Source organism: Pleurodeles waltl, chromosome 7 (genome assembly GCF_031143425.1).
Source record: "Pleurodeles waltl isolate 20211129_DDA chromosome 7, aPleWal1.hap1.20221129, whole genome shotgun sequence".
Classification (NCBI taxonomy): domain Eukaryota; kingdom Metazoa; phylum Chordata; class Amphibia; order Caudata; family Salamandridae; genus Pleurodeles; species Pleurodeles waltl.
Window position 1 is genome coordinate 255,360,920 of NC_090446.1, and position 144,179 is coordinate 255,505,098.

Below are 144,179 nucleotides of genomic sequence, written 5' to 3' on the forward strand. Positions count from 1 at the left end.
CCCACCGCTTCATATTTGCTGTAAGCCCTGGGGAGGTGGAGGTCCCCAGGGCAAAGGGGAAAGTGCGGCCCTTGCATTACATTTTATTAAAGCCCTGAGGGGTGGAGGTCCTGTGGGAGGTGGGTGGGCCACACCACCCCCACTTCATCTTTGTTATAAGCCCTGGGGAGATGGCAGTCCCCGGCGCTGTGGCCCCCCCACATTGAATCAGTTTTTAGCCCCTGGGAGGTGGCGGTACCTTTGGCAGCGGAGGGCCAGGCAGCCCCCCAAACTAAAATAACAATGCCCTTGGGACCTGGCCCACCCAGGGGCTTATTAAAAAACAAGCACATATCATATGGATCCACCGCTGCTCCAGGCTGAAATATTTTTAAAAAATGCTTTTTAGATCTGGGGGTCCCTCTGGGACCCCAGCACCAGAGCTAAAGGGTCATGGTGACTCTGCCCTGGCCCCTTTTTCCTATTTTTTTACCTTTGTTCTGGGACTCAGCAGAAGCTGAGTCCCAACATGGCAGCCAACACTTCCTTGGAAGCCAATAAGATCTCAGCACAATATCGGGAGGGTTTGCAAGGCTTTTGTGTACCTATATATTCAAATTAGGATTTTCTTTAATTTCTTTAAAAATACTGAACAGATTTACATCAAATGACAGAAAGGTTGCTTTCTGGACTAAGTGAAACCTTTCTGCTAAATTTGGTGTAATTCCATCAAGTGGTTCAGGTGCTATCGCTGTTCAAAATCCCTATGGAAAAATGTATGGGGAAAAAGCATTTTGGGACCCTGCTTGATGGATCACCCTGAAACTTTCCAGACAGACGCTGAAGTGAGTGTCGTATTTTCTTGGCAGGCCCATCAAACAGCACCAAAGTTACTAGCAAAACAAAAAACGCTTTTCTATAGAAACTAGGCGCTAACTATATACACATCAGCCATTATGGTTAGGATCATGCTTCCATACAAAATGCATTTTTTTGTGTTACTAATAACTTTGGCTTTGTTTGACAAATCTCAACAGAACTTTCCAAAAAAGTCCAATTTGTTTGACTAGTTTGCGCATGGAAAGTTTCAGGGTGACCTATCAAGTTGGGGTAGAAAAAAACAAGGGTCCCTAAATGTGTTTTCTCCATTCATTTCACTTTAGACACAGCTACAGCCCAAACTGCTCAACAGAGTCACACCAAACTTGGCAGAAAGCTAGATCTTGGTTCAGAAAGTGTGCTTTTTTAAATTTGGTGTAAAGCCATTCAGTTTTTGAGCAATTAATATTTAAAATCTTTGTATATCTAGAGTTGCAGAGGAACAGCAGAGCCAACAGATCTCCTGCTTAGATCTGATTGGCTAGCACCACATCAACAAGGAAGTGGTGTAAGCCATCTTAGGACTCTGGACTTGATACAGAGTCCTAAAAAAATGAAAAGAAGACATAAGGGGACAGGGAAGCGATACCCTGACATCCTAGGCCTGATGGTGGGGTCCCAGAGGGACTCTGCTTAGAACCAAAAATGTTTTTTCTTTTACATTTTCCCCCATATTCATGGAGGATCCTCAAATCCGCAGTAACATTTAAATAAGAGCTTCTTTTTTCAAAACCTGATGGTGGTCCAGGGCCTGAGGGGACAACGTAATTTATGTTTATTTTGAGGAGGGATCATATAGCCCCGCTTCCCAGGCAATTTTCAGCCCTCGGGAACCCATCCCAAAGGACTCGAAGCATTTTATAAGGTGGGGTGCACAGCCCGCAGCCCCAGACTATTATCGCCCCTTTCAAGTAATTATAACTTGCACCTAAGGTAACTGTAACTTGAGCCCTGCTGTGCACAGTTTTTTCTTCAATATTTTTACTGTTAATGTTTCACTTATATTTTAAGGATGTTGCAGAAGTTGTCATGAGTGCTGTAATATCAGGGGTAATTAGCAGTGCATGGCGAGGGCGTGAGCTATAGTTACATTAAGGCATGAGTTATAGTTACTTGAAACAACTCTAACCATAACTGCTGAATTGCTATGGTTTTGTGCGAGTAAATTCAGAAGCTAACTATTTCGGCACTGTAACCTTTGGTTTTTTAAATGAATTTGTGTTTTTTTTAAACTGTTTCCAAACTATAACGTCCCTGTAAGCTTTGTTTTTTTCAGTGAATTTCGATGGTTTTTTAACGTAAAGTAATTTTAATTACTATACGTTAATCCAATGTCAGTCACGCAAGGCCTTCAGTCATGTGCGGCATTGGTTGGCTGCAGTCCCTGGCCTGTGGCCAACCCCCATAACCACCCAACCCCGTGCCGTGCACAGCTGGAGTTGGCTGCAGGGCCTGTCTCGCTGTTTGTGAGAAAAGGTGTGAGAGGGTGTCTTTGGGTGTGAGAGTGAGTGTGAGTGGTTGTAAGAGGTTCTATTTGGGTGTGAGAGTGTCTGTCTGGGTGTGAGATTAGATGTAAGAGGGTGTCTCTGGGTGTGAGTGTGGGGGTGAGATGTCTCTGTGAGTGAGTCTCTGTGAGTGGGTGTGTGAGTGTCTGTGAGTGGGTGGGAGAGAGTCTGAGCTGGACTTTGAGTGAGTACATGAGTCTCTGAGTGGGTCTGTGAATGGGTGCATGAGTGTCTGAGTGGTTCTGTGAGTGGGTGTGTGAGTAGCTGTGTGAGTGACTTAGCCACAAAGGAACCTTACCTGCCCTTTTATCCAACATGAGAACACAGTTTTGCACAAATATCTACCCAACTGGAGATTTTTCTGACTCCTTGGGTAAATGTCTACTGTGTGTTCTACAGTAGAGATGTGTAATGGACCATGGGGAAATGTCACCAGCGACCTTGTGTGTGTTTGGCAATGTGATTGTGACTCATGGGTCTTTCTCCAAAATTCTGTGATAACATGAATCCTCTCCTAGACAAGCCAACAAGACTACAAAGGCGTACATCTCCAACAAACCAGGGTCCTTCCTCTTTTCTATATGACGTAAGAGCTTCTTTGTTTGGTGAGGATGTCCTCATATTCCTCAGCATCAAGAACGCGCCACCAAATTCTGCGGCAAATGCAATGAGGGGCCCCCTTGGTAAGCTGTCCATTAACCTAATAAAGGAGGGAAGCCCTCTTATTATTTATAGAATTGGGGTAGGCCAACCTCCCCCGGCTGACTTCCACCTTGTGGGACCCCATTCCCTGGGGCCCAGCCTTAAAATATATTTTTGGGGAGAGGGGATGCACAGGCACCCTCCCCAGGCTATCCCCCGGGGTACAGCCATGTCACCTGGGTGCTTCCCAGGGTACCTGTTCAGCAGTGTTGGGGACCAAAGGGGGAGCCTGAATGCCCCAGTGGTCCCAGCCGGCTCCTTGTCTCCTGCAGGAGCCAGCATTGCTCTCACATACAAGGAGCTGCTAAACATGCACCTCCCTGCGTGTGAGAGCAATCCTTTCATCTGTTTCCCTGCTTGCATATCTGCTCAGCTCAGCTTCCAGCTGTTTGACAGCTCTCACTTCCTGGGAGCGGAGCTGTGTTTGCTCTAACTTGGCAGTAGCTAACAAAGCTCCTGCCATGTCAGAGCAAAAAGCTATGTCCCAGTGGTGGGTGCCCTGCGACATAACAGAAGCTGGCCCTGGCGGTCCCAAGTGCCATTTTTGGCTCCGGTGGGGGCCATGCCCCCCTCCTTTTGTTTTTTGTGGTTCAGCCCCAGGTAGGTGCTGGTTCCCTGCGCTGTATATGGCCCGTGATGGGGGCCGCACAGCCCCTCTCCCACTTTTAAAAATTATACTGGCCCCCGGGGATGTGGTGGTCCCTGGGATCCGGGGGGTCTACGAAGGCCCCCACTACTGTAATTTAGCCCCTGGGAGGTGATGGTCCCCAGGGTCCGGGGGTCCAGGTGGTTCCCCCATTAATGATAATTCACCCCGGGGAGGTGTGTGCCCCTCCTTTTTTTTAAATAATGTCTCCAGGGCCTGGTCCATCCGGGGTCTTTTTTCAAAAGAAATGCGGAAGTCCCGGAAGCTTTCTAGACAGCAGTTGAAGTGAGCTTCAAATTTTAGATAGTTAGAGTTACCTTAAGTAGCTATATTTCGTGCCCTAAAGTAACTAGAACTTACGCCCCAGCCATGCAGTTTCTTCATCAAAAATGTTACTGCAACTATTACATTGATATTATCAATTATGTTATCAAAGATATCATGAGTGCTGTAAATTGTGGGGTAATTAGCAGTGCATGGCTAGGGCACAAGTTATAGTTACCTTAGGGCACATGTAATAGCTACTAGAGGTAACTCTAACTAGAACTGGTGAATTTCTATGGTTTTGTACGTACGTTTAAAAGGTGAGCCTAACTATAACCTCCTTGTAACCTTTGTTTTTTAAAGTGAATTTCTATGCTTTTTTTTTATTGCATGTCCCTGTAACCTTTGGTTTTTCAGTGAATTTCAATGGTTTTGTTAACGTACTATACGTTAATCCAACCATCGCCATGCATGGCCTTTGGAGGTGTGCAGTGGTGGTTGACCACAGGGCCTGTGCTGCAGCCAGGCCCTGAGGCTAACCCCTATAAGCATCCAACCTTGCACCGTGCATGGTCTTCACCCCTGCACAGTGGAGGTTATCCTCAAGACCCGGCCTGCAGCCAGACCTTGGGCCAACCCCCCTAATTACCCATCCCCATGCTGTGCACAGCCCTTTGGCTTTACATAGCGGAAGTTGACCGCTGCCTCTCTGGGTGCCAGAACAGGTGTGAGAGGATGTATCTAGGGTGAGAGTGGCTGTGACAGTGTCTGTCTGGGTGTGACAGTGCATATATAAGTGTTTTAGTGGGTTTGTCAGTGTGTGTGTGGGTCTGTGAGTAAGTGCATGATGGTGTCAGTTGCTCTGTGAGTGGGTGTGTGAGAGTCTGAGCTGGTCTGTCAGTGGGTGCATGAGGATCTGACTGGGATTGTAACTGGGTGCACAAGGGTCTGAGAGTAGGTGTGTGAGTGTCTCATTGGGTCTGTGAGTGGATGAGTAAGTGTCTGAGTGGGCGTGTAAGTGGGAGAAAGAAATTGAAATAGAGAGAGAGAGAGAGGGAGAGAGAGAGAAAGAAAGAAAGAAAGAAAGAAAGAAAGAAAGAAAGAAAGAAAGAAAGAAAGAAAGAAAGAAAGAGAGTGACGGGAGAGAGATAGAGACTTGTTTAGGCTTTGATATATGATATACTTAGAATGAGATGTTTCTGCAGAATTTTAAAACAAAAATGTATTTCTCATTTTAAAAAAGTAAGATCACCTTTGATATGAGCCTTAAAATGTTTAACTTAAAGAAAAAAAGATAAAGGAGGGAAACAACGCTGGGTGGTCTTGAACCCTCATTGCTCAGTGTAAAAGGCATAGACTTTCACACTTGAGCTATTAACTTTTTTTACTCCATGTGTTTTTTTTTAGCCCTTTATGGGCTATCGGGGACCATGACAGAGCTCTCAAGGGCTCACCCGCTGTCCCTACATGTCTTTTTAATTTCATGATGTGCCCTTTATGGGCTATCTAGGACCACAGGGAAGCCTGAAGGCCTCCCCCGTAGCCCCATTGCTTCAGCAAGCAAGTAGGTGTCAAAGCAGCAGCTCTGTGGTGGTTTAAGCAAAACTTTCATCTCTGTTCCCTGCATGCATACCTGCGTGCAGGAAAAAGAGATGAAAACTCTGCTTTTTGACAACGGGACAGGTTTGGCAGGTCCTGCTGTCAAAAAGCAGAGTGAGTGCTGTGACTTGGCTGCAGCTGTCAAAGCTGCCGCCAAGCTACAGCAAACAGCTATGTCCCCGGGTGGGCACCCCAGGACATAGCACAAGCCGGGCCTGGGGGTGGTGGTCCCTAGGGCAATCAGTGGCTCCTCAAAGGGGGCCACGTGGCCCCCTCCAACAATTATAGCCCGGGGAGTTGGTCGTCTCTGGGGCCCCAAACGGACCCCTTTCACTTTTTTTCTCATCTTTGCCCCTTGTAGGTGGTGGTCCCCGGGGCAGCAGGGGGGCGGACACCCCCCCTGTTTATTTCATAAGGCCCCTGAGAGGTGGCAATCCCCCGGGCATCAGGGGGCTGAATGCTCCTGGGAAGGTCATGGTCCCAATGGTGGGCGGACTGTGTGGGCCCCCCACACATAATTTCTGCTTCACCATGGGGAGGTGGTGGTCCCCGGGGCTGCGAGGGGGGCCCCACACCCCAATTAAACAATGCCCCCGGTACTTGGCCCACCTAGAAGCTTTAAAAAATTGCTTTAGCAAAAAAAACTTTTTGCTGGATCCACCGGCCATCGCAGCCAAAATTAAAAAATAATGGGGAAGGGGAAGGGGTCGGGGTGTCCATACCCCAGCCCCTTTTCTTTTTTTCTACATTTGATTTTGGGACTTGGCTCCAGCCAAGTCCCAACATGGCTGCCAACACTTTCTTGTTGATGTGTTGACTGTTAATCAGATCACAACACGAGATCGGGAGGGGTCACAAACCCTTTGTGGTCCCTATATATGCAAATTTGGATTTACTTCAATTTCTCAGAAAGTACTGAATGGATTTACACCAAATAACAAACAGGGCTCTTTCTTGACAAAGAGCTGCCTTTCTGCCAAATTTGGTGTAAGTATCCAGTAGTTTTTGCGCTATTGATGTTCAATTTTTCCAAAGGGAATTAACACTGGATACACTCTAAATTTCACCCCCCCCCTTTATCTCAGCCCCTGCATGACAGATCATCCCTGACCTTTCCAGACCGCAGCTCACTTGACTGTCAAATGTTCTTGAAAATGTTCATGAAGATTCATCAAGCTATATCTACAATGGCAACTGCCACTAGGTAACATATATGTATATATGTTACCTAGTGGATTTTGCCAGTAGGTATAGTTAGGACCTAGTTTCCATAGATAAAGCGTTTTTTGACTTGCCTATATCTTTGGCACCGTTTGATAAATCTTTACAAAAGTTTCCCAAAAAAGTGTCAGGTTGGGTCTTTTTATGCATGGGAAATTTTGGAATGATCCATCAAGGGGGGCAGAGTAACAGGGGGAGGTCAAAAAAACAAGTTTCCCATGTTAATTTCCATAGACTCTTTAGACACATCTGTAGCCTGAACCACTGGACAGAATTACACCAACTTTGGCAAAAAGGGAGCTTGTGATTCACAGATCACCCTTTTTTGTTTGGTGTAAATTGGTTCAGTCATTTTTGAGACATTAAAAGGAACATAATTTGTATATCTAGGGCCCCTGATCCAGAGAGATCTCCTGCTGAGATTTGAGTGGCTGCCAACACTTCAAACAGAAAGTTAAAGCTGAGTGCCAAAAAGAAAAAAAGGGGCAGAGTATGTATACCCTGAGCCCTTAGCCTTTGTCACAGAGTGCCCCTGTAACGCTCTTCAAGGCTCAAAAGTATTTTTTTTAAAATCACAGTAAAATCCGTGTCTGGATCTGCAGATCTCACTGTGATTTAGGATAAAAAAACACAGCATCCACCATTTGTAACCGATATTGCCCCTGGGTGGGCAAGGTCCTGGGGGCATCAAGGGCCCGAATAGGAGGGAGATACACAGGGCCCCCTTCTAGGGCTTTCAGAAGCCCCAGGAATCACCACCTCCCTGGGGCTATGCTTATTAAGTATGGTGGGGCATGTGGCGCCCATGCCCTGGGGGCCACAGTCTCCCTGAGGCTTGATCTATACCAATTTAGTTCCCCCCGGGCCCCACCACCTCCCTGAAGCTATGTTTGTAAACTATGTGGGGGAGCCACGGCCACCCGCACCCTGGGGGCCATTATCTCCCCAAAGCAAAATATTATAAAAATAATAAGGGGTCCTGTGGACCCCTTCCCGGGCCCCGGGGACTGCCACCTCCGTGAGTCTATCTGTTAATGGTATGCATGGGGGAGGCTACATGGCCTGGACCACCCCCTACCCAAGGCTAGATATTATAAAAATAATTCAGGCCCTGGTGACAGCCACCTCCCTGGGGCTTTCTGTTAATGAAATGCAGGTGGGTCGCAGGCCCCCTGGGGATCACCAACTCCCTGGGGCAAAATATTATAAAAATAGTAGGGTGGTCCAGTGGACCTACCTACCCGGGGCTACAAAATGATTTGAAGAAGGGGTCAGCGCGGAACACCGGCCCCAGGGACCACCACCTTCCTGGAGAAAAATTACAAAAGATGGTTAGGGGCTGCGTGTCCCCCCTCGTGGAGCCATTCAGCGCCCTGGTGACCGCCCCACCCCCCAGGGCTGGCTCCGACTACCTTCTGAGGTGCCCACTCTTGGGAGGTCGCTGTCTGCTTTTGCTTGGTGGGAGCTTACAGCTCCCGCCAAGGAAAAGCAAACACTCTGTTTTCAGCAAACAGGAGCTTTAAAAATGCACCTGCTTGCTGAAAGCGGAATTTTCATCTCATTCCCTGCCTGCTAACAGGCGGGCATGGAAAGAGATGAAAACATTTCTCCTGCATTCAGGGGGATACTATTTAAAGCAGCTCCCTGTGTATGGGAGCAACGCTGGTTCCCACAGGAGAACAAAGCCGGTGGGACCACAGGGGCTTTGAGGCTCCCCCCGTGGTCCCCATAAATCTATACTGGGAGCCCTGAGCACCCAGGTACATATGGCTGGGCCCTGGGGGGCCTCTCCCTATTAAAATAAAAGTATTTGACCCCGGGGAGGTGGTGGTCTCCTGGGCCTGGGAGGAGGGGTTCTTGTCGCTTCCCCTATAAATTATTTAAAAATAGCCCCCGGGAGGTGGTGGTCCACGGGGCTTGGGGGCAGTCTGTGTGACCCCCCCATATCGTTTTAAAATGTGGCCCCAGGGAAGTGGTAGTCTGGGAAGGTCTGTACAGCCCCTCCATATATTTGTTTAATGTCATCCCAGGGAGGTGGTGGTCCCCAGGACCCAGGGGGTCGGTGCGGCCCCCCCTAATTTATTTTGTTATGTAGCCCTGGGGAGGTGGTGGTCCCTGTGGCCACAGGTGGTCCATATGGCCCCCCATATATTTTTTTTATTTTGTCCTGAGGAGGTGGTAGTCCCTGCAGCCCGCGGGTGTCCTTGCACCCCCACCATATATTTTTTAATATTGTTCCAGGGAGGGGGTTATCCCTGTGAATTGGGGGGTTTGTAAGGGTACCTATGTTTTTGTATTATGCAGTACCGTGGAGGTCCATGCTGCCCCCATATATTTATTTATTCTTGCCCTGGAAAGGTGGTGATTCCTGTGGCCCAAGGAGGGTCCACTTAGCTGCCCAACAATTTATATCATGTAGCCCCTTGGGAGGTGGTGGTCCCTAGGGTTCAGGGGCCCGTGCGGCCCCCCTAAATATATGCATTTGATGTTGCTCCCTTTAAGCTCCAAACCCCTTCAACCGTGAGTGGTTTGGGGTTTGGAGCTGAAAGTGGGTTGATGGCAGGGCCTGGCTATCCCCGGCTGCACATTGCCGAAGTCTGTGTGTGGATTGGGCTTGGTGTGGTTATAGGGGGTTGGCCACTGGCCGTGCAGTCAATCCCTGCCATGCACAGCTGGGGGGTTGTTGGGGGGCTGCAGGTCTGTCCCTGTGGCCATCCCCCACCACACACATCGAAAGACGCAGTGTTGGCTGGTTATAAGGGGGTTGACCGCAGGGTCAGGCCGCAGATATTACAGCACTCATGACATCTTTTATAACATCATTGATAATATCACTGTAACATTTGCTGTAAAATTATCCATTAAAGAAATGTCCATATGTATTTATATTTCTGACAGCAATAGCACCAGTGTGGTTATAGCTAAGTCAGAGCTTGCATGTAAAAGGCCTTTTTTAATTTCTGTACAACCTCAGCCCTGTTTCACAAATCTGCGCAAAACTTTCAAAAAAATATATTCATCCACCGTGGCTCCTTCTTGAAATGATTGTTGCTGGTCCGTCAAGAGGGGGCCGTGTAAAGGGGAGGACACAATCATCAATTCCTTAGGAAAGTGTGCTCCTGATACAGAAACAAACAGCTAAACAAATATTAACAAATTTGGCACAAAGTTAGAACTTATTCAGAAAGTATGCTTTTCTTTATTTGGTGAAAATCAGTTCAGTAGTTTCTCAATAAATATGCATTCAAATAAGTGCTTGGGGTGATCATGAAGGTGTTAACTTTCAGAAAATATTACTGATATCTGGACCATTGGTGTCCAGATATGCTCTATTTTGCCAGTTTAATGGGGATTGGATTGTGACAAAATCAACAATATGTTGTGGCAGTCGTTGCAGCACTCTGGCAGAGTGAGCCTTTTTTGAGTGTCACAATAAGGAACACATATAAAGGGTGCAAATTGATTTTAGTCACAATATAACTTGTTTGTTGTTGGTGCTCAGGGATTTCTCAGCAGATCCTTGCCTCTCACCAAGCTCAGCACCCACCATCCATGACCATCTAACACCCTTCAGTCTTTCTCAGCAATGGATGACCAAAGGGTCTATTGTTCATTGATGTTCAGCAGCCAGCTTCCTGCATGTGATCTACCACCCAATGCACAAATCATTTGGGTGAATTCCAGTAGAAAGACAATTATATTCATCAAAAGTGTTTCACTTCCAAAATATTCAATTTCATTTACTTTTTTGGAAACTTACAGACAGGCTTATAAGAGTCCCACCATCGATTTGGGTTGTTATTCCTCATTCATAAAGCCTAAAGCACACTGTTAAATTCAATGATTGATCATATTAGTAATTTAAAAAATACTTTATTAAAATATAATCATTGTCAATTATGTTATTTTTAGATGTCATGAGTGATGTAATGTGATGTCAAAAGCAGTGCATGTTGGGTGTGCAAATTATAGCTAGTACACTAAATTATAACTGCTGCATTTCAGTGTTAGGGTTTTATAATTTTAGTGCTTGCCTTATTCCAACACCAAACGGTGATGCCACTTTAAAAGTAGCTTTTTTTCAGTGGATATATATTTATATAATGTTGAACTAATTTAATTATTTTAACATTGCACTCGTCATGGTCAGAAGTAACCTCTATAGTCACAAATTCATCATGAATCTGTTCTGGCCTTTTTCTCCACCTAATCCTCATTCTCTGTCTGCCAATTTTTTATTAGGACATTGACTTTGGATGTAAGAATGTGAGTACAGATCAGGTAGGGATCCTGCTCAATGGAGCACCTTTTGCCAGTCTGTTTTTCCGGTCTATTTTTTCCTGTTTTGGGCACCTGTTAGACCTGGCCCTCTCTGCAGAGTAATCCCCAAACCTTTTGTCTTTATCCCTTCTATTTTCTGAAATTCATTTTTTGTTGGCCTTGGGACTCAGTGCACTTTACTACTGCTAACCAGTGCTAAACAGCGTGTGGTCTTTCCCTAAACCCTGGTAAATCTGGCTTACACCCAGCTGGCACATTTAGTTTACTAATACATCTCTAGTAAAATGGTACAATGTGTACCCAGGGCTTGTAAACTAAATGTTACAAGTGGGTCTGCAACATTTACTGTGCCACCCACTTGTGTAGCCCTTTAAAATATGTCTCTGACCTGCCATTGAAGCCTATGTTCTGTTTAAACCTGCTAAGATAAAACGTTTGCCAGACTTCTTTAATACATATTGACCACCCCTAAGGTAGATACTAAACAGCCTATAGGACAGGGTCAGTGCATTTTAAAAGTTGGACATGTACCTTTAAGTTTTAAATGTCCTGTCAGTAAAAAAATTGCATTGTTATTTTTAACTATGAGGCCTACTTCTCATTAGGATAACATTGGGCTAACTTATTACATTTATTAAATGCTAACTTTTTATTGGGAAGAGTTAGAAATACCATGTTTGGTCTCAAAACAATTGTCATTTAAAATCCTCTTTAGCTGCACAGTTGGATTTTAAGTCACAGTTCTGAAAAAGCCACATTTAGAAAGTTGGCATTTTCCAGTCCTAACCATTTGGTGCCTGTAGCCTATGTCCTCTTTCACATGAATGTGAACAGTTGGCATTTGGCCTATGTATATTCCTCCTCAATAATGGGATGAAGGGGACTAGGTGTCTCTTCATTTCACTCCTGGACCTGCAGAGACCTCCACCAGGACTACCTTGTACTTCAAATGACTGCCCTGCTGTGTGAGACCTGCTTTGTACCTCAGAGGACTACACTGTTGCTACCACAAGACTGTATTGCTGCTTGAAGCTTGCCTTGTACCATCAGAGAATTGCCCTGTTGCTTGAGGCCTGCCTTGCTGCTTGATCCAAGGACTACCAGAGTGACTCCAAGGGTCAGGTGACTGAACCCCTCTTCTGAACTATGGGAACACAACATGCTCCAGGGATCTCCATGCACTGCCCACCCGACCTTCAACCCTGGACCAGCATGGACCTGCATCTGGGACTGCCTGAGATCTGCTGGCCTCTGCTTGAGTAAAAAGTACCTCCCCAGGTTTAAAACCATTGGCTGGCACCAGCTTTGCTCCTCCTGTGAGGAAAGGGAGAAATCCTGAAGTTTTGGGCTCTTCACGAGTGTGAACAGGCCCTTTGGTGGTGAGATCTTGCTGCTCACGACGACCACCAATACGAAGCTCTGGTGAATTTGACTCTTCATGATACAGCGACTTCCAGTGATGATCAGCAATGAAAATCTGCATTTCCCACTATAACAACTACAGCCCACAGTAAACACCAATGCAAAGCTCCAGCAATGACCATCCATGATACCGGACAGGATTTTTGCACTACAGCCTGACCATCCATGACACCCAGTCTGATCTTCGAATTTCAGTATTGACCATCCGCAAAGCTCTCCTTGTGGCGTTCTCCATCGTAAACTGGACTCTTTGCGCTAGACTTTCAGAAGGTAACTTTTTCAGCAGGAATAACTTGTTCTCTGAATCTGGCACACACACCATTGTGGTCAGCCTAAACTTGTGATTTTCCCATGGTCTAGCACGACCACATGACAGCGAGTGGCACCCTCTGCTCTTAGGAGTTATATCTGCCTAAATCTCTTGTACTAATGATTAGATTTTTATCATTTTGGTCTCAAACTGTGTATTAACTTTTTCTCTCTTTTTCTAAATTGACGTGGGCTTTTTCTTGTTCCGTGTTCTCACTTTATTTCTGTTTGAGTTATGCATAAATAACTGGCACTTTGCCTCTAAGTTAAACTTTGTGCCAACCTTCTATCTAGATAAGCACAGGTTAATTTAGTGACTTCTGTGGTTCACTGAAAAGGGACTGTGGTGGTTGCTTAAAAAAGGTCTTCACCCCCTCAATCAAAAATCCAATTTCCTACAGCACCCATAATAAGCTTTTGAATAACGTTTTACAGTTGGCAGTTCACATTGCAGAGCCCTGCTTCTGGATTCCCAAATCACTCACCCCCATTTGGGACAGATATCAACTAGGAGTCTGCCTAAAATGGTAATTAGCACCTAGTGAGGCAAGGTAGTGATAGTGTCTACCAATGTCCACTGGTGGCCCCAAGCAGCACATATTGACAGTATTCCCAACGCCAAGCATCTACCACATTCCTCCTGTAATGTGTATTTTTTAAAGTGCCCATTTCACAGCCTCTGAGGCACATGCTCCCTCTGCAATACTTGAAAGACATTCACCAGGGTCTCTTCATCAATGAATAGTTGTCAGTGTCACCCGAGATGGGGCATGTTTCCTTTAATTTTACCCCGGCACAGTGGTGACCAGAAGAAGTTCCCAGGCACATCCTATGTAATGTCCAGTTCTTGGTCCAGTATTGTAGAGCACTGTTGCAAGCTGGAGCACACTGCTTGGTACAGTACCATCTCTACACCATCCCACTGTACCACTCCCAGGAGCCAACCTGACCATCAATGCCTGTCCTGGTATTTTAGTGGGAAAACATACTAAACACTTTTCCGGTAGGCAGAACCTGCCTTCAGAGACACAATGCATCTGAGCATTGCATGTTCTTCTGGTTCTTGTGCCTTCTATGTGTTCACACTAGCTGCACTGCCACCAAGATCTTGTCACTTCTCATCAGTGTCTTGACAGTAACCTCTGGTCACTGCCTGATGGAGGAGTGAGGTCCATTTCCAGAGATTATTTCATGCAATTTTTCCAGTGCAACAGTATTTTATGATGCTGCAAGAATGGTAGCAGCTTCAGCAGCTTTAAACTTTAGGGGTGCTAGCAATACATTACAAGATCATGTACTACATTCTTCATGTGCTTGTGGGAACCTCTGAAAAATCATATAATTCCTGCATGTTGAACCTGTTCCAGCCCTTAATATTAGTCTTATCACAAGAAAGCAAAAGTAGAATGTAGGCACTTTTTTTTAACAAGGTTGATTTATTCTGTCCCTCAAATACCCATTGTCAGAAACCGGATCTCTATTTGGCAGTGGTATGCACCCTGTCCAAGTTGGGACCACATTCCTAATCAGGGTATGTCAGTTAAACAACTTAATTTAACCTGTGCTCACCATCAGGAAGCTTGGCGCAGAGCAGGCAGGCTTAACTTAGGAGGCAATGCCTAAAGTATTTGTGGAACACGTAAAACACTAAGGGGGTCATTCTGACCCCAGCGGTCAGAGACCGCCGGGGCCAGGGTCGGCGGGAGCACCGCCGACAGGCCGGCGGTGCCCCGCAGGGCATTCTGACCGCAACGGTTCGGCCGTGGTCAGATGCGGAAAACCGGCGGTCTCCCGCCGGTTTTCCACTGCCCTTGTGAATCCCCCATGGCGGCGGAGCGTGCTCCGCCGCCATGGGGATTCTGACACCCCCTAACGCCATCCTATTCGGAACAGGATGGTGGTAGGGGGTGCCGCGGGGCCCCTGGGGGCCCCGGCAGTGCCCATGCCAATGGCATGGGCACTGCCGGGGCCCCCGTAAGAGGGCCCCACTTTGTATTTCAGTGTCTGCTTTGCAGACACTGAAATACGCGACGGGTGCCACTGCACCCGTCGCACCTTCCCACTCCGCCGGCTCAATTCTGAGCCGGCGTCCTCGTGGGAAGGTTGATTTGCCCTGGGCTGGCGGGCGGCCTTTTGGCGGTTGCCCGCCAGCCCAGGGCAAATCCCAAAATACCCTCAGCGGTCTTTCGACCGCAGAGCAGTATTTTGGTGGGGGAAGTCTGGCGGGCGGCCTCCGCCGCCCGCCAGACTCAGAATCACCCCCTAAAACTGTGAAAACACCACAAAAAGACTCCATACCAGTTTAGAAAAATAGACAATATTGTAAAATGAGCCAAACAACAAAAATCCAATAAATAGATGTAGAGATATGAATTTTTGAAGAATAAATTAGTTGTAGTGCTTAAACGCATAAAGTGCCAACCGGGGATATCTGGTCGTGCTAGACTGGATCAAATCTGAAAAGTCAGACCGACAGTGATGGAGTGCAGGTCGGATACAGTGACCAACTTTGTCCAGTTGAAAAAGGACCTTATTGTGCCATTGATGGGGCTTGATGTGTGGAGCAGAGGAGACTATGCAACAGGTTGATCCGGCTAGATGTAGGCGATGTGTCAGTACTGGGCCGCACAAATCTAGATGCTTCAGCAGTAGCTTCCTCTGATGTAGGTATGTGTAGTCGTCAAGCCGTGCAGCCATTGATGCCATGCCCTCGAAACAGGTGATGTGTCGGTGCCAAAGGAGATGCGTTGATCCCAAAAGATACAATGGCACTGATGTGCAGGTTCTGGCAGTTGCAACACTTCATATCCACTACCAAGGGGCCAGGACTAGGTTGACACCACTTGGCAGGGCATGACTTGCAGCAAGCAAAGTGCAGGTGCTGATGCGGGACAAAGTGAAGTCTTTGATGTCCCTGAGACTTCAGAACAGTAGGCAAGCCAGCTGGTCCTTGGAGTCACTTTGAATCTGGAGATTTTGAGATGCAGGTCCAGTCTTTATCACTCCCAGGCCAGGAGGGCAGCAGGCAGCAGAGCAGGCACAGCGTAGCAGGAGCCCAGCAAAGTCCAGCAAAGTCCAACAGAATAACAGTCCCTTCAGCGGCAAAGCAGGACTTCTTCCTGGCAGAATGTCCTTAGGCCCAGAAGTGTACTGAATTGGTGGTGTCTGAGGTACAGTTCCTATATCCTGTGGTGCCTTTGAAGGGGGGGAGACTTCAAAGTGAGGCCTTTAAAGTGCACAGAGTCCCTGCCCTTCCTGTCCTGGCTGCACACTCACTACGGGAGGGCACACATCCCTTTGTGTGAGATCAGGACACAGCCCATTCAGGTGTGAGTGTCAGCTTCTCCCTCCCATTCTGCCCAGGATGGCCATCGGGATGTTGATGGCATATCAGTCACACCTAAGCTCCCTCTGTGTGTGACTGTCTGGGAGGAATGCACAAAGCTCAGTTGTCACCCATCCCAGATGTGTCTTTAGAGACAGACAGAAGGCACAGAATGGTTAAAGTAAGAAAATGACCAATTTATGAAAGTGTTATTTTCAGAATTACAATTTAAAATCTGACTTCAAAATAAATTGGTATTTTAAATTGTGATTCCAGAGGCCCGAAAACTTGGAAGTGTCATCTCTTCCCAATTGGAAAGTACATGTATAAAATGTAATAAGGTAATCTCAATGTTAAACTATGAGAGAGATGTGCCTTGCCATAGTTAAAAACAAATGTAAGAGTTTTTCACTACCTGAACATGTAAAAACTAAAAAGTACATGTCCAACTTTTTAAATAAACTGCACCTTGCTCTTGGGGCTGTCCACGGCCGACCTTAGGGGTAACATAGTTCTTAAAAAGAAAGGTTTGAGCCTAGTAAGAGGGGTAACTTGCCAGGTAGACATTGCAAAGTAAAGCTACATACACACACACAGGTTATACGAGGGCCTGAGACATGTTTGAAGGGCTTGTTAGACTTGGCATCCTTGGCGTGGTCTCCCCTAACTTTTTGCCTCTGTTTCCCAGGTTGTTGATGTGTGCTGAACTCTGATTTTGCTGTTTTTGTTACTCTGGGCACTTTGCCACTGCTACCCAGTGCTAAAGTGCAAGTGCTCCTATGTAAAATGTATGTGTAATTGGATTTCCATGATTGGTATTTTGATTTACTGGTATGTCCCTAGTACAGTGCACTAGAGGTGCCCAGGTTCTGTAAATCAAATGCTATGAGTGGGCCTGCAGCCCTGGTTGTGCCACCCACATTAGTAGCCCTGTAAACATGGCTCGGACCTGCCACTGAAATGTGTCTGTGTGTGCAGTTTTAAACTGCCAATTCGACTTGTCAAGTGTACCCACTTGCCAGGCCTAAACCTCCCCTTTTCTTACATGTAGGACACCCCTAAGGTAGGCCCTAGGTAGCCCCATGGGCAGGGTGCAGTGTATCTTGAAGGTAGGGCATATACTAATGTGTTTTATATGTCCTGACAGTGAAATACTGCCAAATTTGGTTTTCACTGTGCAAGGCCTATCTCTTTCATAGGTTAACATGGGGGCTATCTTTAAGTGTGATTAACATGTAGGTTCCCTTAGGGAGCAGATGGACATGTGGAGTTTAGGGTCTCTTAGAAATACATCTTTTAGTAAAGTTGGTTTTGAGATTGTGTGTTTGAAAATGCCACTTTTAGAAAGTAGGCATTTTATTGCTTAAACCATTCTGTGACTCTGTCTGTTTGTGGATTCCCTGCCTGGGTTAGTTTGACAGTTGGGCTGGTTGCACCTCTCTCTAGAGAGTGACACAAAGGGAGCTGGGGTGTAGCCTGTATATCCTGATGAGCCATCTGTGCTAGAAGGGAGGGGAGGAGTGGTCTCTCACACCTGAAAGGGCTTTGCCTGCCCTCACACAATGCAGTTTCCAACCCCCTGGTGTGTCTGGGGGCTGGCCTGGGCAAGGCAGGATCTCACAAACAAGAGAGACTTTCCTTTGAAGTAGGCCTACTTCAGAGGCAGAATGGGGTATAAAAAGGGCACCCAAACCCCAGAAAAATTAGATCACATCTGGAAATCAAGAGGAACCTCTGCCAAGGAGAAAAGCTGAAGAGCTGAAGAGAAGTGCTGCCCTGCCTGTGACTGTGCTTTGTGGAGCTATCCTGCAGTTGCTGCTTCTGCCTGTGAAAGGGGCAAAGACTGGACTCTGTTGTGGATTCCTCCTTGTGAAAAAATCTCTAAGGGCTTGACCTGAGCTTGCCTCCTGTTGTTGATGTCTCAGAGCCATCAAAGACTTCCCCTGCCAGCACCTGGACTCTCTGCTGAGGCTCCTGCCCTGCCAAGTGGTGCCCTATCCAGTTCCTGGGCCCCTGAAAGGTGAAGCTGGCAGCCAAAGACTGAAAATCCCTGCACAGACTGCTATGCGGGGAAATTTCCAAGGCACTTTTCGAAATGCGGCTGAGAAACAATGCGCTGCCGACTTCGCGGCTGAAATCTACAGTCCACCTCCATCACAGCTGGAAGATCAACGCAACGCAGCTGGAGAAACGTCATGCAACACCCACTGATGGAGGCTGTTAATGTCGTAACCCCACATAGCGCAGTTTTCGGATCCTGTGCGACTGGATTTTCTCGCTGGGTGCAGAAAACCAACACACATCCTTCCCGGACCCAAGGTGCCTGTCCGGATTGACGCATCACTGTCCTGCAGAGAGGAAAAACGACGCACGCTGACCCGAACAAAGGAGGAACGATGCGCAGTCTCGTTTGTGAGTGACAAATCTACGCATTGCTGGCCTTATCCGATGCACACTCGCCCGTGCGGTGTTATTTTGACACACCCCAGGTACTTTTTCACGCTGACAGTGTTAGCACTGTTTTCTAAGGATTTAAGACTCTTTTTGCTTTTTAATTCATAATTGGACTTATGTATGGTGGATTTTTGTCGTTTTGGTCTTGTTCTGTTTAGATAAATATTACCTATTTTTCTAAACCTGTGTCATGTCATTTTGTAGTGTGTTCACTGAGTTATTGTGTGTGTTGGTACACATACTTCATACCTAGACTCTGAAGTTAAGCCTGCCTGCTTGTGCCAAGCTACCAAGGGGGTGAGCAGGGGTTAACTGAGGGTGATTCTCCCTTACCCTGACTAGAGTGAGGGTCCTTGCTTGGACACTGGTAACCTGACTGCCAACCAAAGACCCCATTCCTAACAGGGATACTGAAGTGGGTGGCACAATCAGTGCTGCAGGTCCACCAGTAAAATTCAAGTAAACAGGACCCAGCCACAGGTAGTGCCTTTTACAATGGACTTATAAGTAAATTAAATATGCCAATTTTGGATAAGCCAATGTTACCATTTTTTAAGCAGCGAGCACATGCACTTTAGCACTGGTTAGCAATGGTAAAGTGCCCAGAGTCCTAAAGCCAGCTACAATGAGGTCAGAAAAAAAGAGGAGGAGGAAGGCCTTGTTGCTTTTTTTTAAATGAATGAATAATGTAAGTTCACTCATATTTTGGCAGTACACAGTGTAAAAATATGTTTTTGTTCTGCTCATCTCTTGCATGAATAAACACTAAGTGCGACCCTTAAGTAGTAGGTAATCTATGTCTAACTTAGCAAGCTCTTCCTTCACATTTGTTGGCTGAGGTCCAGGAATATCTTATTAAAAGTTTACTTTTACTTTCACTTGAAGTGTCAGCTGACAACCTCATAAACCACAATTCTTTAAATTAATATTTGCAACTCATATGTTGAATCCCCAAATGTCTTTGCGGGTGATTTACACTTTGGATGGCAGGGTACTGCACTGAAAATGAGACAAGTACTCAGGCCCACAAAGTGATGTTTCATCTGCTCTATTTAGTCGACACGGCCATCATCTGTCAATCAACAGAGTCCTTGTTTGCCTTGTTTGCTCCATCATCAGACAGCTACTTCTGATAGCCTGATGACTAGGGGCCATTGGAGTAACACCATCTCAAGGCCCACTCTATTTAAAGTGAATGGTCTCATGTGCTTTTCCAGTCTATCACTGACGGGAAAAACCTGGTAGTGGGGGACTGAGAAAAAAATGAACCCCCAGGAAGCTCGCAGTGGGTGGAGGTCATTCACCTTTTGTTTTTCAATAGCAAACTCCCGGTTTGGAAATGTGTTTTATTTATTTTTTAAATGTTACAAGTTTTGTGGATGCCCATCAGACCGATGGAGGATGGCTACTAAACGTTTTGTACCTTGAAGGGAACTACTGTGATGGCAGTTCCTTTCATTTACAGACATGACCGCTGGACATCTTTAAAAAGGTTCAATCAATCAATCAATCAATCATTGAATTTGTAAAGCGCTCTACGTACCCGCGAGGGTTTCAAGGCACTGGGGGGGGAGCTGATGATACTGATCAAAGATCCATGTCTTGAGGAGTCTTCTGAAGGTGAGTAGGTCTTGGGTCTGTCGCAGGTTGATAGGGAGCGAGTTCCAGGTTTTGGCGGCGAGGTATGAGAAGGATCTGCCGCCGGAGGTTTTTCGTTGGATGAGGGGGACGACGGCGAGGGCGAGGTTTGCGGAGCAGAGCTGACGGGTGGGGGTGTAGAAGTTGAGTCTGTTGTTCAGGTAGGTTGGTCCGGTGTTGTGGAGTGCTTTGTGAGCGTGGGTGAGAAGCTTGAAAGTGATCCTCTTGTCCACGGGGAGCCAGTGAAGGTTTCTCAGGTGGTGAGGGATGTGGCTGTGGCGGGGTATGGCGAGGATCAGTAGGGCAGAGGCGTTTTGGATGCGTTGGAGGTGTAGTAGGTCTTTTGCTGGTATGCCTGTGTAGAGTGCGTTGCCGTAGTCTAGCCTGCTGCTGACGAGGGCTTGTGTCACCGTTCTTTTTTGTTTCTGTCGGGATCCACTTGAAGATCCTACGGAGCATGCGGAGTGTGTTGTAGCAGGAGGAGGAGACTGCGTTGATCTGTTTTGACATGGTGAGGGAGGAGTCGAGTACGAAGCCCAGGTTGCATGCGTGGTTGGTTGGTGTTGGTGGGGTTCCAAGTGTGGTGGGCCACCAGGTGTCGTCCCAGGCGGAGGGGGTGGGTCCTAGGATGAGGACCTCAGTGTTGTCCGAATTGAGTTTCAGACGGCTGCTTTTCATCCATTCAGCGATGGATTGCATTCCCTCATGGAGGTTGGTTTTGGCTGTGCGCGGGTGTTTGGTGAGCGAGAGGATGAGCTGGGTGTCATCGGCGTAGGTGAGAATGTTGAGGTTGTGTTGTTGGGCTACTTGTGCTAGGGGGGCCATGTAGATGTTGAACAGCGTCGGGCTGAGGGATGAGCCTTGGGGGACGCCGCAGATGATGTCGATGGCTTCGGAGCAGAAGGGGGGGAGGCGGACTATCTGGGTTCTGCCGGAGAGGAATGAAATGATCCAGTCGAGGGCTTTTCCTTGGATTCCGGTTTCGTGGAGGTGTGTTTTCAGGGTGCAGTGGCAAACTGTGTCGAACGCGGCAGATAGGTCCAGGAGGATGAGGGCTGATGTTTCGCCGTTGTCCATTTGACATCTGATGTCGTCTGTGGCGGCGAGAAGGGCGGTCTCAGTGCTGTGGTTTCGTCTGAAGCCGGATTGGGAGGGAGCCAGGATGTTGTTGTCTTCGAGGCGGCTGGTTAGTTGTGTGTTGACTATTTTTTCAATCACCTTCGCGGGGAAAGGGAGTAGGGAGATTGGTCGGAAGTTTTTGAGGTCGTTGGGGTCTGCTTTGAGCTTCTTGAGGAGGGCGCGGATTTCGGCGTGCTTCCAACTTTCCGGAAAGGTCGCTGTTTCAAAGGAGATGTTGATGGCCTTCCGTAGTTGGGGGGTGATGGTGGAGTCGGCCTTGTTATATACGTGGTGGGGGCAGGGGTCTGACGGAGATCCTGAGTGGATGGAGTTCATGATCTTTCGTGCCTCTGTATCATTGACGTTGGTCAAGGAGGTCAGGCGGTTTGCACAGGTGGAACTTTCGGGGGTGGGGTCTAGCGTGGGAGTGCCGTTGAAGCTGTCGTGGATGTCGGCGATCTTTCAGTGGAGGAAGGTGGACAGTGCGTTGCAGAGTTCTTGGGATGGAGGGATGTCATTGACGTTGGCGCTGGGGTTGGAGAGTTCTTTTTACGATGCTGAAGAGCTCTTTGCTGTCATGTGCGTTGTTGTCCAGGCGGTCTTTGAAGTGGGATCATTTGGGTTGTCTGATGAGTTGGTGGTGTCTGCGGGTGGCGTCCTTGTGGGCTGTGAGGCTGTCAGGTGTGCGTTTGAGGAGCCATTCCTTTTTTAGTTTTTGACAGTCGCGCTTGGAGTTTAGGAGCTCGTCGGTCAACCAGGTGGCTTTTCTTCTGGCTTGGTTGTTGGTGGGTTTCTTGAGTGGTGCGAGGATGTTGGCGCAATCGTTGATCCACCGAGTGAGGTTGTGGGCGGCGGTGTCTGGATCGGTGGGGTTGGAGGGTGGGTTCTGGGAGAGGGTGTTGGTAAGCTGGTCTTCCGTAACTTTGCTCCAGCATTCTGCGGGGTGGTTGTTGGGTGCGGTGGTGCTCGGTATGTTTCTTGTAGGTGAAGTGGATGCAGTGGTGGTCGGTCCAGTGGAGTACGGTGGTGTGGTTGAAGGTGACGTGGGCGCTTGAGAAGATGGGGTCAAGCGTGTGGCCGGCGATGTGGGTTGGTGTGTTTACGAGTTGTCTGAGGCCGTGGTTTGTGAGGTTGTCGATCAGAGTAGTGGAGTTGGTGTCATTGTTGTTCTCCAGCTGGAAATTTAGGTCCCCGAGGAGAATGTAATCCGTTGAAGCGAGTGCGTGGGTGCTGGTGAGGTCGGTGATGGATTCGCTGAAAGGTGCTCGCGGTCCGGGAGGTCTGTAGATGAGCGTTCCTCTGAGAGTGGTGTTGGGGTCGGTGTGGATGCGGAAGTGAAGGTGTTCGGCGGTCTTGAGGGTGTTGTCAGTGTGGGTGTAGACCTTGAGGGTGGATTTGTGGGTGATGGTTATTCCTCCTCCGATTCTGTTGGTGCGGTCCCTTCGGATGATCGTGTAGCCGTCCGGGATGGCTATTGCGATGTTGGGTGCCGAGGAGTCGTTCCACCAGGTTTCGGTCAGGAAGGCGACGTCGGGCGGTGGAGTCGAGAAGGTCCCAGAGCTCGATGGCATGCTTGCGTGTGGAGCGGGTGTTGAGGAGTATGCAGTGGAGGTGGTTTGTTCCGGTCTTTGTAGGTTTTGTTGTTCTGTTACAGGTGAATCTGCAGCTGCGGCATGAGAAGGGTCCGTGGGTGTTCCTTGGTGAGGAATGGAAGCATGCTGTGATGCGGCCGGGATTGAGGGCGTTGAGTTGGTCGGGCGTGTAGCGGCGTCTGGAGATGCAGTGGTCTCGTGGACCAGGGGGTGGCGCTGGGCGCAGTCCAGGCGCGGACGGGCGCAGACGGGCTTACCTCTGGTGCGCCTCCGGCGCTCCAGCGGCGCCGACGCACAGCGACCGCCATTAAGAAGAGAGGGGGAGGGAGGAGGAGCTGGGAGGCGGGAGGGAGCGGCGAATGGGGGCACGAGGGGGGCGGGGCCGCAGGGAGGCAGCGGTGGGGAAAGCGGCTCAGGGAGAGCCGACAAGGGGCCTGGGGGAGCGCACAAGGGGCAAAAAGCGGCAGAGATAACAGAAGGAAACTGAAAAAATGAGCGGCACAAAAATTCAAAGGCACATAAAACGATCCACAAGTAAACAAAAGGCACAATAATTCAAGGCACAGAACACGAGTCACAAATAAACGAAAGGCACAATAATTCAAGGCACAGAACACGAGTCACAAATTGACGAAAGGCACAATAATTCAAGGCACAGAACACGAGTCACAATCACTTAAAATGGCACAGAGCACAAGTCTACTGAAGCTTACCAGAGCCCACTAGACACCAAGGATGAGGCGCAGGTGGATGCCTGCGGGTGGAGGAGGGCCTCAAACGCGCGATTGGCAGCGCGTGCAGGGTCAAGGGCAGGGGGACAGCTTGGTCATGCTGTGGGTGTGGGGGAGCGGTCTCCTGACCAAAATAGGATGAACTACCATCCATCAGGGTGACGAACGTTAAGTCCCCTTCCACCTTGGTGGATAGTATTCTGCCCTCAAAAGGCTAAATCAGGCACTTTGTCAATGAGCTTACATATGTGATTATTCTTACACGCCTGGATATGCAATAATGTGGGTAATAAATAACAAAAACATCCATTGCAAATGAACTCTAAGGACAGGCAAGTACGACTGTATGTTAAAATGGTGAGGTGCAAACAGAGCTGCTAGTTTAGGTCGAAAATCTAAGAAAGAACAAAGAACTTTAAAAAGGCAAAAAAAGTTTTAAAAAAATATAATGCCAATCTAACTAGCTGGGAAACAGTGTTCTGTTCAGTCTAAGCGTTTATCGATGGCAATGCAAGGACCCTATGCTTTTCCACCTGATCCCTGTTCGTTTCCAGCTCGATAGTTCGAGCAAAGACAAGCAAGCTCATTGTTCTCAATTCACTTGGTGCTCCTCCCATCATAAAAAATAATATCCGCATCTCGCTTTTGATGTCAGGACTACATTCGCGCCGCGCTTCCCTGTGCCCATGAGTAAATCCCATAAAAGCCGCCCCGTTGAAGTGTGGCTATTCCACCTCGTGGGTGATTGATTGATCGATGAGTGCTGACACTTCAATGAAGCTATTTCCACTGCCATCTCAATCTGATGATGTGAGGGGTATATTTTCTGTCCACGCCTCATTACTTCAGAATGACATTCCAAGAACTTCATTTACTTTTTTCCTCCTTCCCTCAAGCGCCATATTTTTTCCCCAGCTAGGTTATGCATGCTATAAAAAAAGCTATTTGCTATTATATCCAGCAAAAGAAAAATACTTTCCCTTTAGAGGTAAGTGAGTAGATTTTGTTAAGGAGAAGAATTAGGCAGCTGTACACATTTTTGCTTAGTCGCGACATATCGTTGGTCCTACACTGCGTGTGTTTTTAGTTTATGATTGTTGCTCTTTACTGTACGTTTGTTAGAAAACAAATGTACTGCTTTGTGTTTTTGGAAAAAAGCAGAGCTACTCGATCTCAATGTTCTGTACTGCTCACGTTGAATATTGACATCTTTGAACTCTGCAGCTGTTCACAGCCCCATCCAGATTTATTTTGTCCTTTGAGACTATGGCTATGTTCTCTTTAAATGTAGTGGTTGGTCTGTCCATGATGAGTTCTTTCAACAGATGAAAATGTTCTGCTTGAGTAAACAGCAGGTCGCTTTCTTTCACAGGACGTCTAGGCAATACACATGCATGACTTTTCATTTTGTTTGCATCAGCTTGTGTGCAAAGTACCAATAGCAATGGCAATTTACCTGTATTATGTATTCACATGTTTGAAGTACATGCAAGTAAGGTTTTCATTGGATGGGATGTCATGTTTAAAGGAGCGCAGGTAAGTATCCCTTAGTCATGAACACCTCGTGTCAAATTTATCAATGGCTTGCTTTGCCCTTGCATCACATACATTGACGCATGGGCAACGCAAGCCTGTAAGTGAGGCTTACTATGCCACGTGTGGCATAGTAAACCTGGAGTAATGCAAGCTAGCACAAGTCGCTGCCTTGCATTACTCTACCCTTAGAAGGAGTTCCATGAATGGAGCTTGGGTGTTCCCATGCATATACCCATGGTTTTTGCATACTCTCAGATTTACTAACACTAGTAAACCTGGGAATATGTCAAAATGGTATGCCTTCCAAATGGAGGCGTAACAAGGATAAAACATGTTTATTTCTCCTCTTTTTTCCTCTTTCTATATGTGTTGTGCAGCACATGTATAAAGAGGAAAATGCCTCATAGGATTGTTGTTGTGCAAGAGTGAGTCGCTTCCTGCACACAAACAAGGTTGCCTGCATTAGTGCTTGGCAGCCACAAGTGGGCCAGCACAGAGGGAAAGCAGGAATAGCCATGTCTTAGTAGACAAGCACATTTCAGCCCTCTCCATTTGGTGCAGGGCAGCAAGTTGTCTTGCTGCATTGAGCCAAATACTAGTAAATCAGGTCTGGCACTTCCTTTTCCACATGTAGATGAATGGATGGCATTTTTAAATTTTTTCAACTGGCTCAAAATTAGTAAAATAACAGCAGCCATCGTATCCTCACTCATGTCATGTTACATAATTGGTGTTATGGTGTTTCAATGAATAAACCAACAAGTAAATGGAAAATAAAAAAATGGCAATCGCTAATCAATTAATTCACTTTTGAATTATTTCATTTTTGATTTAAGTTAATTAAAATAAAATCACAATAGGGTACACAATAACAATTTAAAATAGCTTCATAATTACTTCGACAAAGAAAAATTTTCTCCAAGTCATATAAACACTGTTTCTGTTAGAGCAGCTCTAAATGATCAACACTACAAATTAACACTTGCACAGCTGCTTTTATTGGAAAATCTCCCAGCATAATTATTTGTGATACTGCTATACATAAATTACTTGTTATCCAGATAAAAATCATAGCCATGTTTCCTCTGTCTCGAAAGATGTGACTCAGGATTTACTTAAAATTTTCGCTTATGCTTGTTCCAACACAGGACTCAATTCATATTGACCTCATATACGAACATAGGGCCAAATGTATTAAATGATAGATCGCTATACACAATCTCCTATTATCAGGAGGCTGCAGCATGACCATCCTAATAAATATTATTTAGGCAGATCGCTATTTGCAACCCATGGTAAATGCCTAAAAATGTAGGGATGATGGCCTGCTAGGAGCTGCAGACTGCTGCAGGGGTGCGCATGAAAGTGGTGGTCAGACTTGTTTTGGATTTTTTCAGAGTGCTGGGAGACAAAGGAGTTTGCATCAAATCCTCGATTACAATTCTGTGGAGCCTGTTCAGCTACATAAAGAGGACCAAGAACAATACTATTGAAGTTTAGTTTAAACTTGTAATCTCACCAATATTTGAGCATATCAAAATTAGGTTATAAAAGTATAAAATCAAAATAGGCAAGCTGAAACACCAAAACAAGTTCAAGCTCTTCAGTATAAGGCATATTAGGATTACAGTCACAGTAATGCAAAAACTAAGGAATAGGAATTGACATTCTATAAAAGAATGTAGATTCCTTCTATTCAACAAGAATAAAAATAGTTATACTTACCTATGTTCTAGGTTAGATTGGACTAGACTTTAAGGGTCTCAGGGCAGAGTAAGGTAGGTGTCAGCATTTTAAAGACGTCAGTAGAAGTCTTTAGAAAATAAAGAATCCAGTGTTAGCATGAAGCCATGCACTGTGAGGACAAGGAGTCTAAGAGGTCTGCACCTCTTGGAATCGAACATAATTCAGCTGTAATTCTAACAGTGTGAACACTAAATGAATGTGGAAGCTTCCAGTAGCATCGGTATCTTCTGAACACTTTGTCAGAAACCCAATTATTTCTCCTTGTCACGGAGCACACTTGCAACATGGGGTGATTCTCCCATCCCACAGAACATTAATGACCAAATCGACCTTTGAGTTCCTTCTTCCCAGATAGACAATGAATAGGAGGCACACCAAATCATCTGGTCCATGCCAAGGCCTTCCTGTACAGCCTTTATATCTCTAATACACAATACTCCTTTCATTAGCTAAGCAATCAGGAATATGCACCTGCAATGAAAATTCATGCAAAATAAAGAGAATACATTTCACACATTAAAATATAGGCATGCTAATGTTAACTTAACATGCCACAACTGATATACACTTTTAAACACTCTGTTATAATTGCAAGCTGAAAAATGAAGCACTTCAAAATACAAGTGTAAATATGAATAAGCACTACAATTTTCATGTTAAAGCTAAACATTGAAACTCACATTTAATTGAAACCAATAGTTTCTACAGAGAATGAACTTTCACTAATTTAGTTTGATGTTTCACTGTACATCAATGAGGTTAAGGCGCACAATGTATATCACATTAATTACATTGTTAAGTTACTTCTGAAATGTGTAGGGGTGCACCCAAAAAGTATGCCGCTCTAGCCCCCCTCTGTCAATTAATATAAGACTCTTATCACATGGACCAATCAAAACATCATTGGGTTAAAACATTCTCGTCTAGTCTCTACCAACTGTTTCATTTCATGATAATATCTACAGTGACTCTTCTCCAATTTAATTTCTTCTCTCTTCCTCTTCACTCCTTTTCTTGCCTTTACTATCATGTACACCTTAAATGTCACAACCAAAAATATCACAAACAAGGCAATCATCACAAGTGGTCAAAGACAGAGCCTACTATTCCACTTTCCAAACTTTCAACCCATTTGCTAACTTCAGCAAACCCATTTCCAATAGCTTCCCAAGCACTAGTTGCTTCCAACTTCTTCAAATCTTTCCTCAACCCATAAATGTTCTTAATATAAGCGTTCAAATCCTTACTTTTATCAGCAATGTAGATACAACACTGTTAAACCTTGATCATCCTTTCTGACTCTGCCCTCGTTGGTGAGCAGAATGTCTAATGCAAGATGATTCTGCAAAACCATAGATCTTATAGCAACCATTTCAGTCTACACAACCAACAAGGCTCCTGTTATACTGGTGGACAGTGTATCAACTATAGTAGACAGTATTCTGATCTTCAAATTGTTCAAAATCACACCTACAGATGAAATCATTGCACCAAAGATGTGTCCTACTACCTCTCCAGCACTAACACTCATTTTCAATACAGGATCAATAAAATGCTCCACTTGACATATCTATGGGAAGACAATGGCTAGATAACATACACTATAGCATCCATTGGGCAATTTGAAATAAGCATGTTCTCCACAAATACAATAAACTCCAGGTCCAGGTATGGCAGGATCCCCTCCATCCAGGAACAACCTCTAATTTCTTCTGACTTCAAATCAACAATCAAATTCCCTTTTCCCACAAATACAGAGTCAACTGTAGATTTCTCTATAAGTATACACAGCTTCCCCTTAGGCTTCTGATCCAAAGTCAAAGCAGCAAGGCTTCCTGCAAACTGATGCTCAATTGCCTCCATAGCCTACCTATGCTGGCTCTTAAGATCCTTATCTGCTGTTGAATTAGCCTCTAAATCTATTCTTCTGTCTTCAACTAAATTCAAAAAAATATTCTCAATATGTTACGATGCAAGTCAAATTATGTCTATGTGCATTGACTGTATCTAATGGCATAGTGGGTTTAAAGTACCTCACAATTATCCCTATTTTCTTTGGAGCAGATTGGCAATCCTGGTGCTTCAATGTAGGAAACTTTGAGAAAACTAAATCATAATTCAAAAAATAGTATTGGAAATGTCTTGTTCCATAAAACAAACCTATTAAAAGGCTACATGAAACTCCATATGTCAAGGGAATATGGTGATAGGTAATACCTTCTGCAGCTGATGAAGGTACGTTTGTACACATATAACAATCTCTTGTGTCCTTAGTGTTAATATATTCATAAGACTATTTAAAATAAGCATTTGAAGAAAATCTCCTCTAGATGCATCTTTGTGTAATTCCTTTTCACTAAGCGAATATTACCTACTATGTGTTTCACTTGGGGGGGACGGGGTTGTGCTCCCCTGGAAGTCCTGGCTTGCCAAGTACATGTTCAGCCTATGGGTATGGAGCCTGGGCCGCAGGGGCCAGTTATAGGATTTCACCCATGAGCCAGTGGGAGGGGTGGCAGCACTCAGCCTTCAAACAATTTCAGCTACTGGGGATACCACTCCCAAATGGAGGGTGCAAGGCCTCAGTGCGAGGAGCAAGGTGAGGAAGAGCCCACCCTCGCCTCTTGTTCAGCCTCAAAGTACATACTCTGGGCTGAAGGACCAGGTTCAGGATACCACCCCTCAGCTGGTGGGAAGGGGAATGGAAAGAGGATGCAGGGCATCTGGGCCACTGCCACCCCTCTGACAAATCAGGGATCCAACCGAGTTCAGAGAGGCATAGAACTGACAAATGTCAGGCAGTAGTGGGCCATTCTCCGGGTTTTATCGCCTTAAGCAAGAAAGGCCATCATGGGATTGATTAGTCTACCCTAGCTTTAAGCTGGAAGGGGTTTGTGTAGGAAATGGCCCTTCCTGCAGGGTCATCTCTGGATGTTTTGCCTTTTCCCTCCACTTTTTGCTGAATCCTTTTTCCTTGACCTTAGGAGCCTGGGCATTTTACCACTGCTAAACAGTGCTATGCTAAAGTGCATGCGCTCTCTCCCCTAAACAAGGTAGAGCTGGGTTACACCTGTTTGGCATATTTAATTTACTTGTACGTCCCTAGTAAAATGCACTCTATGTACCCAGGGCCTGTAAATTAAATGCTACCCGTGGGCTTGCTGCATTGATTGTGCCACCCACTACAGTAGCCTTTCAAACATGTATTTGGCCTGCCACTGCAGAGCCTGTGTGTGCAGTTTTAAACTAACATTTCAACCTGGCAAGTGTACCCACTAGCCAGACCCAAACCTTCCTTTTTATTACATGTAAGTCACCCATAAGGTAGGCCCTAGTTAGCCCCAAGGGCAGGGTACAGTGTATTAAAACGTTGGACGGGCAGGACAGGAACCTTGTTGGCTTTAAATAAAGGCATGGAAGTTTCTTCCACCTTCCAACACCATAGCACCAAAGTATAAATACTGGACCCCAAACCCCACCAAATCAGATGTCTACTGGAACCAAGGACACTCTACCAGGAAGGGGATCTGCTGTGCTGTCAGGAGGGACTACTACTTTGGAACTGAATTGCTGTGTTGGTCTACTGATTCCTGTGCTGTAGAAGAGATGGTCACTTTGCTACTTGCCTTTCTGTGCTGGCCTGCTGCCTGCTATTTCTATCCTGAAGTGAGAGGGACTGGACTTGCTGTCTGCATCCTTGAACCCAAGACTTTCCAAGGGTTTGGTGGATTGCCCCCTGTTCATCTGCAGTCTCAGGGACTTCAAAGACTGCTGCAACTCACCTGCTACAGCACCTGGACTTTTTCATCTGTGAGTCTACCCTGCCAAGTGGCACCACCCTAGTCTTGGACCCTTGGAAGTCAGCCCAAGGTGCTCTGCCTTCTGTTGTTTTCATTAGAAATGCAGTGAAGCAACGCAAAGCCCCAAAAAGCTGTGTCACACAGCTGCCAGCCCATCAGAACCGATGCACAGCGATGCCAAGCTCTGCAAAATCTTGCCACAGAACTTCCAGGGAATAGAAGTGATGCCAAACCTTGCTGCATAGCTTCCTGGGATCAATGCAAAGTGACACCAAGACCCACAAAGCCTCACCGTTCAGTTTCTCTGAACCAACACAGGGTGACACGAAGCCTCGCAAAGCAATGAAGTGCAAACCACACACCAGGATTTAAGGTACTGTGTTCAGGGGGCCCAAGTTGGTCCCTGTAGCTGGCCTATGCTCCATCATGGTCGGCTGGAAGTTGCGACTTTGTCCCGGGCCAACATGACCAGATAACCCCAGTTATCGCTTTTTCGCTTCTATGAACTATTTTCACCCAAATCTATAAAATTTCATATCTCAGGATCTACTGATTGGAATTTTGACATTTTGGTCTTGTTTTAATCGGATACATAGTATCTCTTTTTCTAACCTAGAGTCGAGTCTTTTTATGGTGTCTTTTAATGTGTCACTCTAATTAAGTGTTGCACAAATACTTTACATATTGCCTCGTATGTCAAGAATGACTGCTCTGTGTCAAACTACCAGGGGGTGATCACAGGTTAACTTAGGGTGTGTATCTGACTTACCCTGACTAGGACTGTGGTCCCTACTTGCACAGGGTGCAAACCTCTGCCAACTGCAGACTCAATTTCCAACATTATTCATGTGCAACTGACATGTGTCACCCAAAATGATGCACGAATAAGGTATCCAGTAAGTTGGGTATTCTGCATACTTTTTACTTCGTGGCTCGTAGAGGATCATATCATGTTTGCTGGAAAATCCGACCACTTGGTACAAGTCGAAGATGGTGCTAGAAATTGGGGAGTTAGGCGCTAGACCCTGGGAGAAGTCGCAAAGTTGTCAAGGGCTGAGAGAGGCAAGGAAAAGGAAGTGATATGAGTTAGAGGATAAAGGGGTATGCTTGCTAGCTGAAAGTGGGCAGCAAGGTTAGAAAATAAAAAGATTGATCTTTACCAGGAAGTCTGTGTTGTTCCTGTCTGTATTCTACAGGACATCACAGATATACATCATACTACCTGTCTCCTTGGGGTTACAGCTGATGTGTTAATCAATGTGCAGCCTGTTTTTTGGTGTTTTCTACATGTTGACCCTAATGTTGATTGTACGGTTCTCAGATACCTATCACCAATTTGGGAGCAGTTACAGATGATATGTCATTATTCCACTAGCTCAGATCTCTAAATATTGTGTCCCTTTCTTACCTCTCTTAAAGGTTCTGTACTAACTGAGTCAGATTTCCCATCCAGCTGTCCACACCTCACTTCTCCTGTCTCACAACGAGGGAGAGCAGCTGACTGCACCCTTGTGTGACTGTGTTTGGTTTGTGATCTAGCGCATGTTGTCCAATGCTGGTGAGCACGTTCTTTGGTTCCTACTTGTCGCACAATTGAGACTCAACAGTTGACACAAGCGGTCTGGTAAGTTTGCAGACACATGGTAGGGTTTATCTGGACTCATGTAGTTGTGCGAAGCTGAAATGCTAGATGGGCATACCGGTGCATGGTATTAGAAAGCTAATGGTGAATGCAATAAGACTGTAACCTTATCGGGGCTGTCAAATGGGAAAAGCGCAGGGTAGACTGTCAAATGTACAGTGGAAGCTGTTTTGTTCAAATCATGAAAGACAGTTCATTTCTCTAGGTAAAGGTTGCCACTGACCATGCTCTCCCCTCCGGTCCCCACAAGACGAAATCCCTGCAAGTCCCTGCAAGTCGGTGTGACCCTGATAAAATGTTTTAGGTAGCTGCAACTTAACAGCATTGCCTGTCTACCTGAGGACATAAATGCTAATTTTCAGAGCACGATACACAAAGGTATACCTTTGTAACTAAATTTGCATTGCATTTGGCTTTTCCTCCTAAAACCTTCAACTCCTTTAGCTCTCTGTGCCTGCGGTGCTGTTCTCAGATTGATCTCGATTGTGTGGCATTAACTTGCTGAAGCGATAAGCTATTTGCCTACTCATTGACGTTTTGGATATTTGCTGACTTCATTTTCAAAGTCTCTTGTTCCATTTATTTTTAGCAGGGGTTCAACCTTTATCGTATTCTTTATCATCCCCTGTGAGGTAACTCTTATCATTTTAAATTTCAGAGGTTGCTTCTGATCCCTGGATATTCACAATCTACAGTTGTGCAACATATCCATATTGAACAGTTGGAATGTGGCATAACAATTCAGTGGCACAAGTTGAGGCCCGACCTTCTCGACTGTCTTACAACTGATCTAAATTTTACCATTATTCATCCTCCTTACTCGCCCTCCACTTCTGTAATTCACTCGCCCAGATAATTACATCACAGCTTATCCACCACTCACCCACAGTCGTATTACCACCTAGCATGTGTACTAAACGAAATATCACCATCAGACATCTCGCTCACTCAACTTCAATATTTTGTCACTCAAACTTAAATTCACCCACCTTTTTCCCATTCCCCTAACCCATCCAGTCTCTCAGCGGATAAGAAGCCCCTCACTTATCCAGTATACCTATCGTGCAAGCTTCTGATTCATCCACATTCTTATCATCGGGTTGGACCCTCGTTCAAGCTGATATTATGATAACCAAAGTACAGCCAGACAATGTCTCCTCATTCACCAAACGGATCTGTTTTGCCACAGTCTTTACGTTCCTGGCATTGTTATATGCACCTCTCTATGTCAATTATCATTCTGGTTTTAGGACACAATTTAGTTAATGGGCGTGCTTGCTCCATATAAGGTTAGTGTTATGTACAACATAATTAAATAAAGTGATCTAATATGGCCTGCAGTTTAATGTATTTCGTCATTTTTTTAGATGATTTATCTTTTGAGAAATGGCATGAGACAAAATTACTTTATAAAAACCAATACGTATAGTAGCTAGGGAACTGAAATGACATTTACCCAGAATAACACTGCCTTAATTTAAGTTAGTGACCTGAAAGAAACTCTTATCTCCGTGACGAGCCATTTCGGTGGCAGTACTACGAACGCAGGCTACAGTAGGCATGGCAGATGATGTATGCCATTTTCTGCTTTTCTGTGACAAACTATCTAATGTCATAATAATTTACAGTTAAGAGATATGTTAAAAATCCATAGTCTTAATTTACTGGGCGATGAGCTAATACAACTCTTGTGAATTTTACCGAGATGTTAATGGAATTCTTAATTAGATCTGGGTATTATTTCGAATATTAGACAAATCAAAACGGGGCATGAAACGTTTTCATGAGAAAAAAACAAAAGCTTCACAAAATAGACTTATAATTTAAAACACTCATCAATAAAACGCCTAATAGTTTTGAAGGATTTAAAGAAGCAGGTGCAACGCTTTTGACTGATTGCACTGATATACAGAGTAGGCTGTACATGTGTAACGTAAGGCACTCTGATATTTTAAAATTAATGTTTTTTTTCACTAAGTTGTCATTTTTCTATCCTGGCAATCGTCACCGGCGTGCATGCCCTCTGCAAGCCCTTGTCAAATAATTTGAAAATCAAACTAAAAAACGACGACGAAATCGTCAACTGTAATGTACAGACGAAACATCTTTTGTAAGAGTAAGGTCGTTGCTTGAACAACTTGCTCTGGAGATTAACATGGCTCAAAGTGTTTTTTTCTTTTTTTGGCTGGGAATCTGTTCCGACTTAATAATTCTTCTACTTTCCGTGATGTATCGATCCCCAGTGCGATGACTGGGTTGTGCAACCCAGGTGCAGGCGTAATGGCTGCAGTGAATAGAAACGTTTCCTTTAGACAAACTATCCCAAAGGGGCTATTAATAGGAAGCAACATTACAATGAAAAGTCCTCTTCCCAACGCGCTTGGCTTTTCTGCAGCACTCGTGGACATTAAACTATGAAGAATTACAATTTCTTTCCCTGTCAAGTGTTACAAATTGACGAAATAAGTACATCACTGTTCCCAGTCATTATCTTTCCTCCCCGGCACTCTGTTTCAGTGACAGCGAAAAGGGACAGTGTGGACTCGAAGGCCCCGCAGCAGTTTATCAATGGAAATGTAATACCGTCTCGAAAAAGAAGTGGAAATCAATACTTCATTACCAAATTGTTAGTGTGGATGAAGAAGAATAGCCGCAGTGTTTTAGCAGTCTTCTTGGTCAGGTTGTCAAGAGTTCAATGTCAGAGGAGTGGCAAGCGGGGAGTGCTGACTGCCCCCGGGAGAGGGACCGGAGCTGACAGTGGCCTACCAAATGAAGGAGAAAACAACACACGCACATCCGATAAACGGCGGATCAATAGTCTTGAGTTCTTGAGCTCGATTTACTGGTATGTAAACGAAAGCAGCATCACCAGGTTGCAAAGCTGTAGTGGATTTTACATTTTTCTGTGCATATAAACGACCTGCCTTCCCTAATTGTCGGCTCTTCTTAACTCGTCAGTGCTGGTAGCAGTTTTTAAACATGGCGTTAAATGCTCTTGTCTGCCTGGGTGTTGCAGTGCTTGGTTTTCTCCCATTCAGCATTTCTCCCCGAGCTAACTAGGTGAGGCGATAACCTCAGTCAAACCCTCACTCACCTTTTGTGATAGGCAGCTTTTGGTTGTTTAATGTGAAATAAAATAACCAACTTCTCACGAAGCATGTTTTATTTAAAAAAAATTCGGCCTTTGACAACTTTTCCTTCGAATTGCTTCTAGTTGCTTGGCGAGTATGGAAAATAAAAAACGACTTAATATATATTTATCAGTCTCATGTTGCATACAGTGGTTCATTTGTAAAAATAAAAAAATGCTAGGGCTCAGAGTTTTTCACTTTTGCAGATTCTGCCAGAGTAAGAATTATTGCACCTTAATCTTCGAGTATACTAAAGAAAACACTCCCACCAATGGTCATATGGAGTGGACCTTTGTTAGTCACAAGGAGAGATGATAAGGAGAGGTCATTTATATCAAACACCTTGGACAGTGAAGTCCACAGAGGCTTCACAAGAATCAATAAAGTGAGTAGGTATGAGTTAAAGGGTTCTATTAACAAATTATTTCGAATTCATTTATTCCTTCAGTAAATATTAATATTTAGTCATTCATCATCATTACAGATTCAAATAATCCAATAGTCGGTATTTCAAGGCAAGATAAAATAACACATTAGTAAGAGTTACAAATAAAATAGAGAAAATACAGCAAGTGTGTTCCATAAAAGAAATCCCTAAACTAAATGAATAGGGGTGTAGGCCTAACAACAAGGCAATTTCTTCAATACGCAATGTAGGATGTCAGTGTCAGAAACACAAATGTAGGGTTCTGATGAGCGAACGAAAATGCATAGGCATGAAACCTTAGCATTTAAGCAATAAGAAAGTTGTAATGTTGGAAAGTACTCTCAGTTACAAATCAGCAGGTCTACCTAGTCTATAAGTGAAAAGGGGAAGGGCTCCGATGGGTTCTCTCCTAAAATGTACTGTCTAAACTAAGGAACGCACACTAATATAATTCTGCCAAAGTGTTATTTGAAAAAATCCTGCCGTCCCTGTTCCCATCAACCAATCAATCCGCAGCAAACTCTGGGAGTAGGTAAACTCCCTAGTTTCTCACGTCTTCACAAAGGAGCACAGAATCAAGTCCTTGAGCTGTTACACTGAGCACAACTTATGGTTCACACAGTCCTTTGCATGAGTTGCATTTTCTGCCATCTCCATTCCTCCCAGCAAGAACCTCACTATCAGTTGTCTAATACATAACAAATGCCTATTCACTAACTAACAGAATTCTTCTGGAAAATTACAGCATCTGAAGTAGAAGAAAAAAACATCCTATACAAGACAACAGTTTTGATAGAAAATAGGCCTCGTAACCCTAACCCGTAAAGTTGACATTTAATATTGCATCAGTAGTCAGGCTGACTTAAGTCAAAACAATATGTTAATTCATCTGTAAACTTTTAATGTCTCAGTGTGATTACCTACTACAAATTTGCATTCTTTATACATGTGTTATTTAACCTAGAAGTTTGCACTTTTCAATTAAATGCATTTTAATTTGAAAAAGGAGGAATTTCACACTAACAATTCCCCCCTCTGATGGCTAGAATAGCCATCACACTTAATCACAAATGAATCTCTAACGTGCACTTTCTTCCTTTGATTAGTCATTCATGTTATTTTTTAAAGTTTGCATCTCCTTCAACTCATTGTAGGCCTTACTCTTTCTTTCTTCTATTTAAATTTTGTCTCTCCTTTGCCTTTTCCTTTCCTCATTTTTTTTTCTTGTTAGGTAACAACTACAACCTTTATATAAAACTAATAGCCTATTAAGCAAATGCCAACAATCAATATAGGCTTTAATATAACCCCTAAACATCCACTACCAATATTTCCAAGCCAGCTACTTATAGCAGACGTAGCTTTACCTAAGATTCTGGTGCAAAAGTCTGATGATGAAGAATAAGTCCTGCTCCAGAAAATTTAGGCCCTGACTTATACTTTTTGACACAAACCTGGCGCACAACCCCCATGGACATGACTCCTGTCTTCATAAAGACAGGAGTCATGCCCCCGCCCAATGGCCATGCCCAGGGGACTTATGTCCCCTGGGCATGGCCATTGGGCACCATGCCATGTAGGGGGCCCAAGTTAGGCCCCCCCCCCATGGCACTTGTAAAAAAAAAAAAAAAGAACTTTCCTGGACTTACCTTGGATGGGTCCCCCCATCTTTAGGTGTCCTCCAGGTGTGGGTGGGGGTGGCTGGGGGTGTCCCTGGGGGCAGGGAAGGGAACCTGTGGACTGCTTCCATGGTCTCTGACCATGGAAATGAGCCCACAGGTCCCCTAACGCCTGCCCTGACCCAGGTATTAAGTAATGGTGTTAAACAGGCTTAGCACCATTATTTAAGGCCCTCCTCCTCCTGTGCATGATTTTTGCATGGGAGGATAAATAAGGCACAAAGGCCTTAGGGTAATTTTTTGACCTGGAACACCTACCTTGCATCTCATTGATGCAAGGTAGGTTTTCACAGTAAAAAAATGATGCTAACTCCAATATTTTGACGCTAGACGGGTCTAGCGTCAAAATATAAATATGATGTTAAGTTTGCGCCGGATTTGTGGAAACAAAAATGGTGCAAATCTGTCGCAAACAGAAAATAAATATGCCCCTTAGTCCGGCTGCCCATTTTCTCCAAACAGCAGCACAGATTAAGCAATGTGGATTCGTATCTGGATTCTGGAGCACACAACACTGTTGGCACTTTGGAGCGGTAGGAAAAACTGGTATAACCACACTGGGCAGTGTGTGTGAGTGAGTAGAGGCTAGCGCACAGTCTGAGTGCTTCAACTTCCCAGCCCTATTGATACTCCTGATTCATGTCAGATGTGAAGCTCGTTGAAGGAAGATAAGGTGTTGGTTGTCAACACTAAGAACTAAAAATTGACCCAAGACTTAGATGGCTGCATCTGAAATATCACAGGACCTGCGGTGGTCAAAGTAGAAATCACCTCAGTCATTTGTTGCATGTCTTCTTAGGGAAATCATCACCAGGGACAACACCAAAGGTGGCAAAAGAAGGAGGAAGAAAGACATATATTGATTTTGCCAACCTGTTGAATACCTGCAGCTGTCAGAGCTGAAAGTGGGTAACTGGAAAATTAGTGTGTAAGCATGCTAGTGCCCTAGTCTGTGGTTTTTGACATCAATCTCCTTCTCACCATCATCTCCTTTAACAGTCATTAAAAACCCCAAAATAAATGCACTTTGACCTAAGAAGCTAGCCAAAAGGGATTCTGTATCCACATCCTCTGGCCTTGTCGATAGCCTGGTGATTGTGACAGAAATATTTTGTCCATAACATCCTTCACAAAATCTCGTTCCAGTGGGTGTAGATTTTCTTTTATTAACTTCAATTGGACAATGTTTTTGTAAGTAATATTTAGGACACAATATTTTTGTCAAACAATATTTTGGTTACAGTATTCTGGTGCCATACCATGGCTGCCGCAAGTACAAGCAGCAAGGGTAAAATACTCAGTTGCACCTATTCAGGAGGGATAGGTGAGCAATTCAAAGGTACTCACTGGTTATCGGAAGCTAGCGTAAATTCTATGTAAGGCTCACCAAGGTTTGACTGCTGAGCAACCCAAATGTATCACTGGACACAGTCATCCATCGTAAATGATCCAAGGAGTCCTTTTATAAGTGGAGAAACACATCCATAGTAAATGCTTTCTAGAGACTACCCAAGAGCAACAGTGAAGCAGTGCACAGGCATGCACTAATTTCAGGCAGCCACATCCTTCAGATCTCAAACAGACATGCACGCCACACTCAATGAAAGCCACACTCAAATTAAACCACGTAACCAGTGAAGAATTGATGCACACAGATGCCACAAGTCACAACACACAGAGGCTATAGCCTAATGCAAAGTCAGATTCAACCTAATATCAGCAACAAATTGCAGTGCTAGGTTCAATTAAGTATTTGATTGTTTCTGTTAGTACTCTTTAATGTTTACCCCAGAGCAACATAGGCAGACCTCCAGGGCATGCTGTGCTTACAGACTGCTGGGGTAAATGCTGCGTAGAGTTCACCCAGGAGTGATAGAGATGTAGCCCACAGCATACACTAATTGCAGGCAGCCAGAGTGAATGCTCGATAGGGTCTGTTCAGTTGTGAAAGTGTAGTAACCCTCAGTTTACAAAGGTTTCAGGCAGCTAGGTAGTCAGAGTCCAGATCTAATCATGTCAGCAACCATTACTGGACTTGCCTCACTAAGGATTGAGCACATTTGAATGTGTTTTACCAAACTGGAAACTCCGAGGTTGTAAAGGACACCTTATAGGCCAGCAAGAGACATTACAGGAGAGAATGAATATGCCAGCTTTGAAGTTGGATAAACTTCTAGACTTCCTCCCACATTTGATTCTGGTATTCCCTTCCTTGCCCATGCCACCCAGGTGTCTGTGGTGACAAAAGGCTAATGCAAAGTTCTTTGTGAATGTAGGAGGTGGCCCCTATTGAAGTGCAAGTGTGGTAGGTGACAGATCTACCCTCAACAATCTTGTCAGGATGGCTTATCCTGCCAACACCCAATCCCCCTTTGTGACACTTTCTGGAAGGAATAAACAAAAGCCAACTGCAACTACATCTAGTCATGCAACCTTGGACACAAATTACAGGCACCAAGTGGTTAGGAAGGAAAACACCAACTTTCTAAGAGTGACATTTTCAGAATTGTGACTGAAAATTTAACTTCACCAGTAAAGAGGATCTTAAATTGCAATTCTCTTGAAACCAAACATGACATTTCTACCTGTCCCCAAGCAAAAGTTATCACTTTTAAATGTAATAAACAGGGCCACTGGAATTACACGGCAGAGGTGGACCAAATCATCAGCAAGATTGATTAAACTATGTGGTAAGAAAAAGCAAATTATGCAGCATATTGTGGCACATTTTATGATAGATTTGCTTAACTATATTGTAATTTTTATACCTGGTAACAGTGTCTGAGAAAAAGAATTCACCTTAACCAGTGTCAATTTAAAACCAAAATAAACAATTGCCAACTGAAACATGACAAGTCAACCTTTGCAAAAGACTTTCCAGTGCTCAGGAATCCAAGCCGTACCATTGTTTTTAGAGATTTATAAGTAAATTAAATGTGCCAATTGGGTATAAGCCAATTCTACCATGTTTAAGGGAGTGGGCACACGCATTGTAGCACTGGTTATCAGTCCCAAAGCCAACAAAAATGAATTTCAGGAAAACACTAGGGGAGAAGGAAAAAGGTTTGGAGGTTTGAGGGGAGATCACCCTTAACTATCAGGTTTAATGTGAGTCCCCCAGATGAAAGTGGGGTAAACTATCCAACCTCTTGAGAGTTCTCATCACTAAGGCTGAAGAAACTGGTTAGACTGTCAGCATTGGACTGTTCTGATCCAAGTCGGTGTTCCACTGTGAAGTCCATTCCCTGTAGGGAGATGGATTACCTCAACAATTTGGGATTCTCACCCCTCATCTGTATGAGACGTCTGAATGGCCTGTGGTCTGTCTGAACTCAGAAGTGAGTCCCAAATAGGTATGGTCTCAGCTTCTTCAGTGCCCAGACAATAGCAGAAGGGTCTCTCACAATAGCACTCCACCTCTGTTTCCTCGGACATAAACTCCTACAGATGGAAAGCTACAGGGTCGTATGGGCCCTCCCTATTTAACTGTGATGGTTTAGTCCCTTTGCCATGCTCTGAAACCTCAGTCTGCCCTATGAATTCCTGGAGAAGTCAGGGGCCTTGAGCACAGGGGCTATGCACATGGCCTCCTTGAAGGTGTCAAGGGCTTTCTTGGTGACCTCTTTACAGATCACTTTCTTGGGCTGCTTCTTGAAATTCAGCTCAGTCAAGGGGCAAGAATTGTGCCTTACTCCTTGACAAATCTATATTATCCAGTGAGGGTCAGGAAGATCCTCACTTCTGTCTGAAATTTCAGTAGTGCTCAGGACAGTTTCTATCTTGACTTGGAGGGGCTCCACCTTTCCCTTTCCCGCCATGTGTTCTGGATACACCACGGAAGCCTGCACTATCTAGCACTTGCTGACCTTGATAGTCAGGCCTGCCAGTTGGAGAGCGTGAAGCTCCTCCTGAAGGTGGAAGAGGTGGTCTTCCCAGCTGGAAATGTGGACACGTATGTCATCCAGGTTGGAAGCACTGAAATACTCTATCCCTGCCATGACCCTGTTAACCAGCCTGGTAAAGGTGGCAGGAGCATTCTTTAATCCAAAGGGCATCACCTAGAATTGGCAGTGGTGCTCTGTGGTAGCGAATGCTGACCTCTTGCTGGCCCTCTCAGTCATGGTAAAAGTATTCTGGAACTTGGCAGCTCCCAGCCTGTCGATGAGCTCATCCGCTCGGGGTGGGGTGAGCATAAGTCTTGATGACTGAGTTGAGCCCCCTGTAAACCACACAGAACCTGACTTCTGAGACGGCATCTGGTGGGGTAGCTTTGGGTACCAGCACCACTTGGCTGGACAAGGTACGGCTGGAGTGCCCAATAACCCCTAATTCAAGCATTTTCGAAAACCTCCTCCTTATCCTAGCCCTCACCTTGTTGGACAGTCTGTACATTTTGGTCTTTCCAGGTATGCTGTTACCAGTATCAATGTCATAGGTACACAACTGGGTAGGCTCAGGAGTAAGGGAGAATTGAGAAGCAAATTGACCCAACAACTAGCAACAGTCTCTCTGTTGTTGAGGGGTGTGGATAGAGGAGAAGTTCACATTTTCCACTGACCTGTTTTACACCTTTGAAGATAGGAGTTTGTGGAGAAGTTCACTGACCTCTTCGATTCCATCATCTGTCACCAGAAGCATGGTGACTTTAGATGTATCATAGTGGTGTTTGAGGCGATTTACATAACATACCCTTAAGGTGTTTATGGGGTCATAAGTAGGGATCCGTGTGTAGCTCTGCTCCGCTAAAAGAACTAACACAGTTTTTGGAACCCCGCGCTCTGCTTGGAGTGCATAGTTAGCTAGTCCCACCAGCGGAACAGAGCTCACCCGGTGCACACTGCAGCCCAGTTATGGCTGCACAGCGCAAGCGCATTCAGTCTGCTCTTGCACTGTGCAGCCCATAACTGGGCTGCAGTGCGCACCAGAGCCCGGGAGCAGAGGTCAGAGGAAGGAAAGATGATGACAAGGATAGGAGGACCCCCTGGAAGACCCAGGTAAGTCCACGTCACTTTCTTTCTTTTGTCGTTTTTTTGTGCACCCTTGTGCACAAATAAGGACTGAAACAGCAGCTGTCGCTGCCAACGGCGGAATTCTGCTGAGTCAGACTTCTTGAACTCTGCCAAGGCCTAGTCATAAGGTCCACCATGTGGGTGATCTCCTCCTTTCTCGCCTTCACCTCATCAAAGACCGCCACGCAACTCCGCATTGGTTATCATTGGGGCCTATGGGTCCTAGGAGCCAATGGAGATGTACGCCAGCGGTGACGGTACGCACTGCCGCAGACGTCACCGCCATTTTGTCTCTCTTCACTCACTTGATACCTGACCATCAACAGGAGAGGACCTACACTACAAGTGCTGCTGTAACCTGAGTCTGAAAGTGACAATGGCGACAGTGTCTGGGGAAAGGGCCCCTGCCTTCACAGCGGAGGTGTTGGACAAACTGGTGGATGGGGTCCTCCTCCAGTACACGCTACTCCACGGTCCTCCAGACAAACAGGTGAGTACACTGTGAGCATGATGCGTGGCAATGCCTGTTTGGAGTGGTGTGGATGTAAGCCACATGTTGAGGGGTGCCCTGAGTGCTGCATGTGAGGTGGTCAGTGTATGTGTGTCAGGGCATGGGTGGGAACTGGTGGGCAATGAGTATGACGGTCCGGACAGGTGAGTAATTAAAGTTTTTTGCTCTATTTACCATCCAGGTCAGCGCCCACCAGAAGAAAGGTATTTGGCATGCCATCGCCAAGGAGGTGTGGACCCTGGCGGTCTATCACAGATGGAGCACCCACTGCCGCAAGAGATGGAAGGACCTGCGCCGCTGGAGCAAGAAGACGGTGGCGGCCCAGCTGGGGCTGGCCTCCCAACGTGGAAGGGGTGCCCATTGCACCATGACCCCCCTGATGTTCCGCATCCTGGCGGTGGCCTATCCGGAGTTGGATGGGCACTTGAGGGCATCAAAGCAGCCACAAGGGGGTGAATACAGTTTCAGAAAGCTGACTCTGCGCGGTTTAGGAACTAGCTGGGTGCGGGCTATGGGTGCCCCTAGGCCAGGACGATCATGCCAGGATAGCTCCCTTGTTTGCAGGCTCTGAAGCACCCCTACCCCAATGGTACATTTGGGCAGCTACTAGTGTGCAGGGTCCTATCGGTGTCAGGTGTGCATGTGCTGGTGTTAAGCATTGTACCCCATGGGCTGGTGACTACCATAGTGACTGGTTGGGCAAGGCCCAGTGCATAGGGCAGCTCAGTGTGTGTTGTGTCCGCCAACGGTAGTGGTGTTGATGGCATTGACCATGTGTGTCCTCTGTCTCCCCCCCCTTCTTGTTTTGTCACCCTGTCCTTGTGTGCATTAGCATCATCTGCAGGAGGAGCTGAGGCACTGGTGACCGAGGGAGCTGCATCCCACATGGTCCATGAGGGTGAATCCACGAAGGGTGAAGGCACCAGTCGGACGGAGGGCAAGTGGAACTCCACGAAAGGAACAAGAAGGGATACCAGCGACAGCGACTCCTCCCCTGATGGAAGCTCCCTCGCAGTGGCGGACACCTCTGTGTCCACCCCAACAACAGGCACAACCACCGCCACCCCTACCAGCACCACCCTCCCAACAGCCCCTCAGCGTGTTTCCCGTGCCCGCTCACCCAAGAGGGTGGGCATCTCCTTCGCCCCTGGCACCTCAGGGCCTGCCCCAGTCAGCCCTGCTGCCCTCAGTGAGGAGGCTATTGACCTCCTGAGATCCCTTACTGTTGGGCAGTCAACCATTCTGAATGCCATTCAGGGTATTGAGAGGCATTTGCAGCAAACAAATGCAAACCTGGAAGGCATTCATTCTGGGGTGGTGGCCCAACAGAGAGCATTTCAGGCTCTGGCCTCAGCACTGATGGCAGCCATTGTCCCTGTGTCCAGCTTCCCCCTCCAACTTCCATTACCCAGACCCAATCCCCTCTACCTCAGCCTATCCCAAGCACACCTTCAGACCAGCATACACACACATCAACACACAAAAGTGGCTCAGGAAAACATAAGCACCACACATCATTACACAGGCACTCACACAAGCACCATACCCATGCACACATACCAACATCCACTTCCTCCATTGTGTCCCCCTCCTCCACGTCCTCCACCTCCCTCCCAGTCTCATCTACACTCACACCTGCACGCACTACATCATCAGCCACTGCCTCCATCACCAGCAAGCCCATCATGACATACCACTCACAAGCAATCACCACCCCCACAACCATTCACACGTTCCCTGTGTCCTCTCCCAGTGTGGCTGTGAGCCCTCCTCCCAAAGTACACAAACGCAGGCACACACCCACTCAAAAGCCATCCACCTCACAACAGCTTCCAGCCCATGCACCTTCACCCAAACTCAGCAGTTAATATTACATTATAATCGTTACACTTTTAACTATTGACATAATTTATTTCAATTAACACTATTTCCTGTGGCTTTTTATTATAAGTCACTACCTTCATTATCTGTGATGAGAAGGTGTTGCAGCACCAGTCATTGGTCAAGTGTGGTGCTGAACCTGTAACTGCTTTTTTTTTTTGACAGCAGTAACTTACACTTGTAAAATTAGCTCTCCCTCCTTTTTGGGGCCGCAAGGTGTATTTGCATACTTTGAGTAATTTTAATTCAAATTTTGTGAAGAGCCAAAAGTAGTACATTTAATCAAAAGTATGACTAAATTACATGTCTAAATTGCTCACAAGAGTATGTTACTTTTCTGTGTCAAGCCCCATATATGTATCTGTTATATGTTATCCATTATATGCATGACAAGGGGTGTGGGATTCCAGACTCTCAAATTCTCTCCATCCAGGCTGAAGTGGCACCTGAGGAGGCTGCCCTGGAGCCTACTGGGAGGACATTACAGCCCTTGGAGACCCGTATGACCTTTCAGGATGTCAATGTAAAGCTGGACCTATCAGGGAGGAGTTCGGTGGAGCTCAGAAGCAGTACCCAGCTCTAGAGGGCTTGAGGTGAAAGCTGAGGCCCAGGCAGCTCATTGAGATTGCCCAATTTTTAGGGGAGAATGAACTCCTATATAGTGAGTATGAGGTTCCTGAGCCTGGGTTAACTTGTGTGTTGGTGGTTCTCCAGTGCTACAGAGCCTTCCTATTTGGTTTGGCACATGATATATCCCTGGCAGGACATCTGGGACAGGACAAGAATTTTGCCAGGCCTGTAACCCACTTTTATTGGCCCAGGATGAAGACAACCTTAGATACATTCTGTATGCCATGTCCCACCTGCCAGGCCAGTCGGAAAACAGGGGAAAAAAACTCAAGGCTCCGCTGGTTTCCTTGCCTGCCATTGGCACCCCCTTTAGAAGGGTGGGCATTGTTGTACCCCTAGAGACCAAGATTGCCTTAGGCAACAGATTTATCATTGTCTTGGAGGACAAATCTCCCAGATACCCGAAGATCATACCAACAAGTTCTGTGACTGCCTGAGTGAGGTTCATCAAGAAATGGTGCCTGACAGGGCAACCACTTTCATGTCTGTGTACATGAAGTCCATGTGTGTTGGGTTTGGGGTAACCTATAGGTTCTGCACAACCTGTCATCCCCAGACAAATGGACTTGTTGAGAGATTCAAAAATAGGCATGATTGTGGGCCTGCTTGAGCCCAAGAGGCAGGAGTGGGGCATCCTCTTACCATGTGTGCTTCTTGCCTACAGGGAGGTGCCACAGATGAGAGTTAGGTTTAGTCCATTTTAATTCCGGTATGGCTACACTGTTATGGTGTCGTGTAGGCTCTCATTATCCTAATGAGACTACTGGATTTTGAGCGGCAAGATCGTTCACAGTGTGGGGGACTAAGTCTGACCCATGGTGGAGGACCCTTGTCACTCTAAATCCGGGTTTTGCTCCGGCTAACTAGCAGTGCCTCATCTCTCCCAAATGGGAGAGACAGTTGGGCAGCCGACCGCATGACATCTTAGCACTTCCCAGGGAAGTCGTGGTCACTCAGGTCATAAACGGTTCTCTCATATACAGTACGGTCTCATATATAAATGACAAAGGCAGTTTAAGTTTTAAAGATTGGTTTAATAAAACGACTGCATTTTAGATAGAAAAGCGTGAGCTGCAATATCCAGAACTACACAACACAGTAGAATTAAAATAGTAACGATGAGAGTGAAGCACAAGAATAAGGCTATCATAGTGCCGCTAGATTACTTTCTCGCTAAGTTATATTTCGAGCACAGCATGTGAAGCTCTAAGCCTGCCTTCCAAGTTCCCCCGGGAGGACATCAACCCTCATACCTGAGCAAAGGCCTGTAATCTGCATCAGCATCTGCAACGGGGCATTCAGCATCTAGTTGTAGGTTCCTGGACGGAATCTCCCTCTTGACGTATACTAGGACTAAGAAGTGTTTTTATAACTAACACGCAGATGTTCTAAGAAAATGTCCCTACGTAAGGATGTGTATTTTCTACGAATACTGGAGACTAAACTTCTACCACGTTTACCAGCAATGTACCAGACTGTAGCCTTGACTGAAGCACAGGGCGATCAAGGCTGCATTATTTGAGAACACAGTGCTGAACTAAATTAAACAGTGTGATAGAAGAAATTGAAACAAGACCGTAAAAATGGTTACGGTAAAATAACAGTGCGAAGTTGAATAAAATATATCTATGGCAAAGTGTACAGCGGCCTGGTATGCTAAACTAACGTGCATGAAGCTATATTAAAAATGGCTATACTACACCCTCCCCTTGTCGGTAGAAAATGGTTTAAGCCTAAGCTAAAATATATGTAAAACCCTACTCAATTTTAACAAGTTAAGAGGACACACAAGCATACTATTTGGCAATTTTAAAAAGAACATGCGGCCAAAAGCCAAATTCAAAGGAAAATGTCAATTTAGGACAGTTCAAAATTAAGTATCAGTCATGGAAAGCAGGAGATTCTCCACATTGGCAGATGACAAAACCGGTAAATCCACGCCAAAAACTACCAAGGAGCAGGTGTGTTCTAGAGCCCCAGCGTCAACCAAGGCGGCATTCCGTGCAGTGCCTATGAACGAGTTAATGGTAACTTCCTCCAGGAAGGGTAGCTCGTTATCAGCTTCTCTGAGCAAACGCAGTCGCAGTGCGCATGTCTGGGAATGAATCCTCAACGAGAACATCCACAGATCAGCATCAATCACTGAGGGGCGTTGCTCTGAGAGACAAACTTCCAGTGCATGTTCGAAAGAGCACCAACAGCACCGAAACACAGGCTGCACACAATGCAAAACTGGTCTGAATGACAGAGACCAGTCACACCCCAAATGTTCCAGGAGTGTTGCTCCAAAGTGCTGCATCATGCGTTCAGGACACAGCTGCGCTGATGGGACCACCCTCCTTTGTCCTTGTCGCGGCGGGACAGCCATTGCGGAAAAACAAACGCAACAGCAAAATGCCGGCTAATAAGCCAAAGTTATCGGAAATCCCCAAAAATGCTTCCGAAAATTGAATGAATAGCCGAAGGTATTAAACCGAATATGGAGGAAAAGGTGTGAACAAAACCAATACCAACAGCTTTGAAAAAATGTGCAAATGCAGCCGTGCTGGACGCATTAAATATACGTCCCACGAGTTCACCAAAGTGTCTCTGAAAGTTTGTATTAAACAGGGACTGTATTTCCCGCCGATGACCTTGCCACCTGAAGTGCGTAGGTCTTGCGTGCAGATGTAAGGGCCACATGCTTCTGAAACAATAAAGCCTTCAGTCTACTTAACTTGTCAAAATTCACCTTGGAAGTAGCAATGTGAGGCCAAATCTCTGCTACCTCCCTAATTGTAGTGGGGGGAAACAACACGTTCTCGCAGCATGTAACAACCTTAGTGACCGAACCAACGTAAACTATTCCGGCCCACATGCCACAACAGTCTTCACTATTGAGGAGGACGTAGCTGCCGTTTGAAAGCACCTGGAATGTGCGTTTAGTCAAGGGGACTGGAACTCCCTTCAGATAGCAAGCCAAGTTCGCAACCGAGGCATTACAAATCATCGAATGGCTGACTGAAGTCTCACATTCACTGCTGCTAAGAAAGACCTGTTTCATGCCATTGAGGCATTTGTACGAGAAGGGAAGGTCCCACACCTCATGGATGTAACTATCTCCCAACTTTTCATATCTGCCTACCGGAACATGTTTCAAACAAGAAGTGAATTGTAATGTGGAAATAGGCAGATTAATAACCCTATGTATCAACCACTCTGGTGAAGGAATCTAGGCCACGGTAAAAGGCAATCTTTCTATCTTTTCAATGTTAAGCATGACATAAGTCACCTCCTTTTTAGCCATTAGTTGTTGTTGTCGCGTTAAATTAAAGGAAAAAATATTGTTAATTGTATAAATCTGGTCGGACAAGGTGTGAATCCCATTATCCACAACAGCTAATGCCTTTTCCATATTTTCCTGATCTATCTGCCTTAAACGGGCTGCAGCCTCTTGTTGGGAAAGTTTCCATATTTCATTGTATACCTCGTACAAGAAACGCTTCCTACGTGGTATCTTTTGGCCTGACAAAAAATCTTGTAAGTCAGTGTTGTTAGACAGGAGACTGAGGTGTGTCTTAACCGCATCTAGTGAGGATGATTTTAGCCACTGTTGGCACAATTTTCCTACACTATATGTTGGTAAACATCCTTTTTTACGACTTTTTTATTACGAAAGTCGTGGTTAACGAAAGCGTAACAATGCTTTTTTTAACCACGACTTCGTATTTTTGTGCCTTAACTACGTATGTTCTGAACAACGAACATGCGTGGTTAAGGTACAAAGAAGGGAGTTGGCGAAGGTAAGTGGTGGGTTTAGGTTTTGGGTGGGGTTGGAGGGTATGGGGGTTTTAGGTTTTGGGGTGGGGTTGGGGGGGTGAGGCGTTTTTGGTTTTGGGGAGTGGGTGGGGGTCAGGGGGTTTTAGGTTGGGGTTGGGGGGTGGGGCGTTTTTGGTTTTGGGGAGTGGGTGGGGGGTCAGGGGGTTTTAGGTTTTGGGGTGGGGTTAGGGGGTGGGGCGTTTTTGGTTTTGGGGAGGGGTTGGGGGTGGGGTGTTTTTGGTTTTGGGGAGTGGGTGGGGGTCAGGGGGTTTTAGGTTTTGGGTGGTGTTGGGGGGGTGGGGCGTTTTTGGTTTTGGGGAGTGGGTGGGGGATCAGGGGGTTTTAGGTTTTGGGGTGGGGTTGGGGGGTGGGGCGTTTTTGGTTTTGGGGAGTGGGTGGGGGGGTCAGGGGGTTTTAGGTTTTGGGGTGGGGTTGGGGGGTGGGGCGTTTTTGGTTTTGGGGAGTGGGTGGGGGTCAGGGGGTTTTAGGTTTTAGGGTGGGGTTGGGGGGTGGGGCGTTTTTGATTTTGGGGAGTGGGTGGGGGGTCAGGGGGTTTTAGGTTTTGGGGTGGCGTTTGGGGGGTGGGGCGTTTTTGGTTTTGGGGAGTGGGTGGGGGGTCAGGGGGTTTTGGGGTGGGGTTGGGGGGTGGGGCGTTTTTGGTTTTGGGGAGTGGGTGGGGGGTCAGGGGGTTTTAGGTTTTGGGATGGGGTTGGGGGGGTGGGGTGAGGGATGTAGGGTGAATGGTGCATATTGCTAATGATTTTATCAGGAATGCCTTTACAACAAAATATCGTTGTTAAGGCATTCGTGGTAAAATCATTAGTAGTAAGGACGAGGTCGGTGTTCCGACCTCGTTGTTAAGGTTAGTAGTTGTTTTTAAGTCAGTGTTCCGTCATATAAGCCTATATGTTGTAATTATTTCAGCATGTTCTGGTGATATATAGCGAGGGTCTGACCTACTCGTTCGAACCCCCCGAGGAGGTGACAAAACTTAGATGACACCCGTTGGTATCTATTGGCCACAATAACCACCCGCCTGGACGTGTCAGTGAAGCATTAAATGTACCATTCTGGACCCACTCATTAAGCTCACTGAAAGTTGCATTCGTGTATTTTTGCCAGTTATTACATTTTGCATGGGCCGGTATACTGACCATCTTTAATTCTCTAATTGTAGCTAAGCCTAAGCAGCTGGTCTGTTGTACTGTTTCATTTTAAAAAAATCATTTGAACGGAGATGAGACATGCTCTAAACAATGTTTCTCTACTCTTGGATTGCCAATTTTGTGTTTCCCAAACACTTTTCAAATCAAATTTTTTTTACCAATATTCATAACCTTCAATTGATAACCAGGAAACAAAGAAGTCCGAATATATAAATTTGGTGTTGGTCAACAACATTTGTTTATCCCTAGTCGGAGTTCTCTTAAAATAATATGACTCAGCATTTTTTTGATGATGCCCAGAAAAATACGCAAATTTTTCAAAATACGTTTGCAGGGGAGTTGGGCAATGTTCCCATTGTGTATAATCAAATATCGTTTTTGGATTGCTCGCTCTATGTATGAAGTGGTGCTCATAGTAATTATAGCAAAACATGTCAGCATAATTGTCTTTAAACTGGTAAACATCTTCATTTTCATAGACAGTATAATATTGCAATTCTGTCATCATTGAATCAACCGTTTTCACATCTCAATCATCAGATACAATGCCTGGTATAACTATATCATTCATGGATAACTTTAACACATACGGTATTTGAATTATTTCAGTGGGACCATATATATCAAACATTACTTTATCCCACACAATCTCATCTGGAATTGGCACTGCAGAAATGTTCACAAAGGACAAGTCTCTTCGAACCTTATGTGATGAAAAATGTGGTTTCAATACCTCCTCCACCTGTTCAACCGCTGATCGCTCGGGAAGAAAATGACCATGTATTAACAGAAAAAAGGTAATGACAAACCCAATCCAAAGAAAAAAGGCTAGGACAGTCAAGGAAAGAAACCGATAGTTCCATGGAAAAATGAAATATGTATCTTTAAGCCAATGTATCAGCTTACGTGCACCTGACAGGTCAGCAGTCGAAGAGGCAAACTACTCCGATAGACCGTCGTTGTAGTCGGCAAAATAACCAGAGGCAGTTCGTGAAAAAGGCGTTGCAGTAGTTAGTGGAGGAGTTGGTGTTTCCTGTGGTGGTACACAGTAGACAGCACCACCCATCTCGTTTGTAGTCACAGTGACTTGATCAAATGTTTCTAAGTTGCTTGTTGTTAGTGGAACCAATGCAAGATCATCATCATCCATCTTCCCCAAGATCGGAGAGGCATCTGTGTTGGTATAGACAACTTGAAGCAGAACTTCTTCTCCAGTAGTGAGAGGGATTTGGGAACTACTGGATGTTCCTCTTGGTCAGCTGTGTAGAATCGGCCACATGTTGTAACTTGACACTGTCAATAGAAACAAAGCGGTTTTCTTTGGCACCTGGCAACGGTGGTAGAATAACAGTTCTGGTACTGTGTATCCCCAACACAGGGACTGGTGCTCGATAAGAAGGGCCAAATTCTTTTCTCACTGCGACCTTTTCACGCACAAGATACCGAACTCTGGGGATCCAGCCGGTAGGTGTTACTGGACATCCTTAATTCCTGTGGAGGCAGCACTTTTAGAAGAATTATCTTCACGGAATTCTGTAATTCCTGTAAAACAGTGACACGATCATTTATGTCAAAAGGTGTTTCCACCGCCTCCACACCAGGACCATTAAGATCCGGAACAAACACTTGTGTTCCAAACAGGCACTCATATGAAGTACGACCCCCCAGGGACCGTCTAGGCAGGTTATTTAGTGCTCTCAGAGCTCCATACAGGTGGGTTAACCAACTACGACCCGTACCTAAGACTCTGGCCGTTAAGGGTTGCTTTAAATCGCGGTTTAATCGCTCCATGACAGAATTTCCCTCGGGATGAAATGGAGACGAGTACTGGAGCTGGACCCCCAACGAAGCCATGGTGTCCCTGAATGCCCTTGAGGCAAAAGCAGGGCCCTGGTCCGAATGGAATGGCGCAACTGCATATGTACCGACAAAGACTCGCAAATCTTTAATAACAGTCCGAGCGTCAGCCGAGCGTTGTGGCCACACCCACACAAATCTGGAGCAAGAATCAACAGCGACTAGTATATATTTGTATGCACTATCAGGTGTTAATGGACCGCAATGATCCAAGTACACACATTGTAATGGTCTATTTGAGATTAAGAGGGGTGTTTGCGGCGGGCGCTTAGCTGTGGAAACTTTAATTTGTTGACAGATGTCACAACAAAGGACATAGTGCTTAGTTTCTTTATAGAGACCAGGCCACCAATAACGGGCCTGCAAGAGTGAAATTGTAGCCGCCACGCCTGCATGTGCAGATGCCACCCCTTCATGCACTGCTTTAATCAATTGTGGTCTTACATCTTTATTGGGGATGTTGCGTTCGCCTGGAATTTTAACTTCAGCGTTCAGCATACTTCCCATCAAGTATTGATATTTATTAGGAAATCCTTTAGGATAAGACGTACCATCAACCGTAGCTTTTATGGCAGCCATAATCTCTGTGTCTGGTTTGGAACTCGAACGAGTCACTGCAGCTACAGTGGCACCTGCCACTGCCGACTTTGCGGCTTCATCAGCCAAAGTATTGCCAGCAACGTGTATCCCAACGCACTGGTGTCCAAGTGTATGCACAACATGGAGTTTGGGTAGCGTCTCTTTCAGGTCTGCTACCTTCCCCCACAGTAGTCTGTGTTTTATGGTGTTGCCTTTCGAATCTCTGAACCCATTCAAGCGCCAGTAATGCAGGTATTCATTAAAAGACTGGACGCAATAATATGAATCACAAACAATAAGTGTGAACTGTGTCTGATCTGTATGTGCTAGTGCCATTAGTAGAGCTTTTAGCTCAGCCAATTGTGCTGTACAATCCCCTAAGGTCTGTGTATAGATATGTTGGGGACAGAATTTCTCCCCCTCCATATAGCCGCTCACGACCGCACATGCAGCAGAATATTGATGTTTGGTTCCAATCGCTGGTTGCGCAGAGCCATCCGTGTACATGACTACATGATATTGATCAATAGGCAAGGTGTCAGCGGGAACTGTATATTCTACTTCATATTGTAGAAATTCTTGAGTTTGTAACTTTGGGTTGAAAATGTAGTCTACATCAGTGGCCGTTAAAGACGTAGCCAATTGTATCCAACGTGGATGAAGTGCTTTTGCGTTCGGGATGCTAGCTTTTGTAACAGCCTCAAGGGCTGGAATAGGAGAAACGACAATGATGCGTTTTCCTTGGGCAAGAGGTCTTTCTTTAATAACAGCCATCTGTACAGCAGTGAGAATTTTCTCTGAGGGTGCAAAGCGTTGTTCAGCAGCAGAATACAAGTGTGATTTATGTGCAATCGGGACTGTCTCACCTTCACTAAATGTGACATAAGTAAAACCAATGGCCCCAGCTATCACCCTGATGACCAAATGTGTCTTATTGTCCTGTGTGTGTAAATGTTTTGCTGCTAGCATATCCATCTATAACTCTCGAAGAGTACGTGTATGTTCAATTGTCCAGAATTTGCTTGAAAAATCAGGACGTATTAATTCATATAAAAGTTTTATGCGTGTAGCATAACCAGTGATGTATATTCTGCCAAAATTTAGAAAGCCCAACAATGATTGCAGTTTTTTAATCGTATTTGGTGGTTGCAATTGTGCACATTTTTCTAAAAATTGTGGCGCTAGGCCCTTCCCTTCATTCGACAGCATATATCTCAGGAACAGGACGCTGAGGAAGGAAAGTTTTGATTTTTTTAAGTTAAATTTGTAGCTAAGTTCGGCAAACCCTACAACAATGCGGGCTACCCGTCTTAAATGTTGTAGTAACTCGTCATCCATGAGATATATATCGTCCACATATGACAATGCTTCAGGGTCTACCTCGTGTAAAATAGCGGTCACAGGAGCTGAAAACAGTCCTGGGCTGTTCTAATACCCCTGAGGCAAACAACAGAATTTGTCTGGGAGCCTAGTGCGCTAAAGATTGTTAAGTCTCTGCTTTCTGGCACTATATTCTGGCAGAAGAATCGATTTGAGATATCCAAATTTGTTTTATATTTTTTCTGCACAATGTTGCTCATTAGTGCAGTGCTATGCAAATTTTGTATAGCATATGTACGTGTATGTCCGTTTAAATGTCTGTAGTCTAAAACTATTCTGTATGAATGGTCCGGTATAGCTACAGGGAATAAGGGGTTATTCATCGGTGAGACACAGGGTTCAATCACCCCCTGGTATTCTAATTGCGTAAGTATTTCTCTCACCGGTGCCCTTGCTTCATGTTTTATTGGATACTGCGGTTGTGGCTGAGGTTCACCTTTAATGGGAATTACATGATATGGAGAATCCCTGTCCCACCCTAAGTGATTTCTATAAAACGCAGGTGCTTGTGCGAGAGCCCATTCTATAGAATAGGACTCAGCGAGTTCCTCTGGAACAAGCGGCGATAAGGAAGGTTTAATAACCTCCTCCCCAGCTGGGCAGGTGCGGACAAAATCAGGCAGCCAATCTTGTTCGGCCAACAAAATGTCATATATTTTAACTACACGATCCCAGAAGATTGCGTGTCTGGTGCGTTCAATGTCTCCTTCTAACTGTAGAGTCACTCTATACACCCTATCAGGTTCGGAGACACGCATATCCGCTGTTTCTACTTGTATGAAGTCATCAGTTGCTTTCACCTCCAGATGCTCTAGAAGATACCGGCAAACTATTGTGACCTCTGCCGCGCTGTCTAGCAGTGCTAGAGCCCAGTTCTTGTTCTTCAAGAGAACCCTCCTCCTGAGTGGCATGTCTAACTGAGACAGCTGCCACTTTTTTCTTTTTAAATTGTTGTTTTTGTTGTACTGGTTTCTCTTCCTTCTTAACAGAAACCTCCGAAGAGCGTTGTGATTCTTGTCTCGGTTTCACGTACTCTGTTCTCTGCTCTGATCGTCCACCTCTCTCATTTCTCTTTTCCGAGGAGTCCTGAAAGGAACAAGATTGGCGTGTATCAGTATATTGATATCTATCAGGCGTTTTTATATTCTCTCTATTTCTGAGATTATACCCATTCTGTGGGGTCTCCGTGCGTGGAGATTCTCCCCTTTCTTTTCTAGGCGTTTGTTGTTTTTTCTCCCAGCATTTCTTATTACCCTCAGGTTGTTGTTTAGTATTATCTTTATTAATTTTACCCTGAATTTGAGGTTTTTGTGGTCTAGCCCCAAGGCTATCTCGACCGATACTGGAATATGTTTCCGCTATTATTTTAGGCAGTTCTCGCTCCTGGTCTTGTTGCGGAACGTCACAAAGACGCATGCGCACTGCAAGTGCAACTGCTTCCCCTTTAAGGTTACTTAGGATAATTGAAGAAACTGTGACAAAGTTGCCCATCAGTTGCATTTCTAAATCTAGGGCCGGGGCAGCCCCGTATTCATCTTGAATTTGTTTAGGCACTTTCAGTAGGTTGGCTAGTGTTGGTGTACCGTGTGCCGTTGTATGCAGCAAATACCGTGCCCCATGTATTACAGTGTTCAACTGTGGGAGCCATCCCAAAGGGCAAGCACATAGTTAATATTCTATGTTTATCCTGAGGTCCCGTATGGGGAAATACTGCCTCCAGCGTATTAATTTTTTGTGCTAGCCAAAACGGAGTCTCCTCTCGTTTGGCTGGGACTTTACCCATAATAGAGTGTACAGTCACTGGATTTATACCTGGTGTTACTGCATGTGGTTGTGCTGGAGCAGCACGCGCTGGGTTTGTATTTAGTGTCTGCATCACAAATTGTACTAATCGTCTATATATTGCTGTTAATTCAATATATAAGCGTCAAACCTCAGTTACCGCCATATTCACAACCGCAGGATGAGGTGTATATGTGGCCAATAAAGGCCAGGTAGGACCATCATTACTTAGTGGACCTAACCTTACTGGTAATATTGTATGGGGTAGGGCGCCTTCAAACAAGCCAATTATTATGCTCTTGATAAGATAGAGGTATCTCTAAGTATGCGTACGCCCTGTACTGCCCAGGCACGTTCGCAACTGTATGTGTATGAAATGTATTTGTGTTCCCATCAACTGCTGGAAATGTGACCCAAGAGAAAAACAGCTCTGTTCTTTAGGCTGCGTGAACGTCCACCACAAATGTGACTGGACATCCCGGTGCTGTAAGTCCAGGTGCTAGGAAATGTGTCGTAAGTGGTTGTCTCATGTTAAGAGCTATTTGTACAGCCTGGGGATTTGCCATTATAAAAGCACTAAGGGTTCAGAGAAGGCACACCAAGACAGGTTTTTTTTTTTCCTTTTAAGGTTCAAGCTTGAACAACCACCGCTGTAAAATAGAGTTACCTATACGGCGGTGGTGGAAATCCTCATTACCACGGATGTCTCCGTATTCGGAACTGAGGGGTCATTATATAAAAATGAGACCGAGATATGCCAGAGGACCCGAAAATTAGAGCCTGACCAAACGTTGGCGGCGCCATGTCGCGTAGGCTCTCATTATCCTAATGAGACTACTGGATTTTGAGCGGCAAGATCGTTCACAGTGTGGGGGACTAAGTCTGACTCACGGTGGAGGACCCTTGTCAATCTAAATCCGGCTTTTGCTCCAGCTAACTAGCAGTGCCTCATCTCTCCCAAATGGGAGAGACAGTTGGGCAGCCGAGCGCATTACATCTTAGCACTTCCCAGGGAAGTCGTGGTCACTCAGGTCACAACCGGTTCTCTCATACACAGTACGGTCTCATATATAAATGACAAAGGCAGTTTAAGTTTTAAAGATTGGTTTAATAAAACAACTGCATTTTAGATAGCAAAGCGTGAGCTGCAATAACCAGAACTACACAACACAGTAGGATTAAAATAGTAACGATGAGAGTGAAGCACAAGAATAAGGCTATCATAGTGCCGCTAGATTATTTTCTCTCTAAGTTATATTTCGAGCGCAGCATGTGAAGGTCTAAGCCTGCCTTTCAGGTTCCCCCGGGAGGACATCAACCCTCATACCTGAGCAAAGGCCTGTAATCTGCATCAGCATCTGCAACGGGGCATTCAGCATCTAGTTGTGGGTTCCTGGCCAGAATCTCCCTCTTGACGTGTACTAGGACTAGGAAGTGTTTTTATAATTAACACGCAGATGTTCTAAGAAAATGTCCCTACATAAGGATATGCATTTTCTACGAATACTGGAGACTAAACTTCTATCACGTTTACCAGCAATGTACCAGACTGTAGCCTTGACTGAAGCACAGGGCGATCAAGGCTGCATTATTTGAGAACACAGTGCTGAACTAAATTAAACAGTGTGATAGAAGAAATTGAAACAAGACCGTAAAAATGGTTACGGTAAAATAACAGTGCGAAGTTGAATAAAATATATCTATGGCAAAGTGTACAGCGGCCTGGTAAGCTCCCAAGAGTCCTCCTCTGGATATAGTCAGCTACATGCTAGTTCTCTGAAACCAGATACAGCATTTCTGGAAGAAGGCCTCTGAGAATCTGGAAGCCAGCTAGGAGGTCAGGAAGCACGGTATGATCAGCCGGCCACTCTGGTCGAGTTGCAACCAGGACAGAAAGTGTGGGTTCTGAAGTCATTGGTCGCCATTTCAGGGGAGCACATGGCATGTCACCTAACTGCGTCACAGCACATTTTGGCACATATACGAACTCAGGATTTCACACACGGATTCTGTAACATTAGTTCAGACACAGTTGTGCTATCTATGTGGTAAATGACCTGCTCACCGTTCTCCTCCATAGGCTACACCCGCTGAGGCAGTATATGAGATGGCGGCATCCTCCAGTGTACATACCCCTGGTGGACCTGTTAACAATGGAAGACAGACACATCATAATCACATACAGACTTGATCGTGCCACAATCCAAGAACTGTGTGCCCAATTGGAGCCAGACCTGATGTCAGCTATCCGCCAGCCCACAGGTATACCCCCTCTTGTGCAGGTCCTGTCAGTGCTCCATTTCCTGGCAAGTGGCTCTTTCCAAACTTCAGTGGCCGTGGCATCTGGGATGTCTCAGCCAATGTTCTCAAACGTGTTGAGTTGGGTGTTTTCTGCCCTGCTGAAACACATGCGCAGCCACATCGTGTTCCCCCAGGTTGAGGATTTGGCCACAGTGAAAGCTGTCATCTATGCCCTGGGACATATCCCCAGCATCATTGGTGCCATTGATGGGACACATGTGACATTTGTCCCCCGCAGAAATGAACAAGTGTACAGAAATAGAAAAAGCCACCATTCAATGAATGTGCAAATGGTGTGTTTGGCGGACCAGTACATCTCCCATGTGAATGCCAAGTATCCTGGCTCTGTGCATGACACCTATATCTTGAGGAATAGCAGCATCCCTTATGTGATGGCCCAACTACAGAGGCACCTGGTGTGGCTAATAGGTGAGCCCAAGGTCCCCACACAGTATGAGTAGGTGTATGGGTATAGGGTAGTCCCTAGGGGTTGGTGTGTGTCTAACAGGTATCCCTTGACATTTGCAGATGACCCTGCTTACTCCAACCTCTCATGACTTCTGACCCCAGTGAGGAATGCCAGGACAAGGGCAGAGGAATGTTACAATTAGGCACATGGGCGAACTAGGCATATTATTGAGAGGACTTTCGGCCTCCTGAAGGCCAGATTCTGGTGCCTCCATCTGACAGGTGGATCCCTGTACTACTCACTGAAGCAGGTGTGCCAGATCATCGTGGCATGCTGTATGTTGTGCAACCTGGCATTTAGATGCCAGGGACCTTTTCTGCTGGAGGATGAGCCTGGTGATGGTCTTGTGGCAGCGGTGGAGCCTGTGGACAGAGCTGCCGGGTCTCCTGAAACTTGGCCAGTACCATGTCCGTGGTCTCCTGGGAATGGTGGTATGCTCCCATGATGTTGGAGAGTGCCTCGTGGAGAGTTGATTCCCTGGGCCTGTCCTCCCCCATCGCAAAGCAGTCCTCCCAGCTTCCCTGTTGTCTTGTGCCTCTGTCCCCTGAAACGCGTGCCCACTGCCACTGACCCTAGGTCCCTGATAGTCCTGTGTTTGTGGGGTTGCCTGGGGTCCCCGTAGTGGTGGACACACTGCTGATTGACGTGTCCTGGGGACAGTGGTATGGGCCCACTGGGTGTGTGCTGTGGTGCTGTTTCCTTTGGGGGGAGGCTCTGTGGTCGTTTGGGACTGTGGCAGGGGAACCAACTGTCCAGAGGTTCCAGATGGGCCAGGCTGGTCATCCTGATTCAGGCGTGCAGAGCTGCTGTCATCACTGTGGGCCTCTTCTGTGGGGGGACTGGATGTAGCTGCCACCTCCTGTCTGGTGACGTTGGGTAGGGGTCCTGTTGGGATGCAAATGCATTGTTTTGTATCTGTGTGTGCCATCTTGTGCAATGGGTGCGTTTCCCTAATGGAATTGTGCTTTCCCTGTTGCCTTGGCCTTGTGTGATTGCTGATTGTGTGGGGTGGGCGAGTCTCTCTAGTGTGCATGCTGTGATGATGTGTGTCCATGCAGGCCTGTGATGGGTGTCCATGCATTGTTGTTGCATGCAGGGCTTGGTATTGGGATGTGTGGGTTGTGATAGTGGGGTATATGTGAGGTTTTGGAGTGATGGGGGTGAGGGTAGGGGTAGGAGTTAGTGAGGGCATGCAGGTGGGGTGGGGGGATATAGTAGTAAAGATTTGCCTCACCAGAGTCCAGTCCTCCTGCTACTCCTGCGAGGCCCTCAGGATGCATGATTGCCAAGACTTGCTTCTCCCATGTTGTTAGTTGTGGGGGAAGAGGTGGGGGTCCACCGCTAGTCCTCTGTACTGCTATCTAGTGTCTTGATACCATGGAACGCACCTTACTCCGTAGGTCGTTCCACCTCTTCCTGATGTCATCCCTGTGGTGTAGTTTTGTAAGTGTGTGTGTATTTTGAGCGCAGCGGTATGTACCGCCAGGGGGTTACCGCGGTTGAAAGACTGCCACGTTGATTCATAGGTCGTGGTACTGTGGGCGTATTCCTGTTGGCGTGACAGTGGGGGTTTTGCTATCTCCAGTTTATCACTGACCTTTGGTGTGGTGGACTTGTGTGGGTGCCTGTATTGTGGCGGTATTCTCTGTGTGTGTCATAATACCCGTAGCGTAATACCGCCGTGGTCACGATATGTTGCTGGCCATCGGCATGGCGGTAAGTGGGATTTACTGCCAGGGTTGTAATGAGGGCCTTAGTCTACATACATATCAGTAAATGTTGGTTTGGTTTGGTTTGCTCACATTAGCACATCTAACCCCTAACCTTTCCAGGGGAATAGATGTTATTGGAAACCTTGAGCATGAACCTTCCCAAGAATTCCAAGGAAACAAATCTAATGTTTTTTTTTTGTTACTCTTGGATGCCCATGATAAACACAAGAAAGATATGAAAATGCATTTTCAAAACATTTATTGAAATGATCATATTCTTGCAAAAAAGCATGAGCTGCAATTATTAGAAAGATGAGAGACGTTACTGTAATCAGCATTATTAGAATAGTGAACAATACAGGCAATACAAACAATTCAAACATTTTAACTGTTACGAATATCACCTCACTCCTATCTCTTACTAATACTATACTAAAGAGAGCATAGCGTGAGCACACACTGCCATATGAGTTGAGATAGTCTAACCCCATACCTTTGTCTTAGGTGTCAAGAAAACGGTCTAAGTGTGCTGACTTTCTTCCTTAATGCAGGATGAAGGCCAGCAGGGCTCCATCGGTCATAGCTTACAGCGGTTCCATGATAATCCAGCGTGAAGTGCTCATCTCAATTGGAGTATCAAAGATATTGTTTTTATTATGAAACACTTTCCTTATCTGTGGACTGTGACAGAGGTGCAGAGCTGCTACTTTTGAACATCCAGCATAAACGGGTTGTCTCCTAACGAACACAGAAAGAGAAAACGAGGCAATTGTTTTCTAATTGCATGCCCTTGAACTAAATGTGCAAACAGCTGGGTGACAGTGCCTACTAAGAATACATGCGTATGCACATCATTATCGTGTTGGTGGAAAAATGTATAAATGGTCACTATTAAAAAAAAAAAGTCAAGCTAAAACTGAAATCTAAAATGGAGACCCAGTACGGGCCCTACAATAGCCTCCCCTTGGTCATAAAGGAGACTGCTCAAGGAAATATAGTAGCACTAAAGAAATATAAGAAAATCTAAAATAACACATTAAAAGTATTTAATAATATAAGTAGATGCTGAAAGCCAAAGATAATGCCAAATTAAAAATTATGCAAACTATTAAAAAAATTATTTTGTCAAATTTAAAAACAAAGAACGGAATTAAAATAGTCTAGGATGCACTGGAAGTGCAGGACTGCATCCCTGAAATGTTTACCATGTCCATACAGTCATTGGGGCCCAGGAAGGAACCTGTACCCAAAGACAACAGATCTACAGAGGCCTGAAAAGCAAGTGTCAAGAAATGATCAGAGTCAGTTCCAGCACATTCAGCAGAAGCCCGAAGGCATTGGTGCCAGGTGTGCAGCCTCAGAAGATGAGCCAGATGTTATAGAACCTGGAGCGGAAGAATCCATCTAGAGTGGCGCAGGTGACTCATAATAACTGTACTAAAGCAATGGTTGCAGCAAAGCACAACACTGAAGCTACATCTGCAGACGATGCATGAGCAGATTCATATCTGTAGTGTGCGCCGACTGCATAGCTAAGCATAAGTCTAGTGCACACTTGAAAGAGCACCCTAGAAAATGAAACACAGACCACATGGGCTACAAAGACAAAGATCAGTTCTTGTTTAGTTCCCGCAATAGAGACACTCTAAAAGTTAATGGCACAGAAGGACGTGTGGCAATTCCATGACCATTTGACCTTAGTGATCAACAAGAACCAAAATAGTGATCAACAGAAATAACACTGGCAGAATGCCTCCAAAAGCACTTGAAAATAACATACATTATCACTCCAAGCACAATCTGAAATGCAGAAACAAATCCAGAGCTAATCACCTTGATAAAGTTTGCCACTCCAGTTGTATTAAATGCATTAAAAATGTGGTGCACAAGTCATCAAAATGCAGTGACAAATTAGTGCACAAGAGAGATTGCAATTTCTGAGTTTCTCTGGCAGATGTTAGTGTCATGTTATTTTAAAACAATAAGGCTTTCAGGTGTCATAACTTATCAAAGGTAATTTAGTAAGTAAGTAAGCTTATTAATGCACAGTTAATTAAAACCATTGCATGTTACATGTACATAACATAAATGATTAAAATGCTACACAATAAAACCATTGTAACGTATGGATAAAATTTTAACTAATTTGATTCATTTGATTTTAAAATGTCCTTGGTAAGAAGAAATTCAGATCTAGATTTAAACACAATGACCCAATGTGTTAATTGCCTAAACCTAAAAAAGTGAGGGACCAGGGCTAGCTGATCACTAAAGTGCCAAAGAAATCAGAAATCAGTCATGATTGTTCAGAGCAATTTCAGAAAACCCTGCTTTCAGTGGGGGACATACCAATTTCTTTCTCAATGACAAGCCCGTCAGACAAATACACAAGAAATGTAAAATGCTTTCAGTCGACAAGCCGCAAAGGTGGCTTGAAAGTTCTGGCCAAGTTTGCTTCCACGATAGGACCAGGTCTGTAGATGGGAAAACACCCATGTGGATTTGAAGAAAAGAATGTTGGTTGGAGCCAGCAACATGAGTCGTGAGGTAAGGCTGGGTGGTGCTAAGCATTGTATGTGTGTAGGACGGACCAGCCGTGTGTCTCACCAAGTCTGCTTTGTCAGCTGTCCAAGAATAATGTTTGGAAGACTTATTAATAATTTTTGTTAAGCAAAGGGAAAGCATTATTGGTGTCCCATGCTACTTGTAGGTTTAAGTTGGTCAAGGCTTGCCTGAGTACAGATGACCAGCATGAGCTATCGTCAGGTTGCAGCCCCATTTCCATCCAGCATCGGGCGGTCAACGTGTCAGCAGGAGCAGCTCTTAGTTTCCAGCACATTTTTATTATTGCCACCCAACGAATCAGAGCTTGATGGAACAACCCAAATTCCAGCCTCACCTGAGCTTGAGATGAACGCTTAGGTAGATGTAAAATATGTTTAAACAAAACTGACTGTAGGCGGTTAAGCAGAGGTTGCATCAAGCCCTTTAAGTAGCTCCAATCTGTAGGTTAACGATGGAAGGAATTTTGATCTAATATCCTGCAACTGACAACTCTGCGATGTACTGCCAAGCTTTTTTTGTAACTGTGAGAAGGGAAAGCGTAGTTTGTGAGCCACTCCTCGTGTTTGCAATAAGTGCTCTTTATAAGTTAAACTTGCGCCCAGCGTTACTCCAAGATAATGTCAGTGTTTAACCAGTGCTATCTGTTTGCTGGCAGACTCCCATATGAACTTCATGTGACTGTGTTATGTGCACCTGAAAAGCAGATCACTTTGGTCTTGTTGTCGTTTAACTAGGGACCCCACATAGTCAGTTATTCCACCAATTTAGTATTTAAGTGCTGGAGACCCAACTGCGTCTGGCTGAAAAGCACAATATTGTCTGCTTATTGTAAGACGCGCACCTGTTCGTTTGTTAATTTTGGGGTGTCACATGCCGATTCCGCTAACCTGGAGTCAAGAGTTGCCATATAGACGTGAAATAGGGTCAGGCAAGCATGCACCCCTGTTTCAATCCATTATAGGTGGGGATCTTCTGGGTGATTCTTTCGCCATTTCTAATTTTAACCAGGGCCCAGATGTCTATGTGTGGGTTTCTAACTACATCTAACAATTTTGGTGGTATACCCCAGCTGGCCATTTTGGTCCATGGTTTCTGGTGCGACACCTTCTCAAAGGCAGCTTTTAAATCAACAAAGCAGGCATAAAGTTACATTTTTTTTTCTTGGCTTTGTCTGCAAGGAGTGAGACCACTAAGAGATTGATCGAGGTATTCATTTCTGCCCTAGAATCCATCTGTGTTTTTGGCATGATTTTGGAAGCGGAAGTCCACGCTCCCAAGTCCTATAGTAGATTAGAGGCAAAGATCTTAGCTTTCACGTCTATCAGGACAATTAAACAATTGTTATTTGGGTCTGATCTCGAAACAGCTTTATGTACGGGATGCAAGATGCTGCCTCTCCATGATGCTGGTAACATTGGCAGTAAAAGCCTGATTGAACAATGGAGTAAGGATCGATGCCCAGGAAGGTTAGGCTTCCTTGAATAAATGGTTGGGGAGACCATTCGGGCAGGAGCACCGTTGGATCTCAACTTCTTAAGAGTTAAAGCCTGATTTTGCATTGGACAGCTAATGTGTTTCTGAAGGGGATTGGATTTGTAAGTTGAAGAAGAACATTCCACTCTGAGCAGAGCGGGGTAATACTGTTGTGCAAATTAAATATAAAACTAATTACAGGCTCGATTTCTGCTCCTTTCCATGTCAAACACCTTAGATTTTAAGCGCTTGGAGTGGTCAACGGATCGTTTACATGAGGCACTCTGGAAGGGTTTAACAGCAGTTCGATGTGTTGGCTAAATTGGTGAGTCTCTACTCTGTCAAGGATACTGTAGTACACGACCATTGGGAGTAACTCCAAGTCAACAAATGTATAATCCAGGGTGGAGGAGGACTTGTTCATGACTCTGGTAAAAGCTGCTGGTGAATTGTGAGATAGGTGGCCGTTGAATGTGTATAGACACCTGCATTTCAAAGCTATGACACATTGTTTCCCAAGCTGGTCATTTTTATTGAATGATGTTATTACTCAGCAGTGGAGATTGATTATAATTAATATTGCTTCCTAATAGGTGCATGTTGAAATCCCCTGATAGGACCAGCCTTGCATGGGGGAAAGTGTATTGTAAGGATTGAACTAGTTTGTATAAAACTTTAAGCTTTGCCTTTTTTATTCGGATGCATATAGACATTGCACACTAAGAGGCACAGCTCATGGACTGAATGTGAAGTAGTTGGAACTGAAAATTTAACACATTGGGCCCATGAGAGGGCCAAGTCAATTGGAGCATGTTGCCACAATAAATGTGATCCAACATATGTTGACATTCCACCTGCTGCTCTGCCTCCCTTTGTTGATTTCTTGGCAGCTAGCTGGTATTCCTTAAAGCCTGTGATTGAAATCAACTTTTCCGACCATGTTTCCTGCAACTGCACAATGTTGTATTTTGACAGATGGTTGATGAAATCTTCCTCTCCCACCTTGCTGCTTAGAACGTTTACGTTAAAAGAATGAAATTAGTTAATTTTAGAAATGGGGACTGTTGGCCACAAGCTAACTTCCCCAGCCGTGTGCATCGGAAGTTAGAAGATTTTCATACAGCAATCCACAACCTTGGAAACAGTTATCACATAGGGGACACCTGGATTCGTTCCACAGCATCCTTGGTTGGTCAGTGTTATCTTTTTACAGATTAATGACTGGCCTAAAGAAAGTCCAGATTCATTTCCACTTAGTAAAACCTCTCTGTGCCCACACACACATCTGTAATCAAAGTGAAGAAACCAAGCTGTGTTTATGAAATTTCCATCCATCTAATTGTATCTACCTTCTTGAAAGTGTTTCAGACATGCTGTGAATTGAAACATAGAAATTTTATAAAGAAATGAAACCATGAATCAAGCATATGTCTGAAGGCATTTTAGTGACTATGAAAGGCAGTTTCTCTACATGCTCTGTGTTAAGCATAGTGTAGGTTGGGTCATTTTCACCAGCACCTGTTGCATACGTGACAAGTTACAAGGCAAAGACAATTTTATTGCATTCAAATATTTCCATGGCACTCTGATTATAAAACCTGCAATGTCCAACTCAATTGCAAAATCGATCTTAATTGGCTCTGACCATGTTGGAGCAAAGACATGTCATTTTGTGTGATATCAAATGCAGATGACACAACATTATTTGATAAATAAATATGAGTAGCCAATGTAGTCATGACATTGCCGGCAACAGCCAATCCTTTTTCTAAATTTTACTCATCAGTTTGTCGCAACCATTCAGTAGCTTCTTGTTGAAATATTTTTCACATTTCTTTATATGTGTCATGAACTGCACTCGGCTTCTAACCTCTGGATGCACGATTGGAGAAAATACCCAGTCTTCTGCTGATTCTGGATAATACCAGATAGGGGCGACCCTTTCTAGTAGCCACAGTGCCGCTTGACAGAGAACGCCTAAGCAGACCGTACCCTCCAAAAGGAGTCCAAGAGGAAAAACCCCAAGAAATGGGGAAAAAACCTCAATGCAGGAACTCCTGAAAAAGAAGAAAAAACAGGACTTGAAAACAGGAAAAAAAAAAATCTCCAAAGTGAAAACAGGAACAACGAACAGGAGCGAAGAGCACCACCAAAAGGGCGTGTTTGCAACACAAGGTAGAGCAAGACTGAGTGACTTATATACTGGAAAAGAGGAAGTGACTTCACAGGAAATGGAACAACACCATCTTGAATTGGGAAAAGCCCATGGAAAAGAATAGGGAAAAAGGATGTAGAATATAAGAAAAGGGCATGCTGAGAAATGAAAACAGGAAGAAGACAACATGGAGACCAGCAGGAAATACTGAGGAAATGCAGTACACAGCAAGCAAGAAAAAAAAAAAGAAAGAGACCACCACCAACAGAAGAGAATGCCCTAAAGTTGGTATGGGTGACGTGACCGGGAGTGCAAAACACGCTTCCCGGAATGCGTCGCCATAACGGCAAGAAAACGCGGGGGACGGTGCTCCAAAAATCGGTAGCGCGATCCGACCGCTTTCGGAAAAAGAGACGCCGAGACATGGCGCGGCGTACAATATGAGCATATATGAAACAGTTATAACGGGAAAATCTGGGACCTAATAAACAATCTTGTAAATCTATGTTGCTTGAAAGAAGAGATAAGGGTTTTTAAACACTGGACTAGGTGGAATGTTCTACCAATTGCTGGTATAATGCACCTACGCTATAGATAGCAACTACACCCGAGAGCTGTGACTGAATACTGGGAGTCTGGTTGGCTATCTTTAAAACCCATGAAAGAGTTTAAAAAAACATGGATTGTAGTAATTAGTGTCAATGGGACACACCAACTACCCACCTGAACCGGAAGGTGAAGAGTTGTAGGTGACATTTTGCACCATTTCTTTAAGCTCTTCTTCTGTGAAGTGAAGGTACTATTGTCATTGTCAGACCGGGCAACAGAGGGAATGCTTGGTGTGTTTACATTTTTAACATTAGAAGAAGTAATTTTTAGTTTATTTGTTAATAAAAAACGTAAACATAAAAATATACAATCAGACAATTTAGCATATCTGTTCATTAGCAAATATAAAAGCACATTAAAATCACAAGCTAAAATGTATCCGTCAGATCATGGGAGCAAACGATAAACAAAAGGCTTGGGTCCCATTATAATTTTTTGCCCAAAAAATTAAGAAAAGAAAAAACCCAGCATTTCAAATGGTAATTCCCTTCTCTTGATGTAACAACAGATATCCTCAAGATGCCACTCACCACAAAGATGGCAAAATTGCTAAAATATTGTCACCCGTGGGTTAGGCGTTAAAGAGCACGTGATAATAGAGCAATATTAATAACGCCAAAAATGCAAGATGCTACCAGTCCTCCAGTCCAGACAAAAGACCCACATCATTGTAGATACCATTATCAAAACATGGGGCAATTGCAACTAGCATAATCAGGCCGGATCACAAACTAAATTGCATCAGAACAAATGATTGCAACAGTGTGAGCTTAAGTGCATCAAAGCAGGTCATAACAATGAGAAAAAAGAGATATAAATCTGAGACAGCTTATCACAGAGGGAAAGGAGCATAGGGCCAGATGTAGCAAAACATTGTGAGTTGCAAATGGGCCGATTTGCTATTTGCGACAATGCAAAATCGGAAATGGGATTCAAAAACCCCATTTCCGACTTGCAAAAACCGATGGGAGCCGTTTGCGAGTCGCAACAGTTGCAACCCCATTTTGCGACCCGCAAATAGCAAGTCGCTATTTGCGAGTCGCAAAGCTTATGCAATTGCAACTCGCAAATTGCGACTAGTCGCAAAAAGCCCAGTTTGCATGTCCCATTTACCACTAACTCAGAGCAGGTGGTAACCATAACCAAAGCATAAAAGGAGACCCAGAAAGCATCTGGGTTACTCAAGATGGCGGACATATACCTGATTGCAGTGAGGAGGAGAGTCCACGCCGCACAGCAGAGGAGGAGGAGGGGCCACAGACAGGAGAAGATATATAGAACAAGGCAGACTCTTTTCCAGCAAACTGAGGATGAGATATACGATAAATACCGCCTTAGCAGCGCAGCCATACTGGACTTAATTGATTTACTGAAACCACAGCTAGAACACCAGACTCTGCATGGCTGCGCCATCCCTACGCATGTGCAGTGCTATGCTCACTGCACCTCTTGGCCTCAGGGAGCTATCAGGGGGTCATTGCTGTGGCAGGTGGGGTATCCCAAAGTGCAGTGTCAAGGTTCCTCAGGGCCTTCCTAGATGCCTTAGTCACACACATGTCTCACTTCATATACCTACCCAGGAATGAGGCAGAAATTAACAGCACCAAGCTGGACTTTTACCGCACTGCCAACTTTCCCCATGTCATAGGATGTGTAGATGGGACACACATTCAAATATGCCCCCCTGCAAACCTGGAACATATTTTCCGCAACAGAAAGTGTACCCACTCACTCAATATTCAGGTTGTTTGTGACGCCCATTATGTCATCACTGACATTGTAGCTAAGTTTCCAGGCAGTACCCATGACTCATACATTTTTAGGCATAGTGGGATACATCAACGCCTGGAACGTGGGGAATTTGGAGACGGATACCTTCTAGGTAGAGCTACATACACCTTGCAGACATACACACAGGTCACTGTGCACAACAATCAGGACTTCCTAACAGTGTACATTTTGTGCCCAACAGGTGACAGTGCATATGCTCTAAGGCCATGGATTCTGACTCCGTTTTTAACACCCAGCAATGAATGTGAGAGGCGATACAACAATGCACATAAGAGGACCAGGAACATGATAGAGCGCACCTTCGGACTCCTGAAAGCAAGATTCAGATGCCTCCACCGCAGTGGAGGTGCCCTCCAGTATACCCCCATTACAGCATTCAAAATTGTGGTCGCATGCGCCATCCTCCACAACATAGCCACCCGACGTGGGCTACCTCTCACACCTGCAGACCCAGATCCTGATGAGGAAGAGCAAGAGCAACCACATCGCCATCATGGGGATCGGAGTATAGCTAATCAAGGCAGACTGAGACGGGAACACATCGCAAACCAATACTTTGGAAGGTACGTGTCAACTCCAACCATACTCACCTATTGACCAAAAACACCATTCGTTAAGTGGAACAAAAATAACTATTTCATTAGTGCAGAAATTGAACTATATACAGGTAATGAATGTCGATGGGCATGACAATGCAAACCAGGCATGTGGCACATTGACGTCATGTGCCACTTCTACAGGACCAGGGTAATCTCTATGACCTTCTGCCCCTCCTGCCAGCCTGGCTGGTCCCTGGTGCTTCTGCTGTGCTCTGCCTGGTACTGCTGAGCACCCTACTGTCAGTGGCAGAGACACTGTTCACTGTCGAGCCCTCCTCACTGTCCTGGGGTGTTTCCCCTGTGCCCCTAGACAGATGCCGTGCCTCCATCAAGTCAATGATGTGGGTGAGACGTCCCAGGCCCCTAGCCACATCCCCAGCGAAATGGCCCATTTCCACCTGCAGCCCAACTGTCCTCCTCGACAGGCCTGTGGTGTTCATGGCGAGCCTGCCGATGGATATGGCCATCCTGTCTAGTCTGAGCAGGAGCTGACGGTCCCTGCGCCGCCCACCCTCGGCCTGGGCCAGTAGTCCTCCTGCCAGTTCGCTCATGGCTAGGGCAAGGTCCCCAGTGTTCATGCATATCATGTCCATCCTGGAGTTCATTTGCTGCATGCTGGCCTGGTTATTGCGCACGAAGCGGTGCAGCACACCACTAATCCTCCCTAAAATTCTATTTTGTAGGCGCTGACCATGCAGCAGCTGAGCCTCACTGGTGCTGGGAGGTTGTTGGCCGGACTGCAGCCCTGATGTCCTGGACCTACGTCGCCTGCGCAGCAGTGGCTGCCCTGTGAGTTCCACTGTCTCACTCCTGCCTGTTGCTGGCGCAGCCTCTTGGGATACAGTTGCAGCAGGTGTGGATACTGCAGGGATGCTGTTGGCCGTGCAGGTGGGAGTGCTGGCGGTTCCTGAGGTGTCCTGATGGGGATGGCTGATCTGAGTAGTGGTGGTGTCTTGTTGGAGACCTGTGGGACATGGGGAACAGACTGTCAGTGTCTACTATCTGTTGCACACTTCCTAATAAACATTTGACTATGAACTGCTTTCTCTTCCTTGGTGTTCCTTCCATGGCACCTGCTGTTTCTCCTGTGTGCAGTTCAGCAGTTATAAAAGGGTGTGGTCCTCCCTCTACCCAGGTGTATTAGTAAACTTCCTGGCTGTGATGTCATCATCATGTGCCAGGAAGTGTTTCCAGAGTGTTCTGGAGTGGTTTCTGGAGTGGTTTCTGGAGTGTTCTGCAGCACCTGTAAGCAATTAACAAGCTAATCGCAATTTGCGACAGCCACTCGCTAATTGCGAGTTCGTTTTTTGCACAGTCGCAAAAAGCGACCTCGCAATCGGCGGACTCGCACACTGCGTTGCGAGTCCAGGTGCGAGTCGCAATTTCGGCACTGTTGTTTTGCCTGCATTTCGATTTGCGACTCGCATTTTGCGAGTCCCACTAACTCGCAAATTGCGAGTCGCAATTTTTTTGTTTGCTACATCTGGCCCATAGTGCCATAATAATACCCATCCCCAAACATGGCAGTAAATATTGGGTAACTAGAATATAACCACAAGTGTGTTATACAGTAAAGTACATGAAAAGGTGCAACATATGCCCCTTCTGAACCCCAGGAGACCAGTGTCTTCTTATACATATGAACTACATAAGACAAGAAAATACCACTGACAGTTATCCTGTCCTTTGGTCTGTGAGGTGTTATAGGTGTCCATTTTTGGTGCTTCCCTGAAACTCTTTTGGCCTCATCAACCAGGATAGAAGGCACAGAAGTTCTGTCACTTTCTTGCCTGATGCCCCCTCTAGCACACTGTCTTTCATGGTCCCTCTGTACATTTCTGCACCAACCGTATCGCACCATTGCTGTCTTGAAGAGTTCAGTGGCCCTTCTTGGGGAGGTCCTTTGACCTAATCAGACTTTTAAAAAATGTCAGGGAACTGCACCAGCCTAAATAATGTTTCCGGGATTTAGCGACTCTATAGCCACTGATCTGCAGATTCTTATTTCTATGGAAATTAATTTGTTACATAACAGGGCCCTCTGATGCACAAGTAGATGTGGGCAGAGGACATGACAAAGTTTCCTTTGCCAGATGGCGTAAGTAGCACATCTTACCCTCCAGTTATCCCTCTGCCTGCCACTTAGGTATATGTTCCAGGGTAGAGAACAGTCCTAACCCCTTTGCCATGAATTTTCTCTTAGTGTTAACAGAGTAGGCGGCCTCAAAATAGGGTTGTTCATATTGGACATCATAGGAATTTAACAGCAGCCAAACAGGTGCATGCGTGGCTAGGGTAATTTGTCCTCCAACCTATTTTTCAGCCATGTATGTTTGTTCACTGTTTTCTTGAAAACATGACCACTTGAATCCAAATGCCATAATTCACTGAGGCCCAGACTCTTCATACCATCCTGCAAGTACTTTTTAAAGCAACCGTATCCTCTTTGTAGGTTAATTTTAGTTCATACATAATGAGCCATAGTATCTGTTAGAACTGACATCCTTGGCAGGCTTTCCCCTGACATTTTTGCCTTCTGATATCCTGTTTTGCGGGCTTTAAGACTGTGCCCTTTACCATTGCTAGCCAGTGCTATAGTGCATACCCTCGTTCCCTAAAACATGTTGCTATTGGATTATCTACAATTGGTATATTTATTGTACTTGCTAAGGCCCTCATTCCGACCCTGGTGGTCATAGACCGCCAGGGCCGCGGGTGACGGAAGCACCGCCAACAGGCTGGCGGTGCTTCCCTGCCCATTCTGACCGCGGCGGTAAAGCCGCGGTCAGAAAACCGGGTCCGGCGGGATTTCCCCCGGCTGGGCGAATCCGCCATGGCGGCGCTGCAAGCAGCGCCACCATGGGGATTCTGACCCCCTTTCCGCCAGCCTGTTTCTGGCGGTTTTTACCGTCAGGAACAGGATGGCGGGAACGGGTGTCCTGGGTCCCCCTAACAGGGCCCCAGCCTGCTTTTCACTGTCTGCCTAGCCGACAGTGAAAAGCGCGACGGGTGCAACTGCACCCGTCGCACACCTGCAACACCGCCGGCTCCATTCGGAGCCGGCTTCAGTGTCGCAGGCCCCTTTCCCGCTGGGCCGGTGGGCGCTACCTTAGGTAGCGCCCGCCGGCCCAGCGGGAAAGTTGGAATGGCCCCAGCGGTCTTTTGACCGCGGGCGGCCAAATGGCGGTTCCCTCCAGGCGGGCGGCAACCGCTGCCCGCCGGGGTCAGAATGATCCCCTAAGTCCCTAGTAAAGTGTACCACATGTACCGAGGGCCTGTAAACTGAATGTTCTGATTGTGTCACCCACTTAAACATGGCTCTGGCCTGCCATTGCAGAGCCTGTGTGTGTAGTTTTAAACTGCCATGTCCACCTGCAAGTTATCCCTATTGCCAGCCTTCCTTTTAAATACATGGATATCACCCCTAAGGTAGGCCCTGGATAGCCCAGAGGGCAGAGTGCAGTATATTTAAAAGGTTGGACAGGTACTTTTAAGCTTTACATCTCCAGGTAGTGCAAAACTCTTTAATTTGATTTTCACTACTGCAAGGCCCATCTCTTACATAAGTTAACATTGGGATTGCCTACTACATTCTCATGTGTCATTTCAGTGCCATTTCCAATTGGGAAGAGATAGGCCCCCGAATTTGGTGTCTCTGCAATCACAATTTGAAATCACAATTTTTGGTGGTCAGATTTTAAATAGTAATTCTAAAAATGCCACACTTAGAAAGTTGGCATTTTCTTACTTTAAATCATCTAGGGGGTCATTACAACATTGGCGGTAAAAGCCGCTTACTGCCGTGCAGAAGACCGCCAACACACCACCGCGGTCGCGGAATTCCGCCACGGTCATTATGACCCAAAGCCCGGAATCCGCCAAAATCTAGACACCCACACAAGTCCGCCACACCAAAGGTCAGTGATAAACTGGCGATAACAAATCCGACACCGTCACGCCAACAGGAATATGCCAACACTATCACGACCCAAGAATCCACACGGCGGTCTTTCAACCGCGGTAATCCATTGGCGGTACACACCGCTGCGCTCAAAATACACCCACACTTACAAAACACTACCACATTGGACAATTCAAAATACACACACCTGATACACATACACACACCACTCCCACACATCCAATACAATATAAAACACACACCCATATCACCCACAATCCCCTACGACCACAATTGCGACAGAAGGCCAGAGAGAGACACCACCATCAACAAACTAGCATCCACAGGCACTCAACACAATCACCCACATAACATCCACGCACCTCACACAACACACCTCTAAATATCACCCCACACATCACAACACACACCACCCCACACATCACCCACACCACCCCATGGCACTGCAAAGACACCCAAGGTTTTCTGAGGAGGAGCTCAGGGTCATGATGGAGGAAATCATTTGGGTAGAGCCACGGCTATTCGGATCACAGGTGCAGCACACCTCCATAGCTAGGAAGATGGAGCTATTGCGAAGAATCGTGGACAGGGTCAACGCAGTGGGACAGCACCCAAGAACTAGGGATGACATCAGAAAGAGGTGGAACGACCTACGGGGGAAGGTGCGTTCCGTGGTCTCAAGACACCACATCGCGGTACAGAGGACTGGCGGCGGACCTCACATCCTCCCCCACAACTAACAACATGGGAGGAGCAGGTCTTGGCTATACTGCATCCTGAGGGCCTTGCAGGAGTAGCTGGAGGAATGGACTCTGGAAAGACAAATCTTTACTACTTCATCCCCCACCCTACGTGCATGCCATCACATACCCCCACCCTCGCCCTCACCCCATCACTCCAACTCCTCACACATGTCCCAATATCACTAACCACACATCCCAAACCCAAGCCCTGCATGCAACACCAAAGCATGGACACCTATCACCAAAGCATGGCCACTGCACATACCCATACACCCCCCTAAACCATTATCACACAAGGTCCTACACAGGAATGCAAGCACTGGGGTACACGGTCACCCACCCATTGCCCACCATGGCACACACAGATGCAATAATCATGCTTTTTCACCCCTGCAGGACCCCTACCCAACGTCACCAGACAGGAGGGTCCAGATATGTCCACTCCATCCACAGAAGAGGCCACAGTGATGACAGCAGCTCTGTCCAGCTGGATCTAGATGACCAGCCCGGCCCATCTGGGACCTCGGGACAGTCGGTTCCCCTCACACCGTCACAAGCCACTACAGACCTTCCCCCCTCTGGAAACACCAGCACAGCACCCACCCAGCGGGCCCATATCTCTGTCCCCAGGACACATCAAGCAGCAGTGTGTCCACCACTACAGGGAACCCAGGCTAACCCACCACCCCAACAACACCAGGGACCTGGGGGCACTGGCAGTAGGCACACGGTTCTGGGGACAGAGGCACAGGAACACGGGGGAACTGGGAGGGCTGCTGTGCGACAGGGGGAGGCCAGGCCCAGGGAAACCACTCTCCACGAGGCCCTCTCCAACATCATGGGAGCCTACCACCATTCCCAGGAGACAATGGCAACGGTACTGGCCAAGTTTCAGGAGACCCAGCGGCTGCAGGAAGAACAGTATTTGGGGTTCAGGGAGGAACTCAGATCCATCAATTCCACCCTGGGCACCATTTTAGGGGTGCTGAAGGAACTCGTCAACTCTACCGTCCTCCAGACAAACAGGTAAGTACACTGTGAGCATGCTGTATGGGCAATGCCTGTTTGAAGTGGGGTGGATGAAAGATGGGTGGGTGAGAATGAGGCGTGCATGAAAATACGGTGAGTGCATGTGCGTCATGGCAAGGGTAGGGATGCGGGCCAATGACTGTGACAGTGCGGGTGGTAATATCTTCTCCTTTTCCACGGTACTATTCCTGTAGGTCAGCGCTAACCAGAAGAAGGACATTTGGCGTGCCATCGCCAAGGAAGTCCAGACCCTGGGGGTCTACCACAGACGGAGCACCCACTGCCGGAAAAGATGGGAGGACATTTGCCACTGGAGCAAGAAGACAGCAGAGGCCCAGCTGGGGATGGCCTCCCAACATGGGAGGGGTGTCCATCGCACCATGACCCCCCTGATGTTCAGGATCCTGGCGATGGCGTACCCGGAGTTGGATGGGCGCTTGAGGGCATCACAGCAGCAACAAGGGGGTGAGTACACTCTCATTCTGCTGATTCAGCGTGCATTGTAGGTGTCTGGGTGGGGGATGTGGGCTGTGCGTTCCCCTAGGCCAGGGCGAGTTTAATAGGCAAGGACCCTACTTAAGGCAGGCCCTGTGGCACCCCACCCCACCTGTGTACAGTGCGAACTACACCTAGTCAGGCTCCTGTGACATCCATGTGTGCAGAAATCAGCCATAGTCTTGTAACCCATGTCCCTGGGATGGAATAGTGGACTCCAAGTGCGCAGCGTAGTGCAGGGGCGTCTGTGTCTGTCGTGTCCGCCAACGGTAGCGGTATTGTATGCACTCAACATGTCTTTCTTCTGTTTTCCCCCCCTTTTTATGGTCTCCCTGTTCTTGTGTGTATTAGCATCATCAGGCCGAGGAGCAGTGGCACCGGAGCAGGAGGGAGCTGCATCCCACATGGCCCTGGAGGGCGAGACTACGGAGTCTGAATTCACCAGTGGGACGGAGGCCGAGGGAAGCTCCACGGCGGGGACAGGAGCTGACACCAGCCATACGGACTCCTCCACTGATGGGAGCTCCCTTGCGGTGGCAGGCCCATCTGTGCCCCGCATCTACAGGTACAGCCGCCACCCCCCCTACCAGCACCGCCCTCCCAGCAGCCCCTCAGCTTTTGCCCCGTGCCCGCTCACCCAGGTGGGTGGGCATCACCTTCGCCCCAGGCACCTTAGGCCCTGCCCCAGTCACCCTTGCTGCCGTCAGTGAGGAGACCATTGACCTTCTCAGGTCCCTCACTGTTGGGTAGTCTACCATTTTGAATGCCATCCAGGGTGTAGAGAGGCAGTTGCAACAAACCAGTGCATACCTGGAGGGCATTCACTCTGGTCAGGCAGCCCTTCAGCGAGCATTTCAGACTCTGGCCTCAGCACTGATGGCAGCCATTGTCCCTGTCTCTAGCCTCCCCCCTCCAACTTCCTCCACCCAGACCCACACCCCTGTACCTCAGCCTATCCCAAGCACACCATCAGACCAGCATGCACACACCTCAACACACAAGGGAAGCTCATGCAAACATAAGCACCACACATCCCACATGCACTCACGCAAGCATCACACACATGCAGACACACCAACATCCACTGCCTCCACTGTGTCCCCCTCCTACTCGTCTCCCTCCTCCCTCCCTGTCTCGTCTCCACTCACACCTGCATGCACTACATCCTCAGCCACTACCTCCATCACCAGCACACCCACCACCACACCCCGCTCACGTGCAGTCACCACCCCCACTACCATTCACACGTCACCTGTGTCATCTCCCAGTGTGTCTGTGAGGACACCTGCCAAGGTACACAAACGCAGCCACACACCCATCCAACAGCCATCCACCTCACGAGAGCCTCCATCCCATGCACCTTCACCCAAAGTCAGCAAACGTACACCTCCTACAACCACTACCTCTTACTCCACTCCCAAACCCCCTCCAGCTCCCCGTCCCAACGTTCCGAAGAAACTTTTCCTGGCCAACCTTGACCTCTTTCCCTCACCTCCCCCACCCCTTCAGTCTCCTAGGGCCAGACTCTCCAGGTCCCAACCTAGCACCTCAGCCACAACATCGGCGGGACCAGTGGTGCCAGTAGTCACTGGATTATGGAGTGCACCAGGCAGCAGGGCAGCCAATGTGGCAAGGAGCCAGAGTACGGACAGTCCCTCACCTGTCAACCATAAAAAGTTGTCCAGTGCCCGGCGGGAGAGGGGAAAGAAATCAGCCACTACCTCTGTCCGTGGCAGGATGAAGCACTCTGGGCACCAAGCCCCCTCCAGAACCAGTGGAGAGTTACATCCACTACCTCTGTTCTTGGCAGGATGAAGCACTCTGAGCACCAAGCCCCCTCCCCTCCAGAACCAGTGGAGATTGACATCCACTACCTCTGTCCTTGGCAGGATGAAGCACTCTGGGCACCAAGCCCCCTCCAGAACCAGTGAAGATTGACATCCACTACCTCTGTCCGTGGCAGGATGAAGCACTCTGGGCACCAAGCCCCCTCCAGAACCAGTGGAGATTGACATCCACTACTTCTGTCCTTGGCAGGATGAAGCACTCTGGGCACCAAGCCCCCTCCAGAACCAGTGGAGAGTTACATCCACTACCTCTGTCCTTGGCAGGATGAAGCACTCTGGGCACCAAGCCTCCTCCAGAACCAGTGGACATTGACATCCACTACCTCTGTCCTTGGCAGGATGAAGCACTCTGGGCACCAAGCCCCCTCCAGAACCAGTGGAGAATGTTATCCACTTGAGAGACTGTGGCTTTGCACTCCCCAGGATAAAGTAGTGGGCAACCCACCCACTGTAGAGACTTGAGAGAGTGTGGCTTTGCACTCCCCAAGATTGAACAGTGGGCAACCCACCCACTGTAGAGACTTGAGAGACTGTGGCTTTTCACTCCCCAGGATAAAGCAGTGGGCAACCCACCCACTGGAGAGTCTTGTGAGACTGTGGCTTTGCACTCCCCATGATACATCAATTGGCATGGAGCCCCCTCGTGGAGCTGGCGTCGTGCACTCATCCGGCTGAGGTGCCCCTCCTTCCCTTCCCCCTGAGGTGCCTGTTTTATTTCTATCTGATGCCCCTGCAGTGTTCTCTCCATCTTGTTCGGGTATTGAGTTTGGGCCTCGCCCATGCCTTTTGGGTCCAGTGGTCCACGGATTATGATGGCGGAATCCCTTGGACTTGTGTTCTTGGTGTATTTAATTGTTCATAGTGTAAATGTGTATATATGTAAATATTTTTGATTACTGTATTTTAATATATTACAATCATTCAACTCATTTCATTTTGTCCTTGCATTCTTCGAGGGGGGTTGGGGGTGTAACTGTGATGTATCATGATGTATTGGTGTGTATGTTGTCGTGGGTGAGGGTGGGGGTTTTGTGTGTTGCGTGCGTGTGTCACTGTTTTTCCCTCCCCCCTCCCCTGTGTCGTAGGTGCAGTACTCACCGTGGTCTTCGCCGCCGGCGTTCGTGCTCCTGGTAGAGGAGCAGGAAGATAAAGGCTGGCAGTATCTGAACTTCCGGTTCCATGGCGTCCTGGTTCCTCGTGGGTTGTGTAAAGGTGAGCGTTTTCCCTTTGAAGTCCTGTTTCCGCCGTGTTTTTGTTCACGGTAAATCTGCCCTGGAAAAGGTGGCGGATTGGTGGCTTATAATTCTGTGAGCGGTACATTGTCTTACGCCTGTCTGCTGGCGGTTAGTGTTGCTTAATAGCACCCCAAAAAAAGGAGATTACTTTTGTCTTGTTAACCCTGATCGCTATCTGACTGTCACCAGTATACTCTGCAACATGATTCATAATTGTTTGCAACCCTACCTGTGTGTCACTTAGCAGAAGCGAATACTCTCCATAAAGGATGTTTGACAAGAGCAAACCTCCAAGACTCGAGGTATGGGACACCAACTCAGCAAGGACGAGTGAGAGATGTGAAAGGTACAGATTAAACAGGAGTGGTGCAAGCACACACCCCTGTTTCAGGGCTATTGAGGGACCCACGTTCTTGGATAGGGGACTCCCACCCCCAACCTTGATTTTAACCCATGTCTCTGTATGTAACAGCCTAATGGCCTTCAGCAGATTTTACTTACTCCCTAGTTCGGTAATTTTTTCCACAAGTTGTCATGTGGTGCATGGACAAAGGCTGCATTAAAGTACATGAAGCACATAAACAGAGGCGTGCAGGTATCACTTGCTCTTTTTATGGTCAGGTCCACTGCCATTAGATTGGATAAAGCCTGTTGATTCTTTGTGAATCCTTCTGATTTAGGGGCAGTCTTCCAGAATCGAATGCCTACTCCGTCAGGTCTTGTAGCAACAGGGATGAAAAGTATTTGAGATCCACATCTAACAATGCTATCAAGTGATAACTGCTTGGGGACCATGCTATCCTGCCTTTATAAAAGGGGTGAATAATTGATCCTTGCTAGATATTTGGTATACTCCTAGTGGCCAGTATGGTGTTAAACATCACAGACATATAGTTCACCCAGGTTGGTATATTTTGTGTTAATAGAACTTGGGGGATACCATAGGGGCCAGGCATACTGTTGAAATGTAAATTCTCTAGAACCTTGATTATAGGTTATGGACAATATTCTAGTGGATCTGTTTATCTGTCTCCCTGAGAAATGTGTCTTCAGGTACTCCACCCAGGCATCCTCACTTATAAATCTTTAACTTTAGCTAATCCAAGGCACATAGGGCCTGATTTAGAGTTTGGCTGATGGTGTTATTCTGTCACAAACATGATGGATATCCCGGCCGCTAAATTACGATTCCATTATATCCTATGGGAATCATAATATGGTGGACGGGATATCCATCACTTGTTGAGGGATCAGCACTAAATGAAGCATCAATGCCCTGGACCTGCCAGTGCCATGTACCCCAAATTGATTTCAGATCGATATTGTTTTTCCAATATTCATAACCCCGTATGGTCAATTTGGAAATAAAGGAATCAGAAGCAATCAATTCAGTTTGTGTCAGCATATTTTTTGTTGCTTAGGAAAGTGAATGCCTATAATAAAACAAACCTGCATCTGTGGGAACATGACCAGAAAATGAAAGAAGTTTTTTCAGATACATTACAACCCTGGCGGACGGTGATAAAGCGGCGGTAATACTGCCAACAGGCCAGCGGTAAAAAAAATTGGATCACAACCACGGCGGAAACCGCCAACACAAACAGCAACTTTAACACTCTGAACGCCACAGCGGTAGCAACAAACACCATGGCGGTAACCGGCAACAGACAGGTGGAAGACAATGAACCACTCACCCAATCACAACCCACCAATCCGCCAGCTTTTCCGGGGCGGTACCAAGGCCATCAAAAGCACGGCAGAAACAGTACACAGAAGGAGAACCACTCACTTTTCGACACTCAATGAAGAACCAGGATGCCGTGGAGCCCGAACTACAGGTCCTGCCGATGCTGGTGTATCTGCTAATACATCAGGAATATCAAATAAGGCGGCTGTGACAACCATGGTGAGTACTGCACCTAGCACTCAGGGGAGGAAAAAGAGAGTAACACACACACGCAACACCCCCACCCCCACCCTCACCCACAACTCCATACACACAAAAAAATGCATCAACATTACATTTACACCCCGTAACCCCCTGGAAGAACGCAAGGACAAACAGAATTGAGTGCAAATAGTGATATTTACAAATATGCAGATAAAGTTAATGATTGTAAACAACAGTATATACAAATATTTACAATATGTACAGAAGGACGTACACTGTCCTTTGCAAATGTCCATGGCCCAATGGGCAAAAACACATGGGCGAAGCACACACTTGACTCCTGCCTCAAAACGGAGAGAACACTGCAGGGGCATCAAGTCGAAAACACACAGGCCCCTCAGGGGGAAGGGGAAGGGGGGCACCTTAGCCGGAAGATGGTACTACGCCACCGCTCCTAGAGGGGGAAACATGCCCACTGCTTGGTCCTGGGGAGTGCAAAGCCACAGTCTCTCAAGTCTCTCAAGTGGGTGCTCTGCCCACTGCTTGGTCCTGGGGAGTGCAAAGCCACAGTCTCTCAAGTGGGTGGTTTGCCCACTGCTTGGTCCTAGGGAGTGCAAAGCCACAGTCTCTCAAGTGGGTGACATGTTCCACTGGTTCTGGAGGGGGCTTAGTGCCCAGTGTGCTTCATCCTGCCAAAAAAGTGATAGTGGATGCATATCACCACTGGTTCTGGAGGGGGCCTTGTGCCCAGTGATGCTGCACCTGGGGTGTGGCAGTTCCCATTCCCTCACCTGGGTGTCTGAGGCACGAGATGTGCAGGGAACAGATAGCATGATACTCCATGGAGGCAGCGGCAGACTCCATCCTGCGGCGACTTAGGCTGCAACCTGCTGGAAGTGCCGGTGCTAGTGGTGGTGCTTCAAGTGGTGGGTGGTCCAGGTCACCTCCTGCATTCGCGGACAGCTGCCCACTGGGGATGCTGCTGATGGCAGATGTAGTGCCACCGGCTGGGCATGTGGCGGGGCAGATGGCTGTGCATGTGGCAGTGCTTGTGGTGGTGCTTGTGGCGGTGTCAGCGGCGGAGATGCTGCCGGTGCTGGCCATGGTGCAGGTGCTGGTAGTACTGAAAGGAGACACCAGGCGGTCTTCTGCAGCCTCGGACGGCTGCCCACTGGGAATGATGCTGCTGACTGTTGTTGTGGCAGTGGTGGTGCAGGTGGTGGTGCAGGGGGCGGTGCAGGTGGTGGGGCAGATGGCGGGTCAGGTGGCGGTGCCTGCGGCGGTGTTTTCCGCGATACAGTTTGGTGGGCTGTCACAACTGATGGTGGGCACCAGTCCCTCATCTGGAGGCTCCGAGGCCTGAAGTGCCTTGCCTTGGGTTTTCTTGCCCTTCCCCACCTTGGCAGATGCTGCTGAGACCTTGGCACTGGCATATGCAGTTTTGGAGGAGGCATTGCTGGGTGGGTCGTGCTTCTTGGCTGTGCTGCATGCTGGCACCTTCTTCACCTTGGCAGGTGGCGGAACATGTTGGTCCTTTGCCGGGGTTGGTGGCACACTGGCAGCCCTTATGGGTGCCCCCTTTGATCCCCTGGGACTTGCAGGTACCACAGCAGACACCAACTTGGTGGCTGTGGTGCTGGCCTGGGATCTTGACACCCTGGCCTGAGGGGAAGGACGGGGGGGAGGCGTAGGAAAGAGGTCAAAGTTTGCAAGGAAATCATTTTCAGACACACTGGGACGGGAAGATGGAGAGGGTTTGGGAGTGGAGGAAGTGGGAGTGGGAGTGGTTGTAAAAGGTGTCTTTCTGCTGAGTTTGGGTGAAGGTGCATGGGCTGGATGCTGTTGTGAGGTGGATGGCTGTTGGGTGGGTGTGTGCTTGCGTTTGTGTACTTTGGGAGGAGGGGTCACAGACACACTAGGAGAGGACACAGGGGACGTGTGCATGGTTGTGGGGGTGGTGACTGCTCGTGAGGGGTGTGTTGTGATGGGCGTGCTGGTGATGGACGTAGTGGATCAGGATGTAGTGTATGCAGGTGTGAGTGGAGACGATACTGGGAGGGGGTGGACGACGAGGAGGAGGGGGCACAGTGGAGGCAGTGGATGATGGTGTGTCTGCATGGGGATGTTGCTTGTGTGAGTGCCTGTGTGATGAAGTGTGATGCTTGTATTTGCCTGAGCCAGTTCTGTGTGTTGATTTGGGTGATTGTTGGTCTGAAGGTGTGCTTGGGATAGGCTGGGGTTGAGGGGATTGGGACCTGGTAGAAGAAGTTGGAGGGGGAGGCTAGATACAGGGACAATGGCTGCCTTCAGTGCTGAAGCAAGAGCCTGATATGCTCTCTGTTGGGCCGCCACTTCAGAATGAATGCGCTCCAGGTATGCATTTCTTTGCTGCAAATGCTTCTCAACACCCTGAATGGCATTCATAATGGTTGACTGCCCAATAGTGAGGGATCTCAGGAGGTCAATAGCCTCCTCACTGAGGGTAGCAGGGCTGACTGGGGCAGGGCCTGAGGTGCCTGGGGCGAAGGAGATGCCCACCCTCCTGGGTGAGCAGGCATGGGAAACATGCCGAGGGGCTTCTGGGAGGGCGGTGCTGGTAGGGGGGTAGCAGCTGTACCTGTTGTTGGGGTGGGCACAGAGGTGTCCGCCACCACCAGGGACCTTCCATCGGAGGAGGAGTCGCTGTCTGTGGTCTCCCCTCCTATTCACGTCATGGTGCTCCCCTCACCCTCCGCCCCACTGGTGCCCTCACCCTAGGTGGATTCGGCCTCCAGGGCCATGTGGGATGCAGCTCCCTCCATTGCCTGTGCCTCTGCTTCTCCGCCAGATGATGCTAATGCACATAAGGACAAGATGACAAAACAAAAAGGGGAGGGGAAGAGACAGGGAAACACTTGGTCAATGCCAGCAACACCACTACCGTTGGCATACACAACACACAGGGAGCAGCTGCTACTGACCTCAGGTCCCTGATTGTCCCTGATTGTCTTGGGTTTGTGGGGTTACCTGGGGTCCCTGTAGTGGTGGACACACTGCTGAGTGACGTATCCTGGGGACAGTGGAATGGGCCCGCTGGGTAGGCGCTGTTCTGGTGTTTCCTGAGGGAGGGAGGGTCTGTGGTGGGTTGGGACTGTAGCAGGGGAACCGACTGTCTGGAGGTTCCGGATTGGCCAGGTTAGTCATCCTGATCCAGGCATGCAGAGCTGATGTTGTCACTGTGGGCCTCTTCAGGTGGGGGACTGGATGTGGCTGGCACCTCCTTTCCGGTGACATGAAGTATGGGTGCTGTGGGAATGCAAATGCATTGTTAATGTGCCTGTGTGTGCCATCTTGTGCATGGGTGAGTTTCCCTGTATGATTGTGATTTCCCTGTCAGCTTGGCCTTGTGTAAGTGGTGATTTTGTGCGCTGGGTGGGTCTCTCTACTAGGCATGGTGGGGTGATGGGTGTCCATGCATTGTTGTTGCATGCAGGGCTCGGTATTTGGATTGGTGGGTAGTGATGGTGGGGTATATGTGAGGTGGTGGAGTGATGGGGTGAGGGTAGGGGTATGAGTTTGATGATTATATGCAGGTAGGGTGGGGGGGATAAAGTAGTTAAGATTTGACTTACCAGAATCCAGTCCTCCTGCTGCTCCTGCAAGGCCCTCTGGATGCATGATTGCCAGGACTTGCTCCTCCAATGTTGTTAGTTGTGGAGGAGGAGGTGGGGGTCCACCGCCAGTCCTCTGTACTGCTACCTGCTGTCTTGCAACCATGGAACGCACCTTCCCCTGTAGGTTGTTCCACCTCTCCCTGATGTCATCCCTTGTTCTGGGGTGCAGTCCCACGGCGTTGACCCTGTCAACGACTCTCCGCCATAGCTCCAGCTTCCTTGCATTGGACGTCTGCTGCACCTGTGATCCGAATAGCTGTGGCTCTACCCGGATGATTTCCTCCACCATGACCATTAGCTCCTCCTCAGAAAACCTGGGGTGTCTTTGGGGTGCCATGGATGTGGTATGTGTGATATGTGTGAGAATGTGTGGGGTGATGTGTGGGATGATGTTTTGGGGGGTATGCTGTGATGTGCATGAATGTTGTATGGATGATGGTGTTCTGTGGCTCTGATTGAGTGGGTTCTCTTGGCTTGTCTCTCTCTCTCTCTGCCTGATGTCTATTTATTCGCTGTAAGGGGTTGTGGGTTAAGTGGGTGTGTGTTTTATAGTGGTTACCTCATCCAAGAGAATATCATAAGCATTAGACAGGTTCTGCCAGAATATTGCTTTGAAAATATGCAGCATATCACCCTCGATTTGGATGTCCAAATCTTAAAGTCTGTCAGAAAGGCTTAGCCTTTGATCTGGAGTTCAACTAAAATGTAGTCCTTAGTGGGTCTAGCCGCCAGACACTTTTGACGAGGCTGGAGAACTATTGTGACCTCTGCTGCACTGTCAAGCAGAGTTTTCACCCAAGTCTTGATCCGAAGAAGCGTCTTGAAGATTTATACAATATTTAGCAGAAATTCCTGCCTCTTTCTTCTTTTTAAATTGAGGTTTTTGATGTGAAAGTTTTTCCTCCTTTTTATGATGAAATTAGAGGAGCATTGTGGGTCTGTTGTCAGTTTCACATAGTCTTCCTGTCTGCAGTCACCTCGTCCCCCTCTCTTTGACTTTCTGTCTGAAGCGTCCTGTATCAGATTTCTGATACATATCAGGCTGTTTAATCGTATCTATGTTCACGTAAATTATACATTTTTTCAATGAACACCAGTTGCAGAGGTCCACCCTGTGTTTTAGTTTTATCTTTATTTTTATCCAAGCGCTTCTTAGAAGACTCATGTGTCTGCTTGGTGGTATATGTGTCAGATTTTGTTTTAAGTTCGGGACTACCAGGCCTGGTTCCCAATTTATCATGACCTATAGATGTCTCAGAAATAAATTGAGGTAGCCCATGTTTCTGATCTGCAATGGGAAACAACGCAAAACTGTGGCATATTGCCAAAGATGCTACCTCCCCTTTAATATTACTAAAAATTATTGAGGACACTGTAGTAAAATTGCTTATTAATTTCATCCCAAAATGCAGGGCAGGGGGCGCCCTGTGTTAATTTTGAAAACAGCAATTGATGTGGTACCATGTGTGATGGTTTACACATAGTAAGAATTCTAAATTTATCTTGTGGAAACACTGCTTCAAGCTGATTTGATTTTCGTGCAACCCAAGCAGAATTTTCTCCTGTTTAATGGAACTTTTACCTGCAATAGCATTAATAGTAAATGGGCAAATAGTAGGCACAGCTAAATGTGGCTGCCTACCTTGATGAATCCCCACTGAGGCACTAGTTAATGTATGCATAATAAACTGCAGTAGATGTCTATATAATCTAACTAAGTGATTTAGAAGAACAAGTATTTCACATTGTTTTAATGCGCCTGCATTTGGATATAGTGTATATCCTGTGAAGGCCGGCCAAGTTGCCCCTTCATTGCTGAGAGGACCCAGTCTGACATTTTGAAGAGCATGTGGAAGGGCACCTTGGATCCAGTCTTGATGTTCCTAATATGTCAATGACATTTCTAAATATTCATGAGGTCTATAAGCAGCTGGGACTGCAGCTGCAGTGTATGTGTGAGATGTTAGTGTGATAGCATATGTTGGAGGAAAGTTAACCCTGGAATAACAAAACTTTACATTTATAAACTTCTTGTGTCTCAGCCACAAAGGTAATGTCTCCCCCATCATTGGTGAGGTCATGTGCAGTTAAATGTGCAGCCACTACCTGCTTACATTTAACAGGAATTTTCACTCGTTGCACCATATTTAATGAATGGAATCCAAAAAAGGAAACGCTATAGTGGAGTAATCGCTTTACAACATTAAAGCTTGCACAACTTACAATCATCAATAGATACTTCCTATTATGCTGGGGAGGATGCATCCTTTTCACCATGGATGTCTCCGTATAGAGGTGGAAAATGAGCTTTGGGCACATGCAAGAAAAACTACATAGGAGATCCATTATATAGGTACCTGGCCTGGAATGTTGGTGGCGCCATGTTATACGATTCCTGTGAGTTTAGTAGGACTGTTTATATGACAACAAGAACTTCACAAGATTGAGACTGAGGGGCATATTTATGAACTCCTTGACCCACTGTTGCATTACGTGTTGTGACACAATGGCAGCACAAACCTTAAACTTATATCTATGTGTCTCACAAACCCACTTTGAGTGGCTTTGAATGGCCTCAAAGATAAGTAGTAAGACAAGGCAGCGCAAATCGCTGCATTACCTTACTCTGTGCAAGGGAGACATTCCATGGGTGTTGCAGTGGGTGTTCCCACGCAACACCCATGGAATTTTGATTCATTCCCAGATTTATAAGAGCTTGTAAACCTGGGGGTGCGCCAAAGCCTTATGGCTTCCCAGGAGAAGTGCAACGAGGAGAAATATATTTATTTCTCTTTGTTTTTTTCCTCTTTCTCCTTGTGCTGCATTTTGCAGCACACATAGAAAGAGGTAAAAGTCTCCCAAGATTGTTTTTCTACAGGAAGGTGCCCCTTGCTGCACAAAAACCACCCTGCCTACAATGCAGACACCGTTGAATCAAATGGGACAGAGATGAAAGGTCCAATTGTCTAAAACTGAAGTATTTGCTGTGGCTTGGCTGCAGCTGCAGTCAAGCCACAGCAAACAGCTATGTTCTGGTGGTGGGCACCCTGAGGCATAGCAGGAGTCAGCCCTGGGGAGTGGTGGTCCCCAGGGCCATCAGTGGCACCATGAGGGGGGCTACACAGCCTTCCTCCAGTAAGATATAGTCCCGGGGAGGTGGTGATCCCAGGGGCTGTGTGGAGGGCTGCAGGGGGCGCTGTGCAGCCCCCGCATATATTTCCATTATAGCTTTGGGGAAGTGATCATGCCTGGGGAACTGGAGGGATTGCACGCCCCCCCCACTGATATTTGATTATAGCCCCAGGAAGGTAGTGGTTCCTGGGGCTGTGGGGGAGGCTATCGGGCATCCACAACGATGTACAAACATTTTTACCCCAGGGAGGTTCGTGATCCCCGTGGCAGCGGGGAGGCTCGCAGCCCCCTACATATTACCTATAAGCCGCAGACAGGTGGTGGTACCCGGGGCAGCTGGAGGGGGCCAGGTGGCCCCCCCCACATTATTCAGCAAATGCCCCCAGGACTAGGCCCACCTAGCGGTTTTATAATAAGAAAGCACAGGAGCCCACGCTTCATTTTTATTTTATTTTACTGTGGATCCGCCGATCCTGTGTGACTCGGATGTAAAATAGAAAGAAAATGCTTTATACCCCTAAAGGGGGGGTCCCTTTGGGACCTCGCTGCCAGAGTTAAGGTGTAACGGTGTTCATACCCTGGCGTCTTTCTGTAAATATATTTTTTTTTTCTGGGACTCAGCTGAAGCAGAGTCCTAACATGGCTGACAACACTTAATCGGTTTCCTTGTTGAAGTGTTGTCAGCCAATTAGATCTGAGCACGAGATCGGGAGGGGTTGCAAATCCTTTGTGTCCCTAGAGATACAAATTCGTTTTTCCATTAATTTCTAAAACACTACTGAACGGATTTGCACCAAAAACAAAAGTATTTCCTTCGGGACCACAACCTACCTTTATGCCGAGTTTGGTGTAATTCCGTCCAGTAGTTTCTGCGCAATTGCTGTTCAAAATCCCTAACGAAAAATGAATGGGGAAAACGTGTTCTGAAACCCCCCCCCCCTGTTTTCTCATCCCCTGAAACATTCCTGACTGCAGCTGATGTGACTGGCAATTTGTTTTGGAAAGTTTTGTGACGATTCATCAAGCGGTGCCAAAGATGTAAGCAAATAAAAAATAAAAAAAATCTTTAGAAACTAGGTCCTAACTATAACTATCTAGTGGCTATAACTACTCACGCTTACACCATTCACAATTCTTTCATCCAAAATTTGACTGCAAATATTACATTGATATTATCAATGATGTTATGAAAGATGGCATGATTGCCGTAATTTGTGGGGTAATTATTGGTGCGTGGCGAGGGCGTGAGTTATAGTTACCTTAGGGCATGAGATATAGGGCCAGATGTAGGTAAGTTAGGTTTTGCAAATCGCAATTTGTGAGTCGCAAAACCCTATGCACAACAGTGTCTCTGACACTGTTTGCGACTCGCAAATGCCCACCTCATGAATATTCATGAGGTGGAGACAGCAGACCACCATGTCTGTGACGGCTTTTAAATAAAGCAGTTTTTTTTTTTGTAATGCAGCATGTTTTCCTTAAAGGAAAACGAGATGCATTCCAAAACTAAAAAATGAAACGTTTTTGTTTCATTTTTTCAGAGCAGGCAGTGGTCCATTAGACCACTGCCTGCTCTGGAAAAATGTTGTTAATGTCATTCACAAAGGGGAAGGGGTCCCATGGGGACCCCTTCCCTTTTGCGAATGGGTTAACACCCATTTGAAATGCGAGCAAAGCAATCTGGCATTGCACTGCGACTCACAATTAGGAAGGGGACACCCTTTCCTAATTGCAACTCGCAAACCCATTTTGCGATTCGGTAACCAGGTTACTGAATGGCAAAACAGGTTTTGTGCATTGCATAGTGCAGTTTGCACATCGCAAACAGCGAAAATTGCTGTTTGCGATGTGCAAACTGTTTCCTACATCTGGCCCATAGTTACTTGAGGTAACTCTGACTATAACTGGTGAATTTCTATGGTTTGGTACGGGTAAAATATGAGCCTAACTATAACATCCTTGTAACCTTTGTTTTTTTTAAATGACTCTATATACACTATATATATATAAATATATATATATATATATATATATACACACATATATATATATATATATACATATATATATATATATCCAAAAGAACAAAATAAATTATAAATATAATTTTTCCTTCCTCTGCTTTAATTGTGATAATGTACCCCAATATTTATATAACTTTTACAGTATGATAGTTCTTTTTACAATGGCACCGATTTTACTACTCACTATAGTATTTATGTATATTTAATCGGGTTGTGATTTGATGGTCTCCATTTCTAGCTATCTGTTATCTGTTTTCTTTTGTCTCATTTCCATGTTTATGAATGAATAGTATTTAATAATGGTGGATTGGTGGTGAATATCACGTGACCAAGGCTGCCGTGTCAGCCGAAACGCGTTGTGCTTTGATTAAATATGACTTTTGCTTTCCTTGAATCCTGAGTGTGCAAGTAGAATTTATTTTGTTCTTTTGGATTACTAATTACCGGCCTGCTCGTGCCGGTTCTTGCACCACCCCTGTTGGGCCACATGAGTTCATTTCGAGCATTTCGGACTTTGTATGCATATATATATATATATATATATATATATATATATATATATATATATATATATATATATATATATATATTATGTATATGAATCAAACACTATCAAAGTAACATGCTGTGATAATGTTCCTTATGTATCTGTACTAGTCTAACCAATAATTGACAGTGGAATTTCAAGCATGCAATATAAATCAGAAAAAAATGTGGGCCTCATTTACTAGGTTTTGGCATAGGGCAGTCCTGCAAGTATTCTTGCTGCGCTGCCCTGCCTCAAAAGAAAAGGGTAGGAATGCACCATATCTATGAGATACAGTGCATTCCTGTTCTTTTCCCCTGCGCTGGCGGGCAAAGGGCTGCTATGTGCCAACGCAGGCACCCTTCCACCATGGAGCAAGGGTGTCTGCGTTGAAGGGATGATTGTTTTTGTGCAGAAACGTACACCTTCCTGCTCAAAAACATTCATGAGAGGCGTTTTCCTCTTTCTATGTGTCCTGCAGAATTCAGCACACATAGAAAAAGGAAAAACGAGGTATAATAAAGGTATTTCTTCATTTTGTGCCTCACTTACGCCTCCCCTGGGAGGTGTAGGTGTTTGACGCATTCCCTGGTTTACCATATCTCGTAAGTCTGGGACTGCGTTAAATGCCATGGTTATTATGTGGGAACACCCACCTTAATGCCCATGGCACAGCTCCCTAGCGCAGGGTGAAGCAACGCAGTAACTTGCACTGTGCTGCTTCATTATATAAAGGCCATGAAAAGCCATACAGGGTGGCTTTACGTGACCTTGTTGATATGGCCCTGAAGACTGCGCCACTGGATCATCACTAAAAGTGACGATCTGGTGGCGCACACGTGCTTATAAATAAGCTCTTTTGATCTTAGGCCTATCAGTGCCCTTGACACTGATTTAGTATCACAGCAAAACACTTAGGCCCAGATTTACTAAGGGCTTTCATTTCCCTCGTGTCATGCAAGGCGACGCAAGGCAACACAAGCACTTAAATCAGATTTACTAAGCCATGCCGTGCAAAGCCGCCTCACACAGCTCTTCATAGTTTAGTAAATCTAGAGTAACATAAGGCAGCGCAAGTCACCACTTATCTTTACTCTTCTTTAGGAAGACGTTCCATAATTGTAGTGTGGGTGTTTCCATACATCCACCTTTGGGCTTGGTACATTTCTATATTTACTAAGGATGGTAAACTTGGAAATGGGTCAAAATGATAAGACATCCCATCAGAGGCATTACAATGAGAAATATGTTTATTTCTCAATGTTATTTCCGTTTTCTTCATGTTCTGCACACATAGAAAGAGGAAAATTCTTTTGAGGGATGTTTTGTGCAGGAAGGTGTGCTTTCCTACCCAACAATGATCCAGCATGAAACTCAGGCCCAAGGTGCTAGGGTGCTTGCGGTGGCACTAGGAAGTACTTAGGAGCTCATTTACAAGCCCCTTGTGCCACCATAGCGTCAATTTTTCTGACGCTACAGGGCGCAGAACAATCCCTCACCCCGCACTGTATTTAGAAACTGGCACAATCGGACCATTGCTCCAGTTTGTAAACCCTTGTGCCACATTATACCTGCGCCAGGTATAATGTATGCAAGGGAGGCATTCTCCCCACAAGGAGGCCTTTAGGAATGGCACAGTGAAATCTACAAGATTTCAATGCGTCATTCTAATATCCTTTTTTAACTCCTGCTCAGGGCAGGTGTTAAAGTGACGCTGTTCTTTGTTCTGTGAGCCATGACGCGCTTGGCTGGACTAGCGTCAACATTTTTTATGCTCAACCAGAAAAGTGCCACAACTGCATCAGAAATTGTGATGTATTTGAGCTAACAAACGCCATGGTGTGGTTAGGGGGGTGCAGGGCGACACAAGCAAACTGGCGCATCATGTGCGATACACCAGTTTCTTGTAAATGAGGCCCTTAGTGCCCCACAGCAGAGAGAGAGCAAGAATGCTCTATATTTCAGCAAATATGTCCATTCCTCCACTCTCCATTTGGCGCAGCGCAGCAGTTTGTCTGGCTACGTGGCGTTGCGCTAAATGTTAGTAAATCTGAGCCTTAAAATGTTTCTCTATTTATTTTGGAAGAGTGCATATCGATGTTGCTACCACTTTTGAAAGCACTTCATTTGGTATTTCACAGGGTGGTTAACTAGTGAGCTGGGAAGATGTTTGCGCACGGGAAGGGTTAACCGTCTCCCTCAGTAATGCACCATCTGTCCTCCATGGCAACTGCGACAAGCTGTGTCAGACAATGGCGTCTTCCCACTGCACGTGTTTCTCTTCACTAAGCAGCACTTGGCACTCACCTTGCACATCCTTTTACTGAAAATCACCAGCTAAGTGTATATGGTGCTCAATGAGGCGGCCCTGCGACCGGCTTGCATTACAGAATTGAATTATTAGTGAGAAGTAATCCATTTCTAACAAACAAATTGCTGGGAAGAGCAAGCTAAATTAGGCTTCGGGAGGGGATATTGCCTCTTTGAATAATGAGGCTGGGAAACGGGGAACACATTTTCCACCAGCTCATGTCTCACTGTATGGCATTCCGATTTCATGACACTTCCCAATAAATCATTGCTTATCACTCACATGGGAGCCTTACATGGCTCAAGTTAAGATGCGCTGTTGATAGTTAGGAAGAGACGCGGTTTGCCGTATATCAAGGCTTTTTGATCACCTTCCTGTCAACTGAAGGATTTCTTTTTTATTGTTATATTTACTGCACTCGTTCCACAAATCATAAATAAAGAGGGCGCAAGAGCCAGCAATGAATAATGAACATACGTGTGTTTGTCTTGTGTATGTGTTTACGCAATCGATTGCCGGTTACTCAGTATGGGAGTTCGTGAGGACCTGCCACTAATTCACCACTGGAAACTGAGTAAGACGCTCTTTTTTTAATTCAAAGACTTTCATTTGTAAGGGCGAGTGTGACATGATTACGAAGTGAACAGCGTAGTATTGAAGAAATTATCTGATCCAGATTCTCCGATTCCGGCTGGTACTTGCAAACTGTTCAGTGAAATTACGAATTACTGAACACAGAAAATAACCAAATGGATCCTGAATAAGAGCCTCTCACTCGGTGCTAGGCCTCAGTGATGCGCGCGAAACGGCATAAGAAAGACACAAGTACACTCATGACTGGCATCGCAGGAATGGCCTTGAGTGCCCTTCTGCACCTTTAGTTATGCCCTCTGGCCGAGTCCAGCCTTAGCGTGGGAGAGTGGAAACAATATATAGTAGAGGCGGGGTGACGCTCTACATCCCATCCAATCTTTATTTGAGCGATAGTTCCAGACTCTGTTCTCCTAGTAGGCAGACGTACTCCCGCATCCTCTGACTTGGAGCGGGGTTGGGGCGAATCCTATGCTTCTGGCTCGGGTCTCATTTGTCACAACCACTGGCTGGGGTGCTGCTTCCGCCTTTGTCTGCTGCTGTTGCTACTGTATCTCATGGCTAGGGCATGGGACACCTTGGTGGTCAATCTGCAGCTGGTTGCTCCTGTTGTGGATGTCTGATGCTGTCACGTCCCCTCCAGTTGCTCCCTCCTCTTTGCTGCAGTCACTATTTTATCACCAACCGGAGCAGGCATTCTCTTGAACCACCATTTGTTTCTAGCTATCATGGAGTGGCCTTTCTGGTTGTGTATTTGCCATATACACAAAAGGTATGGGGGAACTAGTGGACAGACCAGTAGGGACTGTTCAACTTGTGATGAGATCACTCTTTTCCGTGATCTAGTCGGAAATAAAGTATGATTGTGATAAGTGTGTATAGGGGACCTATTTGAAGGGTTCCTCCTTACGGAATAGGTGGTCTCATACACATTATAGTGTCATGCTTCATCATTTGGCCGCCTATCCCCACATAGGTAGGATAATACCACCTGGGCGGACACAACCTTGTGGTTAAATGAACCCTAAGAGAGTGCTGAAATGATATTTCTCTGGATAATGTGGTGATCCAGTTAGATGAATAAAATCACCTAGCAGATCACCAGTGTAGCTCACACCTTTTATTAATAGTGTCTGTTCGTAAAATAAAAACAAAGTCTGGACACTATTGAGTATAATGATTCATAATGTTGCTGTAATCCTACTGGCCAACATCTCTCTCTCTCTGTAACACGTGTTTAGGACAGCAGCTAACTGTGAGAGCAGTTTCTAAAGATTTCTGGGATATCCGGTTCACTTTGATCTCACTGGGATATAGCACCAGGGCTGAGAGATTTTGATCTGATCCATAGTAGACGGGATATCATATGATGATGAGGAAGTCTTGGCCATTTTGTCAGCATCTTCTCTATTAGGAGACACCACATTATCTAAAACCATGTCCCAATTAGGTGATTGGGATACTTTGGTGGAATTAAAGTGAGTACATGGTAAAACCATCAGCCACGGGGTTCTATTGACCGAATACTTACGTAACAATGTATCTCCAAATGGATTTATCGTTACAAATGAACCTCGTATCTTTCTAGAGGATCTTGAATTTCCAAAAGATTTGTCTGTGATAGCATGGAAATGCACATGAGACTGGCTAGTCTTGATCATAAAAACTGCAAAAAGTTTGTCTGAGGCCCTGTTGCTTTAGATTAAAACTAGTGAAAACAATTACAAATCTGAACTAACCACATTATCTTACAACAAGAAGTTAGAAGAAACCAATAAGATTATCAATGAATTCAAGGATTATTTAACACAACAAAAAAATCTCAAAATTAAAAAAAAGCGTACACAAATTCTCACGTGAGAAAGTCTATCCCTACACCAAAGAAGACCATGGCCCTCATTACAACCCTGGTGGACAGTGTTAAAGCGGCGGTAACACCGTCAACAGGCCAGTGGGATCACGACCACAGTGGAAACCGCCAACACAGACAGCCACTTTAACACTCCGACCGCCACGGTGGTAGCAACAAACACCGCAGCGGTCACGGCCAACAGACAAGCGGAAGACAATGTACCGCCCACCCTAACACAACCCTCAACCCGCCAGCTTTTCCGGGTACAAACACCATCAAAAGCTTGGAGGAAGCAGGACTTTGAAGGGAAACCACTCACCTATCGACACTCAACGAAGAACCAGGACGCCATGGAGCCCCAACTGCAGGTCCTGCTGATGCTGGTGTATCTGCTAATGCACCAGGAACACCAAAGACGGCGCGGCAACGACCACAGTGAGTACTGCACCTAGCACACAGGGGAGGGGGGTGAGGAATAAGAGAGTGACACACACACTTAACACGCAACATCCCCACTCCCACCCTCACCCACAACACCATACACACAAACACATGCAGCAACAGTACATTTACACCCCATAGCCCCCTGGGGAACGCAAGGACAAAAGGAATTGAGTGAAATCAGGGATATATTAGAAATATGCAGATAAAGGTAACAATTGGAAAAACAGTATATTAAAATATTTACAATATGTACAGAAGGCTTGTGGTTCTAAAAATTCTGGACCCATGTAATTTACTTTGCCACAGCAGTACGATTTTAGTATCAAAAGACCGATAATGACTAGTACACTAAGCGTGAGCATTTTCGCTCAATTCCAGCAGCGTTTTCACCTCGAAATCGCCATTTTCGTCCTGCACTTATGGCTCCCATTTTATACACGGCAGCCATTTTTAAAAGTTGCCCTCACATAGGCTTATAATACAGTCAGATTTGATTCCAAGGACACGTACACCTTGATTGACTTTTCTCTGACCTGGGCAAGCTGGAACCATTGCCTCAGGCCAAACCTGTTTGGTCAGTCCCTCTCCCAGTGGCCGAATCAGATAGCATCAAGGCACACCAAGCCATAAAACCCTTATTATCGCTCACACACCCTGCCTAATCTTGCTCACACCTGCACCTGCTCTTTTCTTCTTCTTACTTTACGAGGGGGAGGTGCCCGTTTTTATTGGGGGTCCACACTTATCTGATGTAAAATACTAGGCCTTGCCGAGTAATTTATTATGGGTTGGATGACATGAAATATGAGGTTTCATCATGACACTGTTTTTTCCTTTGTAGTGAAAACATGTGAATGACCAACCAAAATGTCAAGAATGTTTGCCTGAAGCTTAAAAAACTGTATATAAGGAAACCTGACTTTGCATTGAAACACAGTCTCCTGAGAACATACAAACCGTGCTGTTGTACTTCTAGGACGCTTGTTACTTGGTTGCAGCCAATAAATTCGATCTTTGACTTCACCTAGAAGACTCTGAGTTTCTGTGGTCTGAATCAGGAAAGTACCCGAGGTCTTTGGGTGTACCCTGGCACCACTGGGTTACCGGATCAGTACCGGTTCTGAAAAACCCAGTACCTCAGGCTGTACACTGTCCTTTGCAAATGTTTATTGCCCAGTGGGCAAAAAAATCATGGGCGAAGCCCACACTTGACTCCTGCCTCAAAACGGAGAGAACACTGCAGGGGCATCAGGTTGAAAACACACAGGCACCTCAGGGGGAAGGGGGGCACCTCAGCTGGAAGATGGTACTACGCACTGCTCCTGGAGGGGGCAACATGCCCACAGCGATGTCTTGGGGAGTGCAAAGCCACAGTCTCTCAAGTGGGTGGTTTGCCCACTGCTTGTTCCTGGGGAGTGCAAAGCCACAGTCTCTCAAGTGGGTGGTTTGCCCACTTGTTCTGGAGGGGGTCTTGTGCCCAGTCTGCTTCATCCTGCCAAGGAACGTGATAGTGGATGCATTTCTCCACTGGTTCTGGAGGGGGCCTTGTGCCCAGTGATGCTGCCCCTGGGGTGTGGCAGTTCCCATTCCCTCACCTGGGTGTCTGAGGCACGAGATCTGCAGGGAACAGATAGCATGATACTCCATGGAGGCAGAGGCAGACTCCACCCTGCGGCGACTTAGGCTTCAAACTGCTGGTAGTGCCGGTGGTGGTGCTTCAAGTTGTGGGTGGTCCAGGCCGCCTCCTGCATCCCCGGACGGCTGCCCACTGGGAATGCTGCTGATGACAGATGTAGTGCCACCGGCTGGGCATGTGGCGGGGCAGATGGCTGTGCAGGTGGCGGTGCTTGTGGCAGTGTCAGCGGCGGAGATGCTGCTGGTGCTGGCCGTGGTGCAGGTGCTGGTAGTACTGGAAAGAGACACCAGGTGGTCTTCTGCAGCCTCGGACGGCTGCCCACTGGGAATGATGCTGCTGACTGTTGTTGTGGCAGCGGCGGTGCAGGTGGTGGTGCAGGGGGCGGTGCAGGTGGTGGGGCAGATGGAGTGTCAGGTGGCGGTGCCTACGGCGGTGTTTTCCGCGGTACGGGTTGGTGGGCTGTCAGAACTGACGGTGGGCACCAGTCCCTCACCTGGAGGCTCCGAGGCCTGAAGTGCCTTGCCTTGGGTTTTCTTGCCCTTCCCCACCTTGGCAGATGCTGCTGAGACCTTGGCACTGGCATATGCAGTTTTGGAGGAGGCCTTGCTGGGTGGGTCATGCTTCTTGGCTGTGCTGCATGCTGGCACCTTCTTCACCTTGGCAGGTGGCGGAACGTGTTGGTCCTTTCCCGGGGTCGGTGGCACACTGGCAGCCCTGATGGGTGCCCCCTTTGATCCCCTGGGACTTGCAGGTACCACAGCGGACACCAACTTGGTGGCTGAGGTGCTGGCCTGAGATCTTGACACCCTGGCCCGGGGTAAGGACTGGGGGAGGCTTAGGAAAGAGGTCAAAGTTTGCAAGGAAACGTTTTTCAGACACACTGGGACGGGAAGATGGGGAGGGTTTGGGAATGGAGGAAGTGGGAGTGGTGTAGAAGGTGTCTTTCTGCTGAGTTTGGGTGAAGGTGCATGGGCTGGATGCTGTTGTGAGGTTGATGGCATTGGGTGGTTGGGTGCTTGTGTTTGTGTACTTTGGGAGGAGGGGTCACAGACACACTAGGAGGGGACACAGGGGACGTGTGCATGGTTGTGGGGGTGGTGACTGTTTGTGAGGGGTGTGTTGTGATGGGCATGCTGGTGATGGACGTAGTGGATCAGGATGTAGTGTATGCAGGTGCGAGTGGAGACGATACTGGGAGGGGGTGGACGACGAGGAGGAGGGGGCACAGTGGAGGCAGTGGATGATGGTGTGTCTGCATGGGGATGTTGCTTGTGTGAGTGCCTGTGTGATGAAGTGTGATGCTTGTATTTGCCTGAGCCACTTCTGTGTGTTGATTTGGGTGATTGCTGGTCTGAAGTTGTGCTTGGGATAGGTTGGGGTTGAGGAGATTGGGACTGGGTAAAGGAAGTTGGAGGGGGGAGGCTAGATACAGGGACAATGGCTGCCATCAGTGCTGAAGCAAGGGCCTGATATGCTCTCTGTTGGGCCGCCACTCCAGAATGAATGCGCTCCAGGTATGCATTTGTTTGTTGCAAATGCTTCTCGACACTCTGAATGGCATTCAGTATGGTTGACTGCCCAACAGTGAGGGATCTCAGGAGGTCAATAGCATCCTCACTGAGGGCAGCAGGGCTGGTTCTGGAGGGGGCCTTTTGCCCAGTGATGCTGGACCTGGGGTGTGGCAGTTCACATTCCCCTCACCTGGGTGTCTGAGGCAAGAGATGTGCAGGGAACAGATAGCCTGATACTCAATGGAGGACGAGCCAGACTCCATCCTATGGCGACTAAGGCTGCAAACTGCTGGAAGTGCCGGTGCCAGTGCTGGTGGTGGTGCTTCAAGTGGTGGGGAAGGGTTCAGGCCACCTGCGGCATCCCCTGATGGCTGCCCACTGGGGATGCTGCTGCTGACAGATGTAGTGGCACCGTCTGGGCATGTGGTGGTGCAGGTGGCGGTGCAGGTGGCAGTGCTTGCGGTGGTGTCTACGGCGGGGATGCTGCTGGTGCTGGCCGTGGTGCAGGTGCTGTTAGTGGTGGAGAGAGACACCAGGCCGTCTCCCGCAGCCTCGGACGGCTGCCCACTGGGGATGATGCTGCTGACAGTTATTGTGGCAGCAGCGGTGCAGGTGGCGGTGCAGGGGGTGGTGCAGGGGGCGGTGCAGAGGGCGGTGCAGGTGGCGGGGCAGATGCCGGTGCAGGTGGCGGTGCCTGCGGCAGTGCTCTCCGCAGTACAGGTTGCGGGGCTGTCGGTACTGATGGTGGGTACCAGTCCCTTACCTGGAGCCTCAGAGGCCTGAAGTGCCTCGCCTTGGGTTTTCTTCCCCTTCCCCACCTTGGCAGATGCTGCTGGGACCTTGGCACTGGCAGCTTGAGTTTTGGAGGAGGCCTTGCTGGGGGGGTCGTGCTTCTTGGCCGTGCTGCATGCTGGCCCCTTCATCACCTTGGCAGGTGTCGGATGGAGTTGGTCCTTTTCAGGGGTTGGTGGCACACGGGGAGCTCTGACGGGTGCCCCCTTTGACACCCTGGGACTTGCAGCTACCACAGCGGATGCCGACTTGGTGGCTGAGGTGCTGGCCTGGGATATTGACATCCTGGCATGAGGGGAAGGACGGGGGGCGTAGGGGAGAGGTCAATGTTTGCCAGGAAAAGTTTTTTAGACACACTGGGACGGGAATATGGAGAGGGTTTGGGAGTGGAGGAAGCAGGAGTGGTTGTAGGAGGTGTCTGTCTGCTGAGTTTGGGTGAAGGTGCATGGGCTGGATGCTGGTGTGAGGTGGATGCCTGTTGGGTGGGTGGGTGCCTGAGTTTGTGTACTTTGGGAGGAGGGGTCACAGACACACTGGGAGAGGATACAGGGGATGTGTGCAGGGTTGTGGGGGTGGTGACTGCCAGTGAGGGGCATGTAGTGATGGGCATACTGGTGATGGAGGTAGTGGATGCAGGTGTGAGTGGAGACGCTACTGGGAGGGAGGTGGATGAGGAGGAGGAGGGGGACACAGCGGAGGCAGTAGATGTTGCTGTGTTTGCATGGGTATGGTGCTTGTGTGAGTGCCTGTGAGATGAAGTGTGGTACTTATGTTTGCCTGAGCCACTTTTGTGTGTCGATTTGGGTGCATGCTGGTCTGATGGTGTGCTTGGGATAGGGTGAGGTAGAGGGGATTGGGTCTGGGTAGTGGAAGTTGGAGGGGGGAGGCTGGACAAAGGGACAATAGCTGCCATCAGTGCTGAAGCCAGAGCCTGAAATGATCTCTGTTGGGCCGCCACGCCTCCTCACTGAGGGCAGCAGGGCTGACTGGGGCAGGGCCTGAGGGGCCTGGGGCGAAGGAGATGCCCACCCTCCTGGGTGAGCAGGCACAGGAAACACGCTGAGGGGCTGCTGGAGGGCAGTGCTGGTAGTGAGGGTGGCGGCTGTACCTGTTGTTGGGGTGGGCACTGAGGTGTCTGCCACCGCCAGGAAGCTTCCTTTGAAGGAGGAGTCGCTGTCAGTGGTCTCCCCTCCTGTCCCCATCGTGGAGCTCCCCTCGCCCTCTGTCCCACTGGTGCCTTCACCCTCGGTAGATTCAGCCTCCAGGCCCATGTGGGATGCAGCTCCCTCCGTCACCGGTGCCTCTGCTCCTCCACCATATGATACAAGGACAGGGTGACAAAACAAAAAGGGGAGGAGCGACAGAGGATACACTTGGTCAGTGCCAGCAACAACACTACCGTTGGTAGAAACAACACACAGGGAGCTGCCCTATGCACTAGGCCATGCCCAACCAGTCACTAAGGTTGTCACCAGCCCATGGGGTACAATGCATAACGCCAGCATCTGCACATCTAACACCCACAGGACCCTACCTAGTAGTAGTTGGCCACCTGTACAATTGGGGTAGGAGTGCTTCAGAGCCTGCACACAAGGGACCTACCCTGCCATGATCGCCCTGGCCAAGGGGCACACACAGCCCACATCCCCCACCCAGCTAGCTCCTAAAGCGTGCAAAGTCAGCTTTCTGAATCTGTACTCACCCCCTTGTGGCTGCTGTGATGCCCTCAATCGCCCATCCAACTCCGGATAAGCCACAGCCAGGATGCGGAACATCACAGGGGTCATGGTACAACGGGCACCCCTTCCACGTTGGGAGGCCAGCCCCAGCTGGGCCTCTGCCGTTTTCTTGGGCCAGCAGCACAGGTCCTCCCATCTCTTGCGGCAGTGGGTGCTCCACCTGTGATAGATCACCAGGGTCCGCACCTCCTTGGCGATGGCATGCCAAATACCCTTTTTCTGGTGGGCGCTGACCTGGAGGGAAAAGACAGCAGAAAAGGAAATTACTCCCGGACCGGCATACTCATTGCCCACCTGTTCCCACCCATGCCCTGACGCACATACACTGACCACCTCTCATGCAGTACTCAGGCCAGGACGCCTCAGCACCCCCCAACATGTGGCTTACATCCACAACACTCCAAACATGCATTGCACACACATCATGATCACAGTGTACTCACCTGTTTGTCTGGAGGACCTTAGAGTAATGTGTACTGGGGTAGGACCCCATCCACCAGTTTCTCCAACTCCTCCACAGTGAAGGCAGGGGCCCTTTCCCCAGACACTCTAGCCATTGTCGCTTCCAGACTCAGGTCACAGCAGCACTTGCAGTGTAGGTCCTCTCCTGTTGACGGTCAGGTAGAAAGTGAGTGAATAGTTAGAAAATGTCAGTGACGTCCGCGGCGGTGCGTACCGTCACCACCGGCGTACATCACCATTGGCTCCTGGAACCCATAGGGCCCAATCATAACCAGTGCAGAGTTGCGTGGCGGTCATCGACCGCCTACCGCGACGGCGCACAACACCAGCACACTTACCTCATTTCCACTTGTCCCTCTTCACAGGTAAGGCAGCCGCCATTTTAGGGGGGCACATGGCATGGCACCTAACTGCCTCACAGCAGACATTGGCCCATTAACTTACTCTCGAACTCACATACTGCTTCTGTGACTTAAATTCAGCAATAGTAGTGCAATCTATGTGGAAATATGACTTCTGCTCACCGTTCTCCTACATAGGTTACAACTGCTGAGGCAGATGATGAGATGGCGGCATCCTACGGTGTACAGACACCTGGTGGACCTGTCGACAATGGAGGACAGACACATTATCTTCACATACAGACCTGATCGTGCCACAATCCAAGAACTGTGTGCCCAATTGGAGCCAGACCTGATGTCAGCTATCCGCCAGCCCACTGGAATCCCCCATTAGTGCAGGTTCTGTCAGTGCTCCATTTCCTGGCAAGTGGTTCCTTTCAAACTACAATGGCCATGGCATCAGGGATGTCTCAGCCAATGCTCTCCAATGTGTTGTCCAGAGTGTTGTCCGCCCTGCTGAAACACATGCGCAGCTACACCGTGTTCCCCCAGGTAGATGATTTGGCCACAGTGAAAGCTGATGTTCATGCCCTGGGACATATCCCCAACATCATTTGTGCCATTGATGGTACACATGTGGCATTTGTCCCCCCCGGAGAAATGAACAGGTTTACAGGAACAGACAAAGCTATCACTTGATGAATGTGCAGATGGTGTGTTTGGCGGACCAGTACATCTCCCATGTGAATGCCAAATATCCTGGCTCTGTGCATGACGCCTATATCTTGAGGAATAGCAGCATCCCATATGTGATGGGCCAACTCCAGAGGCACCGGGTGTGGCTTATAGGTGAGCCCAAGGTCCCCACACAGTATAAGTAGGTGTCTGGGTATGGTGTTGTCCCTAGGGGTTAGTGTGTGTCTAACAGGTGCCCCTCGATATTTACAGGTGACTCTGTTTACCCCAACCTCTCATGGCTACTGACTCCAGTGAGGAATGCCAGGACAAGGGCAGAGGAACGTTACAATGAGGCACATGGGCGTACAAGGAGGATTATTGAGAGAACCTTCGGCCTCCTGAAGGCCAGGTTCCGGTGCCTCCATCTGACAGGTGGATCCCTGTACTACTCACCCAAGAAGGTATGCCAGATCATCGTGTCATGCTGTATGTTGCACAACCTGGCCTTGAGACGTCAGGTGCCTTTTCTGCAGGAGGATGAGCCTGGAGATGGTCTTGTGGCAGCGGTGGAGCTTGTGGACAGTGATGAAGAGGAGGCAGAGGAAGAAGATGTGGACAACAGAACAAACATTATACAGCAGTACTTCCAGTGACACAGAGGTAAGAGACTGTAACTCAACTTAAAATTTCAGTAATCTTTTGGACATTATACATGGCAGCCTCTTCCTCTCTGTCTATGGACACTGACTGTTCCCTTTGGATTCTCTTTTTTCAGATCTGTGAGCCCCATTCTTGCTCCTGCTATATGTACTGCTGCCCACCAAAGGACATCCTGTAGTATATTTCACTGAACATATATGTTGCAATGCTTTGATAATGTTGTACTAATACATTTGAGATTCATTACACTGACTCTAGTATGGTATTTGTTTCAAGGGTGTTAATTTTTGTGCAAGTAAGTATGGGGGTATGTGCAAGGGGTTGGGGTGATGGTGGAGGAATTTCTAGTTAGAGTCCAGTCTCTTGGTATCACAGGTGCATTGTCCAAAGTGGCATAGGAAGGGGAGCTATGGCAGTTCAAGGTGGACAGGGTAACAAAGTGGGACAGAAGGGTGACTATCAGGAGAGTCCTATTTCCTGGTGGGGGTCTTGGCAATGTTCTCTGTCTTCTGCCTGGATCGCAGGGACCGTTTGTGGGGTGGTTCTCCTTCTGCAGCGGGTGGGGTGCCGGTGGCCTGTTGGTCCTGTGGCGGGGCCTCCTATCCACTAGCGCCGGCGGAGGTGGAAGGCTGTTCCTTGGTTTGGCTAGTGTCAAGCCCCCTTTGTTGTGCCACTGCCTCCCTCATGGTCTTGCCCATGTCAGCCAGCACCCCTGCAATGGTGACCAGGATGGTGTAGATTTTTGTTAGGTCCTCACTGACCGCCAGGTACTGTCCCTCCTGCAGCCGCTGGGTCTCCTATAACTTGGACAGTACCTGGCCCATGGTCTCCTGGGAATGGTGATATGCTCCCATGATGTTTGAGAGTGCCTCGTGGAGGGTCGGTTCCCTGGGCCTCTCCTCCCCCTGTCGCACAGCAGTTCTCCAGCTTCCCTGTTGTCCTGTGCCTCTGTCACCTGAACCGTGTGCCCATTGCCACTGACCCCAGGTCCCTGATCGTCCTGTGTTTGTGGGGCTGCCTGGGGTCCCTGTAGTGGTGGATACACTGTTGATTGACGTGTCCTGGGCACAGTGGCATGGGCCCACTGGGTGGGTGCTGTGATGGTGTTTCCTGGGGGGGAGACTCAGTGGTGGTTTGGGACTGTGGCGGGGTAACCGACTGTCCAGAGATACCTGATGGGCCAGGTTGGTCATTGTGATCCAGGCGTGCAGAGCTGCTGTCATCACTGTGGGCCTCTTCTGGGGGGGAGGAACAGGATGTAGCTGGCACCTCCTCTCTGGTGACATTGGTTAGGGGTCCTGTTGGGATGCAAATGCATTGTTAATGTATCTGCGTGTGCCATCTTGTGCATGGGTGTGTTTCCCTTTGTGATTGTGATTTCCCTGTCGGCTTGGCCTTGTGTGAATGGTGATTTTGTGGGCTGGGTGAGTCTCTCTATTGGGCATGCTGGGACGATGGGTACCCATGCAGGTCTGTGATGGGTCTCCATGCATTGTTGTTGCATGCAGGGCTTGGTATTGGGATGAGTGGGTTGTGCTAGTGGGGTATATGTGAGTTGGTGGAGTGATGGGGGTGAGGGTAGGGGTAGGAGTTTGTGATGGCATGCAGGTAGGGTGGGGGGGAGGAAGTAGTTAAGATTTGTCCTGCCAGAGTCCAGTCCTCCTGCTACTCCTGTGAGGCCCTCAGGATGCATGATCGCCAAGACTTGCTCCTACCATGTTGTTAGTTGTGGGGGAGGAGGTGGGGGTCCACCGCCAGTCCTCTGTACAGCAATCTGGTGTCTTGAAACCATGGAATGCACCTTTCCCCGTAGGTCGTTCCACCTCTTCCTGATGTCATCCCTGGTTCTTGGGTGCTGTCCCACGGCGTTGACCCTGTCCACGATTCTCTGCCATAGTTCCATCTTCCTTGCAATGGATATCTGCTGCACCTGTGATCCGAATAGCTGTGGCTCTACCCGGATGATTACCTCCAACATGACCCTTAGCTCCTCCTCTGAAAACCTGGGGTGTCTTTGGGGTGCCATGGATGTGGTATGAGTCAGCAGTCAGCACGGCGGTAGGTGGCATTTACCTCCAGGGTTGGAATGAGGGTCTATGTCCCAAAATCTAATAACTCCTCTGATGTATCATCACAGTGAAACACCAGCTCCGACTCTTACAGTGATTCTTTCCAAGTCACTCGACAGAGACAAGATTGGCGAGGTTCCCAACGGAGTTGCTGGAACCAAACACCAATGGTGGCTCCCTTGCCCCCAATGAACAATCAGAATTGGGGTGGACCCCACACTTTGGACCACCTTCTCACTTCCACACACCTGTGTACCACACAACCCCTGCTCCCTGGACATATACTAATATCCTTATTTTAGAAAGAGTCCAGGGAAGGGGAAGAGGGAGAAAGGAGGGGTTCAACTGAAAATTAAGAGAAGAGACCCCAGAAACCGCGCTACTGAAAGAGAATGCTCCGAGCACCAGCAAATTATGACTGCCAAGGATAGTGCTGTCATTAACCTGAGAGACAGGAGCCTAGATGAAGTGGAAACAAGAGCGTTAGATAAGGGACTGGGTTTCATCCCAACCCCCAAAATAGATATCCCATTCCTAACACTGGGGTTGACAGGAACACAGGCTTACGCCTAAAATCATTTTTTTTCCCTCAACCAGTCAAATGCCACCAGAAGTTTTGGCTTTCGAGAAATCAGTTAGTCGCAAGATTGACAATCTGAAACATACACAAACTCACATATTTCATAACACCAGTACCCAAGAATTAGCAGCCCAACAACGGCTTACATCAGAATGAACCATTGTAATTAAACCAGCAGACAAGGGTGGAGCTATTGTGATTATGCCACAAACAAAGTACAAAAATGAGTGCCTACGCCTATTGGGCAACACATAGTATTTCAAAAAACTATCTAAAGATCACAATCCTGAGAACCAAGAAGAGATTGCCTTCTTGTTCCAAAGGTCTGGACAACGAGTGGCTTACCAAACATGAGGCATCTTTCCTTATTCAAGTCAATCCCAAAACACCATATTTTTACATCCTTCCTATGATACCGAAAAAGAAAAACCCTCCCTCTGGTAGACGTATTGTCTCAGGGATTGGGTCAGTTTTAGAACCATTGTCACAATTCTGTGACAGTTTTCTACCACCCCTTGTTAAGAAAATACCAACTTACTTTCAAGAGACCAAAGATGTCCTGAACCTTCTTAAATGGATGATCTTTGATAGGAAGACTGAACTCTTGATCACTCTGGATGAAGAATCATTGTATGCCAACCTACCCCAGGAAGCGACCCTAGAGGTAATTGGGAAACTCCTTGACAACACAAAAGGGGAATCAATAACCCCCTCGGAGTTCATATTAGATCTAGCCCACCTAGCACTAACCAGGAACTATTTTGAATTTGAAAACACGTATTACCTGCAAGTGCATTGGACATCAATGGGCAGTACATTCTCCCCTAGTCTAGCCTTTCTCTACGTTGATTTATTTGAGAGACAATATGGGCCTGATTCTAACTTTGGAGGACGGTGTTAAACCATCCCAAAAGTGGCGGATATACCACCTACCGTATTACGAGTTCCATAGGATATAATGGACTTGTAATACGGTAGGTGGTATATCCGCCACTTTTGGGACGGTTTAACACCGTCCTCCAAAGTTAGAATCAGGCCCTATGTGTTCCATCACCATAACCCATTTCAGAAACAGATCAGACCATGGAAATATCACATTGATGACATCCTCCTTATCTGGAAGGGCACTGCTAAGGAAGCCTTAGTATTTGCAGACTAGCTCAATGCCATGAACCCCTACTTAAGGTTTACCATTACAACAGGAGTCACAGAACTACCTTACCTCGAACTTCTTATCTATGAAAAAAATGGTTTCTTGGCAACACAAATACATTACAAACCTACTGATTGCAATAACCTCCAGTTTCACAGCTTTCACCTACGAGCCTTTAGAGAGAACCTACCAGTGTGTCAATTCCTGCAGTTGAGACGGAACTGCTCCATCATCACAGACTATACAAAACACACCCAAAGACTTACAAAGAAAGTTCTTGAAAAAAACTACCAAGCTTACCTCATCAGGAGAGCTGACAAAAAGGTATGCAACAACAACAGGGACCAACTGTTAGAACCCTCTCAAAGAAGTAAGGATGAAGATGAAATAATCTGTGTGACTACTTTCAATCCCTATCCAATAAAGTACAAAACATAATCGGGGATGACTGGAAAATATTGACATCAGGAGGACTTCCTTTTGACCAACTACAACATGCCTTCAAGAGAGGCAAAAGTATACAAGATATGATATCCACACACGACCTCAGGCTAAAGTACCCACAGAGAAACAACTGACTCTGTGGCATTTACTTCCACCAACAGGTCACCATCAGTGTGGCAAATGCAGCGTGTACCAATTCACAAAAAAGAAAAATAGTTCGGACCTAGGCCTACATACCCCCTGGAAGTTAAAGACATTTTCAAATTGAAACAGCAAGAATGTTGTCTACATGATTAAATGCCAGTGCCAACTCAAATATATTGGAATGACAACAAGAAGAGTTGGCACACGCATTTGTGAACATAGGAGCACTATTTGTTGCAAACGCGATGCCACCAAACTTACCAGCCATTGCATTAGGAACAATCACTCGGCTGATGACATGGATTGGTTTGTTATTGACAAATTGAGTCAAACTATGACCGACATGAACCAACAGCTCCTGCGATATGAGCAAAGATGGGTTTGGCGATCACGAACAGATTTCAATGGGCTCAATGACAAAATACAATGGTCAGTGTTACATAACACAAATACTACTTAAATTAGAATGCCCCAAAAACATTGAAAACTCACAAATCTTCAGTTGCCTCAGAGCCGTTGATTAGTGGACGACCTCTCAAACTAAATACCTCCAAAACAGAAATACTCATATATGGTGACAGTAAAAGTTATGACCCTCTGTGCGTCTGGCCTGACGATCTCGGACCACCTCCTCGATTATCCAATGAAGTTAAAAACCTTGGAATCACAATAGATTCCAAGTTAACTATGAATGCCCAAGTGGACAAATTAGCACGAACTAGCTTCATCACCTTGTAGACCCTACGACGCATCTTCCCCACCTCGGATTTCCACAGAAGGTGCAAGCTGCTGTCTCGCTTGTACTATCCAAATTGGATTATGCCAATGGCCTCTACCATGGATCATCTCTATCTATTTAAAAAAAACTACAACGTATTCAGAACTCCGCAGCCAGGCTACTATTACATGTAAAGCCGCAAGCCCACATCTCCCCTGCCTTGAGAGCACTACACTGGTTACCCGTTGCAAGAAGATGCACTTTCAAACTGCTTTGTATCACCCACAAAGCTATACATGAAACAAAATAAGCAAATACATCCAACAAAGAAACTTCCGCTCAAGATTGGCACCCCGCCTTAGAACATCACCGTACAAGTAAAAGACTATAGGTGGTACATCCTTCTCCGTTCAAGTAGCCAAACTATGGAATTCATTACCCCCAACCATAAGAGCCACAGATAACTTTCTTGTCTTCAGAAAACTACTCAAGAGTTGGCTCTTTCCTTCATAACCACCATATTCAAACAACTATGGACTGCATATGCCTATGTTGATAAATATTTTTTTCTGACTATGTGTCTATTTCTAGTTATGTATAGTTCTTTAGAAAATATGTATCGCTACTATGTCATAACAATAAAATGCACACACACTCTTTAAACCTGTTTGACTAAGTATATTTACCCATGGTCCTAATGATCTATTGTATGTACATATATGTGTGCATGCGTGTGTGTATTCATGTGTGTTTGTATGTGTGTGTGTATGTGTGCATATATATATATAGATATATATGTATGTATGTGTGTATGTTGTTCTGTGCTTGGCATGTTCGTGGGTCATTGCATAGCTCCTGGATGGGTTGCTATACTAGTTATCTATGAATCCCTGCTCTCATCTTATCACACTTATCTACCCATCATGATATGTCATGTCTCTATCAATCTATCCTTCATTCCCACTCTGACTCATCCCAAATCTTTTCTACTACTTTCATCTCCTAAATAACTCTGCCTAACCTCTTCCTCCGCTTCCACATCTAACTCACCAAACCTCACTCTACTACCATGACCTCCCAAACAACCCTACTAAATTTTCCCTCATTTATCTCACCCTGCTACTATGATCTCCCTAACCCTTCCCTCCTCCATCCCCCTTTACTCATGCCCAGCCTTTGGGATGAGTAAATAAGGGATATACTCCCAATTAACACTTCTGGATTTCTTTCCTCCTCCACCCCTCCATTACTCCAGTCAATCTAACAAACTCTCATATCCACGGCTCAAATTAACTCATAATAATACTGAAACTGTACTCATATTTCCCGATACTAATCCATCACTAATTCTTGTTGGTTTCCGGAGTACCGTGCTACTCGCCGAAAAGCGCTTCAATGCCTCGTCAGGGGTAGTGAGCGCTATATAAATACTATTCCAATACGATACAATAATTAGTGGGAGAACTTTATGATAACCATACCATACTTATCAGTTGAGTCAGCACAATACAGAAAAAGACAACCTAAGCCTTGAGCCCCCCTCTGCATTACCACTTTCTCCTCTCTTTTTTCTTTTGACTTTCTGTTGTTTTTTGTTTTGATTTATGTTTGAGAAAAATGGGTATGGTGGGGGCTTCTTTGCCAACACGCAGAGGCTTAGTTTACTTATCGAGTCATACAGTTATGTACTTTCGTGACACATTACCTTCCACCAACTTACATCCTAAGTTGTTTTTGGGAGCTCTTTAGCAACCTAGTGAGACACCCTGAGTGCATTTCTAGTTACCCATTTGAATTTAAGGCCTCTTCAAATGATCTGATGAGGACCAGGTATTGTAAATGCTGCGGACTTCCTCCACCGCAACGCTCCTCTATTTAGCCTCGAAGGGAGGATTTCACTAATTTGCGACAAGTGTACCTTTCCATGGTATTCGTTCCTTTTGCCATTTGATTTCCTTTGATTCTGCTTAATTTCTCCCACAGTGTGTGACTATAAGGGGCATCACCCTCTCCCCCAGACCAGGGACCAGCCACCCTTACTGCTTAGGGTAAGAGAAATAGTCCCTTTCTTTACAGATGCAGTGCATAAAATAAATTAATTTCTCTAGGCACTGCGTCCACAAAATTAGTAACTGAATGGTTGTGATACCGCATTTGGCATGTTTTTTTACACCTTGTGTGCAGTGGTTTGCGGTGGTTATTCTCACGTGTATATACTCTTGTGCATGCTGTGTCTTAATTTTCCTCCCATCGTTTCTTTCATTAGGCCTCCCAATTTTGAGCCTTTCACTGTTGATTTAGGAGAGGTATACTCTTCACACTATTGTTAGGAGGGATCCCCAGACCCTGACTAATGCCCCAGGCCAGTAAAGGCTAGATGTGTGGGCAGAAACACGTTGGCCAGAAGGATTAGAGCAACATTATGAGTCATTTATTTTTATTTTACCAACATACACTATTATTAAAAGGTGTGAGCTGCACTGGTGATCTGCTAGCTATTTTTATTCATATAACTGGATCCCTACATTATCCGGAGAAATATAATTTCAGCACTCCCTTATGGTTCATTTAACGATGAGGTTGTGTCCGCCCAGGTGGTATTATCCTACTTGGGTGGGGATAGGTAGCCAAATGATGAAGCATGACACTTTAATGTGAGACCACTTATTCCGTGAGGAGGAACCCCTCAAAATAGGTCCCCTATACACGGTTATCACAATCATACTTTATTTCTGACTAGCTCACGGAAAAAAATGATCTCATCACAAGCTGAACAGTCCCTGCTGGTCTGTTCACTAGATCCCACATACCTATTTGGCTTTTAATTTGGGAGGTAGTATTGGGGCAATAACCTTCCTCGTCTCTCTCTATGTGTAACACATTATTGTCCCTTGAATTGCCACTACTTTCTATGTTTCCTTTTAAAAAGGAGTGGGGATCTTCTATCCAGGATGTTGATCTTGCATGATGACATGGTCTTGCACTTTCAGTTCCGACATCCGGGCTTGTGTGCTGGTTTGTCGCTTATCTCTTTTCTTGCACGGCCTTGATGGCTAATGCCGTTGATTGCCAATGGGGGCCTGCTGGAATGCTGTTGTGTGTTGGTGCATGGAGTAGGAGAGCAATTGGGCCACAGCTAGTAGCGCTGTGTGGGGGGTGTCTGTAGACCCTGAGGAATTTGTGAAGGCAGCATTCATCGTCCCTGACCTGTTCTACCCTTATGCAGAGGGCTTGGTTTGGTCTACATATAAAGTGCTCCACTTCACTGTTGCAGGGTCACTCTTTGGTGTTTAATGGCAAGTGTGGTGATAGTCCTGAAAATCGTGTCCTTGGAATGGCGGATCATTGTCCATTTTGATTTCCTCTGGAAGGCCAAAAAGGGCATACACCTTCTTCATGACAGGCTTCACTTCCAACTTCGATGGCTGGGAACTTTGTATGCGAGTCCACCAGCACTGGGGGTAAGTCAACCATAAGGGAAATTCCCTAAGTCCATTCTGACATTCGACCAGGGCATCAAACTTGGTTCCACCACTCAGGAAGGGGTTCTCCACTGGTAATAGAGCATGAGTGACAGCAGCGTACCTTCTCTTCCACCATGGTGTCTATCCTGGTGAACTGTGAAAACCAGAGGGCCCCTGACAGAATATAGCAGCTCTTCCAGGGAAAAATCACATATGAAACTAAATTGTAGCTAATATTCCTTCTCTATATCATAGATTGATTAATAGTAGTAACTGATACATTTTTTATTTCGAATCGTACTTTTGTCTCGCAAATCTAGGCTTTTATTTGCCTGATATGCATAAAAAATGTATCTTCATTATATTCACGATACATATGAAAGTAATCAACGTTTGTCATATTCTTTATTCATTCTCATATATATTGACAATCAAAGTTAGCAATTATACATTTTATTCTCTTTATTGCAATTTCTAATGATGGTATAAGCATGCAAAAAACTCCCTACCACTAAAACTCTGTAGTGGAAAATGCCACTCAAGTCTCGCATACCACAAACATAAACACTCAGACTCACTGTTCTAAAACCCATATGGTAAAAAAACCTTATACAAAAACTAAAACTAGACCCTACTGTGGGTTCCTCTTAAATCACCATACACTCTAAGATACATATGATACAGATTATTATATTACAAATGATGGTACATAGATTTCACCATTCTCAATGAAAATGTGGATTGTAACATATTAAAGCTACAATAGAAAGTACAAAAATTAAACTTGTTAGAAAACATAAGACCAACATAGGCAAGAGACTTAAATGGTGTCAATGATAAGACACACTTCCAATAATGAACAATTGGTTGGATGTATAGTGCAACACAGTGCCTACACGCGTTTCGGTGTCACTCTTGTTATGGGGCCACCTTCATCAGGGAGGTTCCAATTTAGCAAGTCTTTGGGGGCGGATTATGGCTCACATCAATCCTGCTAGATAAGGCCATTTCTTGTACTTCCGAATTTTAGGAATTTTTTCTATCACTCCTCATCTCCAATTATTTATGGCTCAAAATTCGCCTGGGTTCGCCAGGAATTAAAACGAAGTAGAGAATCTTAATTTCATATGACAGCTCACTCCGGCCACTCACTTTTTATACATGCAGGTACCTTGCGGTCTAGTTTTAATACGCAGGAATAGAAATAGTAGCGACAATGTACTTTCATATGCCTACCCTGGAGAACTACACCTTATTTCTCAGTCAGGACTTCGTCAGGGCTTGGTCTTGACTAGGCCCTGATGACCTTTGTGAGCTAGGTGAACTAACCTGACCACAGGCTTTTGGGTATTATGATCTACCGACCCTGCAGCAGCAACTCTTTTTCCCAATACTTAGGTCATCTCTAACTCTCCATAGTTGTCTTGGGTGTAAGAGATTTCAAGCCATTGAGAAAGTTGCACCATTGCTTTTGGGTGAAACCTTCCTTTACTCTCCCTATGCTCTCATCCATCAGTGTGGCTTCCATAATCTCTTCCATGGATAGGGCTTTGGGACACGCCTTCTGCACCACCATTCTTACAAAGTCCTTGGCTCTTCATTGTCATCTGTCTGTTCTTGGCCTTTGGCAGTATATCATTGTGAATGAATAAGGCTGTAGCTGCACTGCCAACCACTTGATCTGTGGAGGCAGCAGCCGCGCCCCTCCTTCAAACAGACGAACCAGAGGTTTGTGATCTGTGATCAAGCAAAATTGCTTTCCACACAAATACAGATGGAAGTGGCAACCCACCCACCGAATGGCTAGAGACTGTTGTCCGATCTGGGCACATTGGGTCTCAGTGTCAAAGAGCACACCACTGCCATAAGTGATTGGCACTCATGATCCTTTGTTCTTCTCTTGTAGGAGGATGGCCAATGGGTCTAACTTCGACCACAAGTTCAGTTCCACGCTGAGCACTGAAGTAAGACACTGTGGGGGTGATTCTGACCCCGGCGGTTAGAGACCGCCGGGGCCAGGGTCGGCGGGAGCACCGCCGACAGGCCGGCGGTGCCCCGCAGGGCATTCTGACCGCGGCGGTTCGGCCGCGGTCAGATGCGGAAAACCGGCGGTCTCCCGCCGGTTTTCCGCTGCCCTTGTGAATCCTCCATGGCGGCGGAGCGCGCTCCGCCGCCATGGGGATTCTGACACCCCCTACCGCCATCCTGTTCCTAGCGGGTCTCCCGCCAGGAACAGGATGGCGGTAGGGGGTGCCGCGGGGCCCCCGTAAGAGGGCCCCACCTTGTATTTCAGTGTCTGCTATGCAGACACTGAAATACGCGACGGGTGCCACTGCACCCGTCGCACCTTCCCACTCCGCCGGCTCAATTCTGAGCCGGCGTCCTCGTGGGAAGGATGATTTGCCCTGGGCTGGCGGGCGGCCTTTTGGCGGTCGCCCGCCAGCCCAGGGCAAATCCCAAAATACCCTCAGCAGTCTTTCGACCGCGGAGCGGTATTTTGGTGGGGGAAGTCTGGCGGGCGGCCTCCGCCGCCCGCCAGACTTAGAATGACCCCCTGTGTGTTTAGCAAGGAGAGCATCTTTGACTTGAAGAAATGCTTTATCTGGTCCGGGTGGCATCTTACCTTGTCAGAGCGCTCAGTGTCTCAGCCAGAGTGGCCAGGTTTGGGATAAACCAGCCACAGTATGTTTTCATATTGAAGAAACTCCTCACTTCAGTGGCATGGCCTCCACCTTCTTTCAATTTACTCATAGACTATCCCTTGAAAATACAATGCAGAAGAATTCAGCAGAGGTCTTCTGCAATGAAGATTTCTGCTTGTGTAGTGTCCATACTCAGTCTGCCAGTCATTTCATGGTAGCTATGAGCCTCTCATGATGCTCTTCTAGGGTTTCAGAAAAGAAGTTGTCACTTATGTTCAAAACTCCTATCAAGCCGGATAAAGCCTCTCTGATGCCAAAGTTGAGCTATTGGTATGTCTGGGAGCCTAGGTGGGTTGAGAATGTGGTTACGTACCGGCTGGTAGGTTCGAGCTTCAGCTGGTGGTAGCCAGTGTTGAGGTCCAATTTTGAGAACCATTGGGCACCATTTAGGTCTGCCACAATGTCATCCATGTTTGGTGTGACGTGGCGCTCCCTCCGGATTGCCTTGTTTGGGAGTCTCATATCCATGCACAGTCTGATGGCCCATGTTGCTTGGGTTTCAGTGCAGTTTCTAGTGGGGATACCCACAGTGTGGGGCCGATGACCTTTTCAATGACCCCTTTCAACCCCAAGTGTAAAAGCTAATTTTCCACCTGCGGCTGCAGATGGAATTGGACTCTTTGGTGTTGTAGTTCTGTTGGTCGCACTACTTCATCAATATGCAGGCAAACTTGTCTACCCTTCAGTCCCCCTAGAGTCTAGACCTTTGCACACTTGGACAAACTTGCATGATGGCATCGTGCACTTGCTTGGCAAAGAAGACTAAGGGGGTCATTATGAACTCTGGCGGTTCTGAACCACCATATTATGGACACAGTGAGGGCCGCCTATGGTGGCCCTCCTCCACCGCCAGACTGGCGCCGACAGTGGAGGGAATCATTTTACGACAGGGCAGCACTGCTTCGGATAATGATCCCTTTTGCCACCAGCCTTTCCCTGGCGGGGGAACCGGGGGATGGGCAGTGCAGGGGTCCCCGTGCAGTGCCCCATCGCGCCCGACTGAGCGACGGGTGCTTCTAGGCCGGCGTGCGGAAACTCTTTTTCTGCCCGCCGGCCCAGCGAGGAAAACATTATACGCCCGGGCGGGGGGGGGGGTGTTAGTCGCGCTGGCGGTCATCTATTGACCGCCAGCCAGGATCTCAGCGGTTTTAACCGCCGAGATCGTAATGAGGGCCTAAGTCTAGGTCCTCTGTTGGATGGAATTGAAGCAACATGACCGTATCCCCTTTGGTGACATGAAACCAAGCTTTTGCCTATCGTCCTTCATTCACCACTTCAATCCCCACCATCCATTGGAAGGGAGGGGGCTCTATCCTGCTGTAGGTGTAAATCCTCGCCTTGGTGGGGGATAATTTGTGGTGTGGTGTGGTGTGAGTTTGTCATATTGAGGTGAGTCCATTACATTGACTGATGCCCCATGTCTGTCAATGCTTTTTACTGACGTTCTCCCAATTTCCATGGTGCTCATGGGCAGTGGCCTCTTCCGGTTACCTCCTTTCCCTGTAAATAAAATCAGGAACACCTTGTTGTTATCATTTATGTTGCCATCCCGCTGTCCATCCTGCACGCCACTCTCCCCTAGGCCCTCTGTCTCTCGTTCATCAAGGGACACTGCCAAAGCACAGGTGTCATCCTTCTAGGAGATCCTGACCTGGGATACTGCCTCTCACTTCTGCATCCCTTCCCAAAATGATTCATTTGCCTGCAGCAGCAGCATGTGGCTCCCTGGCAGGGCACACGTTCGGGTGCGGTGTTTTAAGCCGCAGTTCTTGCATTTGTCACCCAACTGTCTTGGCATGGACGGGTGTGGTGTGTGAGCCAATTTTCTTTGGATGGTGTTGAGGTGTCCCTCCTACACCTTCGTGGGACCCACGGATGCCGTGGGGTTTGACCTTCCTGCCAGCACCATCTCCATGTTATCTTCACAGCTCTTTGACAGCTCGTAAGACCGAGCTAGGACCAGGATGTCAACCAGGGATATTCCTGTCTGGCTCAGTATCAGCTGCCTAAGGACTGCTGATTTTCCACCTTGTATTAGCTGGGCATAACTCTCCTTCTGTAGGTCAATGTTATTGTACATCCTCACTAGCTTCCGGAGACGAGCTTAGAACATGCCAGCTGCTTCATTGTCTGACTGCCTGGCCTGCTGCAGGTTAAAAAGTTCATAGTTGGGACTGATCTGTGGGGCAGAGCGTTTTTTCAGTGCCCCCACTGCAGCATCGAAACCAGTGTCTCCCCCATGTTGGACAATGTCGTAAACAGGTCATAAAGGTCTGCCTCTCCGAAATGCAACATTAGAGACCTCTTGATGGCTCTGTCAGTCTCACACACGGTGCATAAGTAGTCGTTTGATCCTGAAGCGTCATCTCGGGACTGCCGTGGTGGGTCCATTAACTCTCTGAAGGAAGGGAGTGCCCTTCAGGTGCTGGGCTGCATCTCACTCGCGCTCTCCTCCGCATGCGGGTAGGCTACGTCTCCGTTGCCAATGGTGCTCACTCCGGGGCTCAAGGGGGTCTCTTATATACCCCTGTTCCCACCTGGAAGCATCATTCACTCTGGTGTCGCGCTGGAGAGTGGGTAGAGCTGGATTGAACAAGGTGCCCAGTGCACAAGTTGCGTTCCATTTTCAAATTAGCTAAAAAAAAATTCAGCGGTAAGACTTAACAACAATTTGTATAATCACAGAATGAAAGGAATGTACATATTACAATTCTAAAATCATGTCTATTCAGTGGACAAGTGCATATATGACATTTACTAATCCTATGACTCAGTGCACATCAACTCAATCTCTAGGTGGCAAATAGTCATTTAATGTACATCAGCTATAGTAACAAATTTATTTGAAGTGTCTCAGAATGAACGTTGAGGAGCTGTAAATGTTAGTGTTCAGTGCAAACGTACCATAGCGCTCTCTTCAATTACAAATAAAATCATACATATAGATTGGGAGATTTAATGTGGATTTGGAATTGCTATTACTAGCAGTCAATAACTGTATGGCTCCGCACGTACACAATACTAAGATGGGTAATCATGTATGTGGCTCATACTTTTGTATTGTATTTCTTGTAGGTGGAGTACATACACAAAGAGGAATCCAATTACCTTTCTCAATTGTTCTATGGTTTGTTAAGTAGGATGTTAGCAGTGTCCATCATTTATTGTTGGAGCTCTTTAGCTGGGCCAAGAATGGTGGAAGCCCAGCTTTAACATAGCAACCTCTGAAACAGTGTGTTTGGGTGAGGTTCAAGAAATAGAGCAGATTTATCCCAGACTATCTTTGTATTATAAATTGACTTCTACTTAAGAGTGGTTTCTTGAATTACAGATGTCTATTTTGCATAATTAATAATGCATTATGGAGTTCTGGAAAGCTTTACATGTCCCCTTTTGGTTTCTCCTGAACACCTAACAAAGGTGTGGATGAGTGAAAGTTTTACAGCATGGAGTTAAGATTGATATATGGTTAGCCATGTTCGAATCTGCTTCATCTTAAGCCATATTCTTTGATAACTTCAGTTAAAGGTAAGTCAAATTAGTTCAGTTTTCAAATGTTTGCTGGACCACATTGTTGGCAATGGCCCTTTTGGCAGGATTATCCCAATCTTTTTGCCTTCCTCCTCCTCTTTTTCTGAACTTTTCTTGTGTTGGCCTTAGGACTCTGAACACTGTACCACCACTAACCAGTGCTAAAGTGCATGTGTTTCTCCCCTAAACATGAGGAAATTTCCTGTATACCCAATTGTCATATTTGATGAACTGGTAAGTCCCTTTTAAAGTGGTATCTCATCTACCCAGGGCCTGTAGTTCAGAGGCTGCTAGTGGGCCTGAATAACTGATTGTGCCACTCACATACGTAGCCTTTCAAACCTGTCTCAGACCTGTCATTGCAGGGTCTGTGTGTGCAGTTCACTGCCACTTCGACTTGACATTTAAAAGAATTTGCCAAGTTTTTGACTCCCATTTTATTACAAGTAAGACACTCCTAAGGTAGGCCCTAAGTAACCCTACGGGCAGGGTGCTATGTCATTAAGATGAAGGGCATGTACTCTTATGTTTTAAATTTCCTGGTAATAACAAACAGCCTATTTCATATTTCACTGCTGTGAGGGAGGCATACTGCTCTCTTAGGCTAGCATTGGGAATTCCTTAACATTTTCTAAGCTGTAATTCCTGATCAGAAAGGAATAGCTTTGTCATGTTTCATAGCTCTGGAATGGTAATGATACATCCTCTTTACTGTTAAAGCTGGATTTAACATTACTTTTTTGAAAATTGGCATTTCTCTGCAGTTACTGCTTTGCGTGCCTTGGAGCCTGTCTCTAATACACACCTGGGGCAGGCGACAGCTACACTTTGTGCATACCCTCTAGCCAACCACAAACACAAGAAGTCTGGGTGTGACAGAGAACTCATCTCCATTAATCTACATTCTGATAGCTCTTTCTTCGGCAGGAAGAGAGAAGGAGAGCTGACACCCCAATGCTGAGGGAAGCTCTTGTAGCACGGCCCACAGAGTTTCCTTGTCAAAGGAGCTTCTTTGCATCAACGCAGTCTGCCCACATGAACAGAACCAGTGCAGCGTACTGACGTGAGGGGCCTGATTGAGGGGGATTGCCTTGTTTGTGTTGCCTTTTGGGCATTTGGACCGCCTGCCTTGAAGAAAGCCAAGCTCGGCTTGTTGCTGCACCACCTTCCAACAGTGAAGCCTCAGGGATGCGGGCCCCTCTGCTTCAGAGGAAGGTACTGTGAGTACAGAGACCCTTGAAGTCTCTGCTGCTGATCTGCGCAACATCACTGGCTGCTAGATTTAATTAAAGTATACCTGCCCGCAGGACTTGCCAAAAAACATACTCGCTAAGAACTTTCGGAGCACTGCTTTCACGCTCCAACTTTTAGAAAGCCCAGTTGCCTTTTAATAGCATTACTGTAAGGAACCTAATACAAGCAAATGTGTTTTCCACACTGTGTTTATTTTTATGCCTTTATTATTGCAACTTGAAAAGCCTTAATTGGATTTTTTTTTTATTTTGGTCTTGTTTTACTTAGATAAATATTCTCTATTTTTCTAAACCTGCGTGGACTCTTTTTGTAGTGTTTTTATTGTGTTACTGTGTGTATGTGGCACAAATAGTTTACACATTGCCCCGTAAGTTAGGCCTACCTGCTCTGTGTCAAGCTACCAGAGGGTGAGCACAGGTTAATTTAAAGTGTATATCTGACTTATCCTGACTAGGACTGTGGTCCCTAATTGGACAAGATACATACCTCTGCCAACTAGAAACCCAATTTCCAACACACACATAGGGCCTCATTCTGACCCTGGCGGACGGCGGAGGCCGTCCGCCAGGGTACCGCCGCTGAATGACCGCACCGCGGTCAAAAGACCGCGGCGGCCATTCAGACATTTCCTCTGGGCCGGCGGGTGCTCTCCAAAAGAGCGCCCGCCGGCCCAGAGGAAATGCCCCTGCAACGAGGACGCCGGCTCAGAATTGAGCCGGCGTAGTTGCAGGGGTGCGACAGGTGCAGTTGCACCCGTCGCGTATTTCAGTGTCTGCTTAGCAGACACTGAAATACTTTTCGGGGCCCTCTTACGGGGGTCCCTGCCGTGCCCATGCCATTGGCATGGGCACGGCAGGGGCCCCCAGGGGCCCCGCAGCACCCCCTAACGCCATCCTGTTCCTGGCGGGCGAACCGCCAGGAACAGGATGGCGGTAGGGGGTGTCAGAATCCCCCATGGCGGCGCAGCAAGCTGCGCCGCCATGGGGGATTCTAAGGGCAGCGGTAAACCGGCGGGAGACCGCCGGTTTGCCTCTTCTGACCGCGGCCGAACCGCCGCGGTCAGAATGCCCTGCGGGGCACCGCCGGCCTGTCGGCGGTGCTCCCGCCGACCCTGGCCCCGGCGGTCTTAGACCTCCGGGGTCAGAATGACCCCCATAGTGTTATTATATCATATAGTATTGTATCATGTCGTATCATTTCACATGAGCAAGTTATTTTAGCCAATTTGTGAATTTCAGTGTTTTTTCAAATTTAATTTGCAACCATAGCTTCACAATAATTCAGCTTTTTCAGAGAATTCCTAAGTGTTTTTTAAAAATTATATGTTAATGTGTTATAACCACACATAACCAAAGCTTCACTTTAACCTTTGCCTTTTTCAGTAAACATATATACAATCAACAATGGTAAGACATAGCATATTATACTTTGTACATCTGAATATTGGCTTATTTCATGGTATTTTTTCTATGTGTCATTGTTTTAACAAAAGATGTTTAACCAAAATCGGGTTGCAAGATGTTAACTTTTTGCAGGTTGGTGAAATCACCTTTTAGGGACCTCATGGCGATTAGCAGAATTATTTATCTGTGTACAGTAATTTTGCATGCAATATATGAGGCAGTAAAAAGTGTTTCTCTCATGTATCTTTTGCTGTTCTGTGGTAATAAACTCAAATGTGACCTTTGCACTACATTAATAAATGTTTAAATACGTGTTTATTACTACTGTTGCTCGAAATAACAGGTGTTATTGGGCCAAATTTATTTCCACTGTCATGGCATAAATATTTTGAATTAGAACTTTGGAATGTTGGGAGCTCCATTGAAGACAATGTAGTTCTCTGGGCTTCTAATCGCCGGTAAAAGCATGGAGCGCCAACATTCCAATGTTTTTCTCAAACAACAGCTGTGAGCAAATGCCTCATGGATCCCAAGGGGACTGCAATCCCGTTGGGATCCTTGGGGCCTTTGTTTTATTAATTAGAACATTCTGCCCTCTAGGGACGGAATTTTCTAATGGCCTATAACCTTCGGATTAGTCCTTTAAAGCTGGAGAGGACCTTTTTTGGCAGGTATAGCACGCTACAGCGGGCTCTACGGTTAAATTAATGCAATTACACGTAATTTTTTCCCACCATCTTGAAAGTTTTCGGTCTGTGGAAAAAAATCCACAGTTATTGATGGCATTATGAGAGGCACCAAACCACAGGAAAGACTTAAAAATTACAAGAAAAACAAATAAAATAGTTTGCTGTGATAGAATTACAACTGTAATGAAAAGTGGGATCCCTCGGCCATTACGTGAGCAAAAAAGGCACTATTGTTTATTGAATGGTGAGACTTTCATTAAAATTGCAGTTTTTAGCTAAAGTTTTTAAAAATGGAAAACTATAGCAAAGCATTTTTTTCCTGGCTAAAGGGGCGGAGTCCTGCGGCCAAACCCTGCAACCATGTGCTGCAAGGGCTAGCAGCCTTCACTCTGTTGGTTGCATGGAACTGTCATTCACTAATTAAAAACTATTGTTCTGGCTCAAATGTACATAACCACTGAAATCTGCCAGGTTTTGTTAGCAATGCTCACAAAGCATGCCACTTTACTAATGACACAGGATAACAAGACAGACTATCTAGAGGAAAACAAAGGATCATATTTACAAGTCCCATTGTGCAGCCGTAATGTCACTTTTAGAGGCAGTCCTGCGATGCACACTGCAGGGCCATATTTACAAGGCCATAAAAATCCACTATTAATGTCCTTATAATTATGGACTGAGTCAATGCAATAGGGAGGCGTGCGTGCCATGGGTGTTACACTGGATGTTCCCCTGAAACACCCATTGCATTTGACACATCCTCAGATTTACAAGGTTTTATAAAACCTGGGAATGCATCAAAAGCCTATGCCTCCGCAGGGGAAGCGCAAAGGAGGCACAAGAAGGAGAAATAACATTATTCTGCAACATACATTGAAAGAGGAAAATTCTTCTTATGATTAATTTTGTGCAGGAAGGTGCCCCTTCTTGCACAGAAACAATCATCCCCGCAACGGAGGCACACTTGCACCATGTGTAACTGTGCATATCTATATATCTATCTATCTATCTATCTATCTATCTATCTATCTATCTATCTATCTATCTATCTATCTATCTCCATTCAAAAAACAAAGGTTAAAGTGACAAAATTATTAGGTACGGTAAAAAAGACATTATCCTATGGAAAAATCTCATTAAAAATCCTAAGGTTAAATTGACATTATAGTTCAATCACAAAGTCACCCACAAATTCCTATATTACATCGCTCATCATCCCTCATCAAAAGTTAAATTACATCATCGATGACATCACTGATGACATAATCTATTGACTGTGACAACGAATGGCAGGGCTTTGGGGTATGGTTGTAATTCAACAACTACAAATGTGCCCACATTTTGAAAAGCAAATAAATTATTGTGAGAAAGTGGATTATTAGCAAGACTCCTGGTTTCATGGTATTTATTTTTTTAACATTTCCGTCTGTATTTGTCATATTATTTTTTTGCAGTCTTATCACTATTTATCCATATTTATTTTGTGTTCTGTGACTAAATGAAGTTGTATAGTGGTACATTTCCACATTTATTTAACTAATAAACATGCACTCATACTATTGTCTTTTAGCAAATTCAGCAGCCAAATATAACATAACAATACACCCATGAGTAAATATTAGCATTATACTATAAATGGATGTTGACATATGTTGTTATTTAACTCCTCGGGTGCCCTGGACGAGTGGGTCTCACCCTCGGCCATGATTGCTGTGTGCTGAGGACGAGACCTGCTCGTCCTGCTATGGGCCCTCGGGGGGAGTACTAGCGCTCCCGCGAGGGCATAGCAACCCCCTCCCCTGGCCAGGGATGGAAGGGAAATTGCTTCCCCTTCCACTCCTCACCCCCAAACCCCCCGTGGCATCTGATGACGTCAGCGTGCGATCGCGCGCTGATGTCATCAGAGGATGCCACCACTGCACTGGAAGCTCAGTTTCCAGCACGGATCGGGGGAGAAATGCTTTGCATTTCTCCTCTGATCAATTGTAGGGGGCAAGAGAGGCATCAAAGGAAAGGAAAGGAAAGGAAAGGCCTTTCCTTTCCTTTGATGTCTTTCTCAGAATTTCACGATCGGGGAACAGAAATGTCCACTAGATACGAGGGAGTTTTTTTTGTTGTTTATGTATAATGGGGGCAGATCGGCCTTTTCTAATTAGGCTGATCTGCCCCCGGGGGGGGCAGAAATCGCTTGACACCAGGGATTATTTTTATTTTAAGTTTTTTAGATGTGGGGACAAAATTAACTTTAGGCCATCAGCCTATTTTTATTAGGCCAATCTACCCCTAAGGGAGGCAGAAACCACTAGGCACCGGGGAGTTTTTTGTTGTGCCAATTTCACGCAAGGTGAGCAACCCCTTAGGCAAGGGTCACTCCCCTGGTGAACACATTTATTTTAGGCCATTTCTGCCCCCCTTGGGGGCAGATCGGCCTATATTTATTAGGCTGATCTGCTCCCAAGGGGGGCAGAAACCACTAGGCACCAGGGAGGTTTTTTTTGCGACAATTTCACGCAAGGGGAGCAACCCCTTAGGCAAGGGTCGCTCCATGGGGTGGGGGGAACAAATTTATTTTAGGCCATTTCTGCCCTTCCTTGGAGGCAGGTCGGCCTAATTTTATTAGGCCGATCTTCCCCTGGGGAGGTAGAAACCACTTAGGCACCAGGAATTGGTGTGTGTGTGTTTTGTTGGGGGGGCAGCCCCTTAGGCAAGGGTCACTCCACATGGGGGCACATTACTGTTGGGCCACATCTGCCCCCCTTGGGGGCAGATCAGCCTATTTTTGGAAGGCCCATCTGCCTCCATGGGGGGCAGAGAGCCCACCAGAGACCAGGGATTTTTTCTTTTTTTAAAAGGAGGGTGTAGTATGATCATACTCCCACCCCAAATAAATGGGGCCAAAGTTGTTCTGCTCACTGGTGGGCAGATGGGGCAATTACCCTGTCCCCACCCAAGTGAGTTATCATTTTTATCAGGAGACTTGGGGGAATGCTAAGTGGAATTAAATTTGTGGCTCCTCTCAGATTCCAGAACTTTCTGTCGCCAAAATGTGAGGAAAAAGTGTTTTTTGTACAAATTTTGAGGATGGCAAAGGATTCTGGGTAACAGAACCTGGTGGGAGCCCAACAAGTCACCGCATCATGGATTCCCCTAGGTGTATAGTTTTAAAAAATGCACAGGTTTGGTGTTTTTCCCTAGATGCCGGCTAAGCTAGAGGCCAAAATCCACAGCTAGGCACTTTGCAAAAACCAGCTCTGTTTTCTTTGGGAAATGTGGTGTGTCCATGTTGTGCTTTGGGACATTTCCTGTTGCGGACATTAGGCCTACCCACACAAGTGAGGTACCATTATTATCAGGAGACTTGGGGGTTACAGGAATTTCTGTCACCGAAATGTGAGGATAAAGTGTTTTTTGGCCGTTTTTTTAGATTTGCAAAGGATTCTGGATAACAGAACCTTGTGAGAGATCCACAAGTCACCCCATCTTGGATTTTCCTAGGTGTCTTGTTTTAAAAAATGCACAGGTTTGGTAGGTTTCCTTAGGTGCCACCTGGGCTAGAGGCCAAAATCCCCAGCTAAGCACTTTGCAAAATACACATGAGATTTCAATGTAAAGATTTGATGTGTCCATGTTGTGTTTCTTGTTGCAGGCACTAGACTTACCCACACAAGTGAGGTACCATTTTTATCGGGAGACTTGGGGGAACACAAAATAGAAGAACAAGTGTGATTGACCCTTGTCTTTCTCTACATTTTTTCCTTCCAAATGTAAGACAGTGTGTAAAAAAGATGCCTATTTGAGAAATGCACTGTCATTTACATGCTAATATGGGGTCCCCAGGATTCAGAGATGTGCAAATAACCACTGCATCTCAACACCTTATCTTGTACCCATTTTGGAAATACAAAGGTTTCCTTGATACCTATTTTTCACTCTTAATATTTCAGCAAATGAATTGCATTATACCCGGTATAGAATGAAAACCCATTGCAAGGTGCAGCTCGTTTATTGGCTCTGGGTACCTAGGGTTCTTGATGAACCTACAAGCCCTATATATCCCCGCAACCAGAAGAGTCCAGCAGACGTAACAGTATATTGCTTTCAAACATCTGACATCTCAGGAAAAAGTTACAGAGTAAAAAGTGGAGAAAAATTGCTGTTTTTTCACCTCAATTTCAATAGTTTTTAATTTCAGCTGTTATTTTCTATAGGACAACCTTGTAGGATTTACACAAATGACCCCTTGCTGAATTGAAAATGTTGTCTACTTTTCAGAAATGTTTAGCCTTCCAGGATCCAGCATTGGTTTCTTGCCCATTTCCATCACTAAGTGGAAGGAGGCTAAAAGCACAAAAAATAGTACAAATGGGATATGTCCCAGTAAAATGTCAAACTTGTGTTGAAAAAATGTGATTTTCTGATTCACGTCCGTCTGTTCCTGAAAGCTGGGAAGATGGTGATTTTAGCACCGCAAACCCTTTTCAGGGAAAAAAAAACACAAGCCTTCTTCTGCAGCCCTTTTTTCCCATTTAAAAACAAAAAAACAAAAAAGATTCTCTCTATTTTGCCTAATTTCTTGGTATCCTCTAGGGGAATCCACAAGCTCTGGGTACCTCTAGAATCCCTAGGATGGGGGGAAAAAAAGACGCAAATTTGGCGGGGTAGCTTATGTGGACAAAAAGTTATGAGGTCCTAAGCATGAACTGCCCCAAATAGCCAAAAAAAGGCCTAGCCCGTGAGGGGGAAAAAGCCAGGCATCAAAGGGGTTAAGGAAATCACACCCTGTATTTTTTAATTTCCCACATCATCTTTCTGCTCAGCTGTTAGCCAGGAATTGATGAAAGACAGCATGAAAAGTGACCCAAAAGAATCCCAATTTTCTGAATCAATTTTTCCATTTTTAAAGATAAATGCAGACAGCAAACACATTGTTTTCCTGTCTGCATTTCTCAGAAAACTGGGAGTCTGAATTATTAGTTGACGTGAATGGTAGTCCCCTAAAAGTAATTATGTCACTGCTGTTCTTAGGTTTAATAAAGGTTTAAATCTGAGCTCAACCCCTGGTAGCTAGCTATGGCACAGAACAGATAGGTTTAATTTAATTTAAGAAAACGTGTAAAGCATTTAGAAGTAAAAATACAGTTAAAAAGCCAAAAGCACAAAACAATGAAAAAGCCATTCTAATTTCTAAAATTAGAGAATAATTTAATGAACAAAATTACACTGAAACAACAAAAATTCAATAAGGGGAATCAGAGATATGATTTTTTAAAGTTTTACATCAAAATAGCATTAGAAAGCGCAAAATGCCAAATGCGGGAAACTGGCCATGCTAGACCAAGACATAGGTAAGGTAAAGTCTGAGCACAGGTCAGCTACACTTTTTCAGAAAACGGAAATTCTTCAGTGGGGAAAGGGAACTACTAGGGTATGTATGGTTGTTTTGCAACTGTGAATGCTGGTGTTAACCCATTCTCAAACAGGTAGGTGTCCCCAAGAGTACTTTGTGACTTGAAGCGTAAAGATTGTTTCAGAGCAGGTAGTGGTCCAATGGACCACTGCCTACTCTGGAAAAATAAAACAAAAAGTTTTAATTTTTCTATTTGAAATGCATACCGTTTTCCTTTTAGGAAAACAGGCTGCAATTAAAAAAGAAACTCCTTTATTGAAAAGCAACCACTTGCATGGTGATCTGCTGAGCCCAGTCGGCCACCATCCCTGTGAGTGCGGCCATTCCGAATGGGGTGGCAAACTGCAACCTACCTCATGAATAGTAATGAGGTAGGTCATTTGTGACCCCAATGGGAACTGGTAAATGTGTCTGAGACACATTTGTACATTTCATTTTGCGAGTCTTTGATTGCGATTCGCAATGAATCTCAATTAGAGACTCGCAAAATGAAATGGTTGTACATCTGTCTCTTGGTTTTGTGTGACTTTGCCACCTAACTATAACTCACTTTAATCATTGTTTTTTAAATATATATTTTTTACATAGATTAAGGTCTTACTTCCATACTTAAATATAAAGTCACTGTAACATTTTATTTTTTTCAGTGAAATTCTTTTTTATGTATGTGAATGTTCTATTTCCATATCTAACTGTAACCCACATTAACCCTTGTTTTTGTGAATGGTAGTCCCCTAAAAGTAATTATGTCACTGCTGTTCTTAGGTTTAATAAAGGTTTAAATCTGAGCTCAACCCCTGGTAGCTAGCTATGGCACAGAACAGATAGGTTTAATTTAATTTTAGAAAACGTGTAAAGCATTTAGAAGTAAAAATACAGTTAAAAAGCCAAAAGCACAAAACAATAAAAAAGCCAGTCTAATTTCTAAAATTAGAGAATAATTTAATGAACAAAATTACACTGAAACAACAAAAATTCAATAAGGGGAATCAGAGATATGATTTTTTAAAGTTTTACATCAAAATAGCATCAGAAAGCGCAAAATGCCAAATGCGGGAAACTGGCCATGCTAGACCAAGACATAGGTAAGGTTAAAGTCTGAGCACAGGTCAGCTACACTTTTTCAGAAAAGGGAAATTCTTCAGTGGGGAAAGGGAACTACTAGGGTATGTATGGTTGTTTTGCAACCGTGAATGCTGGTGTTAACCCATTCTCAAACAGGTAGGTGTCCCCAAGGGTACTTTGTGACTTGAAGCGTAAAGATTGTTTCAGAGCAGGTAGTGGTCCAATGGACCACTGCCTACTCTGGAAAAATAAAACAAAAAGTTTTAATTTTTCTATTTGAAATGCATACCGTTTTCCTTTTAGGAAAACAGGCTGCAATTAAAAAAGAAACTCCTTTATTGAAAAGCAACCACTTGCATGGTGATCTGCTGAGCCCAGTCGGCCACCATCCCTGTGAGTGCGGCCATTCCGAATGGGGTGGCAAACTGCAACCTACCTCATGAATAGTAATGAGGTAGGTCATTTGTGACCCCAATGGGAACTGGTAAATGTGTCTGAGACACATTTGTACATTTCATTTTGCGAGTCTTTGATTGCGATTCGCAATGAATCTCAATTAGAGACTCGCAAAATGAAATGGTTGTACATCTGTCTCTTGGTTTTGTGTGACTTTGCCACCTAACTATAACTCACTTTAATCTTTGTTTTTTAAATATATATTTTTTATATAGATTAAGGTCTTATTTCCATACTTAAATATAAAGTCACTGTAACATTTTATTTTTTTCAGTGAAATTCTTTTTTATGTATGTGAATGTTCTATTTCCATATCTAACTGTAACCCACTTTAACCCTTGTTTTTGTCAGTGAATTTTTAGGGTTTTTTGACCGTATACTTTATTCAAGATGTACAATTCAATCTTTAGGTGGGCAAATCTCTGCAAAGGGTGCACGACCATAGGCAGTACAGGGTAGGGCAAGAGGCCTAGGCCAGATTTTCAATAATTTAGCATCAGGATTGCATCGCTTTTTTTATACTGACCTGGCGCAAAATCCTTTGTGGTATTTACAGCAACGCAAATGCTTCTTGTGTTGTATTGCACAGAAAAAGTAATGCAAGGCAAAGCATTGCACTGCCTTGTGTTACTTTGCATCAGGGAGGTGCTCAATGGGTGGTGCATGAGCATCCCCATGCATCCACCCATGGATTTTAATGCAATCCAATATGTACAAATACTTGCAATCATGGGTTTGAGCTGAAATAGTGTGTCTGCCTGAGGCTGGTATAACAGAGCAATATCTATTTTCATTTGTTATTTCTTCCTTGCATATGTGCTGCATTCTGCAGTACACATACAAAGAGGAACTAGCCGCAAAGGTTAGTTTTTGTGCAGGAAGGTAGCTCCTTCCTGCACAAAACTATTCAGCCCTTAACAGAGACACCCATGAAGTCTGGCACAATAGTGCCAGTCCATGAAGAGAGCAGAACTGCACAATTGCTTTGAAGATGTGTAGATCTGCTCTACCCTGGCCACAATACACATTGCAGCAACTTCCTTTGCTGCATTGTGTTGTATTAACTTTTTGAGAATATATCATCTGTTCATTGACCACACAATGTGCCTACTTCTTTGAAATCATCCAATCTCACCCCATTTACATACTACCTTTAGTTGCGTGTAGAAGAATTTGGATGCACATTAACTTCGGGATTTTTTGTGCTGTTTTTCATACTTTTTATTTAGAATTTTTCAACATTTTTTAATTTTTTTCCACTTTAGATCTACTCTTTTTTTTTTTTAAATGCCGTGCCCATAAACTGTGCGAACGTGGAATTTTTACACAGGCCTGGTTTCTAGTCAATCTCTGTGCCTAACCCAATTGTGGATGGCTAACCCTCCATTGAGCTCTGCCTTGGACCATGCACAGCAGGGCATATGCCACAGGGTGTGGCTTCCAGCCAGATTTTGCACCCAACCCTGCGGTGGACATCCAACCACCACTATGCACAGTCCTTGGGTGAGTGTATCTGGGTTTTGGTGATAGGCTTGTGACCGTCAATGGCAGCTCTACACCACTCAGGACGTTGAGCACAGTTCCTGACATGCAAAACATCACAAACAGCAGTGTGAGCAGCTGCTCACACTCACAAAGTCAGTTATTTCTGTGCTAATTTCACCTCCCACTTTGCTCTTAATTATGTGAGTGGTCATAATCAAATAATTATCAGTAATTCTGCATCAGAGAGTAACGCAGATCTTCCAAAATTACTCTGATTACTCCGGCATAAAATTACTCCCAGGCCTCATTTATAGTTTTGTAGAGGGGGGGGTCCCACACTATTTGTTCTGCCAAACTCAAAATAAAATTGGACAAGGACCCTGTCCTCGAAACCTGCTGCCACTCACTACTTTTAAAGATGTTTCTGCTGGTGGAGCCTTCACCTGCAGAAATCTTCTGTGGATTGACTGCCCTTGTGAAGGATAGATTTTGTCCTGTTTGGGACCACATACAATAGCCTTGCGGCCACGACCAGAAAATATGACTAATAACCACTAATTAATGTGAAGAATCTTTAAGCATGTCTTGCCTTTAATTGTTTTTCCAGCATCGGGAGTTTGTTTTTCATAAATAAAAAACTTTGCTTTGTGGGTACATTGAGCATGGAGGCCCAAATCAAAAGCTTCAGTGCCTTCAGAGTAGCTGCTCTGGCAGTGGCTCACTGGAAGGCACAGTTATCTCTGCATGCATGGTGGAGAACTCTAATTATGGTAGGATGTAGTACACCAGATCAGCAGATACATCCTCCTCTGAACTGGTGACTCAGGGTACAGCCTGCAAAAGGCTACAAAGCCCTTTGTTTTAATCAAAGTATAACAAGTACAAACCCTAGAGTGTGTTTAATCGGGTCAGTGCAGCATATGTCATTACTTCCATGAAAATGTTCTATTCGGTGTCCACTATGGCTTCATCTAGGCTGAGGCCTTCAGACTTGTGTATGGTCACGATATACGCAAGGCATATTGAATACAGCTTTCATCAGTTAAAATCTAACACTACATCTTGTCACATTCTGTGCTTCCTCAGCATGATCAAAATGTATTAAGATGATCTCAGTGTTGTCCCCATTTATGTATATTATGCACCTCAACATCCCATTGCTCCAATATCAAACCAGAATCGATATTTAAGCTTCTGCATAATACACTTTTCCAAGATCATCCAACCTCAAATGGAGATCTTCTTTGCCTTCAGCATCTAATAGCCTTCCAAAAAAGAGATGTGAATCTTTGGGTCTTAGCCCCTTAGCTGCTGGGCCTTTCCCCCCCCAGTGCTGAGCCCTTTTTTGGCTATTTGGGGTAGTTCGCGCTTAGGGCTTCATAACTTTTTGTCCACATAAGCTAACCACGCCAAATTTGCGTCCTTTTTTTCCAACATCCTAGGGATTCTAATGGTACCCAGAGTTGGTGGTTTCCCCTGGAGGAGACCAAGAAAATAGCCAAAATACAGTGAAAATTTAGTTTTTTCCAAAAAAATGGGAAAAAAGGGCTGCCGAAGAAGGCTTGTGGTTTTTTCCCTGAAAATGCCATCAACAAAGGGTTTCTGGTGCTGAAATCACTATCTTCCCACCTTTCAGGAACGGGCAGACTTGAATCAGAAAACCAAATTTTTCAACACAAATTTGGCATTTTACTGGGACATACCCCATTTCTACTATATTTGGTGCTTTCAGTGACAGGAATGGGTGTGAAACCAATGCTGGATCCCGGAATGCTAAACATTTCTGAAAACTAGACAAAATTCTGAATTCAGCAAGGGGTCATTTGTGTAGATCCTACAAGGTTTTCCTACAGAAAATAACAGCTGAAATAAAAAAATATTGAAATTGAGCTGAAAACAACAGCCATTTTTCTTTATGTTTTACTCTGTAACTTTTTCCTGCGATGTCAGATTTCTGAAAGCAATATACCGTTTTGTCTGCTGGACTCTTCTGGTTGCGGGGATATAAAGGGCTTGTAGGTTCATCAAGAACCCTAGGTACCCAGAGCCAATAAATGAGCTGCACCCTGCAGTTGGTTTTCATTCTATACTGGGTATACAGCAATTCATTTGCTGAAATATGAAGAGTGAAAAAGAGGTATCAAGAAAACCTTTGCATTTCCAAAATGGGATCAAGATAAGGTTTTGAGGAGCAGTGGTTATTTGCACATCGCTGAATTCCGAGGTGCCCATACTAGCATGTGAATTGCAGGGCATTTCTCAAATAGACGTCTTTTTTACACACTCTCTTATATTTGGAAGGAAAAAATGTAGAGAAAGATAAGGGGCAATAACACTTGTTTTGCTATTCTGTGTTCCCCCAAGTCTCCCGATAAAAATGATACCTCACTTGTGTGGGTAGGCCTAGTGCCCGCGACAGGAAATGCCCCAAAACACAACATGGACACATCCTATTTTTTTTATAGAAAACACAGCTGTTTTTTCCAAAGTGCCTACCTGTAGATTTTGGCCTCTAGCTCAGCCGGCACCTAGGGAAACCTACCAAACCTGTGCATTTCTGAAAACTAGAGACCTAGGGGAATCCAAGGAGGGGTGACTTACGGGGCTCGGACCAGGTTCTGTTACCCAGAATCCTTTGCAAACCTCAAAAAGTGGCTAAAAAAACAAGTTTTCCTCACATTTCGGTGACAGAAAGTTCTGGAATCTGAGAGGAGCCACAAATTTCCTTCCACCTGGCGTTCCCCCAAGTCTCCCGATAAAAATGATACCTCACTTGTGTGGGTAGGCCTAGCGCCCGCGACAGGAAACGCCCCAAAGCGCAACGTGGACACATCAAAATTTTTGGAAGAAAAGAGAGGTGTTTTTTGAGAAGTGCCTACCTGTAGATTTTGGCCTCTAGCTAGCCGGCACCTAGGGAAACCTACCAAACCTGTGCATTTCTGAAAACTAGAGACCTAGGGCAATCCAAGGAGGGGTGACTCGCGGGGCTCGGACCAGGTTCTGTTACCCAGAATCCTTTGCAAACCTCAAAAAGTGGCTAAAAAAACAAGTTTTCCTCACATTTCGGTGACAGAAAGTTCTGGAATCTGAGAGGAGCCACAAATTTCCTTCCACCCGGCGTTCCCCCAAATCTCCCGATAAAAATGATACCTCACTTGTGTGGGTAGGCCTAGCGCCCGCGACAGGAAACGCCCCAAAGCGCAACGTGGACACATCAAAATTTTTGGAAGAAAACAGAGGTGTTTTTTGAGAAGTGCCTACCTGTAGATTTTGGGCTCTAGCTCAGCCGGCACCTAGGGAAACCTACCAAACCTGTGCATTTCTGAAAACTAGAGACCTAGGGCAATCCAAGGAGGGGTGACTCGCGGGGCTCGGACCAGGTTCTGTTACCCAGAATCCTTTGCAAACCTCAAAAAGTGGCTAAAAAAACAAGTTTTCCTCACATTTCGGTGACAGAAAGTTCTGGAATCTGAGAGGAGCCACAAATTTCCTTCCACCCGGCGTTCCCCCAAGTCTCCCGATAAAAATGATACCTCACTTGTGTGGGTAGGCCTAGCGCCCGCGACAGGAAACGCCCCAAAGCGCAATGTGGACACATCAACATTTTTGGAAGAAAACAGAGGTGTTTTTTGAGAAGTGCCTACCTGTAGATTTTGGCCTCTAGCTCAGCCGGCACCTAGGGAAACCTACCAAACCTGTGCATTTCTGAAAACTAGAGACCTAGGGCAATCCAAGGAGGGGTGACTCGCGGGGCTCGGACCAGGTTCTGTTACCCAGAATCCTTTGCAAACCTCAAAAAGTGGCTAAAAAAACAAGTTTTCCTCACATTTCGGTGACAGAAAGTTCTGGAATCTGAGAGGAGCCACAAATTTTCTTCCACCCAGCGTTCCCCCAAGTCTCCCGATAAAAATGATACCTCACTTGTGTGGGTAGGCCTAGCGCCCGCGACAGGAAACGCAACGTGGACACATCCAAATTTTTGGAAGAAAACAGAGGTGTTTTTTGAGAAGTGCCTACCTGTAGAATTTGGCCTCTAGCTCAGCTGTCACATAGGGAAACCTACCAAACCTGTACATTTCTGAAAACTAGAGACCTAGGGGAATCCAAGGAGGGGTGACTTGCGGGGCTCGGACCAGGTTCTGTTACCCAGAATCCTTTGCAAACCTCAAAAAGTGGCCAAAAAAACAAGTTTTCCTCACATTTCGGTGACAGAAAGTTCTGGAATCTGAGAGGAGCCACAAATTTCCTTCCACCCGGCGTTCCCCTAAGTCTCCCGATAAAAATGATACCTCACTTGTGTGGGTAGGCCTAGCGCCCGCGACAGGAAATGCCCCAAAACAGAACGTGGACACATCAAATTTTTTCATAGAAAACAGTGCCTACCTGTGGATTTTGGCCTCTAGCTCAGCCGGCACCTGGGGAAACCTAGCAAACCAGCACATTTTTGAAAACTAGAAACCCAGGGGAATCCAAGATGAGGTGACTTGTGGGGCTCGGACCAGGTTCTGTTACCCAGAATCCTTTGCAAACCTCAAAATGTGGCTAAAATACCACGTTTTCCACACATTTCGGTGACAGAAAGTTCTGGAATCTGAGGGGAGCCACAAATTTCCTTCCACCCAGCGTTCCCCCAAGTCTCCCGATAAATATGATACCTCACTTGTGTGGTTAGGCCTGGTGCCTGCGACAGGAATAGATCACACAACGGTCAATGTTGGTCCTTACGTGAGGCAGCTGTTGACCCTGGGGTGATCCATTCCTGACACAGGCACTAGGTGTAGGCACTCAAGTGGGGTAGTGTTTTTATCAGGACAGGTGAGGAGTCACTGGGTGGTAGGAATGTTGTGGATCCCAGCATATTCCTGTAGTTTGTGTGACAGAAATGCGAGAAAAATAGAGTTTTTTTTCAACATTTTAGCTTTGCAGGGTATTCTGGGTAAGAAAACTTTGGGGAATCCACACAAGTCACACCTCTGTGGACTCCCCTGAATGTCTAGTTTCCAGAAATGTTTGGGTTTAGTGTGTTTCTCTATATGGCCGCCGAATCCAGGACCAAAAACACAGGTGCCTGCCTTACAAAACCAGTTTGTTTTGCCATAGACAATTTTGATGTCTCCACAATATGATTTGGGTGGTGGAATTTGGGGCTGAACTAAATTGGTGAGCTCCCAAGAGAGCACTCTCTCTCTGCTTGCCGCCGCATTCATCTGCTCTCTGGGTTGGCCTAACCCACTATTACCCAGTTGCACGAACAGCTTGCGAAGGGACAGCAGGACTGTCCTCATCACCTCCCTCATAATGTACTGGAAGAGGAGTTTTCGAATGGGACTCCTCTGACTGAAAAATTCGCTCCCAGAGTCTGCACCATTGTCCTATCCCTCAGATGCTGTCTCAGTATCTGATGTCTCAGTCTCTGATCCTATGTCAGAGCGGTCCTCTATAACCCGAGTGCAGGCAGCAGTCATCCATCAAGATGCCATCTCTGCTATTGGCTAAACTGTTGCTCTAAAACACTAGCCTACGTAGACAGTCACAAAATCGATGGTGTGTGTGAGATACGTGCAACAGTAGAGGCCACCTTACCTGCGCTTCTTCCCTCAATCAGCACGTACTTTCAAGACACTCAAAAAACACCTTGTCACATACCATTCGTCACAGTCTTTAGCACCTCCTGCGCCCAGTCCAACAATCATTATTGGTGCTCCCACTCCCTCCTCCTCGGATTCCCTCATTACCACCCAGCAAAAGTGCCCTTCATCTCTCCATAGACTTTACTAATGTACTCAGCTATTTACATAAAATACAGATGTGCTCTTTGCAGTAGGCATATAAACCTTCTGCGCTTCTTTATGGCACTAAAACTGCCACTAGACAAGTTGGACCCTTTTCCCCCCAGGGAAACCACACACATATTGACAAAAGTGATGTATATATGACAGCCAACCACCTGAAACTCAACTCAAGCAAAACTGAAATAATCCTCTTTGGCCCTCACCAAAAAAACCTGGGACCCCCCATGGTGGCCCACCACGCTAGGCCCTGCACCCACCCCCGCCAACTACGCACGCAACCTCAGCATCATCCTAGACTCCTCCCTCTCTATGACCCAACAAATCAACGCTCTTACCTCCTCATGCTTCAACAAACTCCGTATACTGAAAAACATTCAAATGGATCCCCACAGAGACCAGAAAAACTGTCACTCACGCACTCATCAGCAGCAGGCTTGATTACAGAAACGCCCTCTACGCCGGCACCACTCTAAAACTCAAGTGCAAACTACACGCATCCAGAACTCAGCAGCACGACTCATCCTCGACCTCCACCGACACGAACACATCTCTCCACACCTCAAATCCCTCCACTGGCTCCCCATTGACAAAAGGATCACCTTCAAGATCCTCATCCTCACACACAAATCACTCCACAACACAGGCCCTGCCTACCTCAACGAGAGTCACCTTCCACACCCCCACACGAAACGTCCGTTCAGCTGACCTCTCTCTCGCCTCTGACCCCCGCATCAAACACACCACCACCGGGGGCAGATCCTTCTCCTACATTGCACCCAAAACATGGAACGCACTCACAACCCACATTCGCAAGACCCAAAACCTACTTCTTTTCAGGAAGGGCCTCAAAACCTGGCTTTTTGAACAGTGAACCTCCTAGCCCCTTTCCCTCCCCCCGTCCCCCCCCCCCAGCGCCTTGAGACCCTCACAGGTGAGTAGCGCGCTTTATAAATCTCTTTGATACAGATCTACCTATATATATATATTTATATATATAAATATATATCTATAGATATATCCATGTACCTAGATATATCTATCTACATAGATATATATATATAGATATATACATATATTTTTTTTGAGTTGTTGTATGGTTTCCTTGGGGGCCAAAATGGCCCCCAGGGAAACCCTACAACATCTAAAAAAAAAATTGCCCCCACAGGGGGTCACCCTGCCCACGGGCGACCCCCTGTCATTTCATTTTTTTTTTTTTTATATTTTTTATAGGGGGCACCTACCTTTTTTTTTTTTAAAGAAAATTATGCCGGGGGGGGCGGCCCGTTTTCCGGGGGGGCCGCCCCCCAAAAGTGAAATCCCTGGTGTCTAGTGGGGTTTCCTGGCCCCCGATCGCAGCTGTGCTGCGATCGGGGGCCAGGAAACCGTTTCAGAAGGCCTCATAAGAAAGGGGAGACTCTCCCCTTTCTTACGAGGCCTTCTGAAACTGTTTCTGGCCCCCGATCGCAGCACAGCTGTGCTGCGATCGGGGGCCAGGAAACACTTTCAGGAAGGCCTCGTAAGAAAGGGGAGACTCTCCCCTTTCTTACGAGGCCTTCCCGAACGTGTAAAAGGCCGTTTTCCCCATGAAAGTAGGAAGCGGCCGCAAGGCTGCTTCCTGCTTTCATGGGGAAAACACCTTTGCAACGTCAGCGCGCCTCGCGGCGCGCTGACATCACAAAGGGGCGGGTGGGGGGCGGGGGGAGACACGGTAGCTTCAGTGTCTCGCGGGGGGGAAAAAAATATATAAAAAAAATCCTCGGGTGCGACGCACCCGAGGATTTATTAATGCCCTTCCTGGTGTCGGCCACTGGTCGTGACCCGCACCAGGGAGGGTGTGTGGGCGTCGGCCACTGGCCGACGCCCGCACTTAAGAGGTTAGTCAATGATTGACAATGGTTGACATTGTTGTCTTGGTCAATGGAGTCATTTGCTGCAAGGAAGTCTTCCATAAAATTTCTGTTATGATAATCACTGAAGGAAAATACAGGCAAATAACTCTCAGTGCTGCTAACCTCTCCCAGCCCTAGCCTGTAGGAGAGAGTACAGGGAATTATTTCAAACCGCCAGTAAGTAATTGACTGAGTGAGAGAAGGAGCGAAGTAATGCCTGCCGTGCATTTGTTGGGTCATATATTGTAGGAAGCTGGCATGGTGTGTGGTGGGCAACTATTGTACTTTCACCTTATACCAGGTACAGGTAACCCCTCTTAGTAAAGTGTAGGCCATATCTAGAAGCCAGGCACTCGAGAGGTAGCTGTGGATGAGCAGCCAAGGCTTATCTAGGAGACATGTAAAGCTCATGCAATACCACTGTAGTCACAGAACACTTACACACATTAAAGAAAACACTCAGTTGTAGAAAAAGAAAGGTACTTTATTTTTAGAACAAATCACCACAAAAAACTAGACAGGTAACTCTCCCTTAGGAGATAAGTAGCATACTAAATATATACACTAGTAATCAGAAACAGGCATAGAAAAGGTTAGGAAACAGTGACCTAGGGGGAGCACAAACCATATGCTAAAAAGATGGAATGCGAATAAGGTACCCTCACCCAGGTAAGTAAAATGTATAGGGGGCAGCTAGTAGTGCTATAAAACCACAGAGGTAAGTTACACAGTACCCCCTAGCGACCAGGAATGCAGGAGTAAGACACTGGATTTTCCCCCAAACCACCCAAAGGAGGAAAAGTAGAAAAATAGGACACCCAGAGAAGACTGCAAGAAAACCAGTGGTGGATTCCTGAAGAAAGAAGACCTGTGGAGAGAGTGAACCAAGTCCAGGAGTCACAATGGTGTCCAGGAGGCATGGGAGGCATGGGAGCTACTACCCACCCAGCTGTGTATGTAGGAGTTGGTCGACGGTGATGAAGAACAAGTCTGCATGCAGCCCTGGAGCTACAGAATTGTTCCTGATCGATGCAGATGATATTCCATGCTGGAATAAAGATTGTAGACGGGTGTCAGTGTAGGAATTCCACCAACAAGCCTTGGCAAAGGCAAACTTGCTGTGAGTGGAAAAGAGGTGCTGCCAGGGACAAGCAAGGCCCAGGAGGACTCAACCCAGGAGGGGGAGTAACAGGGGACTCTCAGCATCGCAGTGAGTCCACAGGAGCAGAGTCCGCACCCACAGGAGTCCCACGCGATGGGGGCACAGGAGTTGCAGAGGAAGCCCATACAGCACTACAAAAGAGGATCCCATGCCGCAGGAGAACCACGCAGGATGCTGTGCTTTGCAGGATGAAGTGCTGGGGTCTGGAGCTACACATCGCCTGAAGATCCCTTGGAGGAGATGCAAACAAGCCTTGGCAGCTGCAAGGAACGCAGTGCATGGGGCTGTAGTCACCAAAGTTAGACAGCTGGAAGAGAAGACCAAGAGGACTACTCCTGACCACCATTTGTGATGCAGGATCCAAGCAGCTCAGCAGGAGAGGTGATCCACGCAGCCGGATGTCGCTTGTTGTATGTGCCTGCGGTTGCAGGAAAGTGACTCCTTCACTCCAAGGGAGATTTCTTCTGCTTCTTGTGCAGGCAGAAGAGTTGCAGTCTTCTGAGGATGCACGGCTGGAGAAATGTTGCAAAGCTGGCAGGAGACGTGGAAACGAATTTGCAAAAGAGTCTTCTTCGTTGTAGCAGTGTTTGTCAGTTCCTTGAGGGTCCAGTCGTGGTTCCAGTGGCCAGAAGTCAAAGTAGAGGTTGTAGAGGAGTCCTGCTGAAATCTTGCAAGCCGAATCTGAGGACCCACCCGAGAGAGACCCTAAATAGCCCTGAAATGGTTATTGGTCACCTAACCAGGTAAGCACCTATCAGGAGGGGGCTCTGATGTCACCTGCCTGGCCACTCAGATGCTCCCAGAGTTCTCTGCCAACCTTGGAAACAAGATGGCAGAACGGAGACACCCTCTGGAGGAGCTCTGGGCATCACCCCTGGGGTGGTGATGGACAGAGGACTGGTCACTCCCCTTTCCATTGACCAGTTTTACCAAAGACCAGGGACTGGGGGTCCCTGTACCCTGTAAGACTGGTGTTAGCAATGCTGGGGGTCCTCTAAGGAGCATCCAAAGTTCATGGAATCATATTTCCAATACTTACAACAGTAAGTATGATTCTGACATGTTTGATACCAAACCTGCTCAGGTTCGGGGTTACCATTATGTAGCTGGACATAGGTAGTGATCTATGTCCAGCACATGCATAAAATGGCGTCCCTGCACTCACAAAGTCCGGGAAAATGGATCTGGGGTTTGGTGGGGCACCTCTGCTAGTGCAGGGGCGCCCTCACACAGAGGTACCTGCACCCTACCCTCTGGGCTGAGATGGTCTACCATAGGGGTGACGTATAGTAATCTGGTGTAGGGACCTGTAGTAAAAACGGGTGCATGCACCAGTTTCACGCAGGCTGCAGTGGCAGGCCTGCAGAACCCTTTGCATGGGCTCCCTATGGGTGGCAGAATAACTTCTGCAGCCCATCGGGATCCCCTGGAACCCCAATGCCCTGGGTACCAAGGTACTATATACTAGGGACTTACATGGGGGGACCCGTATGCCAATTTTGGGAAGACAAATGTACAATTTAGTGGAGAGAGCAGAACTACTGGGATCCTGGTTAGCGGGAACCCAGTAGACACAGTTAAACATACTGCCAACAGGCAGAAAATGGGGGTAACCATGCGAAGAAAGAGAGTACTTTCCTGCATATAGGTTCATAAATATGCATGATTAATTACTAATTATGTCTTAGACTGTTCACATTTAGTTCCACATAGTCATGAATTTGGAAAAGTGCATTACTTAACACCCCTGCGCTCAGCATTGTGTCCTTCTTAGTAGCACACAGCCTTAAAAAGAAAGTGCATGGCCCCATTATCAACTGTTATGCATTATTTCAGGATGTAACAGGAGTAAGAAAAACAGTAAAATCAGAGTCCAGCACACATCAACAACCTGAGGAACAGAGGCAACAAGTTAAGGAGACCACGCCAACGATGAAAAGTCTAACAGTATTGAATTCAGTGGAGTTTTTTTGAAAGATTCCAGACAGATTATTTTTGTCTTCATTTAAGAATTTTTTGCATGAGTTAACCAGAAGCAAGATATTTCTGCTATAACATTTAAATTGATTGTAAATAAATTTCACATGGATAGGTATTTTGGGAGAAAATAGACCCGGGCACCATAATAAAGGTGGCCCCTTTAGCAAATCAAAGAGCTAAAAAAGTGGCACATATTCTGCAAATCGGGGCAGCTTGAAAACACACACTGGATGGGTGATTTGCAAACTATGGGAGACTGCATGCATTTGCGGTTCCTGCATACGTTTGTTGTAATACCAGGGAAATTAGCAGTAAAAACCGCTGTGCCAGAAAATTAAACAGACCCCAAACAGCCAACAATAACGCCCACACATCTCCTTTCGGATCAGCCCTTAGGTCACTGCCAGATTGTCCTATCGGCCAGTCCGACACTATGGCCACTCACCCAAACTAGCTGTGAGGCTCTTAGTAGCAGAGACTCGACAGGAGAGTAAGGTGGGTTGATATGTCCCAGTGTGCTGAGAAGGGAAGACTGCAATAGAGTTGTTGCCTCTAAAGATGATATTTAATTTAAAACAAAAAGATTTTAAACTAAACCACCACGAATGTAAACTTTAAAAAAAATAAGAAACACTAGAAATGAAAAGTGATAAAACATGTGGCACCAGTGTATTTTAAACTCAGCTTCAGAAACAATGTCCTCTTTAAATCGCATTCCCGTCACAAACAACATTTAGGCTGGAAACAGATATTGTAATGGGAATAAAATATGTGACAAACCTGCTCGGGCAACTTTGCTAACGATTTTTGAACAGCCTCCAAGTGAGGTCTAAATGTCTGCAATATCCATAAACAACTCTATACTGTCCAATTAGGGAGACAGAGATGTAGAGTGCTGTCAGGAAGATTTGCATGCCTAAGTGTCTGAGATCAAAGGGACGATGAGGGATTGTTCAGAGCGATGGGCAAGGCGCAGAACGGATGACTATCATTACAATATTACAGAGACATACACCTTCCCAATTACTGGCAGGGTCTATTAATTACCACTGCACGTCCTTAATAGAATCATCTCTCGCTGCCTTATCAGTACCTTCCCTCTGTCTACCTAAACCACAACTCAGCAGTCGATCACCTAAGAAAAATTAGAAAGAGGCGCATCTTGGCCTAGTTAATGAAAGGGAGGGGGGTGATTTAGAAGAAAGCGTTTGTGATATGAATGCCTCAGACTTGCAATGCACCGCGTGAGCTCAGAAAATATTTTTTTTCATTACCGAATATTTGTAGGTATGTGGTGGTGATGCCAAAGCGCGGGAACAGATGTAAGGCTATGTGAAATCTGTTTCAAAGCAAGCTAGCGGGAGAAAGCAATTGCAGAGAATTACTTTAAGGCCTCGTTGCTAGTATATGGGAGGGAGAGAACAATGGCTGAGGCTCAAAGACAATCCAACAGATGGAGCTCGGTTAAAATACCTTCTCTGCATGCACATTAATTCTTCAAAATTCTATGGGTATGAAGTGTCATCATACGCTTTTTGACATTTACTTTCACTCAGTTACACTTTCCCACACAATCACATATACACAGAGTCTTTCACATAGACACGCTCACAACCTCAAGCACGCATATAACATATATTCAAAAGCATTTTGTACTTACCTCAGCTGCCAGGGAGGGTCATTTTCCAGCTAATTGTACTCCATTTTTACTACACCAATAGTGAATGGTGTAGTATTAGTCACTATTAGTGCAATAAAAAGAAATGACAGAAAGCAAGCAAAGTGGAGCCAAAACCAACATCTGTCAGGACGAGTTGTCCCTATGTTCCTGGCACTGATTTTGCCCCCTCTGAGGCTAGCGGTTGCAAAGGGCTAGGGGTCTTAAGGGATCAAGCTAAGGGTCACAACTGCGACCCTTGGCGACCCCTAAATGATGCTCATGCTTTTCTGTCGGAGTCACCATAGCAGCTCTTAATTCATTTACCAGTAAGATTCCTGATGTATTCAAAGAAAGCCGACTGAGTTGTGTTAGTCTTTAATTTGTAAAATAATAATAATAACCGTCATCATCATCACCATAAGAATAAGTGTAAGGCACCAAGATTTCCTTTAGAGCGTGCCACAGGTACCGAAAGATGGGGCCAGATGTAGGAAAACTGCAAATTGCGACTTGCAATTTGCGAGTCCTTCCGACTCGCAAATTGCAAGTCGCAATTTGCAATGCAGAACGGTGTCTCAGACACCGTCTGCGAGTCGGTATGGGGTCGCAGAGACCCACCTCATTAATATTAATGAGGTGGGTCGCAAATTGCGGCCCCATACCGACTATAGGCACTCGCAAACATGGAGGCCTGCTGTAGTCAGCAGATCTCCATGTTCGTGACTGCTTTTAAATAAAGCAGTTTTTTTTTATTTTTTAAGTGTAGCCCGTTTTCCTTAAAGGAAAACGAGCTGCACTTAAAAAAAAAAACGAAACCTTTAGTTTAGTAGTCCCTTTGACCACTACCTGCCCTGAAAAAATAGTTTTGGGTCCATTCACAAAGGGGAAGGGGTCCCATGGGGACCCCTTCCAATTTGCGAGTGGGTTACCATCCACTTCAAGTGGATGGTAACTGCGACACTGCGGTCGCAAATGATATTGCACACCACTCCGAATCGCAAATAGGAAGGGAACACCCCTTCCTATTTGCGATTCTGAAATGCATTTTGCGAGTCGGTCCCGACTCGCAATATGCATTTTTGAATAGGAAAATGCGATTTGCGAGTCGCAAACGGCAATTTTTGCCGTTTGCGACTTGCAAATGCTTTCCTACATCTGGCCCATGGTGTGGATGGTTATCAAGGGTGCCTATTCATCGTTCCTCCTCGTGCCTCTTTCTTCCATCACTAAAACTTCCTGTTCCTTAATCTAACTGTTGCAGGTCGTTTCTAGTCTCTGCTTCCTCCTGTTTTGATTATTTTTCATCTTTCTCTTCGTTAATCTTTCTCACTTTTCTGCCTCTCTCTCTCTCTTCCTTTGAGTCAAAGTCTGATGATGGCAAATATGCACTGGTCCTCAAAAATGAGTGGGTATTACCACCTGGAGCAATATCACAAATTAAGCAGCATCCTTCTGGGGCGTAATGCAAGCCCCTGCCGCACGGGAGGAGAAGCCCAACCTCCCAGGGGCCCGCCAATACTTTAAGGGGCCCCTCACTAAGCCCAAGGTCAATACATTTCTATGAAAAACCGGGAGTCTAAGAGGAACCTCTTCAAATTCTAGAGGGGAATCAATCATTTTGCATCAGAGCGTCCCATAATGCCTAGGCTTATTAAGGCTTTAAAGCCATACTGTTGGTTTCCTCCAATCACAATGGCGGGGCAATAGATTGGCATCTTTCG